Genomic DNA, 144,179 nt, shown 5'->3' with positions numbered 1-144,179 from the left:
TTTCTCTCTTGCAAACACATATAGTAAACAGTAATGTGTAGTAAAATAAATCCCCAGTAGGGCATCACAGACGTTCTATAATTATTGTTTTCAATATTTTTTCTTGATTTAGAAAGAATTTTGGCAAACGTGACTTAAAATAGTTTGTAAAGTAACAGCAGGCATTACATATCTACTGTGTATGTGTTTTATTGTGATAGAAATTATTACTGTGATTGGAAAAGGTATCATGATCTAGACACTGCGTTTAGAGGCTACATGATCTTCAGTTTATGCATGTATAGGAGACACTGACAAATATATTTTCAAGGTAAGTAAACTGAAGCTCAAAGAGATTAATAACTTCTTCTTGGTCAATAACAGCCCAAGTCTAAGTTTATGTTCTTATTGACACTTCTTTTTTCACAATATGTATTTTGTTTTTAATCATATGTGCATGAGAACCCATATGTGTGTATAAGCACACACATGTGAGTGCAGGGCCTGTAGAGTCCAGTAGAGTCTAATTCTTGGGAGCTGGAGTTAAAGGCAGTTATGAGCCACCAGACACGGGTGCTGACAGCCAAACCCAGGTCTTCTGCAGGAGAAGTACTCTCTTGACTGCTGAGCTGTCTCTTTAACCCACCTATTGACTTCTGAAACTATTAATTTTTTTAGCTTTAGCTGTGAATGTTTTATTACTAAAACACTAATTCATAAGAGTGGACATGCACAAACTGTTGAGTGTGACAGTATCTATCAGTTTAAAAGCATAAGTAAACAATGTGTACGTCTGAGATTAAACTCTGAATCCCGCATCTTATTTCAAAAATGATTGACTATTTCTCAGCTGCTCAATTCTCACCGGAACGGCAGATGATACATGAAGAATCTACAGTCTAGTCCCAGATGGCCAGAGGGACAAAAGCTGCTTTCATGTCGTTTCTAAGCAGAAGCTGAAAGGCCAAAAATCACTGGAGAAATTTGTTCGGGTGAGATTTTTTTTTTTCAGTTCAATTTTATTCTCCCTCGAGGTTCAAACAAACTTCAGATAATCATCTTGAACTTGGTGACGAACCAAACTCCAATTCAGACGGTGGCTTCTCAGAGGGTCAGCCCTTCCATTTAGAATAAGGCACAGCTTAAACTGGCAAGCCAAATGGGGTCAAATGTGCAATGCTTGGTGAAAGCTTCAGCTGTCGGGTTGAAACAATGTTGACAAGATGGCAGGCTTTAAGATAAATCCCCGTGGAGACTATTGATACCATTCTTGCCTTCCCTTCTGGCTCCTAGCCTGCTACTGATTTCCACAGCACTGCCAATCACGCCCAATGCTTGTTAGAAGTGGCGGGTCCAGCAACAGGAACTCACCCTGGGCATGCATAGAGGGTGACATTCTTCAATCCTCAGCACAAATAATCAGAGGCAGTCAAGGTTACTATGGTTTTCCTTCAATATCATTGAATAATGTAAGATTTGGTCACTGTGATTTGTCCTACACAAACAATTTGAAAATACTGACAGATTTCAGGTAGGCAACATAGGCACATTTTTCTGGAAATCAAGAACCCAGCTTGTCAGTTTTCCATTATGAATCATCAAGAGTTGGGCTTAGAGAGATGGCTCAGTTCATATACCACTTGCCCGGCAAGTGGAAAGACCCGAGTTCAATCCCTAGCACTGGTGGGTTGTGGTGGTGCACACTGGTAATAACAACACTGGACTGGTAAACTGGAAAACTCCTGAGGCAAACATGAAGTAGAACAATTCACAGAGCAACATTCTTTTGATTATTCAATAACATTGAGTGTAAAGGGTTAACTGCTCTGTCAGGGAGCCCTTAGAGGCTGGGTCTGCCTCTGAATGTTTAGGCAGATCTTTGTCAGCTTACTTTGTGACCCTGGGAGTTGAGAAAGTAGGCTAGTTGGCAAGTTAAAATTAAAGGGCCAATTAAGGGCCATTGAGATGGATCAGAGGGTAAAGATACCTGGCACCAAGCCTGAAGATATGAATTCAATCCCTGGAAGTCACATGATAGGGAAAAGAAAAGACCTAGCTCCATCACATTGTCCTATGTGTCCACATAATATACAAACATAAAATAACAGAATAAAATTTTAAAAATAATCTTTGTAAAGGAGCCAATGAAGAGTTCTATCTCAAAAAATCCAACCAAGCACAAAACCAAAACAAACAAATAAATAAGGTGGATGGACCTGAGGATCCTCCTGAGACTCTCCTCTGGCCTATGCGCATACACACACACACACACACACACACACACACACACACACATACACACATACACAAATGCACACACAAGCATGCTCATGAATGCACCTCCCCTCCCCTCCCCCCCCAGTGATGAGGGTTTGGAAACATTTATCAGTTAATCTTTAGAAGTGACCTCATTTGATGAGTATTTAGCTCAACACAGAGCATGACTCCATTAAAGCTTTGGATGTCACGTCATGGACAATTGATGTTATCTGTCAACTTATCTGGGTCAACTGACACCCAAAACACTGGGTCAATAAATGGCCATTGTTTAACATGCATGTGAATGTAATTTCAAAAGAGCTTAGCATTCAAACTGATGAGCTAAGTAAGTAGCTCAATTTGTCCAATGAGAGTAGCATCATCCAGTGCACTGAAGGTCCCCCCCAAAAACAAAAGGGTGAAGGATGCTTGAATTGCCTCTCCACCTGACTGCTGAGGTAAGTCATGAATCAACAGTACCTGGGTGCCTTCTGTTATGGACTGGAACTAATACTATCAGCTGTTGATCTCTCCTGCCTTTGAACAATACCACCAACTTTTCTGGATCCCCAGTGTACAGACAATAGATAGTGTGTATAATCAAGTGAGTCCTTTCCTTATGTAAATTTCACTATATGTATTTGATACATATATATGTCATTGGTTCTGCTTCCCTGGTAAACGCAATCTAATATAATGATCCTTCAATGTATATAGGCATAATCAATGACACACTGAGATGTACCCATGCCGTGAGGAAAATTAACTTTGGGATACACTGCTCCTGTTTCAAATTACTTCTTTCCCTGTAAATGTAATGTGGGAGAGTAATAATGTCAAAGGTTTAAATTGATGTTGAGATTGTTTTCAGTAGCTTGGTTCACATTGTGTTTGCCTTTGAAATATGCATAACTTTGGTCATCGAAGCTATTCTGGTTTTGAGTCTCAAGGGTAATAATACTGAGGTGTATTGTACTTTTGGGTAAGAAATTAATTTTAAAAGTTATCAGTGTCATAGACAGCAGCATGGCAAGTGCTCTCATGAGTGTTGATGTCCACAAGGCAGAGCGGGCTCCCTTCCTACAGTTGCATAGGAAGAAGGAGGTTTTATGCCTTGTAGTTGATGAGTAGCACACAGTTTAGGTCTTCTAGGCTGTCCCTGGTACTGAGGTGGGGATAGAAGAGAACCTTCAATAGAGGGGAAGAATTGTGCCATTGTCATGTGAAGGCTGTGAGGAAAACCTAGCTGAGGTATAGCCATTAAAAAGGAGAGAACACAACATTACAATCTATCTTCTGATGTCCAGGAATCTGGCAAACTGAAGTCTGATTTTCTTGATATGTGATTGGTTTGGGTTGGGTTGGGTTGGTTTGGGTTGGGTTGGTTTTTATTTTATGGCAATTGTAAGAAGGAGGCTGCTGTAGGCAGATGCGTCCTGAACAATTTTTCACGTTCCAGTCTAGATTCTAACAATCCTCCCAAGTCTATTCTGGTTGTTAGGCTTCTGAATAAGATGGCAATTACCTGGTTACATGGTTTGAAGGGAAGGCCCCCAGATTCACATGTCAAGCTTGGTCCCTAAAGGGGGCACTATTAGGAGGCACTGTAAGCCTTTAAAAGGTGAGATTTAATCGATGGTGTCGGGTACATGCATTTCCAAAGCATTGTGTGAGCTCTTTTACCCTCTCCCTCTTGAAGCTTCTTTCTCTGAAGGAAACCCCAATTATAAAAAAAATCTACCCCTATAAGAGGTTCAAACAAATGTGGATGTCCAGTCCTTTAGAACTGCAAGCCAAAGTAACCTTCTCTGCTTCCTACGTTATCGATGTTAGTATTTTATTATAGCCATCTGAATTCAGCTAACAGGCCAGTTAATTGGCTTTCATATAATACAAAGCTGAGGAAATACTATGTACAAATTTTGTCTTTAAAAAAATTTAAATATTGTCTGTTGGAGTGGCATGACAAGTTTTTCAAAAGAAAAAATATATAATGCCTACAACACTCAGTGAAGATGATGAACTATTTGCCTCTTGTAAACATACATAAAACCAAGTGGTAACATTTGATCACACAATTTCCCAGAAGCATGCCTATTGCATTGCTGGAATTATTATTCAAGAGTCATTATTGAAAAACCCTTAGAAAAGCTTCCTAGAATAATCTCATCTTTAGGCCAGGCATCACTGTACAGCTCTTGGAATATTAAAGTTAATTAAAAGATTAGTGCATGAAGGGACCCTAAGACGATTTGATTCTGTCGTTGACTACACTGTGACACCGTCTCCAAAGACCATCCCACAGGCTAGCAGAACAGATGCCGAGTCCCATTCAGTTGCCACAGTTCGTACCGTGGCTTTATCTGTTACGTTTGTAGGCCTGGCTTCTCTCAGAGAGCAGCATTGAAGAGAAAGAAAAAGAAAGAATCTGTGTCTCTTGTTACTTATGCACAAGTAAGCTAAACCTGGGAGGGGTCACCCGATTAGCTCACTACTTCCTAACAAGTTCTAGGTTAGAGGTGCAGAGTCCTCCTGCTCAGTGGGGCTAAAATAGATCACACGTTTTCAGAAGAGTCCAACTCTGCTTTATGCAGATCCTTTTTCTTACCAGCGTCACCCACATCCAACCAATGGCCTCCTCACATTTCCCAGCTTAAATCATGGATTGCTTTTGGAACCCTAACCTCTCATGCCTGGATATACAAAATTGTGGGAGCAGCATAGAAACAGGTGTGAAAAAACGGAAACTGACGTCAGTAGGAGGAACAAGACCTCGCTGTGCTTATTGCTATTAATTATTATTATCATTATCATTATTTATTCAAGGACGATGATGTGTATTATTCATACTGTCTTTGACAATGGATTATTAGAATGAGCATGATGAGCTCGTTAGATTCCAACCTATGTGTATCTTAGCATACTATGTGAACATCAGGGGTGTGTCTGAGCTCTGCACTTTGAGACACGCTGCTGCGTGACCACCCACCTATTCCCGAGTATACACAATTTCTTTCACAGAGTAGATTAAAAAGTATTGAAACAGCATCTTGTGTCTCCTGAAACTTTGGTATTCCCCTTGTATCTAACAAAGAGACATGTGTATGGCAAACAATCTGAAAATCGCTGGCTAGTGAAGCTAGAAATAAAACTAACACCCTTAACCTCAGGGCCCAGAGGCAAGGAGCAGAGAGCAGAGAGAGGACATCAACAGCAGATAACCACGGGAGAGCTACAGCCTTGCATGACCTCCCTGCTGTGCTTGCTGCTAATGATCACATCTTCCTTCTGGAACTTTCTGTTCCCTTTGTTTTATGTATCCTGGCTCTTTTCTTACCTCTTTGAACTTTCCTACTAAGTGGCATTTTGTGGTTCTGCTGACCCTACCCTCAAAGATTTTCATGTGTTTCCTACAATGTCTCATGGTATTCATTTCTTTCTTCCTCTCTGCATGAAATACTCCTTTCCCAGGCTTCAGCTAAAATAAAACTTCCTGTTTAAAAGAATTCAGGTTGGAATTATTTGTTTCTTTCTTACTTCTTTAAATATATATATATATATATATATATATTTAATTTTTCATGTGAAAAGTTTCCTTTGCCCTATTTTTTAATGCAACCCAGTTTCCTCTCTCATCAACTAATTTTGTATATGTGCTCCCAAAGATATTTGTACATAAATAAGCAGAGGTAGGCATATTTTCCCTCTGCTTTAATGCAAATGATCGGATGTGATAAAGCATGTTCTATACATTGCTTATACCTTTAAGAGAGGGGTGTTTCCATATCATTTCCTGGCAGCCATGTAATTCTCTTTTGAAGCATAATAGTATGTTGTATTTAATCACTTTGTTACTAATGCAACTCAAATGTTTTCTAAATTTTACTCTTAGAAGCAATCGTGAAATTAATAACATGGTACACATGCCACTTCGCAAATGTATAATGGTATGCCTCCAGGATAAATTCAAGTTCTTCTTTGAGAAGTATGACATTTTAATAAATTCTCAATTGTTCTTTATACATGTACTAATTTTTCAAGCCCTGTTGTTACCAAACCTGAGACTGTATTAGGGTTCCAAAGCCAGTACTCAGAGGAGAGCAAATAGGGAAAAAGTCTCTGTTACTCAAGGGCGGGAATGTTTGAGAAGACAAGAAGCCTGCTCAACAAAGACAACGTTAGGAAATTCACATACCTGAAGAAATCAAGCTTTCACAGAGGAGAAAAGGCAATAGCAAGGTCTGTGGAGGAAGCTGTATGCAGAGTCTGTCGTGCAGCCTTCACACACTAGCACCAGAATAAGGAAGCTATTGCCCACTCTGATGCTTCCTCAAGTGAGAGGTCTGGCAGGAAGAAGGAATTGGAAAGCGTCTCTGGGATAGGCTGGAGACCTGGGACCAAGGATGTTCCTGGGAGGATATGGGGGTGACCCTAGCTGAGTCTCTTAGAAGTGGGGGATGTGGATCCTGAAGTGGTCGCCTCTGGTATCCAGGCAGAACTTTCAGTGGAGGAGAAGGGAACATCAACTTACCCACAAAACTGTTTACCCCAAATTTGCCCTGCATACCAAATGGACAATGGGTAACAATGAAGCAGTAATTGAGGGAATTGCCAATCAATGACTGGCTAACTTGAGATCCACCCCATGAGAGAGAGCCAACCCCTGACACTATAAATGATATTTTGACATGCTTGCAGAGCCCAGAATATCTGTCATTTGAGGGGCTTTATCTAGCCACAGAAGGAAACAGATGCAGAGATACACAGAGCTTGGGAGTCGTGTGGAAGAGGATGGGGAAGGACTGACAGGACCAGAGGGAACAAGGACACCATACAAAGACCCACAGAGTCAACTAACCATGGGAGTTCACAGAGACTGAACCATCCAAAGATGGTGGTTCAGCATAGGCTGAACCTAGGCCCCACTACACAAGGGAGAGGGCTTGTCTGACCTCAGTGGGAGAGGCTGCACTTAGCCCTGATGAGATCTGATATGCCAGGGCAGGTTGGTACCCAGTGGGGTGGGACTCGATACCAGAGGGAGGAAGACTTCGATTGACGTGTAAAGCGAATGAATGAATGAATGAATGAATAAATGAATGAATGAAAACTAGAAAGATTAGTTAGCAGTTTCCTGTTTGGTTTTGTTTTCCTTGTTTGATTCTACTACGGTTTGGCTTTTTGTTTCTGTGACAGTCACGGCTACACAGCCTAGGCCTTAAATCTGTCTGTCTCCACCCTGGGATTAACATCTTGATCAATATAGTGCAGCCTCTCCTCAGACTTCAGAATGCTGGCAAAAGCCAACGATACTCCCCAAAGGGAGTCTCTTAGTACTCTGCTAAAATATGACGATAGCTTATTTCTCCCACATTCGTGGCCACATGGTAACATCAAACAGGAAACTGTCAATCTAAGTAGGGAAGAAAGTCATAAGATTTTCCTTTTCTTGAAAACTGTTAAACGATTGAGCTTAAGAGTCATTTTTATATTTTAGGAGTTATGCATGTCTCCTTTTAGTGATCTCTTTGTTTTATCATCACTTTGATTCTGTGAGATAATCAGTCCTGTGCATTTAAGAATGGTCTTTCTGGATGGGGAGTTAGATTTTGCTGCTATTGTTGGGAGAAGAACAGCAGGTTTCTTCCTGTGTGCGTTTGGATCTGGGACTCCCCTTACTGTAAGCATCCTCATTCTCTACTTGTGTTGGGGGGTGGCGTTACTTTTCTCTGTCCTTTGTGTTTCTAAACTGGAACATTGTGTACCAAATAATGAATGAGTAAGAGAAACAAATGCGTTGAGGTCAATTAGCTCCTGTGTTTTCTTAGGGCCTTAGGAGAATCCAGGAAGTGAGGCTAAACTCTAGGCTCAATCTCAAAGAAAACATTAAAACTTCAGTCTGCAATAGCATTGTTCTCTGAAACAAAAAAGGATTAAGGGAAATGTGAGGAAGGATTAGATGACCAGGGCATTCCCACCTTAGACAAAGAGAAGGTCCTTTCCACAGACCCAAGATAACCCCTTCTCTAGTTCATCATCCTCTGCAGAGGTTTCAGAGAGCAGTAACTTAAAAAAAAAAAAAAAAAAAAAAACAGAAAATTCCAGTGTTGGGAGATGCCTCAGTCAGCAGGTGCTATGGTGCAAGCATGAACACCTGAGTTTAGATCCCCTACTCCTGTGCAAAAGGCAGATGTGGTGGCTCACACCTATAACCCCAACACCAAAGATCCAAACAAGGGAGATGGTGAGCTCCAGGTTCAGTAAAAGACTGTGTTTCAAAATAATGTTGTTGATGATGGATGATGATGATGGGGTTTGTGGTGGTGGTGGTAGTGGTGGTGATGTGGAGAAAGACTGAAGAATACAGCTGTCATCAGCCACCAACCTCTGACCCTCACATGCGTACACGTGTACATATGCACCTATACTCACAGGAACACACAGCCACAAAAACACACATGGTGGAGATTTCCTCTATAGACTTCTCTTAAAAATAGGTAACTTTCCAGTTTTACTCAAGTTGTAGTTGTTTCTTCAAATAATCAATATGCTAGAGAGGTATGCTTTAGAATGGCATCTTCTGGTCTTCGTTGGGGTATAATGTATTATGAGGTCTATCATGACCTATGAATCATCATGTATATGGAATAGAGATAGAAGAGGTAAATTCACATAAAGCATTTAAAGGTTGCTTTCTTTCTTAGCCCATAAAAGAATTGAGCGCAAAGTAGACTGCTAAAAGATATTCAAGAGTTGATGGCAACATTCATACATGAAAGCTATTTATATAAAAGAGTTTTGAAGACAGTCAGAGTTCTACCGTCAGGGTGCCTTTTGCTCACGCTTTATTTCCTTTTGTACATATTTTATAAAACATTGTCAGATAGCTTTTAAAACAAAAAAGTAAACCTCGAGTATCCTAGAACATTAGCCAATTATGCTATTACGTCTTGAGTGGTTCTGCTTTAGAATGAGAACAAAGCGATTTCTTGCCTTTCCAAGATACACACACGGTCTGAAGGATTATGGACTCCCAGCTTACGTGTCTGTCTACGATTTCCAGTTGTCGCTTTGCCTCAGGTCTTTCGGAGAAGCCGAGATGGCTTCTTTGCTTTGGTGTGTAGGCAGAGACCTTAACTACAAAAGCAATGGGCCATGACTTTCCTCCTTTTTCAGTTACTGATGATTGCACAAAATGTAAACATTTTTCCTACAGTGTTCAATAGCAACCAAATGTGCCAGGGCAAGGGCCACTTTTCAAGACAATAAAATAAAACATATGGGAAAAAACTAAGAACGCTTGTCAAAATTATTCCAGTGTGAAATTAGTTACATTCCATGAGAAAATATCATCATGCCAGGGGTTGCTTTCTCCAGTGGTTCTCACATAAACTGCAGCTGGGAAAAATTCCTACTGTTCAGCTTCATAAGTCGTCAGTGCCATTGGCTACCTAGACTCATTCATATTTGATTGTTCACAGTCCACTGCCATTTCTATACAGCCCTGGTGGATATTTCTTTGGTTCATTGAATAAAACATTCACATCACTCCATGATTGTGTTGAGGTGTCCCTGCTATAATTAATACAGCAACAGATTTAAAAAAAAATAAAGCAACAACAACAACAACAAAAATATTACTTAAAGCAACTGGTATCGAGTTCACTTCCAAATGGAATACACATTAAAAAAAGATTATTCACCAGAGAGCTGCCAAACATACCGTAAACGGGAAGAGTTTCAGAGTCCCCTGAAAACTTGGCTAGAGTCTAGCTAAACCACCTCGCTGCTAGCAGAGTGTGATACTCAGATATTTGTTTTAGCTTCTATCTAGTTCTGCCTGTTCAAACGGGTTCAGTCAGAGTTCCAGTTTTAATGGTGTTGTCTACTTTCTTTGTAAAAAGTAATTTATCTCCCGTCTGAAAGATGTTTGAGCCCTTTACGAACATGGCACTCTGAAGAGGACTGAGAGAATTCATCCTCTGTTTCCTTCTTCAAGAAGCCCTTCTCATGTACCCAGAGCTGTTAGGATTGGGCTTGGGGTTCAGGTTAGGGTTAGGGTCAGCACCATGCAAAGATAAAACAATGGTACCTCATCCTCCAATATTTTTCCTATTACAATGAAACACCTATACAGACATATGTGTATATGTACTGTAGTAAGAGAAAAGACATGGGATAAGGAGAAAGAGACTTATCTGACTGAATACCAGGAGCCTTCTCTCCTTATCCTCCTATAACCAGGAGAGGGAGAGAAGGAGGAAAAGGAGGGGGGGAGAAGGAGACAGTCAGGGAGAGGGAGAAGGAGAAAGACAGGGACAGGAAAAGGGAGAGGGACAGGGAGAGGGAGAGGGACAGGAAGAGGTACAGAGAGGGAAAAATTAGCAGGGTCTCAGGGTATACAGGAGGGAGAAGTGAAATGGCTTCTGATCGCAACTTCTCTGGTGGACAAGAATGAAATCTAAGACAGGAGGAGACCAGAAGACAAACACAGGCTTATACTCATAAAACAAAATGTTGTTTGTAAGGAGTACTTATTTCTTCCAGGTCTGACTCCAGCGGTTCCTCCAGACCCCTCAGGTGTCAGTTCTTCCTGGAAATCTATCCATTCAGAAGAGTTTGTGCTTTTCTCTTACACATGTCACTAACAGTACTGTCTTGATGTCTGTCCTTAATACACCATGAGTTACAGTCATTTGTCCCGGGCCTTTGTGTGTGACTTTTTAAATTTTACTACAAATCATAAATGTGTTATCTTGATATAACTGCAACAATTACATATTGTAGCATATAACTGCCACTCAACAAATATTGTCCTATGATTTTAACATCTGGAGAGAGCAACTATTTCCATACTCTGTAGATCGGGAGGAAAAGGTGCCAAAGTCCAAATACATCCCTTGGATTCTCTCCCAGTTAGGCTAACAATACTGTAAGACATTCTCCAATATGTTCCGTAGAGATAACTCAATTTGTTCAGCTTATATTGAATATTTACTTGAAATTCCCCCACTGACCTAGTTGGCCAATGTGATAATTTATAATGATAAAATTATTCACCATCATCTTAAGCCATGTAAGGATTGTTGGATCCACAACAACACAGTAAAAACAAGAAAAACAATTCACTTCCACTTTCTCTTCGGGTGTTCTTGCCACATCCAAAAGATCATTTTATCCCACCAAAAACTATTGACACCAAGGTCATTTGGTTTTCCACTTTGATTAAAATATAGCCTATTTCCATAGCTGATTTAACAATCTTTGCTCGGTATCTTAACTATGAATTAAATATACCATTTTGGAAGTTATAGTGGAATATATAAGCAATCTAATTTCATGGTAGGATACACAGGAAAACCCTTCAGTGCTAGAGGTAAAATGTTTCTTGAATGTTCTCTGTTAACTATAAAGAAAAATAAGGTCAAGTTTTCAGCCAAATTTATTAAATGTTGTGAAATGCATTTTATAATTCGATATTAATTGACTATTTTTCCTGCATCTCTGCAATTTCTTTTTCTTTTTTTTTTTTCAGGTTTGGATTATTTTTATTTATTTTTATTTATTTTTATTGTTATTTTTTTATTCGATATAATTTATTTACATTTCAAATGATTTCCCCTTTTCTAGCCCCCCCCCACTCCCTGAAAGTCCCGTAAGCCCCCTTCTCTTCCCCTGTCCTCCCTCCCACCCCTTCCCAGTTCCCCGTTCTGGTTTTGCCAAATACTGTTTCACTGAGTCTTTCCAGAACCAGTGACCACTCCTGCTTTCTTCTTGTATCTCATTTGATGTGTGGATTATGTTTTGGGTATTCCAGTTTTCTAGGTTAATAACCACTTATTAGTGAGTGCATACCATGATTCACCTTTTGAGTCTGGGTTACCTCATTTAGTATGATGTTCTCTAGCTCCATCCATTTGCCTAAGAATTTCATGAATTCATTGTTTCTAATGGCTGAATAGTACTCCATTGTGTAGATATACCACATTTTTTGCATCCACTCTTCTGTTGAGGGATACCTGGGTTCTTTCCAGCAGCTGGCAATTATAAATAGGGCTGCTATGAACATAGTAGAGCATGTATCCTTATTACATGGTGGGGAATCCTCTGGGTATATGCCCAGGAGTGGTATAGCAGGATCTTCTGGAAGTGAGGTGCCCAGTTTTCGGAGGAACCACCAGACTGCTTTCCAGAGTGATTGTACCAATTTGCAACCCCACCAGCAGTGGAGGAGTGTTCCTCTTTCTCCGCACCCTCTCCAACACCTGCTGTCTCCTGAATTTTTAATCTTAGCCATTCTGACTGGTGTTAGATGAAATCTTAGGGTTGTTTTGATTTGCATTTCCATAATGACTAATGAAGTTGAGCATTTTTTAAGATGCTTCTCTGCCATCCGAAGTTCTTCAGGTGAGAATTCTTTGTTTAACTCTGTACCCCATTTTTTAATAGGGTTGTTCGGTTTTCTGGGGTCTAACTTCTTGAGTTCTTTATATATATTGGATATTAGCCCTCTATCTGATGTAGGATTGGTGAAGATCTTTTCCCAATTTGTTGGTTGCCGATCTGTCCTCTTGATGGTGTCCTTTGCCTTACAGAAACTCTGTAACCTTATGAGGTCCCATTTGTCAATTCTTGCTCTTAGAGCATACGCTATTGGTGTTCTGTTCAGAAACTTTCTCCCTGTACCGATGTCCTCAAGGGTCTTCCCCAGTTTCTTTTCTATTAGCTTCAGAGTGTCTGGCTTTATGTGGAGGTCCTTGATCCATTTGGATTTGAGCTTAGTACAAGGAGACAAGGATGGATCAATTCGCATTCTTCTGCATGCTGACCTCCAGTTGAACCAGCACCATTTGTTGAAAAGGCTATCTTTTTTCCATTGGATGTTTTCAGCCTCTTTGTCAAGGATCAAGTGGCCATAGGTGTGTGGGTTCATTTCTGGATCTTCAATCCTGTTCCATTGATCCTCCTGCCTGTCACTGTACCAATACCATGCAGTTTTTAACACTATTGCTCTGTAGTATTGCTTGAGGTCAGGGATACTGATTCCCCCAGATTTTCTTTTGTTGCTGAGAATAGTTTTAGCTATCCTGGGTTTTTTGTTGTTCCAGATGAATTTGATAATTGCTCTTTCTAACTCTGTGAAGAACTGAGTTGGGATTTTGATGGGTATTGCATTGAATCTGTATAGTGCTTTAGGCAAAATGGCCATTTTAACTATATTGATTCTACCGATCCATGAGCATGGGAGGTTTTCCCATTTTTTGAGGTCTTCTTCCATTTCCTTCTTCAGAGTCTTGAAGTTCTTGTCATACAGATCTTTCGCATGTTTGGTAAGAGTCACCCCAAGATACTTTATACTGTTTGTGGCTATTGTGAAGGGGGTCATTTCCCTAATTTCTTTCTCAGCCTGCTTATCCTTTGAGTATAGGAAGGCCACTGATTTGCTTGAGTTGATTTTATAACCTGCCACTTTGCTGAAGTTGTTTATCAGCTGTAGGAGCTCTCTAGTGGAGTTTTTTGGGTCACTTAGGTAGACTATCATGTCGTCTGCAAATAATGATAGTTTGACTTCCTCCTTTCCAATTTGTATCCCTTTGACCTCCTTATGTTGTCAAATTGCCCGAGCTAGTACCTCAGGTACAATATTGAAAAGATAAGGAGAAAGGGGGCAGCCTTGTCTGGTCCCTGATTTCAGTGGGATTGCTTCAAGTTTCTCTCCATTTAGTTTGATGCTGGCTACCGGTTTGCTGTATATTGCTTTTACTATGTTTAGGTATGGGCCTTGAATTCCTGTTCTCTCCAAGACTTTAAGCATGAAAGGATGCTGAATTTTGTCAAATGCTTTTTCAGCATCCAATGAAATGACCATGTGGTTTTGTTCTTTGAGTTTGTTTATGTAGTGGATTGTATTGATGGATTTCCGTATATTGAACCAACCCTGCATTCCCGGGATAAAGCCTACTTGATCATGGTGGATGATCGTTTTGATGTGTTCTTGGATTCGGTTGGCAAGAATTTTATTGAGTATTTTTGCATCGATGTTCATAAGGGAAATTGGTCTGAAGTTCTCTTTCTTTGTTGGATCTTTGTGTGGCTTTGGTATCAGCGTAATTGTGGCTTCGTAGAAGGAATTGGGTAGTGTTCCTTCTGTTTCTATTTTGTGGAATAGTTTGAAGAGTATTGGTGTTAACTCTTCTTTGAAGGTCTGGTAGAATTCTGCACTGAAACCATCTGGTCCTGTGCTTTTTTTGGTTGGAAGACTTTCTATGACTCCTTCTATTTCTTTAGGCTTTATGGGACTGTTCAGATGGTCTAGTTGGTCCTGATTTAATTTTGGTATTTGGTATCTGTCAAGGAAATTGTCCATTTCCTCCAGATTCTCCAGTTGTGTTGAGTACAGGCTCTTGTAGTAGGATCTGATGATTTTTTGGATTTCCTCAGTTTCCGTTGTTATGTCTCCCTTTTCATTTCTAAGTTTGTTAATTTGGATACTTTCTCTGTGCCCTTTGGTCAGTCTGGCTAAGGGTTTATCTATCTTGTTGATTTTCTCAAAGAACCAGCTCCTGGTTTTGTTGATTTTTTGTATGGTTCTCTTTGTTTCTACTTGATTGATTTCGGCCCTGAGTTTGATGATTTCCTGCCTTCTACTCCTCCTGGGTGAAATAGCTTCTTTTTGTTCTAGGGCTTTCAGGTGTGTCATTAAGTTGGTAATGTATGCTCTCTCCATTTTCTTTTTGGAGGCACTCAGGGCTATGAGTTTTCCTCTTAGCACTGCTTTCATTGTGTCCCATAGATTTGGGTATGTTGTGTTTTCATTTTCATTGTGTTCTAAAAAGTCTTTAATTTCTTTCTTTATTTCTTCCTTGACCAAGGTATCATTGAGTAGAGTATTGTTCAATTTCCACGTGTATGTGGGTTTTCTGTTGTTTCTGTTGCTATTGAAGACCACTTTTATTCCATAGTGATCAGATAGGAGGCATGGGATTAGTTCTATCTTCTTATATTTGTTGAGGTCTGTCTTGTGACCAATTATATGGTCGATTTTGGAGAAGGTACCATGAGGTGCTGAAAAAAAGGTATATTCTTTTGTTTTAGGATAGAATGTTCTATATATATCAGTTAAATCTAGTTGGTCCAAAGCTTCAATTAGTTTCATTGTGTCCTTGTTTAGTTTCTGTTTTCCTGATCGGTCCATTGAGGAAAGTGCAGTGTTGAAGTCACCCACAATTATTGTGTTAGGTGCAATGTGTGCTTTGAGTTTTAATAAAGTTTCTTTTATGAAAGAGGGTGCCCTTGCATTTGGAGCATAGATGTTCAGGATTGAGAGTTCTTCTTGTTGTATTTTTCCTTTGACCAGCAAGAAGTGTCCCTCAGAGTCTCTTTTGATGACTTTGGGTTGAAAGTCAATTTTATCTGATATTAAAATGGCTACTCCAGCTTGTTTCCTGAGACCATTTGCTTGTAAAATTGTCTTCCAGCCTTTTACTCTAAGGTAGTGTTTGTCTTTGACCCTGAGGTGTGTTTCCTGTAAGCAGCAAAATGTAGGGTCCTGTTTACGTATCCAGTCAGTTAGTCTGTGTCTTTTTATTGGAGCATTGAGTCCATTGATGGTAAGAGATAATAAGGAATAGTGATTGTTACTTCCTGTCATTTTTGACGTTATTTTTTAAATTTGATTGCTTAACTTCTTTTGGGTTTGATGAAAGGTTACTATCTTGCATTTTTCATGGTGAAGTTTCCCTCCTTGTATTGGTGTTGTCCTCCTATTATCCTTTTTAGGGCTGGGTTTGTGGATAGATATTGGGTAAACTTGGTTTTGTCGTGAAATATCTTAGTTTCTCCATCTATGGTGATTGAGAGTTTTGCTGGATATAGTAGTTTTGGTTGGCATTTGTGTTCTCTTAGAGTCTGCATGAGATCTGCCCAGGACCTTCTAGCCTTCATAGTCTCAGGTGAAAAGTCTGCTGTGATTCTGATAGGTCTTCCTTTATATGTTACTTGGCCTTTTTCTCTTACTGCCTTTAATATTCTTTCTTTGTTTAGAACATTTGGTGTTTTGATTATTATGTGACGGAAGTATTTCTGTTCTGGTCCAGTCTGTTTGGAGTTCTGTAGGCTTCTTGTATATTCATGGGCATCTCTCTCTTTAGGTTAGGGAAGTTTTCTTCCATAATTTTATTGAAGATATTTGCTGGCCCTTTAAGTTGTAAATCTTCACTCTCATCTATGCCTATAATCCTTAGGTTTGGTCTTCTCATTGTGTCCTGGATTTCCTGGATATTTTGGGTTACATGCTTTTTGCATTTTGCATTTTCTTTAACTGTTGAGTCCATGGTTTCTATGGAATCTTCAGCATCTGAGATTCTTTCTTCTATTTCTTGTATTCTGTTGTTGATATTTGCATCTCTGTCCCCTGATTTCTTCCCAAGGCTTTCTATCTCCAAAGTTGTCTCCTTTTGAGTTTTCTTAGTTGTTTCTACTTCTGATTTTAGATCCTGGATGGTTTTGCTTAGCTCCTTCACTTGCTTGTTTGTGCTTTCCTGTAATTCTTTAAGAGATTTTTGTGTTTTTTCTTTCATGACCTCAGCCTGTTGACCAAAGTTCTCCCGTATTTCTTTAAGAGATTTTTGTGTTTCGTCTTTCATGACCTCAGCCTGTTGACCAAAGTTCTCCTGTATTTCTTTAAGTGTTTTTTGCATTTCCTCCTTGTTGGCTTTTGTATTCTCCTGGATTTCTTTCAATGATTTTTGTGTTTCCCTTGCAAGGGCTTCTAACTTTTGATCCATTTTCTCCTGAATGTCCTTCATGTGTTCCTGTACCAGCATCATGACCAGTGATTTTAAATCCAAATCTTGTTTTACTGGTGTGATGGGGTATCCAGGACATGTTGGTAGAGGAGAATTGGGTTCAGATGTTGCCATATTGCCTTGATTTCTGTTAGTGACGTTCCTGCGTTTGCCTTTTGCCATCTAGCTCTCACTGGTGTTACTTGGTCTTGTCAGTGCTGGACTCACCAGTGCAAGCTGCCCCTTCCCCATTGGCCTCTGGTGCACAGCTTACACCCTGCACTGCCTGTAGACAGGGTGCTGTTGTCCAGGCTGTTCAGATCCCGAAGCAGGCACCTGAAGGCTCCCGCTGAGGCCCGCAGGATTTATTGGAGCACACCGACTTCTCCCAGCTGGCCGCCCGGAAGCCCCCACTAGCCTCTTGAGGGACCTGGAGATGTGGTGCGGCCACCCAGGCTGATCTGAAGCGGAGAGAGTTGACCTGAGGGCTTCTGCCTGAGGCCTTGCCCCAGATTGTGTCTGTGGACCAGATGGAACCCGTGTGCACCCCCAGGGAGCTCCGAAGGTGTATGCTGCTGTGACCTCCCCTGTGTTTCGCTCACTCCGCTGGGCAGCTGATTTCCCCAACCGTGCTGGCGCACACTAGGTTAGCCTTGTCGCCCAGGCCCTGAGTCCAGGCAAAAGCCTGGGAGGCCAAGGTCCGAGCAAAGTTCCCCTAGGACTATGACTGTTATTTGGGTCCGCCAGGTGACCCGGATGGCGGGCGTGCGCGTCCGCGCTCCCCGAAAGCACCGGGAGAGTCTGTTGTGCTAATAACCTCCTGGGCGGGTTGACACACAGATGGCCCACCAAGCCGCCCAGTTCTTGGGGTCAGTCCTGTGCCTTTTGGGGCCTAGACCCCCGTTTTGTTAGCCTCAGGCTACGCTTGTTAGCCGTCTCTGCCCTCCCGAGCACTCTGGGTCCTGTAGGTAAAATGGCGGCCCGTGTGCTGGCCAGGGCAAAAAAAACTCCTGGCTGGGTTGGCGCCCCGATGGCCACTCGAACAGCCCAGGGCCTGGGTGCAGGCCAACGCCCGTCAGGCTCAGACCCCTGCGGTGTTGGGCCTAGGATTATGTTTGTGTACCTCAGTCTGTCCGATCTCTGGAGCCCGGAATCAAGATGGAGGTGAGTCTCTCCTGACTGGCGGGAAGCCGAGTTCTGAAGTGGCTTCCGTGCAGCGAAAGGCTCCGCAGAACCACAGCTGCTTGCCGCCCGGCTGGTCAGCGAAGGTCAGTGGTCGTGGGCGCAGGGCCTAACTGGACCCTGTGTCGCCTTGGTTCCACCGCTGATGGCCCTCATCTCTGCAATTTCTTAAAGACTGTTATCCTGCAAGCTTAAATACTTAAATGATAATCATCTAATGAATAAAAATATAAAATAACTGTAAATAATAAACACAAAATTCAAATGATCTATTCCTAGTTCTACTTTCATACTCTAAAGTCAAATATTTTGCATAGAAATAAAATATTATCCAAAGGAAAAAAATTATTGCTTTTGTTTCTTAAAAGTAAACTGATTTCAAAACTAAATGAGGATTGAAGAAAAATCTATATTGACGCTCTCTCGTCTTATTCTTTAGCATAAATGCAAACCATTTACTTTCTTTTACCTCTCATTTTCTTTTCTAAAAGGCATGGTAAATAAAAATCTCATCCCTCATAAACTACAAAGGTGAGGAAGCCTGTTTTTCAAATGCCTCTTAATATTTACGGAGCAGCAAGAGTATAAAAATGCAGAGTGCTCCTATTCATTAAAGGTGCTACTCCCCAAGGCCATGGGAATACATCAAGAAAATAAGCCTCAAACATGATTCATAGTGGACCATTCAGGGCTCAGCAGTCTCTCCTTGAAAACCCACTTTAAAATGCATAGATCTTCAATTAAAACACATTGGAAACTCAGAGTCTGAAGCTCCAAATGATTGCAAAATTTCAACCTGTTTTCTTTTCACCAGTAATTTTAGATACATATACACATGCATTCTTTTGTTTTATATTTGTATGTTTTCATTTCTAATTAAAGCAAATCAAAATTAGCATTCTATCTGAAAATGGGATTTAAAAGCCTTATACTAAATAAGAAATTTCAGGAAGATGAAAGTCCCTCCTCTTTTAACATGTGGATCTTCCCTCAAGTACAATATTGAAAAGATAAGGAGAAAGGGGGCAGCCCTGTCTAGTCCCTGATTTTAGTGGGATTGCTTCAAGTTTCTCTCCATTTAGTTTGATGCTGGCTACCAGTTTGCTGTATATTGCTTTTACTATGTTTAGGTATGGGCCTTGAATTCCTGTTCTTTCCAAGACTTTAAGCATGAAAGGATGCTGAATTTTGTCAAATGCTTTTTCAGCATCCAATGAAATGACCATGTGGATTTTTTTTCTTTGAGTTTGTTTATGTAGTGGATTACATTGATGAATTTCCGTATATTGAACCAACCCTGCATCCCTGGGATAAAGCCTACTTGATCATGGTGGATGATCGTTTTGATGTGTTCTTGGATTCGGTTGGCAAGAATTTTATTGAGTATTTTTGCATCGATGTTCATAAGGGAAATTGGTCTGAAGGTCTCTTTCTTTGTTGGATCTTTGTGTGGTTTTGGTATCATCGTAATTGTGGCTTCATAGAAGGAATTGGGTAGTGTTCCTTCTGTTTCTATTTTGTGGAATAGTTTGAAGAGTATTGGTGTTAGGTCTTCTTTGAAGGACTGATGGAATTCTGCACTGAAGCCATCTGGTCCTGTGCTTTTTTTGGTTGGAAGGCTTTCTATGACCCCTTCTATTTCTTTAGGGGTTATGGGACTGTTTAGATGATCTATTTGGTCCTGATTTAATTTTGGTATTTGGTATCTGTCTAGGAAATTGTCCATTTCCTCCAGATTCTCCAGTTGTGTTGAGTATAGGCTTTTGTAGTAGGATCTGATGATTTTTTTAATTTCCTTGGTTTCTGTTGTTATATCCCCCTTTTCATTTCTAATTTTGTTAATTTGGATACTTTCTCTCTGCCCTTTGGTCAGTCTGGCTAAGGGTCTATCTATCTTGTTGATTTTCTCAAAAAACCAGCTTCTGGATTCATTGATTCTTTGTATGGTTCTCTTTGTTTCCACTTGACTGATTTCAGCCTTGAGTTTGATGATTTCCTGTCTTCTACTCCTCCTGGGTGATTTGGCTTCTTTTTGTTCCAGAGCTTTCAGGTGTGTCCTTAAGCTGCTAATGTATGCAATCTCCATTTTCTTTTTGGAGTCACTCAGGGCTATGAGTTTTCCTCTTAGCACTGCTTTCATTGTGTTCCAAAGATTTGGGTATGTTGTGCCTTCATTTTCATTAAATTCTAAAAAGTCTCTGATTTCTTTCTTTATTTCTTCTTTGGCCAAGATGTCATTGAGTAGATTATTGTTCAGCCTCCATGTGTATGTGGGCCTTCTGTCGTTTTTGTTGCCATTGAAGACCACTCTTACTCCATAGTGATCCGATAGGAGGCATGGAATTAGTTCGATCTTTTTATATTTGTTGAGGACTGTCTTGTGACCAATTATATGGTTGATTTTGGAGAAGGTACCATGACGTGCTGAGAAAAAGGTATATTCTTTTGTTTTAGGGTGAAATGCTCTATAAATATCAGTCAAGTCCAATTGGTCCAAAGCTTCAATTAGTTTTATTGTGTCCCTGTTTAGTTTCTGTTTTCCTGATCGGTCCATTGAGGAGAGTGGAGTGTTGAAGTCACCCACAATAATTGTGTTGGGTGAAATGTGTGCTTTGAGCTTTAGTAAAGTTTGAAGTTGCTTATGCGAGGAAGTTAGCTAATGTTACTACTGACTCATATGAAGCCACTTGCTGTATGAACAGAGGACACTGAAATGATTCCTGAAGTGTCATCATGTGAAAACTCACCTCAAAAGTATCTACTACCACTTTGCTCTATTGCCTTGATGGACAGAGAAGAGGTTGACATTCTACTAATGTAGAACACATAGGGCACAATTATCCACAAAGGAGGCCATATCCCTTCATGTTGGAGTGCAAAGGCTCTCAGAATAGGAAGTTCTTTTAAAAAAAAAAACCTAGTACTTGAAAGCCTCAGATGTCAGAAAAGTAAGAGACTCCCAGGACCCAACAGGGCTGAAATACCCAACAAAGGGGAAAGAACATGTAGAGACAATATCCAGAGCTAGGCACAACCCCCAGTTGAGGGATGGAGCCGCCCACCCATCTCAAAAATTTAACACAGAATTGCTTCTGTCTAAAGGAAATACAGGGACAAAGAATGGAGCAGAGACTGAAGGAAAGTCCAAACAGAGGCTGTCCTACCTGGGGATCCATCCCACCTACAGACAACAAACCCAGACACTATTGCTGATGTCAAGAAGCCTTGCTAACGGGAGCCTGGTATGGCCCCTGAGAGGCTCTGCCAGAGCCAGACCAATACAGATGAGGATGCTTGCAGCCAGCCATTGGATTGAGCACAGGGACCCCAATGGATGAGTTAGGAGAAAGGACTGAAGGAGATGAAAGTGGTTTGCAATAACAATATCAACCAATCAGGCCCCCTGCCCAGAGCTCCCAGGGACTAAACCACCAACCATAGAATACACATGGAGAAACCCATGGCTCTAACTGCATATGTAGCAGAGGATTGACTTATCTTCATCAATGGGAGGAGAGGCCCTTAGTCCTGTGGAGGCTCGATGTCACAGCATAGGGGAATGCTAGGGAGGTGAGCGGGAGTGGGTGGATGGATGGGGGAGCACCCTCATAGAAGAGGGAAGGGGATGGGATGGGGGGTTGCAGAGGGGAAACAGGAAGGGGGATAAAAAAAGAAGAAGAAAATGAAAAATAAATAAATAAGAAGAAAACTAGTACTCAGGATGCTGCATCTGTCATTAAATTTGAGCAGATATTTCAAAGTCCTATTCTCTGTCTTCCGAGGCTGAATATCATGAGCCCAGCTCTTACAAGAACAACTGGACACCCGCAGACTCTGACTTCTGTTAAGCAGGCTTTCACTTCAGCACAAGAAGTTGTTTCCTGCTTTGGGTTTTTATTAAATCCTTTGGCATTTTTCTGTTCAATTCGACTTTTGGACAAAGAGAAATCAAACAGAGACATCAGTGAGGAGATACAATAGGTGTTGAAAACAAATTTCTGGGCTCATCTCTCTCTCTCTCTCTCTCTCTCTCTCTCTCTCTCTCTCTCTCTCTCATTTTCTCAATATTTATTTTTATGTGTATGAGTGTTTTGCATGCTTTTGTATACATGCATGCACACCACATGCCTGGTGCCCACAGGGGTTAAAAAGATCATTGATCCCCTGGAACTGGAGTTTAAGATGGTTGCGAGCCACCATGTGGATACTGGGAGCTGAATCTGGAACTTTTGCAAGGGTGTAAGTTCTCTTAACCACTGAGATGTCACTCTAATCTTCCGGGCTTTGTTTTTAATTAAAGTTGATAACATCACCTGTACTAACAGTAAGGGCAGAGAAGACATTTCCAAATATCAAGGTTAGAACTTATCACATGGAGGAACTAATTCTGATTGGTCATTAAAATAAGTATTCAAGAAATGAACTCATCTATCCCATGGGTCTGTTTCTAAGAGCAGATGTATTCTTCAAACTGTTGGCATCCCAAGAACTTGCAGAGTTGTATTCTCATGTCAGCTCTGTTGTGCCACTGATTTGTATAGTAGGATGAAAACTCAAGATATCACACAGTGTGCGGATCTGCCCCTGCCCTCACATCCTTCTCTACTCCCTGGGTTTAATTTTTTATTTATGTTCTCTTTGATTGCTAAATATTAAGCATACCACATGACAATATTTAGTCAATGATAGACCATAAATTGTAGTCTGCATAGTATTACAATTGAAGTGGAATCTCTATTACTTAATAGCCTTGGAGACATGGCAATAGGTATCACAACACATACGTTGGATCTGTAGTAATGCAGAAGTAAACTAACTCCCTGCACTAGAGGTTGCATAGAAACACTGTAGTGCAATTATATATAACATTGTCCAATAACAGGAGCAAATAATTGTGCTTGTGTGTTATGTGTGTTCAATAACTATATTGTTTATTATCATTTCAGAATGTACTGTTTCTTCACAAACAAAAAGTGAACTATGAGACAACCTTAGCTCCTGTGGGTTCATGAGTGCAGTGGTCATGTTATATTAGAAAACAGCAAATAAAGTTATTTGTGCCTCTAATAGCCTTCTTTCAGCCTTCTAAAAAATGTTTACTAGGCAATGTAAATGTTTAATAGAACATGTAGCAGTGTGATATATTTTATCTCCCAAAAATATTAAAAGAATTTAATGTATGTATTTGAGGGTCTTGGGGTTTTTCTAAAATCTGCAATGAAAGCAACCTAACAGGTAATAGGCTGTAAATGGAGGAGAAGAGATAAATGTGTTTGAAGAGGTGTGTGGGAAAAGGGCCACCAAGAAAGAATCTGTTTCTTCTGTTTGTGAAAGAGGTAATCCTGGAAAGAAGTCAGAAATTATCATTGCACCCCACTCACACATGGGGATTTATCCAGAGATTTTCAAATAGGTACCTAAGAAATACTTGTACTCCGATGTTCTTCATTCACAAAAGCTAAGGTAAGGAAGAGACCTATATGGGCACAGATAGATGGGCAGACACAGAAATGTGCTTTGTGTACTCAGAGGAACTCTATTTACTCTGTTTGGCCTTAAAGGAAAAAGAAATTGAATCATATGCAATGCCATAGATATACCTAGAAAATTTTATTCAAAAGGAAATAAGTACAGTAAGTATGAAAATATCAGATGATCTCACGTAAGTGGAAATCTATAATGTTGATCTCAAGGGTATAGAGTAGAAGAGGCTGGCACAGGACTGGGATGGAGAAAGAGGAAATTTATCCCAAAAAGCATAAAATCTAAGCTATCCTACAAGGATAATCATTAGTGGCCTATTGTCCTGCATGGTTACTACAAAATTACTACACTATGACATACATTTCGAAGTGCTAAGAGAGTAGAATTTAGCATTCACCAATAATAAATAAATATATGATTGGTTGTCCAGGTGATAAGTGTGTTATTTGGTCTTTATGTTATTTTTCTTTATAAAGTATATACATAAATCAAAGCATTTCATTAGTGCCCATAAAGATACATAAATGTTATTTGTTGATTTAAAAACAAATTTCAAAACTGTAATTGTGTGAAACTAATGTGTAAATTTATATGTGAATTAAGACGTGGGATACAGTGAATCACTGTCGTTCCTCACCAAGAGCTGTTACAATAGCATGACGAGTTCATATTTCCACCCTGCCCTCTTTCACCAACTTATAAGCTTTCTTTTACGACCATGGTTGGTCAGAGACCTGATCATCATGTGGTATCATCCCAAGTCTTATTTTTTTTACAGTGAATGGCAAAGCCTCTGTGAACATTCGTTCTTGTGGGTCATATTTCCCTATCATGTTGTCATCCTTTAGTTTCTCATAAGGCCATCTCTTAAGTCCAGCAAAATGGGTACACTCAAGAGAGCAGAAGAAGCAGACACTTCCCAGCCAAGTTGGCTTCTCTTATTCTCTATGACTGTTGGTTGAAATGAACATTCACCACGATAGCACCCTACTTCTTTAGCTCAAGGAAACGCATAGTGGCCTTTCTCTCCCTGTGCTTGTCCTGTTGGCAAAGCAGCCAAATCCTTTGAACCTGCCTACACCGAAGTTATAATCATACATCTGTTGATCTTCTCCCCTACAATCCAGTGGTTCTCAACCTTCCTAATGCTGAGACACCCCTCCAAAGATAAAATTATTTCATTACTACTTCATAGCTGTAATCTTACTATTGCTATGGGACATAGCGCAAACATCTGATGTGCAGGATATCTGACAACCCACAGGTTGAGAAACACTGCCCCAGACAGACCCAAGGATCCCGAGTTACTTGATGGATATAAGAATGTGTATGAGCCAAGGCACCGTGAAGAATGACATCACTTCTGTTATGGGCATTTTTAGTAACTGGGATCAGAAGAAATCAAGCAGAGCTTCAATGTGGCCATTTGGGCCAGACAAGTCTATGGGTAGCACGTATTCATCACCCTATCCCTCTCAGCTAGCTCTTTTCAATAACGGCACCCTACAAATTGATGCTGTATGAAAGACATCGCTTACATTTTCATTCGCCTAAATATCCCTTGTTTCCAACCTAAGAAACAGGATGGTAGACCACTAGCCCCCTGGACTGTGGACTACGATCTTCAGTACAGCTGGGAGTCTGACAGTAACTCACAGCCTCTATCGCCTTCCAGGAATTCAGAGAACAAACATCCTACAACTCAGAAAGAAAGGCAATTTTCCTGTGATTTCAAATGTATGAAAAAACAAAATCTTTCTTGCAGCCTTGGCAGTAAACTGTACAAACAATAAATTGTTCTGAAGATTGATTATGCTCCCAAGTGTTCCCATGACCATTAATCAACGACATCAGCAACTTACTACATTACCTGTCATAAGCAAGCGAGAGCAAAAAAAAAAAAAAAAAAAAAAAAAAAAATCAACAAACACAGCTAAATTTGCTTGTAATTTGTTCAGGCAGTGTTGGGAGTCCCCTGAATACGGAAGGCAGAGCAGGTCCTAGGTGGAATAAAGAATCAGGCATTCCCATTTTTATTAAGGCATCAGCAGATTTTGATTTTAATTTTTAAATTTTATGGTAGAATTTGCCTCGTAATATGATCCAATTTTTAAAGATGTAAGTTTTATTATATAAAATCATAGCCTGTGACTGCAATCATTCTCCACTATTGTAACTCCATCTTTGAAAAACTACTTTATTTCTCTCTTTTTCTACACCCTCTTTCTGGTTACAGGGAAATTTAAGTAGAGTGTTTCTAGTCTCTTTAGCAAGCATTTCAATCACTACAAAGTTGGTGTGAAGATAGTTGAATATAACATGAGAAAACAAAGTGTTTCAGTGAAGTCAGATAAAGCTGTAGTCTCTCTAATGCCAGCAGTGGTCAGTGCCCTCTGCTGCCTGCCTGCGCAGTTCCCTGGACTTTCCAGGTAAAGTTCAATAATAATGAGTAGTCTTTCATTGTAAGGCCGAAGTACGTTGTACTTTGTTATGTCTGTCTCATAGCATGGTCTCTAGGGAAACAAGAGGCCATCCAGCTTCTAGGGATGGAGCCAGGAAAACAAGACTTACTAAAATAAATGTCAATAAAGCCATTTAAAAGATCAAAACGCTTTAAAGTGTGAAACCTGTCCAATGGTTTAAGTTGAAGGTGCCTCTCCAGAAGAAATAAAGCTGAGAAAAAGAAACTTTGGCTAATTCCTTTTGTTAGTAGACTTATCCAGTTGCTTTTTTTTCTTTTTAATAAAGATATGAACACAAGAAATATAAGTCTTTAACTTTTAATAGTTGTTTAGCAGTAATTAAAATCATGGTGAAACGGAACATCTCAAAAGAGTCCTTCACTAAGATCCCATTTTCCTCCACCATCTTAGTCCTGCTTCCTCAGGGTGGTAGAAAATTTGTGATATGCATGCATGCAGGTTGTATGCCCTTGCTTCTGGTTCTATGTGTGCATAGATTCCTTCCTTGCTTGCAGGATATCACCTGTTCTTTCATGACTTTTCCCATAACTAATTCTCTGATCTCAAAACCTCTTTCCAGACTGACTTCCATAGTGGCCTGGTATTTATCATAGACTAATTTCATTCAGACATTCTCTTTTATTCCTGCAGAATTATAGTGATTCTTCTAGCTAAAACCTGCCAGATACAATGGCCAGAGTAGGTTGACCCTCAATTATTTTCAATCTGTGGAGCTTCACTTTGGTCTCAACTCCCATGATCCTGCAACATGGCTACCAATTATACCTCCGTTCTTCACCAGGAAGTAGGCCATTCTCAAAGCCTGCCTTCTGCAGGGTGGGACACATAAGAGATCTTTATCCTGTCAATAAGAAAGTAGAATTTCAGGAGAAAGAGACATGTTTGTGGGCAGTTCTCCCTCTAAAGTAAAACTGTTGCCAGAGAGGGCAACCAGGACAGAGATAGTTGGCAAGTAAAGTTCCAGCAACTGCCCAGGGTTCACCAGAGATTTTCAAACTCCATCTTTGTCCCCTGGGAAAAAATTATCTTAAAATACAGAAAGTAATAGAAAACTGCACAGTACGGATGAAAGAAAGATCTTGTTACACACATGAGTATACTTATGAAATAGTTAACGATAAATTGTGAGGTGCATTTTGATAATCTAAAAGTTAAATAACACTGGAAGTGTGCTCACTACTGGATCCAGGGACCAGGAATTCCTCAGAAAGGCATGCTCAGACCACTCTGTCTAGTTTCCCTAGTCTACTTCAAAATGGTACCGCCCCTTCAAATGCTCACGTGAAAACACTTACATTCAAACAACTGTCAACACTCATCTGAGCTCCTTTTCATTCTCCCTTACCTTTGTAAATCACATTTATCTCATAACGTTAAAACTCAAGCCAAATGAAATCTCTTGACAAAAGAATCGAACAAGTCCAAATTGATCTCTTAAGTGGATCAATAGAAACTTAACTGAAATGGATTGGGGATTTTATCAAACTTGATGTAGTAGAACACTAATAAAATCACTTCCAATTCACATATATAGAGTTAAATTCTCAGCAGAAATTGATCTGATTATCAAGGATGAATGGTCACCTTTAATAATGAATTAAGGTGGTGAACAATTCTTTCTCTGCACATAAATGCTTTCTCCTTTTAAACTCATGAAGACGGCCTTCACTTTTCTTCTTCAACAAAACTGTACTCATATCTTATATGCTCAGGCCCCAATTTAGAACTATCTCAATTTTTAAAATTTGACTCACCTTGTATATGTTTTCCAAAGATAATTTTGTGGCAGCCAAAGAACTCATGAGTCTTGTATTCCTGGAGAAATCCATGCTATCCCTAAAAGCTATATGTAAAATAATACAAAATATTAGCATATCAAAAGACTGAATGCTTAAAGTGCTTATTTTGCCTATTTTATATTTCTTAATTTGATAATTCATGGTTGTGTCTTTTAATATGGTATACACGATAATTTACAAGTATTCCCCAAAGATTTTATGCCTGAAAATTCCTGATCATTTTGACACTATATTGGGGTAAAGATTTAACACAATGATACATACAGGATTGTCTTTCTTCAAGAGAGAAAACCTCTTTGTGCTTCTACACTTGAAATATTAGAGGATTCAAACTCTTCAAAATTTAGCCACTGTATCAAGTGTTGACTGCAGAATGTGCAAGCATGCTTCACTTCAACAAGAACAAGAGTGTTAACTGTGGAATGCTCAGATCCTGGGGTATCTTGTTGACCTTGGGCTAGTGAATGCAGTTCCATGAAAGCCACTGAGGGACCTCCCCTTCCCCCTTACCCATCCCCCCCATCATTCTCTTTGCTCTGACATTGATCTTTGAGCCTTTGTTTCTCTTTCAAAATCTTAGTTAGGGAAATAGACCCCATAGTTGAAGATTCCTCTGTCTAAGAAATAAACTGTCAAGGCTGAGAGTAAGACTTGTGTCCTGCCCCCAAAAGAGGCCCTCTAAATCAAGAGGCAGGCACAGGTCTGCATCAGATGGTGTCCTAATGCTGAAAGGAGATCTGGACACATGCCTCCATCCCTAATGCAGAAGCAATCTCCAACTGATAACCACTTGCAAATGCAAAGTTATTTTTCTCAAAAGGAATCTCATAGAAAAACAAACTATTCTTAAGTGTAGGCTGTATACCTAGCAGTAAATCACCAACAGAAATTAAACTCAAGACCATCTTCTCTTTGTTAAGTTTCAATCCAAGGAAAAGCAGCTGACCTCTATCACAACAGACAAGGTCTCCAGGCTCTCCCAGCATCCCTTAGTCCCAACCTGTAACAGGGTATGGCTGACATACCCTGCACTCTATGCTGAACTCCCCAGCCCAGAGTCCGGGCTGTCCTTGCACCACAGACTCTTCCCTATATAATCCAGAATTTTTGGTTACAGCCTCGGTGTCTCCTTTTTGCACCTTTGTCCCCTGGCTACTGTACTTGGTTCTCCTCTCTCCATTTCCCTCCCTCTCTCCCCTCATCTTTCAGGGCCATGAACAACTGGGTATATATATATATATATATATATATATATATATATATATATATATCCCCAAATGTCCTTTACATATATATTATGACCTCTAGATTAGTGTTTTTATGGGTTTCTTGAGTGTGTGAACAAGTTTATCTTTATATCTGCTCTTGTGCCTTGGGGGGTGTTTCCTTTTTTACTGTTTGTTTTGCCCTATTCTGATGTTATTTTGTCATATCTTATTATATTTTTATTATTATCCTTTAGAAGCCTGTTTGTTTTCTAGTGAGGCATAGAAAGAGGTTGGATCCAAATAGGAGGAGAAATGTAGAGGAACTGTGAAGAATAGAAGGAGGAGATATTATAATAAGAATATATTTTATAATAAAAATATTTTTTCAATAAAAGGAAACAAAACAAAACTAAAGTCTCATGTTTTTACAATCTGCTTATTGACAGTTGTGCTTCAAATTAGGAATATTTAAATATTGTACTCAGCCAAGAAGAGCAGGTTAGACCATGAAGATATTTTTGATTCTAGCTGTCCTGGAACTCACTTTGTAGGGCAGGCTGGCCTTGAAACTCAGAGACTCATCTGCCTCTGCTTCATGAGTGTCTGGATTAAAGGTGTGCACCACTACTATCCAGCTTTTTCCTCCCCTAGGTTCTCAGTCTAAACATCTATACTGTAACCAAATGCCCCCTATTCTTTCAGCTTAGGGTAACTAAGAATTAGGAATTCTTCACTATAATATTCTCTTTAGAAATGTCTACAGGATTTCCCCTTGCTTTAGTTTCTCTGTTCTTCTTTTCCCAGAACTGCACAATAGAGTTGATTCATCTAGCATAGATTCTGAACAATTATGACTCTATTAACATGAGAGACAGATTTTTGTTATCATAAGTCACTATGATTTGGGGTCATTCACCTGCAGTGTGGCAGAACCTATTCTGACAAGTTGGCACTCTGTGCCAAATCTTTCAGCACTCATGGATGGTGAAACAGGTGATTCCAACAAGAAGTACCTACTGGGGCTATAAGGACCACACCATGAAAGGGAGTTTAGAGAGGTGCTTTTCTATGGAGATTGAAAAGGAAATGTCAAGAGGCTATAATGCACAAACTCAGAAGATTTCTTCTCTGATTTTTGTTTTTAATGTTTTGTAAGTTATTATTTTAATAACTTTTTGTTATTTTATTATTGCTTATTATTTATTGTTGCATCATTGGTAATTTACCTTATCTCCTGTTTATCCCAGTTAATGAAACTGAAAAAAAATATTTTTACTATGAAATCAGGTTTTCAATGCATAATCTTAAAAATGTAGTTGGTTATAAATTTTTCTGTTTTAACAGAACACCAATGGCTTATGCTCTGAAATCAAGAATTGACAAATGGGACCTCATAAAATTGTAAAACTTCTGTAAGGCAAAGGACACTGTCAATAGGACAAAACGGCAACCAACAGACTGGAAAAAGATCTTTACCAATCCTACATCCATAGAGGACTAATATCCAATATATACAAAGAACTCAAGAAGTTAGACTCCAAAGAACCAGATAACCTTATTAAAAATGGGATACAGAGCTAAAGGAAGAATTCTTGACTGAGGAATATTGAATGGTTGAAAAGCACCTAAAGAAATTTTCAACATCCTTAGTCATCAGGGAAATGCAAATCAAAACAATCCTGAGATTCCACCTCACACCAGTCAGAGTGGCTGAGATGAAAACACAGGGGACAGCTGATGCTGGAGAGGATGTGGAAGAAAGAGGAACACACCTCCATTGTCAGTGGGATTGCAAGCTGGTAAAACCACTCTGGAAATCAGTTTGGGGGTTCCTCAGAAATTAGACATAGTACTACCTGAGGACCCAGCTATACCACTCCTGAAGATATATTCAAAAGATACCCCAACATATAACAAGGATACATGCTCAACTATGTTCATAACAGCCTTATTTATTAATAACCAGAAGATTGGAAGAACCCAGATGTCCTTCAACAGAGGAATGGATACAGAAAAATGTAGTACATTTACACAATGGAGTACTTACTACTCAGCTATTAAAAACAATGAATTCATGGAATTCTTAGTCAAATGGATGGAATGAGAAAATATCATACTGAGTGAGGTAACCCAATCACAAAAGAACACACATGGTATGCACTCACTGATAAGCGGATATTAGCCCAAAAGCTCCGAATACCCAAGATACAATTCACAGACCACATGAAGCTCAAGAAGAAGGAAGAACAAAGTATGGATACTTTGGTCCTTCTTAGAAAGGGGAACAAAATTCTTGCAGAAGAAAATATGGAGACAAAGTTTAGAGCAGAGACTGAAGGAAAGACCATCCAGAGACTGCCCCACCTGGGGATCCATCCCATATACAGTCACCAAACTCTGACACTATTGTGAATGCTAAGAAAGGCTTGCTGAAAGGAGACTGTATAGATGTCTCCTGAGAGGCCCTGCCAGAGCCTTACAAATACAGAGTTGGATGCTCACAGCCAACCATTGCACTGAATGCCTCATCCCCAATGGAAGAGTTAGAGAATGGACTGAAGGAGATAAAGGGGTTTGCAATCCCATAGGAGGAACAATATCAATCAGCCAATCACCCCACAGGTCACAGGAACTAAGCCACCAACTAAGGAGTACACATGGCTCTGGCTGAATACGTAGCAGAAGATGGCCTGGTCAGGCATCAATGGGAGGAGAGGTCCTTGGTCCTATGAAGGTTCGATAGATGTCCCAGTGTAGGGGAATCGAGGGTGGGGAGGCAGGAGTGGGTGGGTGAGTTAAGGAACACCCTCATAGAAGCAGGAGGAGAGGGGATGGGATAGGTGCTTTCTGGGAGGGAGAAAAACAGAGTAAGGGAATAACACTTGAAATATAAATAAGTTTAAATAAATAAATAAGAAAAAAGAAAATACCTTTTTGTAAATATCTTTGTATTAGCTTAAAGCTAGATTATTCTCTGTTGATATCCTTCAATATTTACTATGGTAGGTTGCACATAGCTTGTAGTTATTATACTGTCCAACTGCAAGTGTCTCATAAATGTTTTCACTGACTCTTCAAGAGATCAGTGACAAAAAGAAGATAGAACAATTTCTGAATGGTGGTTTTATGAATTTCTACATTCTATCTGTAAGAAATCTAGTTCTAGCTTCTGAACTTAGTTTTATTCCATGTTTGACATAGATGGTCAGGCTGTCTTTCAAGTTCATTAAAAAAACAATGGAAGAAAAAGTTAAAAGCCAACATAGTAACATACTTAGATTCATTTTTCTCCTTCACATCCAAGAAATAATATTATTATGTGTGATATGATTTTATAAGCCAAGATTATGATTAACTTTCTTAGTCACTGTTCTATTGCTATGAGGACACAACATGACCATAGAAACTCTTCATAGAGAAAATGTTTCATTTAGAGCTTGATTAGAGTTTCAGAGGCTTAGTTGAATAGCATCAAGGCATCGATTATGGAGGCAAGCACGGCAGGTGTAGAAGGAGTAGTTAAGTATTTCATCCTGATCCATAAGCAAAAGGAGACTGGGCCTGGCATGGGCTTTTGAAACCTCAAAAGATACCCCATAATGACATACTACTTCTAACAAAGCCTTATATATTCCAACAAAGCCTCACCTCCTAGTACTTCTAGCCCTGTGAAAGTGTTCCACTCTGGAGATTAAACATTCAAATCTATGAGCTTATGGGGACATCCCACTCAAGCCCCACACTAGCCTAATTGTGAAAATTCCTGCCTCCTTGCTCTCAATTCTCCTATGCTGGGACATCTATCGAACCTTCATAGGACCAAGGATCTCTCCTCCCATTGATGCCTGACAAGGCCATCTTCTGCTACATAATCAGTTAGAGCCATGTGTACTCCTTAGTTGGTGGTTTAGTCCCTGGGAACTGTAGGGTGATTGGTTGATTGATATTGTTCTTCCTATGGGGTTGCAAACCCCTCTAGATAATTATTAAAATGGACAAAGGGAGAAATAACACCCCTCAAATAGTCTTCTCTGCAATGTACCTAAACTTCAAATTTGCAAATGTTGTACGTGTATAAAGCTGGGAAATAGTTGTGAAAATGGACAAATTTCTGACTTGTGCAATGAGACATACATTAAAAGGATTCTCTACAGGAAGAACAAGTGGAGAGACGTGGAAGGGGAGGCTCTCAAATAGAGAGGGTGAGAAAAAACAGATATGTATGCATTTGTTTACGTGTCTGTAAGTGCAGAGGTAATGTACTACACTTATCAAGCCAGTTGGCACAGTGGAAATACCATTTATTAACTTGTTCCATTCTGTGATTTAAACTTTCAAGAGAACAGAAAAGCAGAGGAGAAATGGAAAATGCTTTACCAAGACAGTAAAGTAGTGAAAATAAATGCATACACGATAAAATGCTTTAACTCATTTGGAGTAAGCGCTGGCCATTAAATATAGTCAAAACAGATACTGTGCTGTGAATTACAAGGTCGTAAACATTCCTTTAACTGGTATTTGACTTGTTAGAGTGTAATGGTGGGTGGAGACAAGTATCACAATAAATAATAGAAGACAAATGCTAGGCCTGTCAGCAAGGATTTCTTATGTGTTATTTTCACTTAAACATTTAGGGAAATGACAAAGGCTTGGAGAGGTGAAGCCAACTTCATGAAGACTTTATACAGCGCAGCAAAACTGAATCTAAGCCCTTTTCCAGAAAAGACACCCTGGCATTTAAGTCAAATCGTAGCCCTGATTCCTGGGATTAAAGCATAATAAAAATATCCTGGAATTGTATTTGCTAGGCTTATTAATGGGTCAAAATCTTCATGCCAGGGCCTTTTTGCATATTTCTCAATGCCATGGTTGTCTGCTCCTTAACATTGATTGGGTTTGCTCTATAGTGAAGATATGCTGGGGATTAATGTTGACTTAGTCACACCGGAGGTTTGAGTACAGCAATAAATCTAAAGCAAAGAAATAATGTGAACTCCCAAAGATTAAGAGGACTTTAGCCAAGATAACCCACCTTTTAACTTCTAAAGGTGAAACTATTTGAATTGGGATTGATCCAAATTTATGCTGTCATTGTAAAATCAAAACTTGTCAAAGATGGTCTTCAATTAATTTCAGTTGCAATGGATTAGTACATTGTACCATTTCACTATAATTCTGCTTCATGTCACATTCCCTATCATACACTAAGAACACAAAACTTTCTGTGCATCTTCCTTGTATATCTCGGGGACATAGCTATATGGCTTGAATTGCAAATACTATAATAACTAGATAATTCCACCATTGCTGTAATTTCAAAGATATGCTATCTCCTGGTGCCATCAATACTTGCAGATTCATTTAAAAAAAAAAGAAACTGTTTCTTTAACAGGAAATGAACACAGACACCTCTGCCTGTTCTCTAGTTCAGTACTGATGGCAAACACATGTATTTGCAATAATGAGATTTTTTTTTACAGGCTGTCCAGCTCTCTCCCAATGTTTAAATTCTCTGTGTCTCTGTCCATTACACCCTTCTTTCCCCATTGTTTCTCCTCTCTCAAAACCAAATCACTTTCTTTTTTATTAGATATTTACTTTATTTACATTTCAAATGTTATCCCCTTTTTTCATTACCCCCATTCTGTGCTCTGTGCAAATCTGTTTACAGCTCTGTCTCTGATCATCATTGAAGACATGATGAAATAGTTACTATGGAAAAATTGTGGTTTGCCTAACTGCACACCATATATTGTGACAAATAACAGTTGTTTATTATTTGTTGAAATGAGTCAAATTGTTGAATTAAACTACATAGCAGTACTGTGTATCTCTTAAAAGATTAGTTCGTAGCACGTGAGGAGTAATTATTTAAAAGTTAATTGAAATAATACTGAGAAATTGTGATAGAAATATCTGTCATGAGGGAAATAAATTTTAATGCATGTTATTAAATGTCACAATTCATTCTGCCATTTATATCTGGGTACAACCTCTGCACAAGAAGAAATAGTGTAAATGTAATCAAAATTGCAGTGGCAGATTTCAACCTCAAATACACAAATTAATAAGCTGGACAGATGGCTCCGTGTGTAAAATGCTTGCCACACAGGCATAGGGACATGAGTTCAGACCCCAGACATCATTGTAAAAGCTGAGTGTGGTGGTGAGATCTGTTACTCAAGTCCTGGGTGATGACAGAGAGAAGATCTCACAGGCCAGTTACTAGACAAAATGGCAAGCCCCACCTTCAAGAAAAGGACTATTCCTCAGGCCTCTGCACATGTATGCACAGCCATATTATGTATTACACACACACATGTACACACACACACACTCACACAAACACACACACACACACAGAGAGAGAGAGAGAGAGAGAGAGAGAGGCATTGTGCCTTATGATTCTGGTAAGACTGATTTAGCAAATGAAGGAGAAGAAAGATGTTACAGGTAATGCATAGTTTAAAATCTGCATTCATATTACAATTCAATGAAACTCTCCGTAATGATCTCCCATTGGCACATTCATTGTATTATATGGCTAAAAGGTTAATAGGACCTTCTTGAGCCTTATTTTTGTTGCTTCATTTACTGCAGAGGCTAGAAATAAATTGTAAGAGATATCTTACTCGAAAATTACTCTACCTGGGCACTGCAGATTATTAGGCCATAGATCCTACCAGAGAAGCCAGAAAGTGAGCAGGGCCAAGCCATACTTGGCTTTCCTCTAAAACCCAGAAAACACTAGTAAATTCCCTGAACAGGGAAGCAGGGACTTGCTGTGGTCTACTTGTGAGATGGACCTTTTGCTAAAACAGCAGAACAAGCATCTTAGTTCTTTTTCTTTATTTCCCCTTTCCTTTTCAGACCTCGAGATGCATGGAGAACTGAGGAGACTTGGTCATTTGCCAGGTTTTTGAGGACGTTTCCTTTAGCACACACACTTCTAACTGCTCAGGGTTTGCCTCTTCCTGTTAAACCTTCCCTTCCTGTCTATAACCTCACGTTAATGCAGTGTACTTCTAATGCACCCAGCTCAGCTGCTTGCAGCCAATCGCCTTTACAGTGTTAAGAATATGACCCAGCAGTGCCTCGTCCCATAGCCCTTCTTCTTGGAGAACTCACTCAGTCCTCTCCTGGCTGCCACCATTGTTCTTTTCCCCATAACCACACCTCCCTGCCTATGCTTTCCAAATTTCCCTGTGCGAACAGTTCTAACTATAGCTTAAACATGGAAGACTGCCATTGGCTTCATCACTTCCTAGTCCTAAATATGTTTAAAGGTCTTTTGCCCCATGACTTTTTAAAAAGTTTATTTATAGACTTGTAGAAATGCAGAAATTCATGCCATCCTTTTATATTCCTCATTTATAATTCTGCAACATTATCTACATAAGACCAAAGCCCCAGCACAATTCTTGCACACGCTTCAGGTTTAGAGGGTACCTGCTGGTTTCCTGCCTAAACATTTCACCTGAACTGTCAGCATAACTGATGTGATTTAGAATCACATGTTACACATCCCTCAGTGTGTTTGTCAAGGTTTTTCCAGAGAGGTTTAAGAGACGAGGAAGTACCCAGAATACTCATGAGTGATACCATTCTATGGGCCATTCTATGGACATAACTATTCATGTCAATCCCTTTAGTAGCTACACTTCAAAAACCTATTGATATTCTCTTAATTGATGTTAAAGAATCTGGAATAAAGCACAAATACACACACACACACACATGTATTCTTAACAAAATAAAGGAGAAGCATTCATACCACTTACAATACTCAATTCTGCAACAGTTCATGTGATCTTTCAGTTTAAGTAAAGGCTTATGAGGCCATGGTGGCTGTTATCTGACTCACAGTAGGTCCAATAGGTCCCTGAACACATCCTGTTGTCATTTCCACAGTTCGAGAATGTATAATTAGGATAGATAGAAGTTGAAAGAATTCTCACATTGGTTCTCTGACCTGTGGAGTGAGGACTATTATGGTACGAAAGGCTAAATGAAAACCTTTAGAGATGCCTCTGCCAAAGAAAACAGTCAAAAACAATACCATATTTCTGGAGGAAGTGAAGAAATTAGTGCTACCATCAATGACTTGAAAGATGCAGGGGTGGTGGTAACCACAGCATCTCCCTGTAACTCTTCTAACTGGCCAGTACAGAAGACAGATGGATCATGGAGAATGACAGTGGACTATTGAAAATCAAATCAAGTAGTAACTCCTATTGCAGCTGTTGTACCAGATGTAATTTTGTTACTTGAGCAAATTAATACATCTCCTAGTACTTTGTATATAGCTATTTATTTAGCCTTCTCAGCACCTGTCCATAAGGACCACCAGAAGCAATTTGCTTTCAGTTGGCAAGGCCAGCAGCATACCTCTACAGTTTTGACTCAAGGATTTACTAACTCTCATGCCCTGTGTCATAACTTAGTTAGAAGGGATCTTGATCGTCTGTCTCTTCCACAAAATATCACATTGGTGTACTATATTGATGACATTATGCTGATTGGACCAAGTGAGCAGTAGGTAGCCACCACTTTGGACTCACTGGAAACACATTCGTATCAGAGGATGGGAAATAAATCCAACCAAAAGTCAAGGACCATCTACTTCAGTGAAACTTTTAGGATTCCAGTAGTGCGGGGCATGCAGAGACATTCCTTCTAAAGTAAAAGATAAGTTATTGCACCTGGCCCTCCTGTCACCAAGAAATTATCACAATGTTTACTGGTTTCATTTGGATTATGAAGACAACACATTCCTCGATTGGGTGTGTTACTCAGTCCCATTTACCAAGTGACTCAGAAAGCTGCTAGCTTCTGAACATCAGGCTCTTCAACAGGTCCAGGCTGTGCTGGCTGCTCTACCATTTGGATCATATGATCTAGAAGATCTGATGGTACCTGAGGTGTCAGTGGCGTATAGAGATGCTGTTTGGAGCCTCTGGCAGGCCCCTATAGGTGAATCACAGAAGAGACCTTTGGGATTTTGGAGCAAAGCTCTACCATCATCTGCAGACACCTATTCTCCATTTGAAAAACACCTCTTGGAATGCTATTGGGCATTGGTGGAAACTGAAGGTTTGACAATAGGACAGCCAAGCTCATGCAGTGAAGGAGCTGTAAAACAGAAAGATGGTGATAATGTAATAAATCAAGGGGGGCATGTTCCAGCTCCAGCAGGCAGCAGAACTCTGCAGCTTTGCCCAGATGACTCTGGCTTTAGAATCAGAACTAGGAGGGACTACAGGGACAATTGATGCTTGTTAGCTGGGGCTAAGAAATTTTCAACAATTAAGGAAGAGACTAGCATCACTGAGGCAAAATCTGGAAAATGTTTTCTGAGAGCACAAAGAAGCTGTGTTTCACAGATAGGCAAGGCTGTACCTCGTGCTGCAGCCAGACTTGGTAACATGTAAGAATCATTCAAGTGACACTGATTTTGAATGTATGAAGGGTTCATGGAGAGCAGCTGAGGCTTGGCACTGTGAGAAGCCAGGGAAGGCCATCAGTGAAGGTGTGGCTTCAGTTGCAGTTGATGGCCCAGGACTGAAGGGGCAAAGAAGTTGAAGCTTGGCACCATGAAGAGAGCCTATGAGAGGCTATTGGTGAAGCCCAGTTGCAGAGGAAGACACCAATATATTGGAGATGCTAGTACCACAGGATGATCATGAAAAGTAGCAGCAGCAGTGGAGTGGAGTCAACCAGAGCCTAGAGTGCTTCAGATGCTAGAGATGTCATCCAAGCCCTTTGGAGGACCCCAGAAAATCATGGGCGGACCCCAAACATTGGAACAAGAATCTGTAACTTTGAAGTTGCTTTGGAGAACCCAAGATGTTCCAGATGCCATGGGATATCTACTGACAAAAGCTGCTAACAGGGAATGGAAACAACCTGGGAGAAAGAAATTTGTTGCAGTCAACAAAGATGAAAAAGGAGTTTGTGGTGGTTTAAATATGCTTGGCTCAGATTAAAGGTGTATACCACCACACCTGGATCTGAAGCTTGCTTTGTCTCAGGCTGGCCTTGAACTCAGAGATCTGCTTGCCTTAGTCTCCTATGATTAAAGGCATGTACTACCTTTCCTGGGCCTAAGCTTTTCATGACCATTATACTTCACGATTTCCATGTCAGAAGCATGTGTCCTCCAGCATCAAGACTTGAATCACAGGTGTGCTCTCCATTTCTGGATTGTAGTTCATTCAGGATGTAGTCAAGTTGATAACCAAGAACAGCCATCACACTGACTGTAGATACAAAGTGACTTACGCCCTATGCTTGGCCTGTGATGCTTGTCCTACAGTGACGGACACATGCCCTCAAACCAGGAGCCAAAATAACCTCTTTCTTCCTTCCTTCCTTCCTTACTTCCTTCCTTAAGTTGCTTGGTCAGGCGTTTTGTCATAGTAACAAGAAAAGCAGCCAATACACCTAAGTGCTCCTGAAAAAAACATTTTTTTTAACTTGCCTACAGATACTAAAATTATATGTAATTGTATATTAATTATATATTCTGTTCATTGGTAAATCTTAATTATGTATGAGTGGACACACAGTTAAACATTTCGTATCTTTATGTTTTGTCAGTTTTATCTAAACCATTTCTGAGAAGTGTTACAATCTCCAGCTAAAATGGGTAATACATTTAAAACTCCCCATTATTCAGGCCACTTCTCCCTCCTAGTTAAGCTTACGGGCAAAGAAAACAAGAAAGCAAAGCCAGTAGAATTGCTCATTAGAAATTAAGTCATTTTTTGTAAGCTATGATTTCATGGTTACAGAATGAAAACAAAACCTCTAATTTTAACTTGACTTACTGATGTGAAAAATCCTTCCAGATTGTAATTCCATATTCCACATCCCCAAAAGATTTATGAGGTATTGTCCTGGTAAACACTACCCTGCCCTGGGACCCATTCATGTCTACACAGCCAGGAAGTCCTCACTACTGCTACCACTGAGTAAAGTCCCTTTTGCCTTTGCAAAGGAGTAGAAACTTCTAAAATGTGTGCATAAAATGAAGTGCTTATTTGTGAGAGAACAAAACTTAAACTCTTCAAAACCATTCACCAAGCTCTTTGTATAAATAGCAACTGTAGGGGCTATATTTTGAGAGTTCAAATTAAATACTTAGAATCATGACAGAATAATTTGAGTTTTTAAATAATTATTTTTTATGGAGGAGGGTATACAACCATAGGCATTGTTTAGAGAAACTATAACATGTGAAAATGGAAGTATGACAGTCACGCAGAGACATGAAGGTGAGAAGACAGAGACGGTTACCTGGTTTCTACTTTTGTATCTGGAGCCCTTGTATGTCCGGGACAGCCCAGGACATAACAATATCCTCAGCATCTCCCTCTTTTTCTTTAATTCAGTCAGTTTATATTTACATTGTACCAGACAGCAGTAAATAGCAGATCGTAGCAAACTTGTTAAAACTGAAATGTGTGTGTCTTGATCAGAAGATAATTGTAGTAGTAACCAATTAAAATCTTAAGCTAATCCTTACTACCTGCCCTAATGTTCTGGGCTCCTGAATGAGAGACACACAACTTTTATATTTTGATATACCCAAAGCAGCTCAATGGCTGGGGCCACTTTCTAACCTCCATATAATCCATCTTCCTCCAATATTCCCAAGTTACTGGGAACCTATACTAAAGTCTATATTCCATCTTCGCTGCCCAGGACCCAGTCGGGCAGCCCTCTCGGGCGGAGACCCCAGATCCGATGTGGCAGCTGGCTATGCTCTTTGTCCTGCACCGTCTCAGGCGTGGTGCTCCCTTCTACCTCTCCTGGCATGGTGGATTTCCCTCCTCTCCCTCACCTCAAGCCCAGGTAAATCCTAAGGTCCCGCCTCTGTCTGCCCTGCCCAGCCATTGGCTGCTGGCATCATTATTAACCAATCAGAAGCAACTGGGGGCGGGTCCCTCAGCATCTTATGTGCAAGCATGCGGACTCCAGTAGAAACAATTTTGGGGACCCAAATGAATGTAATACAAGCAGCTCACCATCTCTTTTTCACTTAACACATACCTGAACCACAAAATCTGGATGGCTGCCATATATCCAACCTGAACAAATTTTTTAAAATGACATCAGTGGAAGATTTCCTAAACTGCAGTCAGTTCTGTCATCATTGAGAGGAGCCATTCATCTTAGAACCAAAGAGCCTTAGTAGTAACTCACTACCCTCTCCCACTTTTAGTTCTTTGGGGCATTTTATTTCTTCCCTGCTGCACCTGAGCTTAGTGATGGGCTTGTGTTCTTTATATACTCTCTTCAATGGGAAGTCATCAGTTCACAGTCAACTGCCGATTTTTTTTTTTTTTTACTGCAATTAATCAAGATTACCTCTCAAGTCATTAGTGTCTCCAGGCACCATGCTTGAGTTAGGTTGTACTTACGATCTGCAAAAGACAGTTCTAAACCTAAATATACCTCTATACGGGGTACTCAGAAGCATGAGGAGGTAAGGTGAGGAAAGATTTTGTTTGCAGTATCTACTTTAATGTAGAAAGAAGTGCATGAAGGGAAATGTCTTGACTTCTTTCTAAACGAACACAACTTAGTTACCTTAGTGACTTAAAGAAAGCAAAACAAAATGCTCAGGAGTTTTTTGCCCCCAGAAGCAGCCCTGGTCCTTTCTTTCACTGTTATTGGACATGCCCTAACTTTTAGAGGGTTGGGAACCCATGGGAAGATAACTGATTTTAGGCAGCTTCTTGTGAGAGGAGAGGTAAATGTTTTTAATCCTAGAGTTCACTTGCTTGCAGCAGACAGAATCCCATTTTCTGGTTTGCTGTATCAGCAGCAAAGGTTCCATGTTTTTCTTCTCTCTGCTCTGCAATGTTGATGAATGTCTTAACTGATCTATAATTTGAATAAAAAAGAGATTACTACTAAAAGTTGGGTTAAAGATATTAGTAATGCTTATCTCAAGCCCTGCCCTCTCACCTTAGACTTTGCTTTGTTTTCTAATAATGACATAGGTCCACATGGACTATTTACTGCCTCAAATTCAGCAATCCAATATTCACAAGTATCCAGTCTTTGAATGAAAGAGAAATGGAAGTTTGCACCGAGTGTTTCTGACTTAGCCAAATGCCTCATCTACCAAATTGCTGAGGTTTGAAACCCAAGTCACTAATGACAGTATTTCATCTATCTTTCCATTCATAATAGGTTCCAATTTAGACTTCTGAGCATCACATGCACTCCCTGATCTCACACATTAGATCTTGCAGACTCCAGGTGCCATTTTGACCTCCTCATTCATTCCAAATTGCTTTTTTTCGTGGCTTCCATCTCCAAATAATATCCTTCTTTCTGATGTGAAAACACTTCTGGATGTGGAAAGAAACTGCATTTCCTCTGAACTGAAGCATTCCCACCACCCACCACCCTGCCCCCAGAACAAGGGCTTCTTGAAATTAGAAGTAAATAAAACCCAGAAGCCTTGGAAAGTACCAGGTCCTTCCCAAGGCTTACATAAGCAGTAACCCTTACTTGGGAGAGGAGACACTCTAAACTGCAGAGTAGCCAACAGGTCAGACATGGAGCTCCAGGGATGCTGTGTTCCTGAGCCATCGTTCGTGCTGGGGTGGGCTTTTTGGTCATGTGACTGCCTTTGAGAATCCTGTAACTTCTTGCCCATATTCCTGAAAGGGGGCCCAATAAGATCACCACCGGTTCAGTAAGATAAACTTGGGTAGAATAATTTTCCTGGCCAGGTTTCTAATACTCTGCCTGGGGTGACAAGATGTTTGTTTCTATCATCACAAAAGTCACACCAAACCTACCCACTCTGCTGTAACTGTTATCCTCTGCTCATGATCTTAGCCAAAGACAGGGAAGCCATTAGTCCTGTTGCACAGACTGAACTAGTTTATGAAGCTGTGTTTCTATTATATGGCTTTGCTCAAATTGTGATCAGCCCACACATTGTCACCTCGAGCCAGCCTCTCTGCTCTGTCTAACTCCTCCAACTATTTAAGCACAGGTGGGAAGCCCAGCATCCGATCTTCCAATGTTACTTTTATAGCTGCAGTGCAGTTTTCCAGTTAATCACACACTATATGAAGTTGAGTGTTCCTGTGGTTTATGACAACGGTGTCTTCGCCCCGAATGTAGTAATAGGAGTTTCTGCGGCTGGAGAGCCAGAACCTGCATCCCACATCATAAAATTCGCTGATGATCACTCAGTCGCTGTAAAAAAAAAAGTTAATGATTGATTGACTTATAAATAAAAACAAAGTAACTGTCTTCACTTAAAAGATGGCCCAGTCCAGGACTCTGAAATCTCTATGAGTTATTTAATCATCGGAATTTCTATTCTCACCTCTTTGACTTTCTCCATTGCTCCAGGCGGGCCAGTTTAGTGATTTTATATTCATTTTCCTAATCCAAAAATGGAAGTAAGGCTTGTCATCTGTCTTACTCATAGAGAGAGGTGAGGAGCGTCCTAGTCGATGCAAGGCACATGGCTAATACAAAGTTTAATAAAAATGATAAATAACATCCATTATAAAATTGAACCATTGTTCAATTTCTACTGCCCTTTCAATGGTTTGATTCAATTCTCCATCACTGAAATTTGAGAACTTTAATCTGATGAAATGTTTTACTAATAACCTCCAGCTTTCTGCATTAACCTTTTCTTTCATTAGGTACATCTGGACAATATAAAATTATTCTTTTAAAAAATCAATATATCATTGTATGTGCATAGAAAACATCTGTTAATGAGCTTCGGGTATGAGAAATCTGAGTTTAACATACAGTGTCAGAAAAATCCTTGTTTTTAATGGCATAGCACTTGAACTAAGCTCAAATAGTATGTTTTATTCTATAATTTCTTAGGCAAAATTCTTGGTCTTGTTTTTTTTTTTTTAATTTTGTTTTTGTTTTTGTTTTGCCAGAGAAGTTAATTTTTCTTTTCTGTGAATTTCAGAACATAAAAACCAAAAAAACCCATGTTTTACATTTCTAAAGAAATAACAAAATTCTCGTTAAATGACTTTATTACCTTAAAACTGTTTATTGAAAAGTACTAGTCAAATAATGATCTCTTGTGATAAATAAAATGTCTTAAGACTGGGGATATTTGGGGAGTTTGGATTAAAGTCAATCAAACAGCACCTGACCTGCAAGGAGAAGGCAGATGTGCTGAGAGAAAGCGGTGACACACCTGGAAAATAGATTCCCCACAGCTATTGGTTATGTAATTCTCTGGGTTCCTTCCTCCTTCAAAACATATATCTTAGAGCCTATTACAGTTTATAAACATTCTTGACAGTGCGAACTAATTAAGCAAAATATAGGAGTGATAAAATAAAGTAAGCCTCAAATCCTTTTTAAAAATAATTCTATCTAGAGGCATTGTTAAAGGGATGTGAAGCTTTTTTTTTTCTTGTATTGAAAATAGATTCTTAACATTCTCATACAATATGCCCCTGCTGCCTTGGGTCTGCTTCTGCCCTGGGGTAGCCAGGCACCATTGTGCACAAAGAAGCTTATCCAGTCGGTTGGGTTCCACATGATCTAATCCAGTGTGTTCCAGCTCTCCTTATTTGGGGGTAACAAGAATAACATAAACCTTGGGAAGGGGGAAATGTTTTTGGGGTGAAAGATCTGTGAGTGCTTCATTTGCATGGACAGGAATTCCAGGTGCTTGCTGGACATGTCCTTATAGGGAGAGAACTCTAACCTGTAATTTGGCCTCCAGGTTATGTGACTGCCTCAAGGATGGTAGAGGTGGGGGCTGGGGGGCACAGTTATACAGGCTCTGTGCTGGCACATGCAGGCCCCCAGAGCAAGGAGGAAAACTGTCCTACTCCTGCAGGTCTCAGGGCAGGATTTTGGGGGTTTAGACAACTTTCAAGCTCACTCTTGCTCGGGACTGGCTCTCCATGTGGCTTTCCAGCCTCACACACCTTGATGATAGTTTTCCCTCCCTCCACTCCTCCAAGGCCTTCCACCTGCTCCCTTTCTGTCTCCTTAGAAAGGAACTGGCTTCCAAGGGACAACAACCAGACATGACAAGATGGAGACTCCTTCTGGCTCTTACAACCTTTCTGCTTCCTCTTCTGCCTAATTCCCTGAGCAAATCCCTTTCCTGGAGGAGGCAGAAGTTGCTCTGATGATGACTAGATACTGCACTGATCTATGAGTATACTGGAATATCACCAAGAGTCAATTTATTGATACTTTTCTTTTAGACCAGTCCAGTAGTATTTGGTTTTATTCTAGGACTCTGGGCTCTCTAATCTCTGGTTCCTGGTTTCTCAAGCAGTGTTGGGCATGGCTTCTCTCTTGTGGAGTCAGTCTTAAGTCAACACATCCATTGGTTGGCCACTCCAACAAGTTCTTTGCTTTCTCTGGCATAGGGTCTTTATCACACACTTCATTGGGAACATCTCTCCCTTAAATTTCTACTTGTTATTTGGTGACAGGCACCCACCTGCAGTGTCAACTCTAAAACCCAACTCTATCCCAGCTAACCCCAACTCTAAAAACAAGTCATTTTCACATAGTTATAATGACTTAAGAACTTGAGACTTAATCTAGTTAATATCAGTGCTAATTAGTGTCATTAAGAAATGTCGTTTCCCACAGTATTTATGTTCATGAAGCAGAAACAACACTTAAACTGTTAAGCACTGAGCTCTGGTGCCCACTGTGTGGCCTGAAAATCAGGGATATGGTGATTTTTGCTAAATTCAAAACACAAACCACTAACCTTTCACTAGAACTCATTGAATTAAAAAAAATTAAGGATAATCTAGCAGTGTGGGAATAAGAAATAAACATAAGTGAGTTAAAAGCAGAATTTAGAACATGGAAAAATTATATTGGCTTTAGATTTTAGGGTTAAAAACACAAATGTGACATTATATAAGTGCTATGCTAATTATTATGATAAATAAGATTAATATCCATATTTTTAGAAAAAAATAAATAAGGGATAACTAGTCTGCTGTTCTTCGGATTATAATAATTTACTAAGTTTTTACCGTTGCTGGAATGTATTTCAACTTTTGAAGTATTTAGCCTGCATTAGAAAATCCTCTTTCATGTCTTTCTGAATTAATAAAATTTAAAGGACTTTGAATCTTATTTTTTACTACACAATTCTTTGAACATCAAACATTTATTAGGCTATAGTTATAGCCACTGTCAGCTGGTAACCAGGTGTTCTTAAAACCACAAAAACCACTAAGAGGGCTGTGAAAGTTCACCCTTCAAAGTCAGCATTCGAACAAGCCTGAAAATGTAATTTTAAAAGGTGGAAACAAAAACAGGGGCATATTTACCCACCCAACACCTGCCTGGGCATAATCTGCAGAAGCCCTTATTCTTCAGACATAGCCTGGAATTCAAGCTGAAATCCTGGCATGGAGCAGCACATACAAAAGCTTACTGAGAACAGAATACTGGCCACTGTGTATCTTCATTAGACACACATTCAGTCCTATTCACTGTCTTAAAATAAGAACAGATTGTTGACATAGAATCCAATGGGTTACCTAACCTTAGTGTGTATAAGAATATTGCACAATCAGTTCATGTTTTCATGGTCTTACTAATTAAATTTGTTCTTGGATTATTTCACAGACAATCAAAAATGCATAGTAACCATACCATACCACCGCATATTCATATCACTGATATCATATAGTTTTCATTTCTTTTTGAAATGTAAAATTATGTAAATTTTACAGGTGCCAAATTTATTAGATTCCTTCAGTAATGTTTTCCCTTAACAGGTAATAGAAATGTTGCTTCATCAATCACATCTGTTTCAGAATGAAGTCTGATCATTCACAAATTAGGCATTCTTCTGTTCTTTACTTCAGACCACATTTATCAAGTTTTTAAGGTTTATTCACAAAAAGTATTCACAGTATATTCTTTGACTGGAAAGTTCATCCTATCCTGATAGAACTAAAACAGAAAGAAATAAATCAGAAGATAGAAAGAGAGATGAAAAGGAAGGGGAAGAAGGGGGAGGGACAAAGACTGCAAGGGAGAAGATGGGAGGGAAGGGAACAGAAGAGAGGGCAAGAGAAAAATGGGAAGGGGGGGAAGAGGAAGAGAGGGGAGGGGAGGGAAAACAGAGTCCATTTGCTTTTATTCTTAATATAAGAGATTTCATAAACGTTGTCACTACATAAACTTAACCCTAGACTTGTAAAAGTGTATTTTCCAAATCTCCTCATGCAAATACTCAAGCTCTACTCCCTTGCTTCTCCCTACCATTCCTATTTACCTGCCGTCTTCCCTACAGATATTTATCTTACGTTTCATGTCTCAGATTAAGGTTGAGAATGACCTTTGTCCAGGTGACTAAGCAGAGAAAGTCACCTGACAGATCATTAGTAATATTCCCACTGGGGCTTGTGACGTCCTTGGGATGCTTGAAAGCTTTGCAGTTTATGAGATCCCTGTTGTTGTTATTGGTCAGATTTCTTGTCTTCTCTGAGTCTTCTTCAAAAGTCATTATCTGTATTTGTATGTGGGAATATCCCCTACTTTTTTGTCTACTGGTTTCAGAATACCAGATCTCATGTTGAATTCTTGATGCATTTGGAATTGAGTTTTGTGTGAGATGAGAAATAAGTATCTAATTTCATTCATGTTAATATTCAGGTTTTCCCAGGCACCATCTCTTGGAAATTATCTGTCCTTTCTCCAGCATACACTTTTAGCATCGTTGTCAAAGATTATATTTATTTATATCTTGGGGTATACATATATATGGAATAGATAGATAGATAGATAGATAGATAGATAGATAGATAGATAGATAGATAAAGATAGACATATAGCTAGACATACACATATACATATATATCCTCTTATATTTTACCATTGATCTATATGTCTATATTATGTCTATTTGGATTTAGTATGATGCTGTCTTTATCAATATGGCTTCAGGGTAAAACTTGAAATCAGATATGCTGATACCTCCAGGATAGCTTTATCTATTTTTGGTCATTTGTATTTCTGCATAAATTATATAATTTTTCTGTATCTGTGAATAATGACCCTGGAATTGATCGGTATTATATTGGAAGTGAAAACTGCTTTTGATAAGATGGGCATTTTTATAATATTAGTTATTCTTTTCTATGAATATGGGTAGTCTTTCTGTCTTCAAGTATCTTCCTTGATTTCTCCAGTTTTTGTTGTTGTTATATTACTGTGGTGTGTGTGTGTGTGTGTGTGTGTGTGTGTGTGTGTATTGTGAATGGGATTGCTTCCCTGGTTTCTTTCTGTATACTGTTTGTCATTGGTATATGAGAAGACAACTGATATTTTGTGTAATTTTTGTATCTTCCCACTTTAATAAAAAGTATTTATCAACTATGAGAGTTTTCTTCAGGAGCCATTAGTGGACAGAGTCATATCATCCCTTCATTTATTTACTCCTTTTCCTATCTATATTCTCTTTATTTCCATCTCTTGTCATACTGCTCTAGGTACGACTTCAGGCACTATACTGAACACAAGAGGAGAGTGGATATTCTTGTCTTGATCCTAATCTTAGTGGAAATGCTTCTCTCTACCTAACAAGATGCTGTTGACTGGTTTAATATACACAACCTTGGTTCTGTCAAAATTTACTCTCTATCTCTAGTATCTCCATGACTTTCATAATGAAGCAATGTTGGATTTTATCAAAAGTCTTTTCTATATCTCTTCATTCTATCATGTGATTTGAAATTAAGCACATTAAATTTTTAGATATTATGTTATTGACTTGTGTATGTTGAACCATCCTTGAATGGAGCAGTTGACCATACTTTTATTTTCATATATTTAATAAGCATTGCTGAGTATTTTCTATGCTTTTCTGCCTAATTTCTTATTAAACTGTGGTTGCAATTCTATGTAATGTCACATAGCTGGATGTGGTGATTATAGGAGTATTTGGTAAAAGTTTTTCAGAATGCACTATGATCAAAAAATGATTCAAAACCAAATACACAATAAAACCATCCACTGTGAGCTGGGCGGCACCTTCAGGCTGCCTCACACAACCTCACAGTAGTGAGTGCACAACTCATCACAGTCTGCACTGCACATACATCACATCATATGACACCAGCTCCTGCTTTCTGAAACAACTCAGCTCAGGACTGTGACTGCTCTGGGCTCTGGACTGCAGTGCCTTTGCTCTGCGCACACAGCTTTGCCACTCTGGAAATGCAACAGCTTCATTATGAAAGTTTAAACTTGGACTGTGTTAAAGTATTTCATTTTCAAAATCGTGGACTCACTTTTTTTTCTTTTAAAAACAATCAGTAATACCTGCTTGGGATTAAGCTAGAATTCCCAGTGTGTCCTCAAGCTTATTTCTACCTTGTAGTCACATGTACTTATGTAAAAGGTCATTCTCAGTGTTGCTGTTTATAAACTTAGACTATCAGACAACTCTGAAAAGTATCAAAGAGCCTCTACAGCCTGCAAAATTAAATATTTTATCAAGATATTTTTTAGATAAAAAATAAGGAAGCATGTCTGCTTATTCATATGAAATTTGCTTTCATCTTTAATAAGTAGTAAAATCATAATTGTTTTTGAATAAAACTTCTATTAGTAGTAAATATTTGATCAAAATACTTATTTTGTAACCCTTATACTGAGAATTGTATAAGATTTTCTATACACTATGGAAAGCCCTATACATTATAGAAAACCACACATACTATGGAAATCCCTATACATTATGTAAAACTCTATACACTATGGAAACCCCTATAAACTATGAAAAGCCGTATACACTGTGGCAAGCCCTACATACTATATAAAAATGTTTCAGGTTGATTCAGAATCAAGTAAGTAAATAGGAAACTCTTTTGAAAATGTGACGTGATTTCAGTTTCACAAAGAATATTCTAGTGAAATACAGAAATCTGGATTAGAAGAAAACAAGAGGCGACACTCTTGTCAAAAGTCACAAATGAAAAGACTTTGTCCCAGAGATGAGAATAAGACAGTAGGTAAATGAGAGCAGAAGCTAGACAGACATGTGCTCTGAGGATGCTGCTGAGATGGGACCTGCCTACACTGCTACTTCACAGACAGAAATGCCAAGAGACAGTTCAACACATGCAGACAATCAATGAGAAAAAAATCATCAAACAACACAAGCTTCAACTTAAAGCAATATTTATTATTGAAAAGAAACATGATGTTTAATATGTAAACTATGAAATATTTATTCAAATGTCCATTTGAAGTATTTTCAAGTAAAAATATATAAAGACAGACATATAAAGAAGCAGCTAGAAGCCTAACAAGTGGCCAACTGATAGATAATTCAACAATGCAAATTGGAGTGATGTCATACTGCACCAGTGCATCCATACGAAAAGATGAACAATAATTCCCATCAGGAAGTATACTTGTTTCACTGTGCTTTCCCAGTCATACAAATAGCCCACAAACATCATCTAGCAATGAGTGTTTTGCAGCAGCACTCTCCTGAGAGGGAAGTCATTTAGCTGTAAAACCTATTTTATCTCACACATCACATGTTTGTATACCAGTGCCAAGGAGTTCACAGACACATCTCTCTGCAGTGCTCCCAACTCAACATCCAGCACCTGTGTAGGAAAGCCACCTTGGCCTTTAAGTATTCATCATTTGTACAAAATACAGTCACCACCTTCCCCAAGGTTCAACATCACAATGTCACAGTAAAGAACTTAGCCAGAGATGCGGAATGCAGAGAACACAAGGTACCATCTTTGTCTAGGCAGTGTGTTTCCAATCCTGTATTGAGAAGACCAGGACAAAGGTGCCATGCTCCTGCAATGTGGAGAATGCTCCCACGTCATGGGAAGCATGGTCCAGATCCAACACAGAGCTTAGCAAATTTGCAAGTTATAACTGAAGCACAGATCTAAGGACAGTTGTCAACATAATCCTTAGAGTAAACTGACTACCACTGGGCTAAAGAGATTCCACCAGAACCAGTTAATGATGTTTACAGAAGAATGAAAGCAAAGCTAAATTCAGTGCCTGACACATTAGTATGAACATACTGGCACACCTATGAATTTTTCTATTCCTAGACGTAAAAAGAGAAAGTAGGCTAAATATTTAGATAAAACTTACAAATGCACATTTTAACAAAGTAAATCCAGATATATTAAAATAAAGAGGATGATTGAATTGACTGAGTTCTGAATTAATAACTAAAATCTTCCTTTCCCAGTGCATGACTACTATGTAAGTCTCACTATACAATAAGAATTACATGCTATGAAATTCATGGTTTAAGTCTTACCAGAGAGGGAAGACAAAGTTGTCCTGGTATCCAGCACAGCATTAGTGAGTCATAATTACCTAGTTTTTACCTTGTGCAGCCCAAATAGAAAACATATCTGATGCTTATGATTGCAAAATTACCACTTGTTGAAAACTACTGACCCTCATTACCATTGTACTGAAATTCATCGACAGAAAAGAATTCAGGATCCATGTCTGTGTCCAAATTATGCAAGCTTTGAAATGAAGTATAAATTGCTATTGCTACTGATTATAGGAGCTTCTTCCTAAGGGCAAAACTCTCTGAACATAGATAATATCAAGAAGAACCTAGTTAAGATTTTAGTTGCAGTTTTTTTGTTTTTGTTTTTGTTTTTTTTTAAAACAGAGCAGTAATGAAATTCTCAGATAAAAGTGTTGTCTGACAATTTTCTCCAAGAAGATGGTTAGGTTGCTCAGAATCATAAAGGAATTTTGGCGGCTTGAGAAATAAACACTCTGGTATATATCCAGATACATAGAAAAATAAAGCTATGATGACAAAGAAAAAATTTGTTTTAGAGTTATAAAAAATGCTAGTGACTAGTATCTGAAATCATTAGAATGCTAAGTTATTTAATGTAAGTAATTTTCCTGCTATAAACTTTCATTCATTACAAATAATAATTTTCTTTTATTTCCCCCAAAGTACTCTTCTACTCTAAGATAACATCTGATTTTATTATTTAGTAAGTAGAGTGACAAAGAAATTATAGGCATAGACTAATTCCTACATTCTTTCAATCAAAATCCTTCAAAGTTTAGGGGTAGGAACCCACAATGTCTTGTCTCCTGGTAGGATATGACTGTAGATCTGAGTCTATGGTTATTAAGGGCCATTAGTAAGAATAAGTGAGGTCTGACCACATACAACCCACTCACCCATCCAAAGACCTAACACATTTTCCCATAAGACGCTGTGAAAATACCATCTCACAAAGTGCTCAGAACCCAGTTACTGCTACAGAAGACATAACTGAGCATTAGTCTTCTCTTTCTCTCCCTGGCCTTCAACACTGCCGTTGGTGGTTTCATCAAGAGGTAGTAAGGACACAGCAAGCAGGTCCTCTAAACAATAATCCATTCACTCTAAACATTTGTAGTGTGCATGCTACAGTGGGAGTGGGGAGTGTACTTCCTTTTGAATTGGCTCTGCCAGCCACACAGCTCTCAGAAGCATAATGAGAAACTGGGTCTTTGAAAGTATTGTCTATAAAACTGTGCAGGTGGGGATTGATATGACAAAAGTGTCTTTGATCTAAACAGGCTGAAATTCACACACCACCACATCACGTAGCAGGGAGCTGTCTGCAGGCTGAAACCACCCTCTGTATTTCAAGCCAACTGGAAATAAGGAAGAGAAGGGAGGAGCAGATTTTTTTTCACTAAGAAAATCTTAGGAAGTGAGTCTTTCTATAGTTACCATCTTGAAGGCATAACTGTTATTTTATGTAAATAGAACAGAAATGATAAAAAAAAAGAGTAACGGTGTTGTCATAAGTTGCGGGACCTCATAAAATGAACAGGTGAACTTCCTATGTGCCCATAACATATGTGTTTGCACCAGTTATGTGACATAAAATTGACAAAGCATTTTAGATAGCAAATAATTGGAAAAATTCAATAAAATAGAGGATTGCTTGTAAAATTGGCTATTAAATCATCTATTTTAAAGTATAATATTAGCAATCAGAGGCCTACCTAGAGGTCACACTCTCAACTGTCAATTATATTAAGAATGTACTTTTGAAATATTGTTTGTGAGGAAATGTGGCTAACCTACATATGTAGGCAATTATTCTTTTGTCCATATATAATGTGAACAGAAGCTATACAAATGACTCATTACCTTCTCTATAAGCTCCTTGCCATTACACAGTGCCATGACCTAATTCCCGGCTTGAATGACTAGAGACATAAAATATCACCTGCATTCTATCAGCCCCAACACATAGCATATCAGGAAGGCAATGATATTCAAATCAAGTAAAGTCTCTTAAGTCATCTCCATTGAAATCGCAAATCTATTTCTCTCCAAAAATAAGAAAAAAACCTACAAATCAAACCTCATTTGTTTCTTTTCTGTTATTCACAACTTAAGAGTTGATATCACTGACTTCTATATCACATAGACCTAATGAGACAGCCACTAGTGGTTTTTATGTGCCCATTTCATTTAACATAATATTTATATATTTAACATGTGTTTTACAAATATTATATGATTACTTTTAATGGAAAAATAATGGGAACTGTTTTTACTTTGCTCACAAAGAAAATATAGATATTACAGTGTCCAAAGTCTTTGTACTTTTCCTTGTCTTTAAAAAATTATCACATACATTTAATACATACATATACATATACATATACGTGTATGTGAGTGAGTGTTTTGTCTGCATGGATATATAGGCACTATGTGCATGCCTGTACACACAAGAGGGCACTGGGTCCCCTTGAAGTGTAGTTACCATGGTGATGAGCTGCCATTTAGGTGTTGGAAATTGAACTCAAGTTCTCTGTAAGGGTAGTAAGTGTTCTTAGAAGCCAAGCCACCTCTTCAGCCCCAATCTCTGGTCTTTTAAAAATATATAATCTTTCCAAACAAGTGCTAGGTATGGATGGGATCTCGGAAGGAGATGAGGTGCATTAGAGACACCCCAACTCCTGTTTGATCAGCTTCCAAGGATGCTCATTTACACTCAACTGACAAGCATTAATAGTTCCCTTCTTTTCAGCATGAGGGTAAAATGTGGTAGTGACCTTGTCACATCTCAGTTATAGGATATCAACAAAAGGGAGAGAAGCAGGCTTTCTTGGATGCCATTCACCTGGAAATTGCAATGAAACAGGGAGTTTGCCAAAGGCTGATCTCAGCTTACTAAGACTTCTAGTAAGGAATCATCCTCATGGTAACCATCTGTTGCTGTTCAAATGGCAGTTAAGAAAACAATTTAAGTAGACACATAAGGCAATCTGAAAAACAAAATGTTTCTAGATGCATATTTTAGTATTGGAGAAACTGCAGAGCATGAAGAACTAACCCTATCAGCTGTCCTGACCCTGTACCCACAGGACTGGGCAGCGAACATGCACAGACTGTGGGTGTAGACTCAGGATCCCACAAGTGAACCTGGCCCCAGCCATGTTTACTAAGAGAAATGTTCAATCTCCTGATGAAAGACAAGAGCAGGACCGGTTGCCTGCTGAGCAGAGCCACCATTTCCAAAAGCCACTTGAAACCAAAGGGGGAGAATCCAGTGCTTTAAAAAAAGAGAAAAAATAGCATGATAAATATATCAGTCAATGGAAATATTTATAATCATGTGAGGAGAATAAAATTCAACCTAAGCTTTGAAAATCTTTATGAGATGCTTTAAAAGTTACATGTTTGATGCTATGTATACTAAACAAAAAATATCTGAAAATAGAGTATTGCATATTTTAAAGTGTTTAGGCTGCATTTAATTCTGTGTTATAGTAATCAAATTAAGGATTTTATATAAACATTCATATATGTACATCAGCACAAACATTAACACATGTAATCGTATATGTGTATAGATATATAAATCTAAAATATGAGAAAATTTTACTTTGTATAAAAGCACATGTTACAAGTGTGCAGGAGTATTCCCAAATAAAAATCTATTTTACATGATCTCACCAACAACTATGAACATAAATTCCACGAATAAAAGGAACTCTGTGTTTTCTCCTGGTATAACTTCAGAATAAGCAGAAGCACAGTCCCATGGACAGTACTTTAAAGAAATACTGATTTTTTTTCATGCTTGGTTAGAATGGTATTGCAGTGGCATTCTAAATTTAATAATACAAAAAAAAAAAAAAAACTCTTAGAAACAAGAGTAGGAATGATAAAGTATATCCTGACTAGTTTGCACACAGAAAGGCCCGCAAATAATACAATGAAGCTGAGCAGCTAGGGAGCACGTGAGCCTTGGGAAGAACCACAGACCACAGGGCCTTCTCCATAGCTTACTCTATTTCATAAGTAAGCAGAAGGCCCTGCCTTGATAAATCCCATGGGTCTGGATTAAGATAACAACATAATAATGCACACCTCTGGCCATGTCTGCCAGTTATAGGTGTCAACAAATAAACCCTATGTTGGCTCTAGAGACTAACTAGACATGGTTTGGAAAAGCCCATGTTAATAAAAACAGTAAAATTTGTTAATAATTAATTCACTTAGCGAAATAAACACTTGGTTTGGCCTTTAGAAACAAAGTCAACATTGGGTATATATTAAATGTTATTGAGACTAAAAACGCTGAATTGGGTGAATTGTTCCAAAGTAAGATAATTGTTTGTACTTTGCACAATTACCTATGAACTCAATGTCCTTGTAATTGGGATAATACTTTTTTTGGTTGGTTGGTTTGCTTTTTTCAAGACAAGGTTTCTCTGGGTATCCCTGGCTGTTCTGGAACTCAGAGATTCCCTGCTACTGCCTCCCACCATTACATAAATCCCATTTGAATATGGCTAGTGTTTCTAACTCTGACTTAACATCACATAACTGAACAGCAGAACTGAAGACTGTCCTTCAACAGGTATGGTTGCAGTTCCCTGTCTTGCAGATTGAATTATAACTAAAGTGAAGAAATGATTGAAACAGCCTAGATTTGCAAAGATTAGCTGAAAGTCTTACAAAGCAGAGGCATTTCGTTCGTAGTTTTTATGTAAATCTGTGCTTTTCCTAGTTGATCCAGATAGTTTCATCCAGAGACATATTTTAACAGAGCCATAAAGGGAACGCACACACCGTCAAACACTCATCACCAGGTGAAAATAGCCACAAAGTAAAAGCAAAATGAGTAGAATCACTAACACTGCATATAAATGGGGCTGATAGAGAGAGCCTGATTTTTGGAGTTTTATGGGCAATGTCTCCCATGCTGATATTGTACGTTGATGAGGAAAAACATTTTTGTCCACCAAGAAGTAAATTACCAAAGAGGTGGTTCACCAATGGATTTCACACCAAACTGTACACATTTCTCAAGAAAAAAAAAAAAAACAAACCACAACGAAAGCACAGTGCTGTTGCAAACGCTGCGTTTCCCGACAATGAGCGACAATGAAGTTAACCTAACAAGTTCTCAATGATTGTAGTCCAAACATAGTTCCTAGGATTGTATCATAAATACTAGCCCCTGGAAATACTACTTCTGTGCATTTGAGAAAATTAGGATGTAGATTTATCTCAATGGTAGAGTGCTTGTCTGGCTTTTGTAAAGCCCTGAATTTGATCTCAAGCTACAATAGACACACACACACACACACACACACACACACACACACACCTCATTTTTTGTTCTGATGCTCTGAGTATAAGCCATTGAAAAATAAGTGACAGCCATGTTGGTCACTAAAGGAAAACAATCGAAGGTCAATGTCATTATTCTGCCTTCTTTGCTACAATAATGACTTTTTTTTTTCAGAAAAATAAAAAACAAAATACTTTTCACAGTATAGATGTCCCCAGTAAGTAAAGCTATGTTTACAGATGTCATATATACAGAAACCATTTTGGTCTTCTATTCAAGGTTCTCAGTCATGATAAGAAATGTGGTAGAGAATGATAGCCCGGCTGCCCAAGCCCTTAGGTTTCTTCCTATCCCCTCAGCTGAAAGGCATTAGACTCAAGAACGGTGAGCCTGCCTCACGGAACGACTTGCATATTAGCTTGCTACAAATACATGGAGTTACCAGTAAGTTGCTCAGAAATTAATTTGAATACACTAGAGCATACGACTAGAGATAACTGATTTCTTTAGTCCATCATCCAAGTTGTGTTTTCTTAAAATAAAGATCCATTTTGTATCGCAATCCTGGGCAGATGGCCAAGCTTTTGATGCATTAAGTTCATAATTCTTTAGAGTCTTCTGGTACAACTTCTAGTATAATCTGTAATGTTCTGGTTATTCTGTCTATAAAGAAATAAGGAGAAATTAAAATGCATGAAAATCACAGAGGCATAAAAATAGCAAATTGTGAGTTATTTGGGGATGAACACTGAGAATACACAGCTCCCTGCTTTACAGAGCACTTTCAAGAATTATTTCCTTCATTACAATCCTATCATCCTCAATTAGTTGACTTGTCACTTCTATAACTTCCCATGATGCTTTCTCAGTAAGAATATATTAATATTTTGTATTCAAATAAGAACATTTATTTATGAACCAGGAGACTGAAAATATTTCGAGACAATGGGACCAAGATATAAATAAATGTTTACAAATATTCTTCATGTTCAGCTCATAATGGGTTTGTTCTTTTCTTTACATAGGGGATGACAACCAATTTCTCAGGACAGTCAAGAAGAGAATAGTATTTCCAGTGTCTCTTCAGCAAATTACCTTAATTATTAAGACCTCGTCTGTCTCATGAATAGAGTGAGAAACTTGGACTAATTTGGGTCACTAAGGTCTGGTCCTTAGACCAATCACATTAAGTACCCTCCACAATTCTGATTTTGGGTCAAGTCTAGGTCTCAGTTCCTAATTTAGAAGCTGAAGGTTTAATCCAGCAAGAGGTAACTCTAATGGACACCAAAATATAATAACCCCTGGCTTGTGTTACTTCTAAGGACACGTTCTGACTACAGACCTAGGGTGCTGGGCTTGGTGGTGATGGGTTTGGGGACATTCTTGTTTTCTTGTTGTCATTAATCCCCATAGAACATCTTCCAAAGTCTCCTTATCTTAAAGAAGTCTCTCAAAGGTTCCAGACCCAAATCATCTCCCCTCCAGACAGCTGCCTCTTCTCTGATGACTTGCCATTCTAACGAGGCGGCGCAAACAATATTTAATTACATTTAAAAGGCTATTTTGATCCTATGTTCTCTGCTCCTTATGGTGTTGCTAAATGTCCCCCATTTGAACACTTGGTCCTCATCTGTTGACACTGTTTGGAAGGTCTGCGGAAGGTTTAGGGGCACAGCCTCACTGGAGAATGTGGGCTTGGAGACTTTATAACCCAGCCTTACTTCTATACAGCCTCTGCTTGGTTTCTGCTCCCTTGCTGAGACAGTAAGACCAGCCACCCAGGACATTCCAGCAGTGGTGCCCTTTATGCCACAATGGGCTGTGGTCACCCAGACTAAAGCTAAAACAATCCATCCTTGATTAGGTTGCCTATTGACTGGTATGTTGTTGCAGAACAAAGAAAAGTAACAAATACAATAATAATGCCTGAGATAGTTTGCCTGGGGACACCTCCTGGGGTTTTTTTTGGGGGGGGGGGGTTGTTTGGGTTTTTTTTTATTTGTTTTTAACCCTACATCCATTGAAAGGGGCCTTTTGTACAGTAATGTCAAATGATAAACCTTACATATTTCTGGAATAAATTGTATTTTATACAGTCTACTCTGCCATGAAAGCAACAATCATACCCCCATATTTGCAGAAAAGGACATGGTAAAATTATTTTATGAAAATAGGCTTTTGGGAAAATTGTCTATCAACAGTCCAGGGAGGGTGGCATTTATATGTAGACAAAGAGCTAAGCAACTGCTAGCAGTACGGTAAAAAGAAAAACCACAGTTGTAAAGAAAAGCAATGGGGTTAAAGAAACAAGGCCTCAAGCCCATGTTTCAAAGGCATCCCTGCATAGTCCCCTAAGCTAATCTCTGTATCCTATCTTCTCACTTGGTCCTCCACCACAGACATCAAAGCACAAACATCAAAATTCCTACTATTTTCCCACAATGTAGGTTCCCATGTGTTGCCTTCTTAGATCTCTGCTCCCTGGTGTGGGAACTTTGCATCCATTCCAGACAACAGCAGCAACTGGGATGCCCCTGTGTCCTTCTGAAAGCACAGTTCCCATTCTCCTTGCTTCAGAACAAGAGCAAGCCCCAGAGGGTGTGGTTCTGCCTAGGGAGTCCCATCGGCATCTCCCCAGCTCTCCCTTCGGGGTCCTAGTGGAGCCATCAGCCTTATTATGAGGAGAGCTCAGAAAGGCATGTAGCCTTAGGTACCCAATGGTTCCCCAATGTTTCCTTCTAAGCTGTCCCTACCACAGTGGGGCTGGCACAGGTGCTCAATGGAACCAAGAAGGCTTCTAGAAACACTACAGAACATGTGGCTTTGGAGCGCCGCATATCCTATTCATACTCACAGTAAGATTAGTGGACATACAATAAAAAATCCCTATCATTGCCTTTTCAAATAAAGGTAGGCTGATTGGAGTTTTCCATAATTACAGCTTACAGAACCTTTCAGCCAGGCAGTGACTTCAGTTTCTATGTTCCTCCCTTGTTATTCTTAAAGTAAACTGACTTTGTACAGTCTCTTACACCCATCGACCTGGGATCCACAGAAGATCAACAGCCAGGATTGAGTGAGCTTGGGAGGCAGTGGAAGGCTATCCTGCCCCAGAAATCATGCTAAAAATAACAGTACATTCTCCAAAAGTGGGGAGGAGCAGGTGAATGCTTTCAAATTGATTTATATTTAGTTTTAGATTTATTTTTAAATTTAGTTTTTTATATTTATATGTGTTTAATGGAACATCTTCTGAGCTGCTAAGAAATAGATAAGCAAACTTAATGAACTAAAATGGCAAACTCTAGCCTTCAGGAAAAGCCTGTAAATGTATTCACCAGCTTTCGGTGGACTGTTCCAGATGGAGCTTCCTTGACAGGCTTAGAGCAGTGCATGCTTGTAGGCTCTCAAGTTGCAAGCTTGATGTCCACAAAGATGGATTACAGGCATTCTCTTCATGTTGGCCAGAGTAAACTTGCTTTTCTTTCTTTTTCTCCCCCTTTTTCCAACCAAAGATTTTATTTAAATAAGGCTGCCTCTCTCTCTCCCTGAGCAAGAGGGACTGACTGCCAGGCATCCTAATGGCTCTCCGCTGCAATAGGGTTGGGTGGATAAGGAGTGGATACCAAGTTAGATGGCTGCCGCTAGCCCTGGCCTGGCTTTCCTGGGGCTAGTGCTCTGTGTATCCAAACAGATCAGGGTGAACCTGCACACCTTCCCTCCTCTGAGAAGCTTGTCTGTCTGTAAATACGTGAATAATATAAACATACATGTACAACATATATTTATAATATAGATTATTACATATAATTTGTATTACAAGATACATATTACAATTATATAAATTATAATATATAATATAAATATGATATATAATATAAATGTGTATATAAATATATTTGTATCACGATGTAAATACAATATACATAATATAAACAACTAAAGGTCTGCCCCACTGTTACAGACAGAAGAGAAAGCTTTCTGAATATCTGACCACCCCCTTAAGAGAGTGCTTTCTTCTAGCTCTATAGATGCTATCACATAAAAAGTGGTTCAATACTGGCATCCTGTGGCCAGAGACATTCATCAGATCTCTGAAAATCTCATTTCCTTAGGCTCAGAACACTCCCTGACTGTACCAGACAGCCTTGCATCAGTGTCTCTGCACCAGAATGATGTCTAGTTACAACAGATTCTGGAAGCAGCCCTGGCATGGTACATTTTGGTAGACTGTCACATTTTCCCAGGGTTAATCTATTCACACATACAAGGTTAAAGAAGAAAAAAAAACATAAAAAGTAGAGCATTTCACCAGGCGAAACAACATGCTATTAAACTACTGAGCCAAGTGCTCTGAGCAAGACTTTCCTGCCTCCAAGATCATGTGGAGTTTTCTTTCTAACACAAAGTGTGTCTTTGGGGAAGGGTCGGGTGCTACTGTAGGACTCTCTGGTTTCATTTGTGTGTTTTGTTTTGGCCAAAGGCTAAGAAAATACTCCTACTGCAGCAATAAATATTATGAATTTTCTTTATCTTACTACAAGAACGCTGCCTAAGAGGAAAATCAAACAGAAGTATAGAGGACTGCTGTTTTCCCTCACTTCCATTCAAGGCGTCTATAAAGATAAAGAGCAGATATGATCACAGTTTAAAGCAGACGGCTCTGCCGTGCGGCTGGTAAGAGGTAACGGAGTCCTGAAAACTAGTAACCATCCTGGGTTTCCTCCACCACAGTTCCTCCCACAAACGGCTAAGATAGTGGCCTTGGAGATATTCAAAACATCATCATAAGAAGAATCACAGCAAAACCTCCTAAATTACCCAAGCTCAGAAGGGCAACACAGAGAGATCATATTTGAAAATGTCTAACCTGAACTGACAGAGTGGCCTGGGGCTGGCCAGTGTTAGAGGAAACACCAGCTAGAACTGGCTGACTGCACAGGGAAGGACAGAAAGCCTTCTAGTTGGGACAAGATGAACTTTCCCTTTGTTCTCCTCTGCCCTGCCTGTCTCAAAGAACCTGCTGCCTCTTCTAGGCCTCTGGCTTTATGTCCTGTCTCTCTACTGTTATGGTCTGATATTTTGTCATGGGATGAAGATCTAATCCAGTGAATGTTTTTTGTTGGATATTTTCTTTACTTACATTTCAAATCTTATCCCCTTTCCTGACCCTCCCACCCTGAAACTCCCTATTCCATCCTCCCTCTTCCTGCTTCTATGAGGGTGTTCCTCCACCCAACCACCCACTCCCTCTTTCCCAACCTCGCATCTCTACACTAGGGCGTCAAGCCTTCACAGGACCAAGGGCCTCTTCTCCCACTGATGCCTGACAAGGCCATCCTCTGCTAAATATGCAGAATTTTGACGTCAGCAAATGTGAGTTCAAATCCTACATGTAAGGCCCCAGGGCCTGTATACCACCTAATTCTAAATTCTCCCTCTTGCTGAGGCTTGGCATCCTTCCCTGGGTGCAGGAAAGAGAATCAAGGACACCAGTCCTTAGAAAATCTATCTGAGATGGTTAAGGTGGGGAAAGAGCTCATGAGCTCCCCTGATGCCCAGGTTCCTCCAAAGCCACCTTCTGACCAAGTGGCCTTCAGTATTTCCTCCTGCACATGCTAACTGCCTACCAACTTGAGGTAGCATTTCCTCTTTAGTGCTTTTAATGTCCTTGTGGTCCTGCTAATGGGGCCCTCCATCAGACATTCCTCAGTTCTCATCCCTGTCCCTAAAGAAGTCACCCATGCCCTTTCTGTGTCTTCAGCCTCAACGCCCTCTCCCACACCCTCAATGTCTAGTATTGCCTCTTGCTGAGTTCTAGTCCCAGCTCTTTTACTTAAACCCACGTTACTTGGGGAAGTGACAGAGTTCTCTGGCGATGTAACTCAAAGTCTGTACAATATGGACAATGGCTTCTACTACTTAAATGGTGGTTAGGAGAAAGTACTCACCCACATACAAACGTATGGAAACTGCTCAAGAACACTGCTACTCTTGCTTTGTTTGATGTTGTTGTTGTTTGGGTTTTTCTGTTCTTTGGTTGGTTTTGAAACCTCTTTGGCTCACCTTTCCTACCTTCCACCTCACCCCCCAACAAACCTTACATCATCGGTCAACTTAATGCTGTGATAGTCATGGCTGGGCGTGGTGGCGCACGCCTGTAATCCCAGCACTTGGGAGGCAGAGGCAGGAGGAATTCTGAGTTCGAGGCCAGCCTGGTCTACAGAGTGCGTTCCAGGACAGCCAGGGATACACAGAGAAACCCTGTCTCGGAAAAAAAAAAAAATGCTGTGATAGTCACCAGACTGCGTTGAACCAAGGAACACAGTCATTATGTCACTAAGGGATTCAAAAGAGCAGTGGCAGCACCGAAAAACTTCCACATAAAGAAGCTACTCTTTCTCGAAAATTCCAGTGACTGCGATCACCAGAATTAAATACCCGCAGGGCAGCTCGCTACCTGCCTTTCCTGTCTCTCTCTTCACACTGTAGTTACAATGCAGTAATTTAGTTTAATTGACCACTGTGTGTGTAGCTTTATCCTTTAAGAGATGCATATGGGCTGTGTACAGTTTTATGGGTTTTCTACCACACAGTATCTAGCTGTGGCCAAGATGCTGAAAGTCTTACCTGATAATCGTCTGAACCACTTGGGTTTCTTGTCCCACACAATGAAGAGATAATATGCAGGGACCCCGGTCAAGGTGATAAGGAAGCCGACCCCGGTGCTGAATGGATCCGAGTAAAGGGAGAGCACAACCATGAAGAGGCACGTGAAGGAAAATAGTGCGGGGATGAACAGAGGCACCTGAAACACAGCCAAAGGAAAACAGCTTCACGCATGCACAATCCACGGGGTGGAGGGCGTCAGTCACATGACCGGGTCATCGCCGAGCAATACTCGGTCCGCATTGTTTCTTAACTTGTTTTAGAATATGTGAACCAAGTCTTGAGCTAGGCAAGTGTGTTTCCTAGTGGATGGTCTATTCAAATTTCTTTTCTAGGAAAGCATCAACATGATTTATATTTTTTCATCTTAGGAGACCGTTTTTTGTTTTTTGTTTTTTTTTTTTTTTCTGATCATCACAATTAAAACCCGCTTTCACATGGAGTCAAGAGCGCCAGTGGCTTTGCTACATGCTAAAACCTTTCAGTGAATATTGATTTCCTGTTGAGAGTCACAATAAGACCCCATGGGAATAAAACAGGCCAAGTCCTAGTCCACAGCTAATAAAGATGCTGCGAGCATGTGGCAATGAATACAATCAGAGGCAAATCCTGATAACATCTCTGGCAGCAGCATCTGTGCTAAGTCTGAAAAGCAAATAACTAGCGAGATCACGCTGACCCACGGACGTCCGAGACTGATAACGAGGCTGCCCTCCAGCCCTGCTCACAGAGAGCGCCAGGTAGAGTAAATGGTCCTCTGTGAAAGTGGGGAGCGTTTCCTTTGGTATTTCAGATTTCTTTAGAGCACTGGTTCTCAACCCTCCTCATGCTGTAACCCTTGAATACAGTTTCTTACGCGGTGACCCCCAACCATAAAATTATTTTCATTGCTACTTTGTAACTGTGGTTTTTATACTAGTATGGATCATAATATAAATAGCTGCATTTTCGGTGGTCTTACAGAACCCTGTGAAAGGGTCATTTGACCCCCCAAAGGGATGACAACCCCACTGGTGGAGAGTTGCTGCTTTAGAGTATATAGGGGGAAAATCTGCCACAATGTTAACAAGTTAGAATAAGGACAAAAATATCTATTCTCTAAAGCAGCATCCTTGGCCTAGTTTTATCTAACAAAGTACTCTTTCCTTCCCAGCCTAACTGTTTACAACCATTTAGTATGAAGACAGGGGTATGTCACGCTCTGAGCAGACCCAAGCCATGCATGAAAACCCAATGCGAAAAGTATCTTTTAACATTGTCTGTTCTCCACAGATAAAAATCCATGACAAGTTCACCATATCATACTTAAAATGGTATACAGTTTCCTTCCCCCCCCCCAAGTGATATGCGACAAAAGATGCTCCTGGCAGAGTTAAATATTTTACTCCAAAGGGCCCTGCCACACCCAACCTCCTCATCCTCAAGTTATGACAAAAAGAGGCCTAGGTATTAGGAGAGAGATTTATATAAACCCATCGAGACAGCCGAGGTTACCTTGAAAGGACGATGCATATCTGGGCGTTTGTATCGAAGATAAATCAACCCAGCCACTGCCAGCCCCATAAAGAGCCACCTGGCAAAACTGAGGAAATTCAGAAGACTGTAGAGGTCTCCAGAGAAGAGCATTATCATCGTCAAAGGATGCTGGGGGCAGAGGAGGAAGACAAAGTAATCAAAGGGAATGAGGAGGGAACAGGTAATACCAACCGATAGCATCGCCTCACACCGTAAGTGTCCCGTCCAGTAGTTACTGATAATGCCAAGCTATCATCCCAACCAAAGCCTAGATTCCACAAACTTCTTTTCCATATTCTGTTCTCAGGCTACAACTAAGCCTCCTTCAGCAGATGCTGTCAGGAGCGCCATTTCAGTTGGAATTTTGTAAGAATTTGCTGTTTTGTTACTTTGTCAGTTCCTTTGTCATCGAAAAGGAGACAATGTGTTTTCTGTGGTTCTGTTTTTGTGTGTAAGGGTGTCCATCTCTACACTGATGCACACGTATATACAGGCAGGGATGCTTGTGAATGCATGTGGAGACCAGAAGACAATTTCTACCTTGTTAGATAGCATCTCTCGTTGGCCTAGAACGGGCCGTGCAGACTAGGCTGATGGCCCGTGAACTCCAGGGAGCCTCCTGTCTCGGCGGCCTACCCAGTGCTGGGATTATGAACGAAAGTTACCATGGTTCTGAGGGGTGAAACTCATGTTCTCGAGCTTGCAAGACTCACAGTGTGTATAGGTTCACCTTACCTGAGAACATTGTGTTTTCAAAGAATAAAAAGAAAAAACACCCAACCACTCAAAATCGTGCAAGAATGAATCAGTGAGTGCAGAAAATTGGGAGACTCTAAGGAAGCTCTGAAGTGATTTCTCAAAGTACTCTTGGGCGACCCACACACAAGCAACAACCATTTGAAGGTGAATCCCTTGGCTCCTGGACACACAACAATGACCTTTTCCTACTCCAGGTCAACCCTCCCCTTGTGTTAACTGCGTGTGACCCTCAACACCAGGGAAGAATAAACAGAGAAGGAGGAAGGACGTCAGAGCAGGACTCTGCAGCTGCAAAAGCCAAGGACAGCATGAACAACAGCAGAGGCGTCACACGAAAGCCCTCTTCAGGGAATAATACATCTTGTTCCCACAAGTGACGTTAGCTTCCAGACTGCGCACAGAGCATATGCGTACTTTCAAAAGAGATTTCAAGGAAACATTCTGAAACAAATTAAATTCCCAGAGAAGGGGAAAAAATGCTCAATACATCCTAGGGCGCTCTTGACAGCAGATTCTGGTTAAGAAAAAAATGTTACTAAAATCAGAGGGGAACAAAAGGACTGTGGCATTGCCAATGGGTATTTGAGGACTCTTACACCTTTTACAGCCGTTTGTATCCCACATTTCACAAATATTGTTCCCAGCATAGAGAATTTCATGGCTCCAATTTACATTTAGTGTTTTTCTTTCTTCTCTTTAAGTTTCGCTCTCATAGGTCTCAGTTACTCTTGAAGATCATTTCTCTGCTTAGTGTTTTATCTATGCTTTGAATTCTGTTGTATGGCAGGAGCCAGGAGGAGACATGGATAGCTTTTACACAGTCTGCTTTCACTGAACTCTGAGTCTGGAGTTTAGATTATATCCTGTGGGTTTTTCCTTTTCTTTCCTTTGAGGTTCTCCGCCAAGGAGAGAAACCACAGCCTTCATTTCCCTTCACACCTTACACATTTCTGCAAAGGTGAAATGGAACTGAGGCGGGTCATCTCCAGGGCATCCAATGGACATCAAAAACACAGAGCCATGGCAAAATCCCTGGCCTCCCAAACATGATACACAGAGCACCAACTGAGTGGTGAATCGGGATGTCTGGTCCATTCCCTCCTTCCTAACCGTTCTGTGAGGCTGGATCTGCATGTACTTGTTAATATGCATTTACCAAAACAATAACAGCTGGCAGAGGAGTGTGCTTGTGGACATGAATCATAGAGAGGATTTCCGGAAGGTGCCCTTCTCGAGATGCAACATAGAATAACCTGTGGGGAGAAAAAAAAAAAGCGGTGAAGTTGACTATAGAATCAATCATTCAAATGGGAAAAAAATTGGTAAATCCCCGAAGCAACATTGACGCATCTTTCTCAGGCTAGGCATCTTGGCATTTATTATCTCGTCATTTGGGTTGTGCTTTGAAGACAAAGGGCAGATTCCATCCTGAGTCTCACTTCAGGACATACAGTGTCTGGGAAATATATTGCTCTGAGGGAAAACAATAACAACATTGTACTGAATGAAGTTCTTCCTATATATGAGTAGCTGGTGGCAAATTCAGTGCTAGATTGCTAATGTCAGTCCAAGCTAGCACACATGCATCGCACACGTACACACATGTACCGCTCACGTACACACACGTACATGCATGCAGTGTTATCATTTCTCTAATTTAAATAGTAACCTAAGTAGACAAAAAGGATTTTTGTACCATCAAACTAAGAAAAATGGTTACAGATGGTGAGGTGGTTGATTTCTGCTTTCATCTTTACTCTTTTTTCGGGGCGCCTTCAGAAAAACAAAAGACTTTATCGCAAGAAATAAAGCCTGTTATAAGACCCTGTAGACAGACTTTAAAAATGCAGCATGCCCTACTCAGAATGGGCTATGGATAGACACGCAGCGCCCTCTACTGGATAAAATGAAACATGCCTCACTAGAATCTACGAGGAACTTGCATATCCCTTTAAAAACAACAGGTTCGGAGGAACTATTGCTTCTCTCTTTAAAAGTTATCCTTATCACATCCAATCTCTAAAACAGAAATGTGTTTCTGAAAATACATGAACTCGCTCACCTGGAGACAGCGAACACACCACCGTTCATGGAGCCGAAGCAGGAGAGGGCAACAAAGATCGGGACTGCTAATGAGAATTTTCCCAGCAGCCGCTCAGAGAAGGTCTGAGGAAGGAAAGAATGGAGCAAATTAATGTTTTCCCCGAAAGTGGAATAAAATGAAACAATTTAGGCCAAACTTGCTCTTTGACTTTCTATTAGCCTGGTGCTACGTGAATGTTTTATAATCTTTCTTTTTCGTTGGGGTCAAACTGCCTCCGCAAGACAATCATCAGAAGCGGGTACCATGGTATAGCTTGTCTCAGACCTGTGGGCAAAGGTCTAAACAGTCGCCTGCTCTGACCCTCCAAAGCGGCGATCCGTTTACTGACTCTTTATCAACTACCGCCTCTGAGAAGAGGAAGGGCCTCAGTTCTGAAATTCTACTTTTAGAGACAGAGACTGTTCTGCACAATCCCAGAAAGCCACCTTCGTGGGATGAGGTAGGCTGGCGAGTGTTACCGGTACTTGTTTCACATACCAACCTTAGCGCAGGAGGATAAATAGAAACAGTAGACAAGTTGACCATTTCTTCACACGAGTGAGCCAGTCCGAAGGTTCTTTACCCCAGTAAGTCCTACCAGCTGAACCTGTTTATGGAGTCAGCCCTCCCCCACCCTAGGAGGCTGTCATTTCCTTCCAGGGTTTCCTGTGAAAAGCTAGAACATAATTCCAATCCTGACAAGTGACAGAAAATATAAATAAATGGTAGGCAAAGGTCTAAGACTTCCTCCAGGCAGGCTTGCACGTTTGTATAGAGGATGGTTTTTGTTTTGTTTTTTGTTTGTTTTGTTTGTTTGATTGTTGGTGTAGGGGGTATTGGTTAAGATAGATTTTTTTTTTCCGTTGTCCTTGATGCAGCTGGTGCGATGCAATTAGCAGACCCCATTATGCTGTCCACAAATTAGTGCTGCCCTTTGCCCAGAAACGTGAGGCAACAGACCAGACACCCGGAAGGTTTGTGCATTTCACTGCCTGACAGCGTGGCCATGGACAAAGCTCTTTTCATTCTGTGACCTCAGACACAGGTTCACACAACAGGAGATAACCGCTCCCTGTGGGTCTGGCAGACAGGAAGTGATACTGTGTTAAAAGGAACTGCCCTTGTCAGATGGGAGTGCCACAGGATGGCTTTTTTTTTTTACCCATCCTGGCTTTGAGTTAGTTAATGAGTGAATCTTAAGAGTTAAAAGGTCTGAGTAAACACAAGTAAGTGTTTAGGAAAAAGCAGTCTCACAACATGATCTTTGGAAACAATTACAGTCCCAGTGTCAAACAAATTTGTGGAAATGCTTTGGAATTATATGTAGGTAACGTAGCTCTTAGGGAGTTACAGTGCATACCGGCATCTTCAAGCATTACAGGAACATGTCTTTAACATTTCATTGCCTAGTTGTTCCCAAATTTATAAATAGCTCACTCAATACTACTATTCCAAGGTTATGCTACAAATAGAGAAATAGTCACTGTCCTCCTGAAATTTCTAGAATGATACTCTGGGGACAGGATTCAAGTCAACATATGAAATGTTTATAACCAGAAAGGAGAGTGGTTTATACTTTGCATATCAAAACTTGCATGGATTTGCATTCAGTTACTCCACCTATCCTTAGAAACATGCTGGAAAATACTCCCTCCGTGTAAGAGAGCCTTGATGGCGTTTTAGGCAGCTTGATAAAAAATATGCTTTTTAGGAGATTATAAAACATAACAAAGAGAACCCATGGTAGAGGTTAGCTGTATCATATGACACATACTATGTAAGGCATGTGCTAAATCTTCAAATTATTATCATTCAGGCCAAGAAGAGATTACAAACTCTAAAACACGTTCTCCTGGAGGGAACTATGACAACGCTTCATCGACTCATTAACCTGAATTCAAGCTGTCACAGTGGTGGTGATGTGGACTTACCACCGCCACCGCGCTGGACTGCAGCAGCTCCTCCGCACTGATGGTTGTGAAGTAGGCCACATTCGTCAAGACGTAGCCCACTGTGATGATGGCCATGGAGATACAGATTGCAAGGGGGATTGTTCTGAAAGACACAAAGTCGTCATGGATGGGTCATGTCGTGTTTTCCGCTACCCAAAGACCATAGAAGGCTAGTTCCAGGGATGGCTATATCACAGCACCAGCCATGACTGAAGGCTTTGTTGGCATACAGAAGAACCTTTTATCAGAACAAAGTTCCTTTGCAACTTAATGAGACCCATGGGGGGGACAGGCATTTTGTATAACTTGTCTACTGCTCTATCCCCAAATATATGGGTCTATCTCGTTCTTTACACCATGACTGTTACTGCCACGCTATCCTCACAATCACTGGAAGGCTTGTTAGAGCACAGGCCACTGAGCCCTGGGCTTCTGATTTAACGGGAACAGCATCACTCCTGTGCTCCTGTGTGATCCTGATGTTGTTGACCTGAGGACCACATGCCTTTCCACTATTAATCCACTGCACGACAGCTTTTTAAAGGGAGCTCTCCAAAGCATCTTTCACACTCAGGGTTTTCCCCTGCGGCAGCTTGTGGTGCAAACAAGTAAGTGCAGAGTTTTGGAAGCAAGAGGGTGAGCTGCATCCATCTTCATGAAACACCGACTACACTATGACGAGGACGACGCAGCCATAAGAACTTTGTATGTCAGACGAGCGTTCACAATAATGACTCTGCGCGGCCCTGCTGCGAGTTCAAAGGACTCTCAAGATCACAAGCATCTAAAAAAGCAGCCGTGCAGATAATCCCACGAAATTAGAGGCGACATGCTGTGAAGTATGGACGACCGGACAGCGCTGACACTGTGTGGCCTCCAGAAGTACCCAGCACAAATGCAATCTTATGTCTTCATTTAATGCAGTGGGAAAGCCAGCAAGCTACTGACCCTCATAATTTGATTCCATGTTACCGATACACATTACTTGCTTAACATAATCGCCACTTCAGACCCATTCCAGCTCAGGCAACTTAAACCCTCAACTCCCTGCGCAAAATGCTGCCCCCCCCCTTTTTTTTATAAAACCATCCTGCTTATCAGCCCTCATAGGCTTCACCCTGCAGGGTGCCACTAAGAAAGACCTCAATATAATTTCTTGCAAGATGAAAATGCAGCGTAGTACAGAACCAGGAGGGGAAAGGCATGGCCAACCTCACTTGCCAAGCTAGATGTGTTTAACACACCAAGTGCCAGCTCATTACAGGGACGGCAGTAGCCCCTGCTGAGAACAGGCTAACCCAGCTAGTCAGCCACGGCCATTCATTATGTGGCTTGCAGCCTGACACTTGCCCTGATCCCCCAAGCCTTCAGCCTTGACCTCTAAATCCCAGCATCCGAACATGAAAGCAGATGTTCTCCACCCCAGTGTGAAGAGAGGGTCCTGTGGAATTTCCCTGGGAGCACCAGGACAGACCTCGCTAGCCTAGTAATTGATAGGTGCTAAATTTAAATCAAAAGGAAAGAGTCACCGTGCCAATGAAACACAGGGCAGTAAAGCAATTAAAGATGAAGTCTAGGTCTCTGGAACTGGATGACAAAGCAGAGGGGTAAGAAGGAACTGTTAGGATTCCCTCTTCCTAGCCATCTGCTGAATTATTTTGAGCTGGGCGAGTTTCAGCTTGCATAGTAGCCCCACCTGGAGAGTGCATACTTTCTGTAAAGATGGATGGATATACAGAGAAAGGGAAAAAGCAGAGCCCCCCATTCCTTCCAAGCACATGGTTGATTAAGGTATGTCAAGGTTATATTAATAAAAGCCGAACTGACCTTGTTCAGTGCACTGTGATGACTAACTTGTATGAGGGGAAAAAAAGTAAGATCACACTACATAATTCCGAAAAATAACAGGGAAATGCATGTGAAACTTGGGGGTCTGGTCCTCCAGTATGGAAGGGAGCCTCCCCCACCTCCCACCATCCCCCACCTCCCACCATCCCCCACCTCCCACCATCCCCCACCTCCCACCATCCCCCACCTCCCATGCCCCTCGCTGGCACCTTGAAGCCAGCCCCCAAGCCTTTCTTGGGATGAGTGTTTCTCGGTGGGACTTTTAGTTCCTTAGCAGAGGCAGGCTTAGCTAACCCAGCCTTCTAGATCAGCCCTGCTTCCTCACTGTGCCCCTACCAAGCAAAGCAGCAGCCTGTTCCGCCCCTGGGCTGCTGCCCACCCCAATGTTAAACAAAAATTAAGCATTTTGCATATCTGCCTCGCTTTACCCTGGGAAATTCCTGTTAGCGGGGAAAGAAACACTGTTTTATTTACGAAGAAATGGAGTCTTTGGAGTTTATGTAACTGTCCAAGGATACCCAGCTGGTAAGTAGAAGCCAGGATTTGGATGTGTGCATGACCTAACTTGAAAGCAGGGCATTTTTGACCCTGAAGTAAGTACGGCTTCCTTAGCTCTACTAATGTTCATGAAAATTAAACAGTAGACTATTAAGAAAGCTGAAAAAGTCTTATCAAGGATACATTCCTCATAGGTTTGCTGTAAAGGGAGGGGAAATTTCAGAGATTTTTTTTTTTATCATATTTCCGTAGAGCACAATTGGTAATGCCAGGAGAATATTCTCATCAGTTTATTATTATTGTTGTTGTTGTTGTTGTTGTTGTTTAAAAGGAAAATGTTCACTTGATGAATTTCTCCAGATGGGTTTGTATATAAAAGGGAGAAACACAAACATGCTTGTCAAACAAGTTATAATGAGTTATTATTGCTGACTAGAGCCTGATACAGCTGTCACCTGGGAGGCTCTGCTAGTGCATGAGAAACACAGAGGGGGACACTCTCAGCCAGCCATTGAACTCAGCCCAGGGTCCTCAATGGAGGAGCTAGAGAAAGGACCCAAGGAACTGACTGGGTTTGCAGTCCCATAGGAGGAACAACAATATGAACCACCCAGTACACCCAGAGCTCCCAGGGACAAAACCGTCAACCAGAGAGTACACATGGAGGGACCCATGGCTCCAGATCCATATGCAGCAGAGGATGGCCTTGTTGGACATCAAAGGGAGGAGAGGTTCATGGTCCTAGAAAGGCTGGACGCTGCAGTGTAGGGGAAGACCAGGACAGGGAAGCGGGAGGGGCTTGATTGGGGAATAGGGGGAGGGGAAATGGCTTATGGGATGTTTTTGGGGAGGGGGGAGAGAACCAGGAAAGGGGAAATCATTTGAAAAAAATAATATATCTAATGAAAGAAAGAAAGAAAGGAAGGAAGGAAGGAAGGAAGGAAGGAAGGAAGGAAGGGAGAGAGAGAGAGAGAGAGAGAGAGAGAGAGAGAGAGAGAGAGAGAGAGAAAGAGAGAGAGAAAGAAAGAAAGAAAGAGAGAGATTAGTGTTTTCTTTAGTAGCTCTGGGGCGGGGTGTGGGAGGGGACAACCCCAGGTACTTGAAATAAGAGTACAAAAAGAAAAAATTTATGCTCTGAAGCACAGTATACCATGGTTCTCTCTAATTCGATCAAACAAAGCCAGGGGAACTGGAGACACTGTGGCTACAGAGCCACTAGCATTCCTGACTGTCCTCGGGTTCCTTTCCACTTTGTGGGAAGGAGTGGGGGTGGGGCAGATTTTGCAGTTGGCTCAGCATAAATAGCATCCTTCACAAAGGTGAGCAGCTGACCTGATGAGGGCTGGGCACCATGTGTTTAAGTCCTGGTTACAAGTATCAAACCACAAGAACCACCACCACGGGGTGAGCCGATAAAAGCTATTAGGCCATGTCAGAGCGATCTTCCTGGAGGCTTTAGATGCAGAGGGCAGATAAGCGTGGTTAGAAACCCAGAGGAAGGCCTGCCAGCCCAGAGGCACAGGAAATGAAATTGATTAGAGGAAGGAGAGGAGAGGCCGTGGGTATATCAAAGCTTCTAAATTACTGAGAGCAGGCCCTTGGTCCTAAACGGCAGCAGAAGCTTTAGCTCTGTGGTAAGTATGAACAGCGCACACCTGTAAGTCCTCTGCTTTCTCGGGTGTTCGCACATGTTTACAGAGAACAAGACAGACACAAGCTCACTGAGAACAGTTCCTTCATCCTCGAGAGCCTTCCACCATCACGTATGCTTTCTCCGATTAACAGGCAATGTGGTATTGTAGTTGAAAATTGTCTTCAAAGACATCTTAGTCTTCCTGCTGCTTAGTTTAAATCGGCCTCTCTAGACAGGCAGACACACACAGAGAGGAGTTTCACACTTTGAGGCTACCAACGTGGAACTCTGAGATGGCGGCCCAGGAGCTCCTTTCTGTTTCTGGTTGTTAGGGGTGGTGGCTCACTTTGCAAAAGAGATGGGTGGAGATCCGACTTTTGGAAATCTGTATGGCCTCCCCACCCACACCCCCACAAAGACCACTGATGTTGAAATGGAGGTGTGGTATTTCAGATCTATGTAGAATGATACATAAAAATAAATACAATCCACAACTGGATGTTTGAGTAGGAGTTAACTTCTATATTCTTCAGGGCAGAGAAGCTAAGGCCCACAGAGGTCAGTGACATGGACCAAGGTCACAGAAGCATGAGTGGAGAGCTGGACCCCAGCCCTCTCAGTGCCTCAAACTCCCAGAATGTCTGTTGCATTGATATCTGGATGACTTTAGTTTAGTGATGACTTTTATGTCAACTTCAAGATCTGAAGGGTCCTGGTACACCCATAGATACACTTGTTTTATATAAGTGATACATTATCAGACCAACAGTCAACTACACATATCATATGCCTGTGTCTGTGACTACGAACCAACAGTCACAAACATGGAGAAGCTCTTAGATACGTGTGATTAAGCACCAGAGAGACTGTTTCCAGGATTTCAATCTAGCCAGAAGCTACTCCTGTAAAATCAGAATGAGTCAACCCCACTTGACATTCTAGCAGGTGAAGGAAACATTAAAGGGAGTTTTGCTACTCGGATAACCAAAGGAGTGTCCTGATCATTTGGCTTTAGGGTGGTCCAAGGTTGTTTACTAACATAAACAAAATCTTCCAAGACTGTCATGAATCAAGTCTGCTATCTCTGTCACCATGAGGACCTAGAACTCATGACCACAAGGGATGTGCTCTTCTTCTCTTTGACATGACGGCAAACAATTCAGTTACTTAAAAAACAAACAAACATAAAAAACAAAACAAACCACCCACCCCACTCCTATGCTCTGAAACACTCTAAGTGGTTCATGTTTCAATTTTATATTTAGAATGCATTAATATTTTAATACATAAATTTGGCATTCACCAAAAGAAAGGACAAAATGAGGAGTGATCGAAAAGAGCAAAAGAATGGCAAACTTTTTATGTGAAATAAATAAATAAATACATAAAAATCAGTGTCTCGAGGATTTTTTAAAGTCTGCTGAAAAAGCAGGGAATGGGAAGACTTTGCTCTTATGTAATTGAAATGCAGCCATTATTCATTGCAATATAAAGTATTTATAATCATATTAAGTACCTTCCAATTCTATTTATTTTAGAGACATACTTGTTTCAGATTCTCTCTATAGTGACCCTGCAGGGACTTTGAAAATTTTATATGATTTTTTTCCCACAGATTCGACCAAGAAATAATTCAGACATCATTACCTCTCTCATTTAGATTCACCAACTTGCTTTTTGTAGAGTTATCATTTATTTTATTATCAGTGCTTTTAATACTTTTAATTCTTCAGACTTTGGTCATGTATGACAGATCAAATATTAATACATTTAAAAAGCTTACCACAGGGAATTCGGCGGCGGCGGCGGCGGCGGCGGCGGCTGTAGCAGTGGCTGCTCCAGCTGAAGGGCCATCAGCAGTGGAACCAAGGCGACACAGGGTCCAGTTAGGCCCTGCGCTCACGACCACTGACCTTCGCTGACCAGCCGGGCGGCAAGCAACTGCGGTTCTGCGGAGCCTTTCGCTGCACGGAAGCCACTTCAGAACTCGGCTGCCCGCCAGTCAGGAGAGACTCACCGCCATCTTGATCCCGGGCTCCAGAGATCGGTCAGACTGAGGTACACAAACATAATCCTAGGCCCAACACCGCAGGGGTCTGAGCCAGACGGGCGTTGGCCTGCACCCAGGCCCTGGGCTGTTCGAGTGGCCATCGGGGCGCCAACCCAGCCAGGAGTTTTTTTTTTTTTTTTTTTTTTGCCCCAGCCGGTGCACGCGCCGCCATTTTGCCTACAGGAGCCAGAGTGCTCGGGAGGGCAGAGACTGCTAACAAGCGTAGCCTGAGGCTAACAAAACGGGGGTCTAGGCCCCAAAAGGCACAGGACTGACCCCAAGAACTGGGCGGCTTGGTGGGCCATCTGTGTGTCAACCAGCCCAGGAGGTTATTAGCACAACAGACTCTCCCGGTGCTTTCGCGGAGCGCGGACGCGCACGCCCGCCATCCAGGTCACCTGGCGGACCCAAATAACAGACATAGCCCTAGGGGAACTTTGCTCGGACCTTGGCCTCCCAGGCGTTTGCCTGGACTCAGGGCCCAGGCGACAAGGCTAACCTAGTGTGCGCCAGCCCGGTTGGGGAAATCGGCTGCCCAGCGGAGTGAGCGGAGCACAGGGGAGGTCACAGCAACATTCACCTTCGGAGCTCCCTGGGGGTGCACACGGGTTCCACCTGGTCCACAGACACAATCTGGGGCAAGGCCTCAGGCAGAAGCCCCCAGCTCAACTCTCTCCGCTTCAGATCAGCCTGGGTGGCCGCCACATCTCCAGGTCCCTCAAGAGGCTAGTGGGGGCTTCCGGGCGGCCAGCTGGGAGAAGTCGGTGTGCTCCAATAAATCCTGCGGGCCCCAGCGGGAGCCTTCAGGTGCCTGCTTCGGGATCTGAACAGCCTGGACAACAGCACCCTGTCTATAGGCAGTGCAGAGTGTAAGCTGTGCACCAGAGGCCAACGGGGAAGGGGCAGCTTGCACTGGTGAGTCCAGCACTGACAAGACCAAGTAACACCAGTGAGAGCTAGATGGCAAAAGGCAAACGCAGAAACGTCACTAACAGAAATCAAGGCAATATGGCAACATCTGAACCAAATTCTCCTCTACCAGCAAGTCCTGGATACCCCATCACACCAGTAAAACAAGATTTGGATTTAAAATCACTGGTCATGATGCTGGTACAGGAACACATGAAGGTCATTGAGGAGAAAATGGATCAAAAGTTAGAAGCCCTTGCAAGGGAAACACAAAAATCATTGAAAGAAATCCAGGAGAATACAAAAGCCAACAAGGAGGAAATGCAAAAAACACTTAAAGAAATACAGGAGAACTTTGCTCAACAGGCTGAGGTCATGAAAGACGAAACACAAAAATCTCTTAAAGAAATACAGGAGAACTTTGGTCAACAGGCTGAGCTCATGAAAGAGGAAACACAAAAATCTCTTAAAGAATTACAGGAAAACACAAACATGCAAGGGAAGGAGCTAAGCAAAACCATCCAGGATCTAAAATCAGAAGTAGAAACAACTAAGAAAACTCAAAGGGAGACAACTTTGGAGATAGAAAGCCTTGGGAAGAAATCAGGGGACAGAGATGCAAATATCAACAACAGAATACAAGAGATAGAAGAAAGAATCTCAGATGCTGAAGATTCCATAGAAACCATGGACTCAACAGTTAAAGAAAATGCAAAGTGCAAAAAGCTTGTAACCCAAAATATCCAGGAAATCCAGGACACAATGAGAAGACCAAACCTAAGGATTATAGGCATAGATGAGAGTGAAGATTTACAACTTAAAGGGCCAGCAAATATCTTCAATAAAATTATGGAAGAAAACTTCCCTAACCTAAAGAGAGAGATGCCCATGAATATACAAGAAGCCTACAGAACTCCAAACAGACTGGACCAGAACAGAAATACTTCCCGTCACATAATAATCAAAACACCAAATGTTCTAAACAAAGAAAGAATACTAAAGGCAGTAAGAGAAAAAGGCCAAGTAACATATAAAGGAAGACCTATCAGAATCACAGCAGACTTTTCACCTGAGACTATGAAGGCTAGAAGGTCCTGGGCAGATCTCATGCAGACTCTAAGAGAACACAAATGCCAACCAAAACTACTATATCCAGCAAAACTCTCAATCACCATAGATGGAGAAACTAAGATATTTCACGACAAAACCAAGTTCACCCAATATCTATCCACAAACCCAGCCCTAAAAAGGATAATAGGAGGACAACACCAATACAAGGAGGGAAACTCCACCCTGAAAAAAGCAAGATAGTAACCTTTCATCAAACCCAAATAAGTTAAGCAATCAAATTTAAAAAATAACGTCAAAAATGATAGGAAGTAACAATCACTATTCCTTAATATCTCTTAACATCAATGGACTCAATGCCCCAATAAAAAGACACAGACTAACTGAATGGATACGTAAACAGGACCCTACATTTTGCTGCTTACAGGAAACACACCTCAGGGTCAAAGACAAACACTACCTTAGAGTAAAAGGCTGGAAGACAATTTTACAAGCAAATGGTCTCAGGAAACAAGCTGGAGTAGCCATTTTAATATCAGATAAAATTGACTTTCAACCCAAAGTCATCAAAAGAGACTCTGAGGGACACTTCTTGCTGGTCAAAGGAAAAATACAACAAGAAGAACTCTCAATCCTGAACATCTATGCTCCAAATGCAAGGGCACCCTCTTTCATAAAAGAAACTTTATTAAAACTCAAAGCACACATTGCACCTAACACAATAATTGTGGGTGACTTCAACACTGCACTTTCCTCAATGGACCGATCAGGAAAACAGAAACTAAACAAGGACACAATGAAACTAATTGAAGCTTTGGACCAATTAGATTTAACTGATATATATAGAACATTCTATCCTAAAACAAAAGAATATACCTTTTTTTCAGCACCTCATGGTACCTTCTCCAAAATCGACCATATAATTGGTCACAAGACAGACCTCAACAAATATAAAAAGATAGAACTAATCCCATGCCTCCTATCTGATCACTATGGAATAAAAGTGGTCTTCAATAGCAACAGAAACAACAGAAAACCCACAAACACGTGGAGATTGAACAATACTCTACTCAATGACACCTTGGTCAAGGAAGAAATAAAGAAAGAAATTAAAGACTTTTTAGAACACAATGAAAATGAAAACACAACATACCCAAATCTATGGGACACAATGAAAGCAGTGCTAAGAGGAAAACTCATAGCCCTGAGTGCCTCCAAAAAGAAAATGGAGAGAGCATACATTACCAACTTAATGACACACCTGAAAGCCCTAGAACAAAAAGAAGCTATTTCACCCAGGAGGAGTAGAAGGCAGGAAATCATCAAACTCAGGGCCGAAATCAATCAAGTAGAAACAAAGAGAACCATACAAAAAATCAACAAAACTAGGAGCTGGTTCTTTGAGAAAATCAACAAGATAGATAAACCCTTAGCCAGACTGACCAAAGGGCACAGAGAAAGTATCCAAATTAACAAACTTAGAAATGAAAAGGGAGACATAACAACGGAAACTGAGGAAATCCAAAAAATCATCAGATCCTACTACAAGAGCCTGTACTCAACACAACTGGAGAATCTGGAGGAAATGGACAATTTCCTTGACAGATACCAAATACCAAAATTAAATCAGGACCAACTAGACCATCTAAACAGTCCCATAAAGCCTAAAGAAATAGAAGGAGTCATAGAAAGTCTTCCAACCAAAAAAAGCACAGGACCAGATGGTTTCAGTGCAGAATTCTACCAGACCTTCAAAGAAGAGTTAACACCAATACTCTTCAAACTATTCCACAAAATAGAAACAGAAGGAACAATACCCAATTCCTTCTACGAAGCCACAATTACGCTGATACCAAAGCCACACAAAGATCCAACAAAGAAAGAGAACTTCAGACCAATTTCCCTTATGAACATCGATGCAAAAATACTCAACAAAATTCTTGCCAACCGAATCCAAGAACACATCAAAACGATCATCCACCATGATCAAGTAGGCTTTATCCCGGGAATGCAGGGTTGGTTCAATATACGGAAATCCATCAATACAATCCACTACATAAACAAACTCAAAGAACAAAACCACATGGTTATTTCATTGGATGCTGAAAAAGCATTTGACAAAATTCAGCATCCTTTCATGCTTAAAGTCTTGGAGAGAACAGGAATTCAAGGCCCATACCTAAACATAGTAAAAGCAATATACAGCAAACCGGTAGCCAGCATCAAACTAAACGGAGAGAAACTTGAAGCAATCCCACTGAAATCAGGGACCAGACAAGGCTGCCCCCTTTCTCCTTATCTTTTCAATATTGTACTTGAGGTACTAGCTCGGGCAATTCGACAACATAAGGAGGTCAAAGGGATACAAATTGGAAAGGAGGAAGTCAAACTATCATTATTTGCAGACGACATGATCGTCTACCTAAGTGACCCAAAGAACTCCACTAGAGAGCTCCTACAGCTGATAAACAACTTCAGCAAAGTGGCAGGTTACAAAATCAACTCAAGCAAATCAGTGGCCTTCCTATACTCAAAGGATAAGCAGGCTGAGAAAGAAATTAGGGAAATGACCCCCTTCACAATAGCCACAAACAGTATAAAGTATCTTGGGGTGACTCTTACCAAACATGCGAAAGATCTGTATGGCAAGAACTTCAAGACTCTGAAGAAGGAAATAGAAGAAGACCTCAAAAAATGGGAAAACCTCCCATGCTCATGGATCGGTAGAATCAATATAGTTAAAATGGCCATTTTGCCTAAAGCACTATACAGATTCAATGCAATACCCATCAAAATCCCAACTCAATTCTTCACAGAGTTAGAAAGAGCAATTATCAAATTCATCTGGAACAACAAAAAACCCAGGATAGCTAAAACTATTCTCAGCAACAAAAGAAAATCTGGGGGAATCAGTATCCCTGACCTCAAGCAATACTACAGAGCAATAGTGTTAAAAACTGCATGGTATTGGTACAGTGACAGGCAGGAGGATCAATGGAACAGGATTGAAGATCCAGAAATGAACCCACACACCTATGGCCACTTGATCCTCGACAAAGAGGCTGAAAACATCCAATGGAAAAAAGATAGCCTTTTCAACAAATGGTGCTGGTTCAACTGGAGGTCAGCATGCAGAAGAATGCGAATTGATCCATCCTTGTCTCCTTGTACTAAGCTCAAATCCAAATGGATCAAGGACCTCCACATAAAGCCAGACACTCTGAAGCTAATAGAAAAGAAACTGGGGAAGACCCTTGAGGACATCGGTACAGGGAGAAAGTTTCTGAACAGAACACCAATAGCGAATGCTCTAAGAGCAAGAATTGACAAATGGGACCTCATAAGGTTACAGAGTTTCTGTAAGGCAAAGGACACCATCAAGAGGACAGATCGGCAACCAACAAATTGGGAAAAGATCTTCACCAATCCTACATCAGATAGAGGGCTAATATCCAATATATATAAAGAACTCAAGAAGTTAGACTCCAGAAAACCGAACAACCCTATTAAAAAATGGGGTACAGAGTTAAACAAAGAATTCTCACCTGAAGAACTTCGGATGGCGGAGAAGCATCTTAAAAAATGCTCCACTTCATTAGTCATTAGGGAAATGCAAATCAAAACAACCCTAAGATTTCATCTTACACCAGTCAGAATGGCTAAGATTAAAAATTCAGGAGACAGCAGGTGTTGGAGAGGGTGCGGAGAAAGAGGAACACTCCTCCACTGCTGGTGGGGTTGCAAATTGGTACAACCACTCTGGAAATCAGTCTGGCGGTTCCTCCGAAAACTGGGCACCTCACTTCCAGAAGATCCTGCTATACCACTCCTGGGCATATACCCAGAGGATTCCCCACCATGTAATAAGGATACATGCTCTACTATGTTCATAGCAGCCCTATTTATAATTGCCAGATGCTGGAAAGAACCCAGGTATCCCTCAACAGAAGAGTGGATACAAAAAATGTGGTATATCTACACAATGGAGTACTATTCAGCCATTAGAAACAATGAATTCATGAAATTCTTAGGCAAATGGATGGAGCTAGAGAACATCATACTAAGTGAGGTAACCCAGACTCAAAAGGTGAATCATGGTATGCACTCACTAATAAGTGGTTATTAACCTAGAAAACTGGAATACCCAAAACATAATCCACACATCAAATGAGATACAAGAAGAAAGCAGGAGTGGTCCCTGGTTCTGGAAAGACTCAGTGAAACAGTATTTGGCAAAACCAGAACGGGGAACTGGGAAGGGGTGGGAGGGAGGACAGGGGAAGAGAAGGGGGCTTACGGGACTTTCGGGGAGTGGGGGGGGGCTAGAAAAGGGGAAATCATTTGAAATGTAAATAAATTATATCAAATAAAAAAAAAAAAAAAAGAAAAAAAAAGAAAAAAAAAATAAAAAAATAAAAAGCTTACCACGTGTTTCATGTTCATTTTACATACACGAGTTACTCACATGTTCTGAGTCTTAGTCATATCAATATCTTAAGCAACCCCTGGAGGTTGGGCTGCCTAATGTGGCTATATGTGCCCTCACATTCGTAGCCAGGGGGCAATTACAACTCTCATTGACAATTTTCCAATGTTTGAGTTCATATACATCTCTTATTTTTTCCCCGTGATTTTTGTCTCATTAACATTTAGTGTAGTGTGGCTACATCTCTAGCCATCCATTAAACATGAAAAAAAACCACACACACACACACACATTTGGGTAGATGTAGCAAGCAACTGAGAAGGTACAATTTGACAGTGAAATAAAAACAAAACCAAAAATCTTATCAAGAAGAAGAAAATGTCAGATGAATCTCTTTAACATTCTTAAAGAATTCATATTCATGCCTAATGGCCATTCTGGGGCAGAGTTGAACACATGGACACAAGAAGCACATTGTGACAAAAGAGCAGACAAAGATACCACTGAGTTCAAGCCTATTTGTCCCCGACTTCTTGTGAGCATAGGGAAACTGTGTGTAGTTATGCTGAGACACTCCAACTCCTGTCATCATCCCTTCTAAGTCTCACTGTTCGTTCTTGCGTCCATAGACGAAGCAGTCCAGAAACAGAAAGAGAAGACAGAGACCTGGAAGGAGTCCTGAAGAATTAACAAGCAAGGATTAAGGCTGGAAGGCCACAAGAGGCTCCGGAGAAAGAACACATGTCAGAATGTAAAGCAGGGAGCACAGAGAGAGGACAAAGAAAAAGGGATATAAAGGATCACATTTTCTCCCAAACCTCACAGAGCAAATGAAAGAAAACACAAACTTATGACTCAGAAACACAGGGTAATAAGCAATCACAAACATAAATATAAACATTTTATCCCGTAAATACTTTATTTCTTGCCTACTCCCAGAATAAATTCATGACTAAATAAAATTATACAGCAAAATGTAGCGTGAGCATAAATTTTCATTTGCTTCCACTTTATACAATCTCAAAACCTTTGCATTATGTGCATCTCATTTTTCCTCATTTTCTGAAGATTTAGTGTGTGTCCTCTGGATACATTATAGTTATCTATATTTATCATGAACAAACACAAGCATATTTTAGGCAAGTTCTAGTTTATAAAGACAAAACTGGCTTTAAATTAAATGCTTGCAATTAAATCATGGGATGAAATCTCTTAATAGTAATAAATTAAATTACATAGCAGTGGCTAGTTCTTATTTTTGCTATGATGTACATATAATATTTCCTCTTAAAATTCCATTAGTTTCCTCATGATTTGAGCCAAAGTACGTCGAGGTTTCAGTGAAGCACTTTTTTACAGTGGTGTTACTGAAAGTCAGATTTATGGACAAGACACATAACTACACACTAGTTTGTGTTCCTCTTTCAAAACTGCATTATTACTGAGACGTAGCTAGCCAGAAGAGAGCCCTCAGGCTTCCTCATGTGAAGGTATGTGTCTCATTCTTAACAGCAGGGTTTGAGAAGATGAATGAGTTAGAAGCTGAGATGGCTTACTTCCCTAGCTGAGATCTACCCTAAGATTTGTATGTTACTTGATGTTCTGTCAATGTAACGAACTCCCCCAGACCATCCTCTGTCTCACTGTTTTGGATATTTCAGTGTATAATCACCTGGCCCTGTTACTTGGAATGCTGGCAAAGCAGCACTTCACAGCTGAAGTATGTAATGGGATAAGTCTTTTCCTCTTGTGTCAAGGCCAAAAAGCAAAACTAAGGTAAAACAAGGAAACAAGGTTCCATAATCTCCAGCAGAGGTAAACTTTGATTGACCCAAAGACCAGGGTGCCTGTGTGTAGAAGTTTCCTCACAGATAAAGAATTCCAGTGAACCTAGGGACTCTAAGGACTCGCTAAGAGGAGATGGAAATTCTATCCTAAAGGGAAGCTCATTAAAACTCATAAATAAAACAACTCAAAAACTTTACGGAGTCCCTCCTCCATCTACATTTGGTAAGAACTGCTGCAAGACAATCTCAGGCACATCCAGCTGCCTATAAGAGACAGAGACCAGCTGAGCAGCCTGGAAGAGACACCACTCAGCCTGTTGAGCAGCCTGCAGATTGTGCAATGTGCTCCAGGCGCCTTTGTGAAAACCCCGTGATAGGTTTTAGTGCCACGGTAGTCTTTGAGTCATTTCTGCTCTATAAGTGACTCCTTGCCCATATTCCTATAAGGAGCCTCAGTAAAGTCATATGTTCATCAAGTTGGACTCTGGGGTATCCTTACTTTAGCCTAAGTCAGTTCTCCTCCATTTGTTTACTTCTCCTCAGGATAGGGTCAAACAATAAGGCTGCACCTCTTAATCATTATATCACCTCGAATACAACTATACTTGGACCAAGTCTTCATTTCCGGCCCTTTGGTGGGGTTGTGAGGGGAACATTTATCATGTAGAATGGAGCAAGACTATTTCCTGAGGAAGCCATACCATGGGCAGCTGAATTACATGACCTCTGAATTACAGAATTAACATAGACAAAAGCCTACCAGGGAGCCAGACTTACCCAAAATGGAATGTTACAAGATTTAAGAAGTAACCTTTTGGTGGTTGAAAGCCAACCCATATGTGGGTTGACTGTTAGTTCAACCAGCATTAAACTTAAATAAGTAAAACACAAAGGACTTCTTTTGTATGGATTTCTTTCTCTATATTTATAGATTTTAATTAGATTAGATAAGACTAAAACTGTGACCTCATTAAGTAGTATTGTATAATATATTATTTAGTTTACAACAGATGAGCAAATGATATAAAAATCTTAATAGCCTAAATGACAATGTCAAATAAAAATAGATATTTGTCTGATCAAGTTAAGTTAGAGAAAATGAATCATTATTCAAACTTCTCAGAAACAGCAAAGGCACATCTTACTGTTTACAATTTCAGAACAATACAAAATATCTTGAACTCCTGAAAAATGCCACCAATCTAACAAAGAGAAAAACACAATTACTCACTTTTATCCTCAATGATGCAAAATGAAATAAACTCCCGTGTGAAAAGCAAAGGTGGCATATACTGAGTTTACCCACTGCTGGGTGGTCTATACTGCAAAGGTGGCATATACTGAGTTTACCCACTGCTGGGTGGTATATACTGCAAAGGTGGCATATACCGAGTTTACCCACTGCTGGGTGGTATATACTGCAAAGGTGGCATATACCGAGTTTACCCACTGCTGGGTGGTATATACTGCAAAGGTGGCATATACCGAGTTTACCCACTGCTGGGTGGTATATGCTGCAAAGGTGCATATACCGAGTTTACCCACTGCTGGGTGGTATATACTGCAAAGGTGGCATATACTGAGTTTACCCACTGCTGGGTGGTATATACTGCAAAGGTGGCATATACTGAGTTTACCCACTGCTGGGTGGTATATACTGCAAAGGTGGCATATACCGAGTTTACCCACTGCTGGGTGGTATATACTGCAAAGGTGGCATATACTGAGTTTACCCACTGCTGGGTGGTATATACTGCAAAGGTGGCATATACCGAGTTTACCCACTGCTGGGTGGTATATGCAAATTGGTAACAAAATTCCCTCAGGCTGAAATGTACATTTAGTAGAAACTGACAATGTGTCACACAAATAAACTAGGCCAATCACATATCTGACAAATAATGAGAAACGGAGCAGATAAACAAAACACGTAGCCTTTCAAATTTGACAAAATATTGCTTCTTCCTCCAAACTTGGCTCCAGTATCTCTGACTAACGACATTAGAGCAAATTGACAATCTTTTAAATTTTCATATCTGATACAGAAGTAAACAACTGGTTTTCAAGTTGGAGCTCTAGGACTCAAACTAGAAAGCAGTGGGCAGTGGTGGCGCACTGAGATGCTTCAGCCAGTCACATCTTTTCTTGTTTTAATGCAGAAGCATCTTGTTAAAAAATGATGTGATCCAGAATTTTTAAGTAAGTTTTAAAATCACGGCCCAAGAAATTTCCTTTATGCCTTAGTTAACATTTGGAGCTCAACTGTCACACTCTAATATGCAGCTTAAATATATACGTTCATTTTTTAAGTGTCTATATATGAATAATTACAATATCAGTATATTTCTGACCCTATAAATTTGAAAATAATTTTAATAGTATAGTAACTGAGGAAAAAGTAATCATAGCAGATGAAGCTAATCTTAGCAAGGAAAGTATAAAGTGGGTTAAGGAGTCGATTAGCCATAGTCTAGCTTTAGACAAAGTGGCAAATCCCCTGTCGCAGCGCACATGACATAGCAGTTCAGGGAAAGGAGGTAAAGAGAAAAAATAGAGCTGATGGGCTAAGCACCCTGCCAGTCTGGAAAGATAATATGTCATTGTCAAGCAAGTAAGGAAGGAGACTCCTAGCTAGAACAGTTGACGGCTGCCTGAAAAGGTCACAGAGGCCCACAGAATGACGGGGCCTGGTCACGCCCTCCTCTTCTCTTCTCCAGCTGTCTAGCTATCAAGATTCATATTCCCAGAGAAATGGAATGCTACCATCTTTCATCATTCAGGAAAAAAGTAAAACCTTCTGGAAACCAAACGTCCATGCAGTTATCTTTTATTTACTAATGTCTTCTCTTAGACTAGAGTTTTACAGACAAACCCCTTGCTGAAGGGACACTATACCAAGGCAAAGACACTCTCCGATGACTCAGTGACACATGACCCAAGGGAAACAGAGGGGATGCACACAACCATTGATTTGTCACCCCCTTCTCTTCTGTAATTTCCCCCACATCTCTGGAACTAAAAATTTCTACACATGCAGTGCCAATTTCAATAATTTGGAGAGCTTTAAATTTCATTCCAAGTCTGACTTTAATAATTGTTCTAACATGATTTCATGGCATCATTAAAAGTCTCTACATTACAGTCTGAAAGCTTGGTCTCACCAGGCAGAAATATGGGGTATTGGATTGAGGGGCTTTAGAGGTCACTCCCTGGAATGTTTGTTCCTCCACGGTTTTTAAGGAAAAACATCCCAGAGGATTCTCTGATGCAGTGAGGTTCTTGCTCTTAGATCAGAGCACCAAAATACAGTTTTGCTTCTGGTTTTTCTTTCAAAGGATGGAACAGGCACCAACTTTACAATCTCCTTTGTCCTCTAAAGATAACACCCCTGTCCTCAGCAGGCCTAGCACATCATTACCATCTCAAAGTGTGAGCCAGACTTAAAGAAAAATGAGCATCACAGAAGGTAATTTAGTGGATAAGTGAGATGTCCACCCTCCTGATTCTAATCATATTGCCTGTGATGAAATCAGACCTTCATGTACTACAGCAATATCAACATTTGTAGGGAGCTATACATTGCTGTCTGTACACAGGTGAGGTCAGTGAAATCTTAGTCAGATAAAGCTAGAGCCTGTGATTAGGCAATGGGAAAAGAAGGTGGGGCTGAAAGTTTTAGAGAGGAGACAGGGAGAGGACAGAGAAGAGAGAGAAGAGAGATGACATGGAGAGGAGGAGACAGATGGAACCTAGAGGAGAGGATTATGAACCAGACCCACATGGCCTGAAATAGCCACAAGTAGTTATAGATAGCATAGAACAACAGAACATAAGGCACATTTGTCTAATCTAGGTGGGCAATTATCAATATCAATTGAGTTTTGAGGTCTTTGTTTAGAATTTATTGATATAAATCTGACTGATAAATTACAAGTATCTGGAGCTTTCATTTACTGGGTTACAGGATTTGTGAGAGCTAGTTGCAGGGGAAGAATGACTTGGGAAATGTGAGTGGTTCAACAGCAAGGAAACAACTGGAAACCACTGGGAACTGGGTGGACCGCTGCTTGGGGATAGGCTCGGGGGCAGAGAGACTGCATTGCCAGAGCGTGGCCAGCTTTAGCATGTATTGTTTTTTAATAATTACACACTCCATGGGGCTTGATAAGTCACTGTATTTTATAACTTTGGCATTTGTCAAAACTCTATTGTGTCCATTATTATCACCTTAAATTCAAGAGACCATGCACAGCCATACTATAAAGGTAAATGCTAATTGTACTTAGCAAGCTCACTGACACCAAGCATTCAAGCAACACTTGCCAAATATCTTCTATCAGCTAATTATTATGTGATTAATATACCAAATGTACAAAAATTCTCTAATGAGTGAAATCCAAAATTCACTCTTTTGTGAATTTTGGGCCATCTTCTTAGAAGACTATCTTAGATTTCCTTGTTCTAGATGGTCTTAGGTCAAAGTATTCCCCTCAGAGAACTCTCCTCTCTTTTTCTAAGTAGGTCTCAGAACAATGTGTACAAGTCTTTCTTTATATATTAATACATAACAAATTCCACAAAGAAATAGACACTTTTTTTTTTAACAAGGACCTGGTTAAAAATAGGGTACGGAGCTAAACCAAATTCTCAACAATGCAATCTCTAATGACCAACAAGTACTTTAAAAAATGTTCAGCATTCTTAGTCATCAGGGAAATGCAAATCAAAATGGCTCTGAAATTTCATCTTACACTCATCAGAGTGACTAACAGCACATGTTGGCAAGGATGTGGAGCAAGGGGAACACCCTTCCAATGCTATAGGGAGTACAAACTTGTACAACCACTTTGAAAATCAATTTGATGGCTTCTCAGAAAATTGGGAATGGTTCCATCTCAAGTCCCAGCTATACTACTTATGAGCATATCTATATGTATATATATATATATCCCCATATGATGCTCCAACTATGTTCACAGTAGCATTATTCATAATAGCTGGAAACTGGAAACAACCTAGCTGTCCCTTAGCTGAAGAATGGATAAAGACAATGTGGCATATTAACATAATGAAATACTAATCGGCTATTAAAAAACAAGGACATCAAGAAATTTGCAGGCAAATGCATGGGAACTAGAAAAGATCATCCTGGTTGAGATAACCCAGATACAGAAAGACACATATGGTATGTTCTCACTTATAAGGAGATATTAATCACAAAAGACAAGGTAATCGTGCTACAATCTACAGATCTAGTGGAGCTAAGCAACAAGGAGTGCTCAAGGGGGAATGCTTGAATCTCATTCGGAAGGAGAAATAAAATAGACATAGAAGGTAGATGGAGGGAGAGAACGGTACGGGAGAAGGGAGTGAGGAGGGGAACAGAGGTCGGCATCAGATGTGAGATGTGAGGAGAACAGAGGGGGTGAAGGCTGGAGAGAGTAAGGAAATCAGTATTGGGGGGCATCTCTGAGATGAGCTGAAAACCTGGGACAGGGGAGGCTCCCGGGAATCTATGGAATGACTCTAGCTGATACTACTAGCAGCAGAGGATATGGAGCCTGGAGTGACCGCCTCCTGTAACCAGGTAGGACTTCCAGTGGAGGGCGGGGGATACCAATTCACCCACAAGATCTTCAACCCAAAATGTGTCCTACCTCCGAGATGTACAGGGGAAAAGATGGAGCAGAGATGGAGGACCAAGCAATGACTGGCCCAACTGAGACCTATCCTATGGGAGAAGGCCAAGCTATTAGTGATACTATTAATGATATAACACTATCAATAATACTCTGCTATGCTTATAGACAGCAGCCTAGCATAAACGTCTTCTGAGGCAGAGCTCAGGCAGTCTTATGCAAGAGAGGGAGCCAGAGGGGTCAAAGACACCACAAGAACTACAAATTGAACTAAGCTGAACCCATGCTCACTCAGAGACTCAACCCCCAACCAAAGAGCATATTTGGGCTGTAGCTTGGCTCTCTACCCATATGTAGCAAATGTGCACCTTGGTCTTCATGTAGGTCCCTTAACAATTGGAGTAGGTCTCTCTCTGACTCTGTTGCCTGCTGTTGGATCCCTTTCCCATAGCTGGGCTGTCTTATCTGGCCTTAGTGAGAGAGCATGCACTTAGTCCTGCTGTGACTTGATATATCAGTGTGCACTGGTATGAAGACCTCCCCTTCTCTGAGAAGAAAAGGAGAGAGGTATAGGGGTAGGGGAATATGAGGTAGGAGAGGATGCTATGATTGGGATGTAAAGATATCCCAATATAGCTTATAGATAATACATACAGATTATATATAAATATATATATATATATATATATATATATATATATATATATATATATATATCACATGCACACTTACACATATAAAAGAGAAAGTAAAAATAAAGCAAGCTGAAAAAGCTATAAGGATCAAACTAATAGGCAGCATTCCTCTATGGCCTCTGTTTCTATTCTTGAGTTTAACCTCCAGGATTCATGTAGTAGTCACACACAAACATTTCTGCATAAGACACAGACCAGAAAGGGATAAACCAAACCACTACAAGAGTCCCTGTCAAAACAATGCAGGACTGGAGAAACACTACAACTGTGCTGCTTGTGTTTACGTTTTTCTAATGTATAATTTAAATATACCAAGGACCCTGAAACCATCACAGGGAAACAGACAAGTGATGGAATAAGTCAATAGCACCATAACCACTTTGCAAGAAAAGTACCAGGCATTTAAGAAGGTCAGAACAATATGATTTCTGTATTTCTTCAACAGATATTTTTCTTTGAAAAAGAAGAAATCAAGGAGAAAAGTATGTGCTCATCTTTTTTAAGTGCATAGTGGAATCTACATAATTGCTTAGGAAACACATTCATTGTCTCTCCAACGTGCGATAAAAGGTTAATTCTCATGATTATAAACCCAAAAAGGTTGGATCTATTTATACGTGATAAACTTAACTAATAAGTAATCTTCAATGGGCAATGTGGGCAATTGCAAATATCATAAGCAATATTTCTTCATGTTAGCACTGGTACTTCTGCTAATATTTTGGCATGTTGTTTGGTTAAAAGTATTCTGAAAAATAAAATATCATATACTGTGTTAACATATTTCAGAAGGAAATGAAGGGATAAAAACAGATTAAGGCCACTCATGGCCACTTTCATTCATTTTCTTCTAATCTGAGAAGACAAAAGAAGCAAACTTAGCAATTAAGTGTGGCACATGGAGAAAGAAATGCATAGTGAAGGATATCTGCCCCATAAATTGTACAGTGGGGTATTATTACAAGAGATAACACCCTCATGATAACTTGAAAAGCTGAGTTTTAAATTCCAAGGCACTAATCATATTATTTCCATATATAGAAAAAGCTGAACAGAAAATCCCTCCATGCAAACGTAAGTTGTACTCGATATGGATTTGTTTAGAGTAAGAAGTTAATAATTGAAGCAGCATTTTTCTGCAAAGTAAATAGAGATTTTGAACATTTTTAATAATAAAATTGAATAGTAATTAGCTGTTATACCAATAGAATGATAAATTACCTAAAAATATCTTAGAATAGAACATAAAATTTAATGTGCATTATCATATAATGACAAGTACCCTAATTTATGAGCTTAGGGATAAACTTAGGGGTATTATTATTTAGATAATGCTGAACTGTTGAGAAATTTTGGGAGAAAAATATAGAAGACAGACAGACAGACAGACAGACAGATGGATAGATAGATGAGAGAGAGAGAGAGAGAGATCTGTGTGTGATAGATATTTAAATGTAGTATACAAAAAGGTTATGACCATGAAAGCAATATACATGATAAAATGTTTAATATATTTAAATACAAATGCTAAAGGTCTACAAGCTGTCATTTCAAATGAACAGAACAAGAGTGACAGGTAATAAAATATGAGAAAATGACTCCACCACTAGGCGGTGTGTTTAGACCCTTGAACTACAAAGAAAGAAAACTGGGTCAAATAACAAAATGAGGTGACCCCCAGTACCAGTCACAGGAAAGCAGTGTCTCCTCTTTACCAGCCATTTTGTCATCATAGTGACCATTTGAATGATCATCCCATCTGAAATAGTATATGAAATCCAGTATCCAATCCTAAGGAACTAATTGGATATACAGATATGTATAAAAAATATCTGTAATCTAGTAGCATTATTGCATCAAGGAAAAATGATATACCTTCAAATTCAACAGAAAAAAAAAGAAATACTAAAGGCACGTCATTCTTCATGAAAATAGCGTCCACTGAGAAATTAGAGACAGGGAAATCAAATGGAATAGCATGGGACGAAAGGCCTGGGACAGAGCTATAGACACACAAGTAGAGTGGAGGCTGTGCGTGGCAGTACTGTACAGCAAGACTGGGGATGGGGCATTAATGAGGCAGACCACACCCTGGGGATCACGATAAACTAACAATAGGTGAATAATCAAAGGCCAGTAGTGAAGAGAAATGTGTATGTATCTTTAAGCAAGCAACACAATCAAGCACACGTGTCTACACATGCACAGGGACAGGGAGACCAATGACTGTAATTATCCAAGAAAGCATTATTTTGACTCAATATGATTGACAGACTCTACATTTCTCTTTCATATTTTCTTAAAATCTTCAAATTTGGCCATCTGTTATTATTAAAGAGAAGGTGTATATTACCATATTGGACATCCAATAAAATCATTTTCATTGCTATTGAACATGTTACTTTTACTTTTTCAGCAGAATATAAGATACACAGAAAAAAACATCATTCGATGATTATTGGATTACAACTACTTTTGTAAAGTCCCACCTACTTTAAAATTTGATAAATAACATGTTCTCATTAGGAGAACACAGAAACAAGATAATCGGGGTGGGTTGGGGGGCGGGGTCTAAGCATCTCTGTTCAGAAGGACAGAGTGGGCAGGCAGGGTTTAGAATCCCAGAAATTCCACTCAGCTGTCTTACAGAAATGTCAGCTCCATTGACATCATGTTTAGAGACTAGGGAGTTTTTCTCCTCTGCTTAGTCACAGATTTGTGTCCTGAGCCTGAAGGTTTTGAAAAGCACCTAGACACCCAGAATGGAGCTTTCTCCCATGCTGGGTCTTCAGTGTACTCAGCTTGTGGCTTAGTATAAAGGGAAAGCCCCATGACTCATGGCGTGCTGTGCCTGAATCCAATGAGTGCTAGCTTTCTCCCAACACTGCCCCTTAGTAAACTCTCCCTGGTGAGAGGACACTGCATCAGGAGAAACAAGTAGATAAACATGCACCTATGTTCAGGGCATATGTAACCTTTCTTGACTAAGTTGCTACACAGCCATAAAAGAACACCTGAGATCTGTGACTTCCCCATCATCGAGCAGCTCAGCGCTTTTGTCAGACATAAGACAAAAGCTAACTGTGTCTTCTGTGTCAATTTCTCTGTTTGTTCCCCGAGGATGAAACACAGAAAGTGGAAGTTTGATTGCTTGACTGTAACAATAATGGAAAAATTAAATATAGCCACTCAAAGAACTGCCAAGAATCTTTTAGGAGCCAGTGTCCCTGTGAAGACACCCGAGCAGTTAGACTTAGCTATTCCTTTACAATATCCTGAAATTCCAGCATCTCCACCTTATAATTTTTCTCATGACCTTCACTAAATGACTTCTACTATTCTAGGAGCTGCATTCATTATGTTTGCACAACAACTTTAGAAATATGAATGGCAAAGCTACAGATTTCACTGTTTGAAGAGCAGTTTTATTAAATACCACACAGGACATGTTTAATGGTGATGTCTCCCCACCAGCTAATTTCAAGGCTGCAATCTTGCTGTGGCCACCTGTCTTAGATTGTAAATGTTTACCTTTTAACTCTCACATTATAAACTTCCATGACTTATTTTCTCAAGCTAAGTTTATCATGATGTAACCATGACAAGGGGATACTTTAATTAACTAAGGCATACAAGACATTTCGATGTTCAGGTGTAAAGGAAGATAAATAAGAACATAGCTATTAGTACAAGGTGATAATATGAAGATTTTTGAGACATTGCTATTCATTCCTGAGAGAATGGGAATAGAACAGCAGCAGAATCAGAAGGAAAAATGGCATCCTGGGAAACCAATAGAGCTGACACTTTGGAAAGGTAGTTCCTAGGATGCCTATAAAAGCCTGGTGTAATGTAGACATCTCAGGCCTTAAAAGTGACTTCACTTACAGCATCGTGTTTTCTAACCTGACACATTCATTTTGTGTAAGAAGAGTACATCATTTACGTTTAACTCTTCATATTAATGCACATTTTAATTGTATGCTATAAAGCTAAATTTATTTCTATGTGGTACCATGTGTCACCTACAAAATATGAAGGTTTTTGATTTTAGCATTCTCATGCTAAAATGCACACCAAGTCTGAGAGCTGGTATGTCTTTTCCATGGGTAGAACTTTCTATTCTACCTCTGTAGGAGAGAAGATAGGGAAAGGAAAGAAAATATAGCACAGCAGCAAATAGCTAGCAAATCCAAAGAACCATAGGCCATCTCCTTAGAAAGCCAAGAACAGTGATAGTCTATGTCTTTGTAAGACAGCCTCCATGCCAAAGAATACAAGTGCTTACCTCAGAAAAGGAGATAAACTCTGCTTCATCGAGACTTGTGTTTCAAACAAGGGTGCCATTTACCTTGTGGCAATGAACACAAAGCACTAAGGCAAGAGAGAGAGGGGAAGAAAAAAGAGAAAAGATGAGGGAGAGAGAGACAGAGTCATACAGAGATAGACAGAGAGAGAGAGAGAGAGAGAGAGAGAGAGAGAGAGAGAGAGAGAGAGAGAGAGAGAGAGAGCACACTCATCACATATACAAATCCTGGCCTGGTAATTTCTAGAGATTGCAAATAGGTAATAGCACCATGTTGTTAAGAAATATAAAAATAAGCTGGGTATGATGGTGCATGCCTTTAATCCCAGTGCTCAAGAGGCACAGATAAATGGATCGCTGTGTGCTTGAGTTGTGAGCTAAGTTCTAAGATATCCAGAGTTACATAATAAGGAGAGCTTGTCTCAAAAAGAACATGAAGAAAGAAAGAAAGAAAGAAAGAAAGAAAGAAAGAAAGAAAGAAAGAAAGAAAGAAAGAAAGAAAGAAAGAAAGAAAGAAAGAAAGAAAGAGAAGAAAAAGAAAAAGTCAAACATTCTATCATTAAAACTCTATTGTAAGAATGATATTGTCAAACATTATCAACATATATCCTTAGCTGCCACAAGAAGGTATTAGGTGAGGTTTAGAACACACAAACAGCAGGTGAATAATTGTAAATATATGAAAATTATGACAAAAGGCTCTCTTCTATTTAGTAGGCTAGCCAGTGCCAATAAACAATAAGATCCTAATGAGTTACTGAAAACATCTTCAGTAATGCTGGAGACTTGTTGAAAGATCCTTTCCTGCTTATATTTATGCTTTTAAGAGAACCAACAATGCACACACAACACTACTAACTAAAAACCATTGAGATTTACCAGGAACTGCTTGTCTCCTGTGAGCATATTTGATAAAGAAAATAAATAGAATCAGGGATTCCTCACAAGACAACATGATCTATTTTCTCACAAGTGTTATTCTTGTTCCCTGGCACACACACAAATCCTGAGCCCTGTCTTTAAGGTAACCTCACTGAGTTAGGTTCCTGCATGTGGCCCTTGGTTTTACAGTCTAATAAATTAGCTCATTTCCCCCATTTGCCTACCTATACCTCTAACTGTCTTCTGAACTTAACTCTGGCCACTCTAATAGAGTTTCTTTTATCTCAGGTCTTGACATGATCCCACACTTGGCATCTTCTGCCATCTACATGGGGTATGCTAGAGCGGAAAGGGGAGGCAGGGTTGCCTACCATACATCCTTCCTCAGCCAGATGCTGAGAAAGGACAAAGAACGTAGACAGCTAAGTTTTAAACCAAAATAATTCAGAAGCAGAAATGGTATCTTGGCTGATATGGTGGCCACATGTCTATAGATAGTCAGAGCTGGGGTGGCAGCAGCACTGTACATTCAAGGTCATCCTGAGCTACACACTGAGACCCTAGCCCAGAAAAACAAGAGGCAGAAAAACCTAGCATCTTGGCCATCTGATCCATGTGGATCTATGAGCATAGCACCACTGTGAAGCTCACTGGGCCTAGCAGTACCAGTGGTCTACTAAGCTGTTTCCTGTCCTGTGGTCATACTGTTAGCTCTCTCTTTACCTGTGTCCAACTTTCCCTGGAATATCCAATGGGTGATAGTTGGTCTTTAAAGTATTTTGCTTGAAATGTTTCCAGACTCTAACCTAAGATTTCTATTTGATGACGTCTAAGGGCCTCCTCCTCTACGTCCTCTTCTTCCTCCTCCTCCTCCTCCTCCTCTTCCTCTTTCTCCTCCTCCTATTCTTCTAGCATCTACCCACCCCTGTGTATGTGTGTGCACACGCGTGCGTGTCCATGTGCATTTATCTGCTTGTGGTTATGTCCAGCTAATGTGGTTATGTTCGGATGTATGCAGGTGCCCATGAAAGCTGGAAGGCTTAGGATCCCTTGGAGCTGGTGGTATGTGTGCTCATGGTCCATCCAACATGGATGCTGGGAACTGAACTTGAAGCAGCAAGCAGTCTTAACCACTGAGCCATCATCCCAGCCTTCAGATTCATCTATCTCACCAGATTGTGACGTCTTTCTGTCTCCAAGAACATGAGCCAGCTGTCTGCATGACTATTGACTTCCCCACATTTCCTCATCCAAAAGCAGAACTTGAATTTCATAGAACTCAAAGCAAGGTTAGTTGCCTGCATGCCCCATGTTTTCAATGCTAAAATCTCAAGGTTGATATTGAACAAGATACTGAACAAGAATCCCTTACATTTATATTTTGGGAATTTTCATGACTAACCAAATTCTCTGGTTTGGATAAGTTTGGGTTTCTCCTCTCATCTCATTTGCTCTTCCAGTAGCAGAGAGAATTGATAAATGGATCATTTTTCACTAATAAAGAAATACCTGCAGTCCTGTATTTATGAAAGGTACACACGGACACAGTATTGATTCATCTTATTCTCTAAGTAGGTGGGTCTCTACCTTAAGCCAGGGAGACTGTGGTGATTATGTTGCTCTCTGTTAGAATTTCTGCTGCATGCCATGTCACTTTGTCTCCCTACCAATGGAATAAATAGGTGTCAATTAACTTCTCAAGGATGCTGTTTTATCATGACCAAACATGCACAAGAAGATTAAAGAGTGTCCCCATCACGAAAATTCCATTTAAACTCAGTGTTACAAGAAGAAAACCCACTGGTCTTGAAATCAAGCACTGATTTCCATTCTCCAAAGACTTTCCTTGGCACCTGCCTGCCAGGCTCAGTGACTGCTAGATAAGGTCCCAAAGCCTTCCAGTGGAAGGTTAGGCTCACCACAGGCCAACATCTGCACTGTCCTCCTACACAGGGTGTATTACCCATTATTCTCTGAAAACGATCATTTTTCTACAGCTTTGTGGATGCCCAGGCCCTGTGTCAGACACCTCCATCTCTCTGTTCTGCTTTCTACTTCCTCTTCTTCAGTGAAGTTCTATCCTTAGTTAACACTGATGCCTTTTGTGATCAAGCGTTCACTTCTGCCTTTCCTTCCACAAGATTAACTGGTTTGTTAGAAAGAATCTGAGGTCTGGAGCTAGAAAATCATAGATTCCCATTCTAATCTTCTCACTGGCCAACTGCATGGCCATAAGAATGAAGAAATTCCACTCCTTTGAGTGTCAGCTTTCTCCCCTGCACAGGACACATATCATGCTTTGAAAAAAATCATCTGAGTTACATATCTATGAGCAAGATTAAAATGCTTTTTGTATAATTACTAAAGAAGTAATTTTTAAAGCTGGGCATATATATACATAAATGTGTGTGTATGTGTGTATGTGTATATATGTGATATGTGTATATATGTGTACGTATATAATATGTGTGAGTATGCAACTATATATATTTCTACATAATATATTTATATATGTGTATATAAAACAAGATTTTATATCTTTAAATTATGTAAAAATTTATAAAACTTTAGTTTGTGTTCTCATATACTGTACTAACTAGCTTCTTTACTGGAAAAACTAAGGATAAAATGTCTAAAATACATGGTGTAAGCCACTCAAGCCAAGACTTTGTCTTGAGGATTTCATAAAATCATTCCCTGATAAGATAATCAACCTAAAAGCAGGTAACCCTAGTCAAATGCAAACAGTCCATCTATTCTACCAGTGCCACCAATCAACTGTGTAACAATAGCTATCCAGCTGAGGGCATGCTAATATTTATCACAAAAGAAGAAAGAAAAAATCTGCCAAGAAATTCCTTCTGACTCAGATGCATGCATGAGCTGGGCATCACCTGAGGGACTTGGGCATCAGCACAGTTCTCCCGCTCCCCTCAGCCTTCTAACTTCTAATGAGAGAGTGATTTGCTGATGCTGCAGCAGTGTTCCAAGCTGATTATTAGTTCACATGTGCAGAAAAGGCACCCCCTGTTCATGAAAGAAGCATGTTAATCCCTTAATATTTTCAGAGCTTACGCTTATAAAATATTCTAATCTTCAAAGAATATAGGTGTGGGTTGCAGCTGGTGTTTGTAAATTACTTGTTGAGCTCATTAAAATGTTTGAATTTCACACATTCATCCTCAGAACCTTGAGGGGGCAAAATGTGAGGATTATTATCACCCATACTAGAGTGGTAAACAAAGACTCACCAAGCAAGGTAGGTCTGTCTGAGGTCAAATAGCTGCTTACAGCCCGGCAGGGTTTGAATTTTGATTTTCTGTGGCAGCCCTATTTACATTGACTCTGAAAGAAAGCCTAGTTCATATAAGGAAGGAATGCCTCTTCCTCACTGCACGGTCTTTGGTTCCATTCAGATGCATTCTGAGAGTAGGTCTGTCTCATGCCTGTACAAACCCTACCATTATTTCCAGCATTAGGATGGATGACTGGAAAAAAATGATCAAAACAGCTTTACGGCACCATGAGTGTGAACATAATGGCCTTCTTATGTCATGAGGTAGACATAATAACATATCTTGCACATAAACACATAAAGAGTCACATGGAAAGTTATCTTAGTCTAGTAGGAATCGCAAATAGAAATGGGTCATCGTGAGGGCCTAAGGAGCGCCAGCCCACACCATAGAGCTTATCATTCTAAGATATGTTTCATCAATTATAACCCAGAAATTTACTTCTGGGCCATATTTTGGGCATCGTCACCTGACTTTCAAACACAGACATACCAAAAAGAGAAGGTAGATTATCTACATAAATGAGAATAATGGTGAGGGGGATTATGAACATGTGATCTCAACATTGGGAGACAAGCTAACTACTGATTTGATACTTCTGAATACAGAGATAATATTCATGTGGATGAGTAGATACGAACCTGAGTAGATGCTTGAATACTGCTATGGTAGAAGCTTCTAGATTTCAGAGACTGACTGTAAGGCTGAATCTGAAGTGTGAGCTATTTCATCCCTCACTTGGAGAGTATATACTGTGATCAAGACAGCACCACCACCACCACCACCACCACCACCTTCACCCACTTATACCATTCAAACAATAAGTTATCCCAGCTAGAAGTGGTTGTAAATTACAAAGTTGCTAGTCAATGCACACAATAACTAGCACAATGCCTTAAAAGGCACAGACATGGTGACTTTGGCCTTTCATGCCAGCAATCTGGAAATGGATGGATCCCAGTAAGTTCACAGCCACCCTAGGTAAATTATGAGTTCTGTGCTATCAGAGTTCCATCACCCCTAATATAATAATAATAATAATAATAATAATAATAATAATAATAATGATAATAAATTAAGGTAGACTGATTCAAGGACACAGTAGTTCCTATTTTTCTACTTGTGACTCGTTGCTGTTTAGCGCTCTGGTAGAGGGGAGTCATGCTCAGAAACTCTACAGTTTCTCCTCTAATCCCAACTCTGCATCCCATCACCCCATCCACACTACTGTTTGCGGCCTCTTACTTTGTGCTAAAAGAAGCAGAAATTGGGTGAAGATAAATAAATTAACCACTGTTATTGATTCCAAACATGCCTTTTTTTTCTATTCTAGATGCCAAATATAAACTTCAATGAGATTAAAAATAGAACTTAGAAATGACTGAACTGAAAGGAAATAAGAAGATTCAAAAGCATTCCCCTTCAAAACTCTGCCTTTTGATGTGGTTGGAATAAAAAAGAAAGAAAAAGTGCTGTGCCCTCCACAAAGCATTTGAAGGATTAGTAGCTGTCTTCTTTGATTGCCCCATGATAAAATATTATAATATAATCCTATAATTTCTGCATCACTTATTCAATACTTCTGCCTTACAGGAACAAAGGTTTTTAGAGCCAAATGTGATTTTTATGCATACATGAAACTGAGAAATGCAAGAATTTTGATCCCAAAGTATAGCAACCCCATGTCCCACTAGCGAGGAACTTTCACATGGAATAGAGCAAGGAAGAAGGAGGAGCAAACTGGTGACCTTGCTTGGTAAAGATACAATTATGTCTTCTTGCCATGTGGTCAGATGCTGGCCTCTGTCTGCCTCAGTGGCCCCAACGATATCATTAAATTTTGATGATTAATCACATGGGAATTGAAATTATCAAACTGTATATTTATTTCCAGGGAAGCACACCATGGAAACATTTTAATGTGGGTGTTAATTGTTTCAAAATTGAAGAACAGCAGTGTTCAGTTTTAAGATAAATCCAATGATGTTTTGCCAAAAAAAAAAAAAAAGACATTTCTTAGACTTCTTAGACTGAGATGTAAGTTCAGTTTTACAGTTTGTATTATTTGTCAAGTGCATTACATTCTAAATCTTTCATATATGTCTTACTTATGAGAACTATAATATTGGGATAATTATCATCCACTTAGAAGTAGTAAACAAAGGCTTAGAAGCAATTTGCTTCACCATGGGATTGAATCCTTAAAATCCTCTATTCAGAAACTTTATTTTTGAAGAGATTTACTTGGCAAATATGTTTGTAAGTCAAATGGCTTAATAAGTTTTTCTATAACTTTATTTAAAATGGGTTATTTTTCTATGAAAACAATCAGTTTATATTACCAAAAAATCAAACATGAGTATATGTAATAAAAATTTGGTTCTGTAGGACAGGGAAGTGGGAGAGAGTTGATTGGGGAACAGTGCGGGGTTGGGGGAGATTGGTTATGGGACTTCCAGGGAGGGGAACAGGAAAGGGGACGACATTTGAAATGTAAATGATGAATATATCTAATTTTACAGAAAGTAAAAAAAGTTTGGTTCTGTTCTATGACTGTAAAATCACTTTATTTTTGTAATGAACAGTTTCACAAACTTAAGCCACAATACACACACACACACATACACACACACACACACACACTGTTATCTTCTAAGGAGTTGTTATCTTCTAATTGAGCACATAAAGACAAAGATTTTGATCATATAAGGTTGAATCATAATAATGGCAAAATTAAAAATCAAAAGAATTCCACAACTCTGCTTCAGTCTGTCTCATGAAACTTCACTGCAAAATGTTAAGGCAATTCTTCTGATGTTGTTGGTTTGTTTGTTTGCTTGCTTGCTGGTTTGCTTTGTTTTGTTATTTTTATTATGACTAATGGTTTTATACAACCTGGTTCTTACAGGCCATATAAAACAGTATAATGACAAAACAATCAGAAAGAAATCAAACGCCTATCGTAAAAATTTAAGAGTGTAGCATTTGAATCAAATATAAACAGCAAGGTTGTTTTTGAGAGACCACTGTGGGCTAATCAAAGGTTCTCTCTGTCTCACCAATCTGATCTCAGTGTATTTTTTTCCCAAACTAAGTTCCTCTTCTAAGTTACCATTAGTACAAGGAGCAATGACTTTGAGGCACCAATTAATATAAATTGGAAGCAGGAGAGATATTAATTAAATGTGACACTCTGATTATTTAAACCTTCTATTTAAGTTGATCGTTCAGAGCACAATGAGGGCCTGTTCTTCAAAAATGATGGATGGTATCAAGCTTTACTGACTCCCTCTATGTCTGTCGTTTCCAACAGAAGGAACAAATGATGTGAGAAGAACACCAGAACAAGTCTAATAGACAGACTGACTAATCTCAGACCCCCAAGGTCAAACCAAAGCAATTCATTTCTTAGCTTTCATCAACACAAGACATGATTTATCAATCAGTGAACAGGATTTCAAACAGTATACATCTAAATGATATGTTCTTTGTACTGTGTAACTTTTGGAACAATGATAGATTGTGTGATATATATTTCCCTACCAAAATAATGTCATAAGGAAAAACTCATTATATTTCCTAAGACATATTTTTTAAAAACCCAAATATGTCATCTGTCAGTATTACTCCACATGTCATTTGGGGAGATTACATTTCCAAAGTATATCCCTTGGAATTCTTTGCCCTTTGTGGTTTAAACATTATACATTAATATCTCTAAAAAAAAAAAACCCACTATTCTTATTCTAATACATTTATTTATAGAGTTGGTCAACAAGTTGTGGATAATTATTAAAGACTATATAACAAAACTGTTATTTCTTGTGTTGTTATGAAATTTGATGCATTTTGGGAGATGCCTCAGTTGGTGAAGTGCCTGCCACAGTAGCCTGAGCACTTGACTTCAGTCTCAGCACCTGGAAAAACTCCAGGTATGGAAGCATGGGCCTATAATTCAAATCCCGGCAAAGAAGATACCAGTGGACCCCTGGAGCTCACAGGCCCCAGGCTTCCTAGCCAGTCCGTGAAAGAGTCTCACTGTCTCAGGAAATAAGATTGAGAGGGACTGAGGAAGACTTCCAAAAGGGACCTCTGGCCTCCACAGGCATGTACAGACATACACACGAACATATTCACCAGTGCTAATATTTATAAGGAGAAAGCATTGATAAAAAGAAGAAAAAAAAGCCATGAGAAAAATCTCTCAACTGTAACATAATATAAACATAGAAATGATTGTCAATCTTTCTCTTCTTCATTAACACATCTTTAGGATCATTTTCTGAGGCATGCCTATGGTGGCTCAGAAATGAGTTCATAGGGTCCTGTTCGGTAATCTGAGAGATGTCTCAAAATACAATAACAGGAGCAGAGTAGGCAGCTGAGAACATGAAACTTCGCTCTGCATCCTATCTCCTTAAAACCACATCGCTATTTTCACTGACTTAAATTAATTATCACCTTCTATTCTTTTGAAGAAAGATCTGATTACTTGCTGGGGGAGGCAGTAGAATGGAAGGGTGACACCCTTCCTTGGCTGGTGATTCATTGCACCAGCTGCCAGCAAGTTGCATGTCTCGGCACACCTGGACACACGCACCGGTGACTGATTAGGAAACACATTTATCTTGGCGTGTCACAAAGGAGATGCAACCATAATTACTCTCCCTTGCAATGAAAGGCATTTTGGAATCTGTGTCCACCTATAAAATAATCCAAAGTACGCATTTGGACCAGATCCACATAATTGTGCCATCTGTTCTTGATACTTAGCTCTAAATATTTCCCAAATCATTCTTGTGTTCTAAAAATAAAACCCAGCTTGAAAAAGGCCTACTCTTACTGTTAAAATGGTCACAAGATGTCATTTTAAAGTCTAACACTAATGAAAATGATCAAAACTCTGAGTTACTTCAGTTGATAATTACAGAACCTGATATTAACCTTCATTGTGTGCTTAAGAAATTTTGTGGATTCATCGTGTTTTAATTTTGAGGGAAATGAATGTATTAGCTAAGTTTTTCAGAATTCTCTAAATGAGAACTGACTTAACTAGCTCTCCTGTGTGAAAGAGGAAAAGGGATCAACACTTTTGTTCTTCAGCCTGTCTTATTATATTGACCTCAAAATTCTGGAGACTCTCAAACATGCAATGAGAAATCCTATATACTAATACCTTAGTAAGATTATATTAAGGAGCTAGAGAGATTTCATACCATTTAAGAGCATGTTAGGTTACATCTAATTGGATCATTGACCAAAGGGGGTCTCATGGGAATCTCCAAATAAAGCAAACTGTTGCCAAGGCAACTGTTGGTTGCTCTCCGCACTGATGATAAGGCCTACTGCTGAAGACAACAGCTCTATATTCATTGAACATGGAGGTGTTAAGGCAGTGCCTACATGGAGCCCTTGCCTCTACATTCCACCTTCTTTAGAACAGGAAGATACTCTACACACTCTCAAAAGAGAAATGAACACAATGAACACACCAAGACAGCCACAAAGCCTTTATCTACAGTGGTATGCTACTTGCATGGTATGCCAGGGCAATGGAGGCACAAAGCTATTGGGAGTATCTAAGCAATGACTGGTTTGACTTAAGGCCCACTTTACCAGATGAAACCCTGATTACCTGGGTGACCAAGAGCCTGAGACTACATAGCCCAGGTCCTGGAGGGAAAGACCAAATTAGACTGGTCTATAAAAAGGGGGAAATCTAGTGCTAAAGTTACTTCTAATGATATTCTGCTGCATTCATAGATCAGAAGCTTCCCCCTGCAGCAGATGGGACACACATAGAGACACATAGAACACACATAGAACACACATAGATCACATATAGAACACACATAGAGACACATAGAACACATATAGAGACACATAGAACACACATAGATCACTCATAGAACACACATAGAGACACATAGAACACACATAGAACACACATAGAACACACATAGAACACACATAGAACACACATAGATCACACATAGAACACACAGAGACACATAGAACACATAGATCACACATAGAACACACATAGAACACACATAGATCACACATAGAACACACATAGAGACACATAGAACACACATAGACCACATAGATCACACATAGAACACACATAGAGACACATAGAACACACATAGAACACACATAGAGACACATAGAACATACATAGAGACACATAGATCACACATAGAACACACATAGAGACACATAGAACACACATAGAACACACATGGAATGAGAGACCTTGGGACACTCATCCCTACGTGGGATGTCTCCATCAAATCCCTTCTGTTGGAGCCCAGGGAACCCCACAGAAGAGGAGGTAGAATTAGCTTAACAGCCAGAGGGGATGCAGGACACTGGGAAAACAAGCACCTCTAAATGAACATCAGCAAAGCACATGTGAACTCAGAGACTGAAGCAGCATGCACTAGGTTCTCTGCATATGTGTTATGCCTTCTGTTTTTGTGTTTTGATGGGATTCCTGAGTGTGTGGACGAGTGGGTTTCTGACTTGTGCTTTCCCTTGGACTCTTTTCCTTTTTGTTGATTTGCCTTGTTCTATTTCCATGTGATATATTTTGTTTTCTCTTATTATAGTCTAAAGTAATGAATGAATGAATACCTTGCCACTAGGGTAAATATTAACAAGTGAATTTTCACTTACACCTGCTGAGAAAGGGAATATCGATTTTCTCAAATAGAGTGACATTGCCGAGTCTATCATTCATTCCAGGACAGTCCTAGAGTAGTTGACCAAAGAATAACTGGATGTTACTGGTTTTTTGTTTTGTTTTGTTTTGTTTTTGGTGTTTTTGTTTCATTTTCATCGTGTGTGTGTGTGTGTGTGTGTGTGTGTGTGTGTGTGTGTGTGTATGTGCCTGCTTTTATTTGGTTACAGTTTGGTGGCTGTAGTTTTGTTTTATTGGTTTGGAGGAGTTTGTTGCACTGGGATTTTATTTGATTTTTAGAACTAGAGTAAGTAGGGAAGGGGAGAGAACATGGAAGGACTTGCAGGAGGGTAAAATATGGTCAAAATATATTTAAGGCTAAAAAAATTTTAATAGTAAAAATATAATAATATAATCAATGTATTAGAGTCACTAGGTATCCTGCTTATTGTTTACAAGAAATGTAAGAATTAGTTTCTGGTAAATATTTTCTCTACCTCTAATTTCAGTTACAAATATGAAAATATTCTTATAAATTGGCTATATTTCTTAATAAACAGGCCTACTTCATGTTGAAATTACATATTGATTTACAGAGCTGTTGAGTCAGATTCTATGAGGAACCATGCTAACTTCCATTGTTGGCTTGTATGTTCTAAACTTTGATGCTTTGCCAATGTAACTGGCTCCCTATCTCCTAGTAAACTTGGTGCCATAATTTGATAGTTCACTGAACTGGCAACTCTTAGGCGAACCCTCTGACTCCAACCTGTTCCACAGTAGTGTCCTTTCTTACCTCTATGCTGCTGCTTTTTCCACAGACCAGATCTCTCTCTCTCTCTCTCTCCCTCTCTCCCTCTCTCTCTCTCTCTCTCTCTCTCTCTCTCTCTCTCTCTCTCTCTCTCTCTCTCTCTCTCTCTTTCTCTCTCCCCCTCTCTTTCTTTCTCTCTCCCTCTCCCTCTCTTCTTCTCTTCCTCTCTCTCCCTCTCCCTCTCCCTCCCTCCTTCTCTCCTCTCCCCCTCTCTTTTTCTCTGTCTTTCTCTTTCCTCTTTCTTTTTCTGTTTCCCTCCCTTCCCCCACTCCGTTTACCTGCTGACACGTAATACCCTTGATACCCTTGATGAGCAACAAGTCCCAGAATGAAGTTAAGAAAGTCTCACTTTCTCCTAGCTAGCTAAACACACTAATGTGGTGTCAATCACACACTTACACATTGTCTCCACACATTTTATTCATGGAGAACACAATTAAATACTTGAAGGTAAGCCTCATTCATCTTGAAAGAGGCTCCTAGCATAATGGGTAGAAGATGGCCCATAAATAACATAATATTTTGTATTTCTTAAATTTTCCTTCAAAGATTTTTAATATACAAAGTCAAATGGTTATTTACAAATCATACAATTAATTTGTTTTGTAGTCTACTTGACACATTTTTTAATTAACATCAAATAATCTATCAAACATTTTTAAGGAAGAAAGGGTTAAGAAACATCACCAAACTCCCAATTTACAAGTTCCTACATCTTTCAGTTACTTCATAAGTTTCCATTGATAATATTTTTATCTCTAATTAAATGGTTGTTTTTTAAAGTACATGTATTGCCAGAAATAATCAATGTTTTTCAGCTAGACTAAACTTGATAAGAATTCATGTTAGGTTATATGTATATATTTGCATAGGTTATGTAAAAGATATCTTTATTCTTTCATACATTCAGGTTATAAGATAATTTATAATTGAATATACCATATTGTTATAGCCATTAGAAACAATGAATTCAAGAAATTCTTAGGCAAATGGATGGAGCTAGAGAACATCATACTAAGTGAGGTAACCCAGACTCAAAAGGTGAATCATGGTATGCACTCACTAATAAGTGGTTATTAACCTAGAAAACTGGAATACCCAAAACATAATCCACACATCAAATGAGGCTCAAGAAGAAAGGATGAGTGGCCCCTGGTTCTGGAAAGACTCAGCAAAACCAGAACGGGGAAGTGGGAAGGGGTGGGTGGGAGGACAGGGGAAGAGAAGGGGGCTTACGGGACGTTCGGGGAGTGGGGGGGCTAGAAAAGGGGAAATCATTTGAAATGTAAATAAATTATATCAAATAAAAAAAATTTAAAAAAATATTCAACACATTAATACAAATGGGTAATATATTTATATATGTGAGTGGTAATTTATTATGAAACTTAAGTCAATTTATCTAACAGAGTAATGATAGCAACAACAGTAAAGTTAACTGGCCCACACTGAATTTCTCCTTTGAGTCTATTACTTAATTAGAAAATTTAAATTTTATGCTTAACAAAAAAAAAATCTCACAGTGAATATGGTTACTTACTTTTCAGGGTTGTCCACTTCTTCAGTAATAAAGTTGAGGTAAAACCTGTATTATAAAAAAACAAATAACGATTATTATGTTAAAGTTTCCAAATCAAACTAAGAATCATGAAAGTTATGTTAGAATATGCAGGAAGATGAAGATAAGCAACCAGGGAGAACTCCCTCAGAACACTTTCTACTAAGTCAGAGTGCAGTCACTGAAGTGTGTGAAACATGAAGACTCTACAGTGGAAAGCCCACAGCCGGTAGGGCAAGCTCACAGTTGACAGGATGTCTCAGAGCCACGTGATACAACCTTGAGAAAGGGCACGAGTGCTAGAGGTCTAGGGCCGTCCTGGAACCAAGGTCAAAAAGCATTTCCAGATGAGTTTCCTCCCAAGCAAAGCCTTCGAGAATGCTTAGCATTTACCCTAGTCAGGTGTGATGAGGCCATTTTGGGTTGAAGTGGGCCCAAAGCACAGCAGTGTATCCCACAGTTATGTGCTCAGGGAAAGGAGAGATGATATAGTATTCCGCCTTACGAGCGTGAAGAAAGAGTGGGAAGGGAAAGGAAGAATGGGTGGCCTGTGCTTCCTGCATGTCTCAACTGAGAGTTCGGAACAAGAGGAAGCGCCTGTAGGAGGGAAGTCTTGTAGGAAACTGCTGTTCACTTTCTACACAGAACACCACAAATGAGCAGGGTTCAAAAACTGTACAAGTGATAGTTTATTGCATGTTTCAAGTTTTCTAAAAGAGTAAATATAAAATGTTCTATGGCAGAAAATTAAAAACTATATGACAGCTGTATATGGCTATGAAAATGTTACTTTGATTTAATTATTTCATATTCTATTTGTAAACCATAACTTAATTTTTGATGTCAGGAGTACATATACATTGTCAATTTATAATTTTGATTAAACTTTACACTCACACTTATTCCCATACAGTCTCTGCCAGTATTTATCCTACATAACCTGATTCATAAACCTATGGAGGAAGGGAAATCTCAAAGATGTTCAGACAGTTCATTGTAGGTGCATTGTAACTTACTAGTTTATCAAGAATGAAAAAGAATTTTTAAACATTTTCTAGGTCCATAATATGTTTCTGGGAATTATATGCAAAAATAAATAAATAAAAGCATTTTGGCACAAAATATTTCACTTTCAAGGTCCATGGGATCTCAAATTCTTATCCCAAAGTAAGGGCCTGAGAAATTCTGATTGCTTTTCCTCACAGAGAGCATATACCAAACCCATACAGGGGTGGCTGATGTCTTGAATCCATGACTTTGTTTTCCAACTAAAATGGGTTGTTATTGGCCCTTTAAGTCCTACTAAGTTCTTTCTAAGTGAGGCTACTCCTCAAGGTTGAGGGATATTCCATTCCCAAATAGGAATAAGGGACTGGATGAAAACAATGAGGAAATTAAGACTCCTCAAGAGTACAGCTGAATGTAACAACAGCAAACTAGCTATCTCTTTATTCCATCAGCCCAGAGAACTTCCAAGAGCAAAAGTCATGCATTCTGCTGTTATCTTATTCCTTAGATGTTAGAATATCCTCTTGTGTGGTACATGGAGTCATAGTCTGAAAGTCAGTCTCCTCTCCTTAAAACCAAATATCCAGAACATTGTCCCATCATCTGCCACATGCTTAAAGCATCTCATAGCCTTTGAGAAAGGCAAAAGCTTGCCTTGCCCCATGGTCATGACAATCCTATCTGAATCCACTAGTCAGTTAATGCTCAAGAACAAGATGGCTACAACTTTAAGGATGACATTATGAATTAATATTTGAAATATATGACAGAGAAAACACCAGCAATAAGTATGATATAAAAAGTGCACACAAACACATACATAACTAATGATGTGTTTTAACAATTAGTTAAAAATTTAAAAACAGCAGTTGTTGTTACTCTAGAAGAAGGCATATAATGTCGTTATTCTAGGAGATGAAACTGTCGGTGTGATCCTTACTGTGTACATGATCCATCGTTCAGTATATAATGCAAGACTGGCTGGCAGAATTCTAAGGATGGACTATAAATGAGTTCACTACTCCTGCTCTGAGTATACCAGGGATAGTGCTAAGGAATGTACCATTTGAGACTGAATTGACATGTTTGTTATAAGCCCCAGGCAACAGACAGTATGCAAACCAAATAAAAAAATAAATAAGCAAACATAAGTAACACTCCAAGCTGAATAAACCATATGAATTAAGGAATATGCCAGGTTTTGTATGTCAGAGATTGCCAGTTGCTTCTTAATAGTTGATGAACTGGTCTTTCTCAACAACCCTATTACAAGAAGGAAACTGTCTGTGAAAAAGACTATGGCTTCAAGTATTTTTCCATGGCTCTAAAGAATAGAGGAAAGGAAAGTATCTGGGTACAGGTTGGGGAGAAGAGGAGAAAAATGAATTATTTCAGTGCAAAAGTCCACACACTGTGGGAAATGTGCCTGTCTGGTCTCTAGTATGTAAGCCCACTGTATTCTCTCCCCTGGTTTAGTTCTCAAGGTCCCTGAAAACTGCTCATGAGGTCTATTGCCCATCATTCTCTGTGACTCTGCATAAATATGATGGTTGGCCCTGTGCAGTAACTCCCAACCTTGTACATGACTTTTAAAGGAAACAGATTCTTTAGGTGAGATTTGACACAAAGGCGTACAATAATCCTGGCTGATGCTTCAGAGAGACTAAATCCATTGAGGATCCGATTAAAGAGGATGACAAAAGACACTGAAAACCAATTTTCTATCACACAGTGAAAAGTGAGGGGAAAAAAATCTCAACACGCTATGCTTAGCTTTGGACCCAGATATATAGGACTGAAATTGGTTGACTCCCCAAGGCCACAGACTGACTGGCAGATGGATTCCTCTGAATGCGGACATTGGCAATAATATTAAAGTTGTGCTGGCATGACTCCGTGACCTGACTGAGTTAATGACTTCCTTTCCCCTAATCATGTTTCTGTGAAGGAGTTTTCATCATTCTGGATAGGTTCTGTGCTCCTCAGAGCCAAAACTTTACTCCATCCAGGATCCCTAAGGGTTGGTGGTATCTTTTTCCTATTCTGCCTAGCAGCTGGAGGTGACTGCTCTTACAGTGAGGTATCCAAGACAACAGTTGGCTAGCACTAGCATACTGCCTGTCCAAACAGTCAGCAGTCTGGCGAGCAATTCCTCAGCATAATTGCCTTGCTCTTGTCTCATTACAATGTCTCTACACATTTTTAGTCAAATATTGTTCTATAGCAATAAAAGGAGTGGTAGCCCCTTAATGTCCTGACTTGTGTCTGTAAGCCAGTTTTGCAATCATATGGTAGAAGATGGAGTTCAGAAAGCACAGGTTGTTCTAATCATGCCTCTCTCTATGAGACTCAGTTTAGACTCCCCTTTCATCCATTTCCATGGAAATATCTACACCTCTGGATTGCCAAACCTTCTAATTGCTCTTCCTTCTAATTCTGCTTCTATTTTTTTTCTTCTAAGACTGAGCGCCATAGATTAATAACCTGATCCTCTCCCCTCTTCACAAAGCAGCATTCAGCCAGCAAACAAACCTTTATAGCTAAATACTTCCTTATCATCCTCTAGCTAAGGCTTTTAGATCCGATAGCATCTCATTTAAAATCCTAGACTTACTTTCCAACACTGCAACTGAACCCTCAAAAGCAAAAAGAAACTGATGGTTTCTGGCTCTCCAAACTGGGGTCAAAATACAAGGATTGTGTAGACAAAAGTATCAATAAAGTTTTCTGCAAACTTCTATTACTGTTGGAAGTGGTTGCACTTTGGACTTGGCATCGGCGAAATGCAATATTAATAAGAAGATAAAAGAGTCTTTATGCACACACACAAAAAAGAAATCCACAGAAGTGAAGAAAATTGGCTATACACGAGGCAGGTGACCTGAATATCCAGTGCTGGGTGGTGGTGGTAGAGTGGGGGTAGAAATGTTTTAAGATTCTGTGGGAATAGATGCATAGTGCTCACAGGCAAAAGAGACTCCATTGAACAGAATTAATCAAATCTGCCGTGTGAAGATCACCACGCTCTACATTCCTGAAAGAGTACAACAGGCTCCCAGCACCCAGCTTGGAGCTGAAAGCTCTTGTCCCCTCCCCTGCTTTGCTCTGGGGCTCCCAGGGGCCCTCACAGTGGCTTGGCTGCTGCCCCAGGGCATGGAGCCCTGATCCAGGCTCAATAGACACAGAAGAGTTGATTCTGCTTCTAACACTGTGATCACACTCAGCTCTTTTCTCTGCTTAGCACCTCATTGTGCTTTGGACAAAAGTGAAAAGACTTCAAAAACACTGAGATTCAAAACTAAACCATGCATACAAATGGATGCAAAATGTCTTCTGTGGGTATACAAATATTATATGCTGATCATCTTATGTTATAACCTAACAGCCTTCAAATATTTTTGCTTCAGAGCTGTGCTAAGCCCACATGGCTGGACTCTTCAGAGTTTCTTCTAATGTCATATTTTCACAATTTGTGAGATTAATAGGGTACACACTGCTTATTTTGGAATGCATTTAATGTTATCTGGAAGGTAACACAAAATAATGGGATAGGGGGAAGAGAAAATTTTATTCATGTAGTATATATTTACATAATTCTTGAGATAGCAACGTTTCTTGCTGGCATTTTTTAGGCTCGCAGAGGGTTACCACAGCTTTAATTACTGGATTTATAAAGATGCAAAAAGAGCTACTGCACATTATTTGCTCCAAAATAATGAAAATTAATCTTTGTGCAATCAGTCTGATGTTATGCCTGGTGGGCTTTCTGGATATAGCCATTTCAACTAAAGCTTATGAGGTCAATAAGTAGATACAGGAGGTTCCTCTCTGATATCTGATTACTGTGACTCATGTTCCCCAGCAAAACATTGCTACATCAAGACAGGAGGGTCACAGACAGACAGGCTTAAGGGACAAAGAGTTATTTCCAGTATCATAGTGACAATTGTATTTGTTATGCATTTTGTTTTCAGCTGCTGGAAACATTCTAATGAAACGAATAAAGGCTAAGAATATGCTGCATATTACCTGACCACTTAACTTTTATTATTGTGATTTCTCCTTTCCTAGCTTTATCATATGGACCATTTTAATCTCCTGAGTCTATCTCATTTCTACAAATGAATTGTCTCTTCCTCGTGACAAAGTAGAAAACAATCATTGACTTCTATTTATGAATCTCTTTAGTACTCTAGCACAAAGGACAAGCATTAACAGGACAAGTACTAATCCTAAGTACCCCATGGTACTATATTGTCTGATGAATAGAGAGAAGTAATTTATAATGATCATTAAATCCCAGCATTTGTTTGTCTATTTTTATGACACTGGACTAAATCTAATAGCAACCTCAACTATTTGAGGGCCTCAGATAATGACACTATAAGTTTCAGGCTTGCCATACTGAAGGAAACTGAAAAGGTTTCTTCCTGTTATCCTTCCATCTTTTCCTCATGCTTCTTTCTTCTCTCCCAAGATAAGTTGCAGAAACTACAATCTGTCTTTCCTTAAGTGGCTCACAGAAACTAGAATGGATCTCTTTCAAAACCAACAGTACAACCTAAAAAGATATCTCCCACATCCTCTGCCTTTCTGTGGAAGACAGCTGTACAGTTCTCTGCTGTACCTTGTCTCGCAATACATCCTGAGACTCTCAGGTGAGAGAGGATCTATCCTATCCCCAGGAGGAAGAAATGTTACACAAAGAAACCAAGGAGAGTCTGAGCAGACAGAGCTCACTTAGTCTATTTCCTTTGCATCATGTCCTTTGGCAGGAAAAATAATTTTTACTGGCTTTATAGGTGTTCATTTCTGAGAATTCTGTGTTACTTGAAACTTTGACCAAGTAATTTTTGTCTACGTGTGATATGACATTTCTATGAGAAAAAGATGAACAAGACAAAAGGCAAATGAAGATATTCAATATAAACATCTGGACATATCAACTTACCAGCCAGCATATGCATACATCCCATAATAAAAAGCCAAGGGCAACCCCATTAGACTTGTATCTTTTCCTGAAAATGCATCTTTAAAGTGGTGTGTTTGCCCTGCAATTAGAATTGGAGAATTTTTAGAAGATGACAAAAATTGGTTATTTATTCCAACCCTCTACATGGTTAAGAGCTGAGCTAGCCTGTTCCGACTCTGTTCATGATCAACTTTATCTATGGATACTGTACTCAGTTTAGGGTAGTACTCCCAAAAGCATACTTGTTGCCAGTTGGACCATTTGAAAATTCTTTTACAGATGACCAGAAGGATTAAAGTGGAATTTATATTGGGCAGTTCCATTTCCCTTACTTGGGTGTCCTCCGTTTTAACCATGAAACTAACATTTTAAGAGTCTGAAAGAATTCATAGACACACTTAGCATCCTCCTGTTTATCCCTGTAGTACCTTCCATACCTATTTCTAAAGCAGGAAAAGGCTGCAGACCAAATCCACTCCTGAAGCACAAGGCTTGTTCATATAAAGGTTCCCTGGAGCACAGGCATACCCACTCACATCAGATGTCTATGGTCAATGTCCACCAGCAGCACAGTGTAATTAACTGTGACAAGTCATTCTACCCACAAGATTTTCTCTACAGAGATAACTTATTGACCCCATCTTGGTCAATGCCACCATTTTTTCTATGAAAATGAATAAGTGATTATAGCAAACTTCAAACCAAGTTCTACAAACTTTGGCACCAACATGTAGACTGAATACCTTTACCCATGAAATTTTTTCCCCCATTTTGTGAACAGTGAGGCATCTCTTGCTTTGAATCTTTGGGGTAGTATGGACAGGTTTGCCTCAGGTCATGGTGGAATGGCGCAGGCCAGCTCTACAGAGAGTGTGGTGAACTGGCACAGCAAGCCCACATCGTCTCTCACATAGACCCTACTGCTGAAATTCTTCATTATGTTTATTCTGGGGCTGAGGTTGCTGGATTTGAAAGAAGCATTTTACCAGCAGATCTAAGATCAGCCACGAAGATCAGAACAAGAGCAACTCCCTTTCCTAACTAGAGTGACCAAGTTCTCAACGCTGTTGTTTGGTGCCTCTATAAACAGCAGTGGTTTTGCTAAACTTTGCCACTTCCTTTTGTGTTGGAACGCTCCTCCTGCAGGGTCATTAAATTTCTCTATAAATTCCTTTGCTTGGAGCTGACAGTGTCAATGTAAACGAGACATACTTAACATGTCCACATGATATGTCACCTCTTTCAAATGGATTCGCTCTATCATTTCTATTTCCTGCTACAAATACAGTAACCTGTTGGGTCCTCTTTCTTTTCCAAACATTTCCACTAAATCTATGCAAGTACACATCCCATCTATTATGGCCAACCATACCTATGACATCATCACTCAAACTCTTATCTCATTAAATAGGAAGCTCAATGACAAATCCAAAAGCTACACCATTTCTTCAGAAATGCAAGTTTTACATAGAAAATAAGGTCACAATAAAAGCTAAGTTTTTGCAATGGTTTATTGTCATATAAGGATCTTGATTTTAGAAAGGCTATTTCACTACTTTTTTGTGGATGCTAATCTCAGAGTGAAGAAATGCAAATGAAAAAAATCAAGAATTATCAGTCATCTTCCATTATTTTCTGGAAATATTTTTATCTTTTATAATTGTTTCTACTATTGAAAAGTCTGGAGTGCAAACAAAGGATATATTGATCCGTACTTAAAGCTAAATAGCAAATTCATTTTGGTTTGGTTTTGCTTTTGTTTCTGCTTTTCACTTTAGGATTGACTCTAGCCATTTATACCAAGGGAATTCGCAGACACCTTATTTTAGTTCCTCAATCTAGACTTAATTCTCTCGCTGCCATTCAATTATAAATACCAACTCATCCTCGATGTAGCCTTTCAAATCAATTAGATGACAGGACAGAGTTTAAGTTCCACAAGCAAAGACTAATTAAGGATTCTGCTAGACAAGCGAAAGTCGGTGTTAGAAGAGACCAGAAGCAGATACACAGTTTAGAACGCATTTCCTTTTCAGTCCATACCTTTAATTAGCTGTATAACTCCAGGGACTATAATTATCAGAATTGCTGTGAGCTTGCAAAAGGTTAGGAAAATCTGGATCCGGGCACTCCAGCTGACACTCGTGCTATTTAGGACCATCACCACAGCTGCAAACAAACAGACACAGTTACAAAAGGCAAAGCCCCGTGAGCACAACGATGTCTTAGGTCCTTGTCAGTCGAAATGTGATCTATAAACCTGCAGTGCTGGCATGGAACTTAAGAAGTACAGAATCCCAGGTTCTGGCCAGACCCAGGCTTTCCTGCATTAAGATGGCTCTTTGAGGGATATTTAGGCCTGAGAATCTTGGATAAGTCTCCTGCACAGTCAGAGTACCTCTTTTAGTCTTTACACATTGGTAACAATGAACATACATTGGTGTGCAATAACAATAAAGTCAAATATCTTCATCCTGGAGTCATCCAGTGACTCAGGAAGGGGTAAGAAGTAGTATGTCTGAGATCCATATATATATATATATATATATATATATATATATATATATATATATATATATATATATATATATATATATATTCTTTATTTACATTTCAAATGATTTCCCCTTTCCTGGATCCTCCCTCCCCTAAAGTCCCATAAGCTCTCTTCCCTGTCCCTGTTCCCCAATGAACCCCTTCCTGCTTCCCTGTCCTGGTATTCCCCTACACTGCTGCACTGAGCCTTTTCAGGACCTCTCCTTCCTTCTTCTTGAGCATCATTTGATATGTGAATTGTTTCTTGGGTAGTCTGAGCTTCTGGACTAATATCTGTTTTATCAGTGAGTGCATACCGTGTGTGTTCTTTTATGATTGGGTCGTCTCACTCAGGATGACATTCTCCAGTTCCACCCACTTGCCTAAGAATTTCATGAATTCATTGTTTTTAATAGCTGAGTAGTATTCCATAGTGTAAATATACCACATTTTCTGTATCTATTCCTCTGTTGAAGGACATCTGGGTTCTTTCTATCAGGACCAGCCCTGCTCAATACTATTCTTGGAATTCCTGATTTCCAACTAGATTATGAGTGTAAGTTTTAATCTACCTAACAAGTATTGGTTTCCAACATATGTTTTCTATTTAAGCAAAAGGTCTTGGGATTTTTCAGCTTAGGATGCACTTTATGTTTAGGATCAACTTTATGTTCTTTCCAAAGACATAGGCACATTATAGCCCAAAACAACAGTTATTTCTTTCCTGACATTTCTGGCTTTTGCCAATAGCCTTTACTTTGGTAAAGATGTATTCTCCCTTTTAAAAAGTGATTTTTAAATGCATAAAATTAATTCTCAGGGAATTAAAAGAAACACTAGCAGAATTCTTACCATTCGAATTAGAATTGTGTAGATTCAGGAGTTGCCACTGTGCTTCCCTTGTATAATATAATCTATTAGCTCAATTCCATAATTAAGAATTGGTGAGATGTTATTAATATACAATAACTAAAGTGAAAACTAAAACAATCTATACCCGAACGGAGACTAGTTAATATACATTCTTTTAATGGTTTCGGATAGCCATCTAAAATCAATATACAGCCAATCATGCATCACATGCTATGGTGTTTATGATATGCTACTGAGCCACAGAGTAGATTAAAGAGTTGTCAATCGATGCATGGGGAGATGATAAAGTCTGAAACAGAGGGAAGAAGGATGTTAGCAGACATCTCCCTCTCCCTCCCCCTCCGCCTCTCCCTCTCCCCCTCTCATTTGTAGGTACCTCACATCCCACCAGATTCACCTCACTGACCCACAGGTATCTACAGCTTAGCAAGTAAGGGGGCCATCTGTGGGGCAGGCAGGAGAGATCCTCTGGCTAAAACAGGGCCTCCATCCTGTGTCTTAGCAGGGGAATGTAAGGGTGCCTAAGCAGCTTATCCAACAATATTCAATAGGGACTCAATTCCTAAATAATATGCCATCTACCTACACCTTAATAATAAGACATCTGCACCAGCACTCTGGCCCAAGTCTTCTCTTAAGTAACTATTAATTTCCTACATGAGAAAAAAAAATGGGCTTACTTCAAACTTTTACCAAAATGAAAACTCAGGAATAGGTGGGCTTTATTTACTTACTTAAGATGCAGTTTCCTAGAAATGAAAATGTGGCAGGGAAAGCTACATGCATAAATTTTAGAAATAAGAAACCCATTTTTGAAAGGAGTTGTATTTTAAAAAGATGTTTAGGGGAATCTTAGAGACTGGTAGTGCTGTGGTTTAAGGACTACTGAGTATTTCTTTCTGTACATGAAATCATTCACCACTGTCTTTCCTTTTGAAGAGAGATGTTACAGATTGTTAGGTAGTCTCTCAGATTCATATTCTTTCTGACTTCCGTCTTTGGAGTGCTTCGTGCTAAACTGATAAAACATACAGATGGTGTATTTGAATGGAACATGATGAGATAAAGCCGGTGCCTCCGCTTCTCTCTGCAGTCACTGCTGGCTTGCTTTATCTTTCAACATCCATTTCCTGGATGCACTGATTTCAGAAAGAACCTTTAGAAGGCAGAGGGCCAACTCTGTATCATTGATCTCACTGTTAGGAATAGACACAGCCAGCACTACATGAATGCAAACTATTATCTCCCATCAGACATTGTGCGAAGACATCCATGGATAATGTTTGCTAATCCTCACATTTCTATGACATGGTTGCTATTATCGGGTGTGTGCTTTATAGGAGCAGAAAGAAAACTCCAGGTTCTGTTTTACTAGACCACGTTCATATACAGGTAGTAAGTGTTAAGATTAGAAGGCCTGCAGCTCAAGCCTTAGCCATCTGCTCGTGGGTAAGACAAGGAAATAGCTCAAGGTATGTGTGAGCCCACTGACACAACCAGTTTCTTAACAACTTGTGACTTCTCTTTTTCTTAGTTCCCTGGGAGTGTTCACGTCTGACTTAGGATCTCAGGGCAATTGAAATCCACATTTTACGGACGGACAATCCTCCTGAAGGATACAGCTGCCATTTCTCAGTACCTGGGTATCTTGCTGTGCATATCTATCAAAGATTCAGCTTCATTGTGTTGTAATTTAGCTAATGAAGGAAAGGAGGAAAGATACCTAAGCTTCAGATTTAAAGACACACACACACACACACACACACACACTATGATTGAACTGCCAACACAGACTAATCATATATTTTCAATATAATTTGAAGGTTCCAGGAAAACAGAAACAACAGAAATGTATTTGTAGAGTTGGCTGAGTGGATTTGAATTTGTCTTTCTCTGTGTGTATGTGTATTCTTGTGTTTGCACAGTGCATGCAGGTGTGCATGTGTGTACAGACATTAAGAGGCCAGAGTCAGATGTTGACTATCTTTCTCAGTTGTTCTCTATGTTATTTTGGAGATAGGATCTTTTAATGAACCCAGAGCTCACTAACTTGGTTGTTAAGGTCTTCCAATCTCTAATGTTCTAGTCCTGGGATTACAGGCTGAAGGTAGGTCTTTATGCTTGCTTAGCCGACACGTTACTGATCCATCTCTTCAGCCCGTAGCTATTTTTCACAATGATATATAATCACCATTTTCTTTGTTCCTCTCGATTACTCCCACAAAGGTTAATGCTGTGCAATATGACTGCATTGCTATAAAGTTAACCAGCAAAGGATATGAGAGAGACCCAGAAAGATGTGCTGAGGAATGACATGGGTAGATGTCACAACACAAGAAGAAAGCATTTTTTTACTATTCCACTTGAGAATACTTTTCTTTAAGGTTCATATTATTCTTGAGAATATGATTCTTTAGGGTTCAGCTTTAGAGACCAGAACAATAGACCTGACATATTAAATACTGAATATATGTCTCTGTTCCTTCAAACTATAAGAGTCATGTAGCATGTTAACTTCCCTAGAGGTTATTGACCATGTCAGCATTGGACTTAGGGACATAAACCAAAGTCAACTTATAAGATTTTCCAGTTACACTTTGACATGCCTAATATTTTTACAAAAAGGGACCAAATTTTGGATAAACACAAGTGTCTCATGCTGATCATTGGCCAGAAGAGGGGTTCTTTGAAAAATGTAGGTAAATTAGAATTAAGATAAATCCTCCCCCCACTCTACTATCATCTTTCAAATGGTTTGTTAATATTGTACAAAATTTGAAACTCTTTTGAAGTTTGACCTTTTTCTACACTAAAACTAGAGACTTAAATTCCTCATTCCCTCAAGGAAGTCAGGGAAGTAATTTATGCAATTAAACTCTTACTTTCTACATCTCCACAACCTTTTCCTGTAACAGGCAAAACACCACCTATATTCACTTTGAAGAATCAAGTATGTGAGAGATTTGCCCCCAGGTAAGTTTCTCTTTCTCCATCACCCCCTTCCCACCCCCCACCCCCGCCCAGTTGTTCCATTAAAGCTAAATTCCTCTTAAAGGCCATTTGACTTCTCCAATTAATCCATTGCCTTAAATTCCTTCCCGCTGAGACATGAGAATACTCCTGTTTCTCTTTCAGTACTTCTGAATTTAGGAACTCGTTCCCTGAACAGGATCTGTAGCTTGTATCAGAATTTACAAACTAATATTATAGCTAGTGACAGAAATAGGAGGAGACAAATGTTCCACCAAGCCTCTGGGCTCTGCTCTACCCAGGCCTCCACCAACCTGCAATGTGTGAGCCTGAGCACAGCTTAGTCAGTCTTTCTTGCAATTGTTTTAAAGGTTTATTGGGGGGACCTAACATTTTGAACTTCATAAAATACTAATGGCTCCTTTTAAAAGGCTAAAAAAAAGTGGGCTTAAAAAGAGAGTCTTTCAAAGATAAAGATACAAAAATATCTTCATTATTCATCTAATGTATTGATCAAAGCAGGTAAAAATAGGTGGCTTTGTAAATATCTTCATATCAGGGGTTACTTTAAAATCTTTGGTGATTATGCCTTTTAGCTAGTAACATGTATTGCTAGTCTACGGAGTTCTTTAAAATACTCCTTTTCTCTTCTTAGTCTTCATAAGACAACTGTGGTGTAATGTGGTCTCTTTGGAGAAAGAGAATATGGCAGATGTAAAAATGGCTATTAGTCCAACCCTTTAGTGTGCACCATCAGAGTCATCAAGGACTTTCCATGTTCTTGGTAGGACTTTCCAAAATCTTAAGACTCTGATATAATTTTATATCTCTATAGTCATTCATGATACATTGCTATTTTATAGGCATTTTATAAATCAATAAAATAGAAGCATAAATAAGTTTAACAGCCCCAAATCACATAACCAAGAAACCAGGACACTTTATTCCAACTCCAGGTTGTAGGTCTCCAGGGACCTATAACCATCGTGTGAGATGATTCAGCACACAAAAGCTCCTGGCGCCAGTTCAAACATCTTGTCTAGCAGACTATATCTTTCAACCACTAATCTCCCTTCTTCCTGAGTATTGACGCCACCTAAAACTTCAGTTTCACGGGTCACAAACTACAAGTACTTCTACTACAGTAAAAAGAAAACCCTTAGTCTTCATATAAGGTCAATCAGTAACAGATAGTTACTAAGCACAAACGGGCAAACTAAGCACTGGGGAAGGACTAGAGATGTAGCCTTGTGGAGGTCCCTGGTCTCAGGGGAATTCTGGTGACATTTCTCCACAGAAATATAAGTATTCATCACTAGCCCTGCATTCTTAATAAGTTGCAGTCATCATCACAAGTATTCTATTTATGACTGAAGTCTCACAGCCTCCACAACATTGGAATAATTATCTCAGGAGAATACTGAGGTGCAGAGGAAGTGAGGTCATTTTGTACCTAGGTGTTCCTAGGTCTGTGGAATTTTAACTGCCCAGAACTCCAAAATGTCTATGTTGAGTCATTTTCTTTGTCTTTCTAGAGATATCACAGAATAATTGTGTGTTTAGGATTCAGCTATTTAGTTCAGACATCCGTGTCAGACCAGAGATGTTTTTATGTAGAATCACTAGCACATTATTAGAGACTAGCCCCTGGGCCATCTGTTGTCAAAACAGAATCTTTGTGGTAGTCTAGTACGCCACTGTGAAGCGACTCTCTAAGCAGCCTTCCTGAGTGTGCAATTCAGTTATTCCTGTGGAGCATTTATGAGGTAGTTAAGTGTAGTTAGCCATGATCATATAGATTCAGACAACAACGGTTCAATCAGCAATTATTGTCCTACTCCATGAGATTCCAGAATGTTATAGGAAATGACCATCAGATGTAGCTCTGTATCACTATGTAATCGTGTACATGTTCTTCTTTTCATTTCCTGTTTCTTTAACATCTAAAAAGTCTATGCCAATTAATAATTTTTAAAAAAGTGAACAACTTCCTAATTTGTGGCCCACAGAGAAATCTTCTAGCTGAGTAGCTGAAAGCTACTGACTATCAAATCTCCAGAAAAAAAGTCTCATCATAGCCGGAAATAGGTAAAGAAAATGGTAACCCTAAGGGTGACAACTAGTATCACTGTAAACTACACAAGCACAACACATACACCCAGCATGTAAACTTAACCCCAGGGCCATTCATGAGTAACAATTCAAACACATCACTGAAGCAATGTAATTTCCAACACAAAAATGATTCCTCAGAATAGTTCTTCATCCTGAACAGTGTCGTCTGATACACAATCCATTTAATATTTTACAAAGGAAGCAGTCTTGGATTAGCTTTAAGAAATCAGCTATTGCAGCTGATGATCCTGTATATAGTCGGCATACATTGCAATAGCAGAGGCCACCTCACACCTTGTGTTCCTGTCTGTATTTTCCAACACAGAATGGAAACTATAAGCACAAAAACAAATAAACAAAGAAAAACCAACAACAAACAAAAAAAAAACCCACCACAATTTGGGGGATACCATGCAAAAACTCTAAATAAAATTTGCTCTAATCACTTTGTTAATTTCTTTCTCCTTTTCTCTGACAGCTGTAATACTCACTGATGCCCACAGCTGTTACGAGCTTGATTGCAAGTTCAGGAATTTCACATTGAATAAAAAATGGTTCCAGGATGTAGCGTCCAAATGCCAAGGATATCACAGCAGTAGCTCCAGGGCTGGGAGAGAGTATATTTAGGTTAACTACAGGAAACAATAAATAACATTTTTGCTGATCTTTAGATCTTAGTACTTAACATGTGGAAATATTTAACATGAAAGTCTATCATATTTAGAGCTTCATATATCATTAAGTGGCCATATACTCCAAATGCAATATTGTCTACACTAGTAAGGGCTAGTTTTAAAAACTCTTTGTTGAAAATTAGTAGTTATATATGTTTATGCCAATCTATGTCTAAGTGTTTAACAATGATTCTTAATTTTCTTGTAAAAAAGAAATTTCAAAGCCAAGTGAGTAGTCTTAATTTCGTAAGAATCTTTATTTAGAGAGAACCACAGAATAAAAAGACAAAATCAGCCTGAGAAGATAGCAACCCAGACAATAAGTCATCCCACTTAAGTTCTTCAAGGGGAAAAAGGGAATATTCCATTCCATCTTAAATATGAGGGCATATTCTTACCACACACACAAGGAAATCCACAAAATTGCTTAACATCTCAAGCAAGAGTCCCTTTCAGCTTCTCTTCCTTCTTGTGGTTAACACCTGGACTTGATCCCTGGATCACCAGAGACCAGCCCATATTACCTGCCTCCAACCTTGATCTCCTACCTCCAGTCAAAACCACAGGCACTGGAACTTTCTTCTCTCCCCAGAGACTCCTGCCTCCAAAGGGAATGTTTTGCTGTTCTCTATCATTTATGAAAGACTTTGATTTCTAAACCTAAATCTGGTAGCATCAGTTCAGTATCCTTAAAACATGCCTTGCACATACAAGCTTCCGAGGAACAAGAACTAAATCACTTCAGTCTAGAGCCCTTTCTTTTCCTTTTTTTAGTTTTTTTATAGAATAGAGTTTATTCAGGGCATGGTGAGGGGGGTTAAGAGGGTAGTAGAGGCAGAAAAAGGCAGAAAGAGAGAGAGAAAGGGAGAGAGAGAGACAGAGAGACAGAGAGAGACAGAGAGAGACAGAGAGAAGAAAGAGTAGAATGGTTGAGGAGTAGAGGCATGGAGAGAGGTGGGGGAATGGAATGGGGAGGGAGGGGGAATGAAAGCAGAGAAAGAGCAAGAGAGAAACAAGTGGGGAAGAGTGCCCAGGGCCTTTCGAATAGCTACTTTTTGTACTTAGTATCTGGTTTTACTCTTGGTCCAGAGAAGTGACTCCAACCTGCCCCTTGTCTATGCATCCTTTTACACAGCACCGCACTGCTTATCCCAGTAGGGTTTTAATTCTACTTAAGGTGACCCCAGATTGCACCCCCTGTCCTTCTACTTGACTTTGAAGTCTGTGGAAACAACACTGTGTCCATCCCAAACAGAATTTTATCCCAGTGCAATGACAAGCACAGCCTGTGTACAATAGAAACGCAATAGGAATCAAGCACCCTGTAACTATGTGACCTCAACGTTAAAGTCCCCGTCTTGTTTTGTTGGGTGACTTTGCTTGGATTAGTTTTGCAGATTATTTCTGACAATACTGATTTAATTAGGAAGTGAAATTTTAATGAGGAGCATTTAGATATCACAGATATTACTATTTAGATATCATGAGAAGAAATGAATTTATATCCTAGGGAATCATGTCCTTCATATAATTTGCCATTTTGTCTCTATCCTAGAGAACACTGGTGTATCAAAATGCTTCTAGGATCTATTTAGGTAACTTGGTTGTACACATGCCTGCACTCATGCATACATGCACACACATATACCATAGAACATATACCATAGTTCTTTCAAAATTAAGGTGCATCTGATTATCAGCTGTTTAGGAGCATGAATTGTGGTTCCTTTCAATTTACATCTCTTTATCTTGCTGTTTGCCTTTCAGCAGCAATTTGTGCAAAGAATAAATTAATGAATGGGTGCCATATCTGCCCACTGCAAATGATGGTCATGCGGTCATAGCAACACTGAACAGTTGGGTAAAGTTACACCACAAATGCATGGATGAAGACAGCGTGAAGCTTGAAAGACACCGGGCTGGGAAGCCAATAGCCTGAGAGACCAGCATTCTATGGAAGTGTTCTTATTTTGATGCTGTGTATGTTACATTCAAAATAACATAATCTTGGGTTTCCTAGCAGTTGTTAAGAAAGAATTAGTATCTAGAATACATGGGGCACCAATGTAAATAGTTTGAAGGTCATAAAAGCTTAAGGCCTGTTCTTACATACTTGAAATGCTTATAATTCTAATAGGAAAATACTAATAGGCAGCTAAAGTATTATAATACAAGGCGATGAATTAAATGTCAAGTTAGATGAAAGGCCATTTTTGTTTTTCAGAACTACTAAAACATTAAGAGGTGAAAGAGACACCACAAATTAGGGTTAAACCAGAAATTATATATATATATGTGTGTGTGTGTGTGTGTGTGTGTGTGTGTGTCATGTCTACACCATACAAAAATAAACTTTGAAGAGTACATATGATTGTAATAACAGAGAGAAGTACAGAAGTATGTCCCAGATAGAGAACTCTTAGGAAAGAAAAAAGAAAAAAAAAAAACAACTCCTTTTATCATCATTTAACACTAGCACTTTCTAAGCAACAAAGAACTCTTGTCACCAATGAAGCCTGCATGACTCTGAAGTTCGCTATTAACACCATAACAATTGTTCCTGTTAGCAGACACTTAGAGCTCTGCCTTTGTCACTTCTGTTAGTGGCAGAATGAAAACTTAGCTGAGATTTTAGTTCACTGTGTCTTCTGTTTACAGGAGAGCAAGGCTCCCTAATGATTTCTAATGAACTATGTAAGCACAAAGTGCAAGTCATATCCTTTAAAGCGCAGAACACCTGTGACACAAGCTGCACATGTGACATCACAGGCTCCTTACAATGTTGAGGGAAACTTGCTATTCAGAGTGACTTGGCGCTATTCTGTGCCAAAAGAAGCAGGAAGGGGAACAGAGCCTTACAGCAGTACAATCAAACAATTTTTGCCACTGCAGATCGCCAGTTTGTTTAATGTGAGGAAATGAATCATTCACGCTGTGTTAACTTGATTTTTTTCATTATTTGTAAAGCATAAAACTTGATAATACACTAAGTTATTTGGCACAGACACTTCTTAGTCATAAAAGTAAAGTTAAATGTCTTGATGACATAATCAACAATAAAAAAATAAAAAATAAATAAATAAATAAAAAAGCCTCTAATTCCTTGCACATTAAATTATGTCTGGTCAATCCAAGGTATAATTTATCAAATAAAATTTTGAAGATTTCCCCGCATCTCAAATAAATGCCTTTTCTAGAAACACATATTATCTATAAAAACAGTTGGAGTTTAAAGAAAACTTTTCTATGCCTTAGGGTCTGTACTTTTTTTTTCAACAAAGTCACATGGCACGAATTTGTAAATTAGTTAAAACAGTCAAGATGATTCAGGAAAGTGATGAAATGAATATGTTTATTGTCCCTTAATTGTTTTCATATCCTTACCGTATTACGAGCAGTTCCACCCAGACTCGAACAAAAGCTAGCAAAGGGCCAAAGACCTCCAGAATGTATGTGTAATGACCACCAGATTTCTTTATGCTCGTGCCCAGCTCAGCATAGGACAGGGCTCCTGTGAAAGGTGATAATAAAAAGGCACAAAATTGACAGAGCATTAAGTAGTCTTGTGATAGAATCCACACAACACTGTTTGGGTTGCATGCTCAGTGGGAACTTCCTTTGGTCAGGATGCCCTTCTTAATGGGAACAGACATCATCTCATCACTGAGACCCACCAAGTTCCTCTTTTAACTTCCTCACACTTGAGACCTGCCTTGTACTAATAAAAAAAGAAATGCCCAGGACTGGAAAGATGGCTCTGCAGTTAAGAACACTGGCTTCTTTTGTAGAAGAACCAAACTTAATTCCCAGAATCCACATGGAGACTCAGAACCATCCGTGTTTCCAGTTCCAAGGGATTCAAGGCCCTCCTCTGGCCTCCTTAGGCACCAGGTATGTGCAGAAGCAAAACACCATACACATAAAAGCCAATAAAATTAACTGGAAAAAAATGTAAGGAAAGGAATTGTGTTTGAAATAGTACCTAGGAACATGTGTGGTCAGAAACCAGAGGGCAGAGGGATAAGTGAAGGCAGAGGCCAATGATGCTGACCTATTATTTGAATAACAACAACACCTCATACTAAGACAAGGTATTCACTCAAACTGACCTCACTACGGTAATTTAATAACTAATGTTTCTGTGGCTAATCAAAGTATAGATTATCTGTTCTTTGGGAAAGAAGAGACTACACGCTGTGTTGAGACTTCAGTTAATTGATGCAATATGCTTTGTCAGCAAAATAAATCTTGACTCAGTTCTTCTGTTCCTAGAAACAGTTATTATGGATGGTTTTGAAATGTACACCCAGGCCGTTAAAAGAACGACTATTTTAAAAAAAAGAAATTCCATAATCTACAGTCATGTATGTAATGAAAATCAATTATAAACTAAGATGTGAGTGTTTAAAAATAACACTCAAATGAGATTTGGAAAGTTATATTTAAACTCCCCAAACCCTAAGTTACACACCCTTTGAAGTGAAAAAATAATGGATGTTCACCTCATAGAAGCATTCTGGGTATAAAGGTGAGAGAGTGAACCGCAGATGGGATTGACTCTGACACAGTAAACACACCACAGGATATTACTTTACTTACCAACTGCTTCATAGTTAATTAGGAAGGACACGAAAAATAAATCTTAATTTCATCTAAAAGTCAATTAATCAATCAACCAATCAATCAAACACCTGTGTCTACATTGCTTCGTGCTCAAAGGTTTCTGTCCAAGCAACTAAAGAGGCTCCACATGTGGAAGGTAATTGCTGGTCAGTAGTGTCTCGTATACAATGCTCAAAATAACTATAATTTGGAAAAGTACAGAAATGTGAGTATGACTTTTGTCAGGGCCACCTGGAGAATTTTTTTAAAGAGTGAACAAAATAGAAAAGGCACTAAAACCACACCCCAGACTCATCTTCTGAGATGGGACTCCATCAAAAAGAACAATCTACGCATTTGTATTGCTTTCCAATGCTCCAGATGCTAAAGTGATGATGTCACAGATAGCTACTTTAAGTATTCATTAGCTTAGACCTAAAGACAACTAACAAATTTCTTTTGGAAATAATGGTCACCCTGTTAGTAGGTTATCCAGAAAAGCAACCGATATAACCTTGTTATTGGAAAGACTCTTAAAGACCTTGGAATTTACTGTCAGGGAATCAATGCCCAGACTTCTGTATGCTTTGCTCTAGGTATAAATTGAGTTCTGGGGGAATGGAATTTTCATTTAAAGGTCCCAAGTTCTATAACTATGAGCCCAGATGAAAAGAAGTTCAAAGCAGGCTGTAAAAGACCATGTGTTGACCTCATTGTTCAAAAAAGTTATAAACCAAACACAGATGCTGCTCCCCTCCCAGAGGGGTGACTTTGCCTCCCCAAAACATGGTACACTGTAAACACCAGTCAGTAGGAACTGTATGTACCACATATAGCCTAGGCACCATCCTACACACTGGTCTGGAGCTAGACAGCCTCATCCTACAAAAGTTCATTTTATAACAGTTAAGATATCTCACAGAATTTATTGAATAAACCAATTACTATCATCTACCACTGTAAATTTAAAAATAAATATATCATAGGCTGAACCATCTTAAGTTGGGGACCATCTAGGTCCACATTCTTGACTTGAAAATGTTTACACCCTTAAGTTCTAGAATTTTAATCACAGAAGAATTTTCTCCTTGTATCTTGCTTTGCATATTTGTGAAGACTTTGTGTGAAAATGTTCCCAGTAATTTGCTCCCAGTAGCAGTAACAGGAGAGCACATTTCTGAAGCTAGCAGTCAAATGCCCACTCCAGGTTACATCACAACCCCTTAGCTCCATAGTTTCTTCAGCTTCCAACAAAGGTGGCAGACTTATGCAAAAGCATACTTTTGCAATACAAGTCAGTGTGCCTTTAACTAGCTCAACATTCCAAGTATTTTATTTTACAGCATCTGAATAAGCATTGATTGGGTGTGAAAATCAAATCACACAGTGGGAGCTGCCTGTGTGTAAGTATGCAAAGTTCAAGGAACTGGTTGTAGTTTTTCTGATTAGATATTGATTTATTCTAAATATATCAAGTACTGTAAGATGCTTGAAGCCTGAGGGTACACAGTCATTTAAGATCAACAATTGAGTTTCTCCTTGCTTATCTGAAGCTACATATGTCAGAACCACTTTAATATTAATAATAAGGATTCTGTTCAAGTTTTTAATAACTCTATTACTCCAAAGAATGAAGAAAAGGGACAGCAGTCACCAAACATTTCATAAAGCATAATCTATTCACGTAAATGATGTTACCACATTCTCTAGGTTCTTAAAGTAATCTCTTCATAGATCTTTCTACAGCAAGACTGCTTTCAAAATCATTTGAAATGCCCCCTTCCTAAAAACAGATGTTTGAGTTCTCTCGGTGGTAGGAAACTTTCCCCAATCAGTAGCACAAGACCTGAGCTGAAAGAATGAAGAGGACAAGAGTTAGCACTTGGTCCCAGACGAACTTGGCTCTGGGTTAACAAAGTAACTTTTAAGTGTTGGCTACTTTGGAACCAAAGTATTACCCCATAATATAAATCAAATTTTAAAATAATTGATCATTCACAGGTTTTTGTAACCTTTACAATGAACTTGGGGGAGTTTTATATTGACTTGCCCTCCTGATCATGGAGAAATTATTTCCTTTGCAATATTAACCCTCAACCCAGAGAAACATAAATTTTGAAGAGAAAAAGTAATAAGCGTAATAATACCAGGTCTGGTCAGGTGAACTTCATTGAATGGGTTGAGAAAGTATCTGTTTCCCCAGATGTCCAGTAAAATACAGATGAAGAAAACAGATCCAGGATGACACCCAGGTGAAGCTTGCAAACTAATACTGAGAAATTATGAGAACTTTTCTTAAAGGTAGTAAGAAAAAAAAAGGAAAAAAAAGTTCACGCCTTTGCCATTGTATGGCTTACAGAGACACGGGAGTCACATCAAACACGTATCTTCCCAAGGCCTTTTGAAAGCATAATATTAGAAATGGACAAGCCTACGAATTAGAAATATTAAAAAGGCAAAGAGTGCCACCGATGTGTTTAGCTCAGAAAAGGCCTGCGACGCTGTGCTGTTCTGAACGTTCAGTTCTGTGCGTAAATAGGCCACGCCGGCTGCACCTCACAGGTGCTCCTTCCAGAGAGCCAGCTGCCAGAACTAAGCTCTAAGCATGCCTCGCAAAACCCAAGCCCTCTGCAGGGGAGGCTTGCTTGGTTTTCTGGGTCATCAAAGTTAGTGTTTTGCTCTCAGCAAACCAGAAAAAAAAAAAAAAAAAGTCAAAGACCGAGTCTGTCTCGGGCAGGAAAGGAGAGTATAGCCTGCAGGAAGGAATCTGAGAGCGTTCAGTCTTGTGCCAACAGTGGAAGGTGTGTTTGGGTAGTGCACATACCTGAACAACAGCAACAAAAAATTCCAAATATTTCCTGTAGTATTTGCCCATTCATTTACTCCTCAGAAAGAACCCGGTTGCTTTCCCAGCGAGCCACACAGCCACACCCCCCCAGAGAAGAAACTCACTCACCAAAAAGTGACAGTACTCCACAGGCTGACCAGAAAACCAGTGACATGCCCACGCTGCCCGTGTTCTGGAGTATGCCCTTGGGGGAGATGAAGATGCCTGATCCGATGACGGTGCCGATGATGATGGAGACCCCCCTCAGCAAAGTGATCTTCTTTTTCAGAACTACCTTCTGCCTTGGTGGCTCTTGGTCCCCCATGGAGGGCAGCCTTCCGCTGCTCACATTGCCCTGCAGGTAACCTCCTTTGGAGATGGTGGCCACAACTGGCTTTCTGACCATGGTAGTGTCACACCAGAGGAGGGGTGGGTGGATGAGAAAGAAAACACAACGGGGGGAAAAAAAACAAAACAAAACAAAACAAAACAAAAAACTTTCAACTTGTTTCCCTAGAGGTGACCGATGACTGTTGGGTCTTCCCCTTTGCTGTCACGGACTGGCTCTGCACTATTGTGTCGACAGGTGAAAACTCTGAGGTGTGTTCCAGCCGTCCTTCCCGACTAACTCTATAATTACTCCTCTCACTCCCTCACTCCTCCTCGGAGCACCTGTGTGCCACCGGGGCTGTGAGTTAGCTGCAGCCGGAGCGGCTGCCCTATCATTACACACCAGCTCAGCTTCCTCGTAGGGCTCTCGTATTTAAGCTACTGCCTGTCACACCAACTTACTGGGCTGCATGATGATGCAAATTCTCCAGGTTTGCATCAGCCACATGAGGAAGCTCCAGCTTGAGAAAGCGCCAACATTACTCAGCTTTTTTTTTTTTTTTTTTTTAACAGTAGCAGTGTGTGTTGCTCAACAGGATCCAAAGCATTTCCCAGAACAAAGCCTACTCTTAAAGAGGGGCTTAGCCAATCCAGGAGAAGTAAACAGGGAACAGGGAATGGACACTGTCCCGGTGACTTTAAACAGCTCCGCTCTCAGAGAGAAAAGAAATTGGAAAATGAAACAGAAAACAATTACTTCGTTTTAAGGAGTTGCTTCTTAACTTTTACCGGGTGCGGAAGAATGTTGTACTCACAGCTGTTTTGACAATAGAAAGTGCCTTAGGGCTGCTCTGTTTGCAAAAGCAAAGTTTATACTTCATAATTTGTATTCTACTTACTTCCCCGGGTGTTTCCTAGCAACATTGTCAAATCTAATATTTACAAAGCTAGAAAGTTTCTGCACACTAGAGCTGTGGCTACGTACAGCTCCGCACGAACAAGACACAATTATTTCTTAAGACCTATAATACACTGATGTTAAGATCGCCATCGGAGATGGAGAAGTTGAAAGATCATAGGGACTGCAGAAAATAGTCTTTTTCTGATTCTTGTCAGCACAGCAGGATTTCCTGAACTCGGTTGAGGACTGGGTCTTCATTTGCATGTTGCTCCATCAAATTAAAAAGACTCCACTTTGACTCTCAGGCAACACTTATAATTGCATGAAGGCAGGCGGGGAGCAAAGGCTTGACAAGGGAGTCACTTTATAATAGTTGGAGAAAGTAAGGAGAGTACAGGGAAGACTTTTTGGATCTATAAAACTATTCTGATTATAATTTAAAATGTATTAAAATCAACAGGTACTAAGTTTTAGTTAGCTCAGTGACTGTATCAGAGAGTACAGGTCCATTTCATAAAGCTAAAAGAATGTGTTTTTACATAAAGAAATAATGAAATCTTGAGGAGATGGAAATGTTTAATCTGATTTAGCATTCTACAATACACACATGTACTGAAACCTGACACCCTATTCATATATATGGCTTTCATTTTTGTCTGTCAAGTTAAAAAAATTTAAACATATAAAAGTACATTAAAACTTCAAACTGGGGTTAAAATATTTACATTGAAAAATTCTTTTAAAAAATTAAACACTTAAACATGAAAGTTTTTGCTTCTAACCAAATGTCTTATAAAAAAAAAAAGAAAAAGAAAGAAAGAAAGAAAAGAAAAAGAAAAGGCATCTTTTCTATCAGCCTGGCTCTGGGTCTCTGTGGTTTGAATTTAATGAGAAGAATCCCATGCCATCATTATCCTGAAGCTGTGTTCAGACCCGTGATTAAATATGCTTTTGAATCTGGGAATAAAAACAACAAACAGAAAATCAGGTGGAAGCAAGGTTGGCTGGAGGAGAGGGGAAAGGAACAAGGTTGAGAGGGGTGAAGGTTGGGGGGAGAGGATGACGGAGGCAGGAAAGAACTTGGAAAGGAATCATGGAAAATGCCAGAGCCTTTCTGTTAGGTCCTTATCTGAGAAAATGCCCATGACATAATTGCCTTATCACATGACTAACCGAGGTCACATGACATCCCTTTAGCATGACCTACCCAAATTCCGTATAATTTGCTTTGGATCTTGCCATCATCATTTTTATAAGCCCAAATTAATACTTTTTTTCAGCTTCTTTTTTTTTTATTCCAAAAAATAATAAACGGGGAATGATTTGTACTCAATCCTGTATAGATTCCTCAATAGGAAAATGGAGGACACCCCCCTCCCTGCCCAGTTCCATCTCTCCTGTTCTTGTTCAAATGTCCACTCACATAATTCTCCTGATTAATGAGCATAACCAGGGAGCAGGAAGCTTTTGTTTCCTCAAAGGGGAACAATAATCCCAAAGAAATAAAAGTTTAAAGCAAAGTACGAAGACCCCAGGCAACAGTGCTCTGCCCCAGCTCTGCCACCCCACTTTGATGACTAAATTATAAATGGTTGGACTGGCAAGACTGGGCACTGTTAAGACAGGATGTTGGAAATATTTTAAAGGAGAAAAAAATGTTCTTTCAGTTCTAAATAACATTCTCCTCCTTGGTAATTTTAATAAGAATTTATGGAGAAAAATATTCTGAAATTATACTAATAGCCAAGAAGATGGTACTATCCTGTGTGAGACTAAGATTCCAACTTTCTTCAAAACTGCACACAGCTAATAAAAACCTTAGTATGTCTCTCTGAACCACCTACAAATTTACAAAGAAAAATTACAGGTTTCAAAGAAAATATTGAATTACCTTTAAGGTTAAGATGCCTTTATAATCACCAGTATTAACCTTATAATCTAAGAATTGGTTGATCTTCAAGTACAGGAATGTCATAAAAGCAAATTCAAAGCAAAGGCACTTACTGTCTTCTTCCTGCTTTCTGTCTTACTTTGAGCATTTGAGAGATTGTTTGTGAACACATACATAATATTTACTATGTTCAAGGAATGGCCTCAGTTCCCTAAAAGAATCCCACATGTAACATGACATGCTATGCTAAAGGTATCAGCCCCATGTATATAAATGTGGCTGTGTAATTTAGGTGTGGTCAAACACATAATTATTTTTCCATGTGCAGCTCATCAGAATGAGACCTGAGCTGAGATATTTCTAATTAGAACTAGAATTACCCTTTCTAATTTGGTGGCAGTTGTAATGACAGGGATCATTAAACAACAGGCAGACATGTCTCTGGCTTCATGGAAAAATATCCCCATAAAGATACTTGGTGTTAGTATTACAGCACTACATCATCACTGCCAGGAAGGTCAGATTGGTGCTGATCCCTGAAGATCTTCCATTGATCTTATCAGCTACCAGGGTTCCTAAATAGGAATGCTGACTGGCACCCCACATATATATGTCAGTCACACATGGATGGTGGGGTTTAATGTGAAGAGCCTAGAAGCAGGTTGTACCATGTGATAGTCATTAGCTACGTGGAGTTACCAGTTCTGGAAATGTGTTTCAAATTTAAAGTTGTATGAGATGACTTCCATAAGAAAGAGATTATACACTTGGTGAAAATGTAGAGAGTCTTCAATATAAAGTAGATGAGACATATATTTTATTTGTTATGTTTGAAACAAGAGCATTCTTGCTCTTTCAGAGAGTAAAAACTGTGTGGTGACCAGAGAAAAACGCTCAACTAATCTTGTGCATCTCACCATAGTGCAGAAGCTAACAATTTTTACCTATACAAAACCAAGTAATGAATAATTTAGGCTTTGTGTTCATCTTTGGTCTCTGTACAGTGTTCTTCACTTATGTATATAAGTGTATGAACATGTGTTAGAACCTTTTAAAAAGGTAAAACTCATTCTTAGCCTCTGTGCAGTTTTCCAGCTGTTTCTCCAGCAGCATCGTGTCTGCAGTCAGAATGAAGCAAGAAAAAAAACCTTTGCAATGGCTTGTAGTAGGTATTTTTACAAATAAGGTTTTATTAAAATATTGCCATAGCCAAATTAATAATCTATTTCTAAAACTCCTTTCACAACACAGCAGCATGGCTGGACCACTGCTAAAGATATGAGAGAACCCCAGGATGGAAATGCTTATTTGCCTCTAGCTTAAGAACATACACAGGAACTGACCAGTGTTTACATTTACCATTTTCTTCTTCTAATAACCATCCATCTGTGTTTATTCCCCTCAAAGGGAGGTATGCTCCAGACTTGATTTATTAAGCCCATCCTTCCCTCTGCCTGGAATTCTATCACTTAACCCACTTATATTGTTTACACACCTCAACAGTTACAATAAATTAATATTCATCAGTTCTCTCTGATCCTCATTACATTGGGTGCTCCCTGATATGGAACTGAGTTCACAGTTCTGTGGCGCCCTGAGATGCTTAGTCTGCTATGGTGTAGAAATCACTGAGTACATTTTATAATCATTAATCCCAGTATTACAAACAACAAAGGAAAAGGCGGGACTGTGGGGCAGGGCAGGAAAATGAAAGAGCTAAGTCATGATTGGTCATGCTAAAAGGTGGATGTGTAGCATACAAAAATGAAAGCTATAACTATAGCAGAATATTATTTAAAGATTTGGAGATAAATGGGGAGGAACAAAAATCACACTGTTGTCTCTAAGGAAAAAGAAGGAACACTCCTAGGGGATGATAAAAAGCAAGGACATTCTTCATTCCTTAATGCTTTCAGAATATTGTGTTCTTACTGACTGATAACATGGAAACAGAGTGTGATGCAACTAACACCAAGCTAAAGTAAGACAAAATAACATAAAGCTTAGAAATGATCGAAGTGGTTTCTAATGTCCTTTAATAGGGAAGAAGATGGATGAGATACTAATTCCTTAGATTATGTGGTTACATATTTATGTTAACTAAGGAAGATAAAAACTAATGAAATGAAAAGAAAAATGAAAGAGGACAGAGGAATAGAAGATGAGGAGGAAGGAAGGAGAAAGATGGGGCAGGTGAAGGAGAAGGGAAGAGAAGAAGGAACAATGAAGGGAGGAAGGGAGGAAGGAAGGGAGGAAGGGAGGAAGGAAGGAAGGAAGGAAGGAAAGAAGGAAGGGAGGGAGGGAGGGAGGGAGGGAGGGAGGGAGGGAGGGAGAGCAAGAAGGGAGGGAGAAAAGGAAAGAATGAAAGAAAAGGAAAAGAGATGAAGGAAAGAAGAGTGTGAGAGAAAAAGAGAGGAAGGAGAGGTGAGGAAGGAGGTGAGGGGGAGGAGGAGAGATGGGAGAAGAGAAGGAGGAGAGAGGAAAGAAGATAAAGAGTAAGCCAAGCCAAAAAAAAAAAAAATTCATGATTCCTAAGCCATAAAAAGAAAACAAAAAACTCAATAATTCTAAATTGTAATCAGTTGTAAAGTTGGAAAAAAGGAAGGAAGGTTAGAAACAGGAAAATCAAGTTTAAAAATAACTAAAATAAGTATCCAAATATATCATATCATGTATCAGTGTAGTTAAATGGATTAAATTCACCCATTATAAGGCATAAAGCACATAGCTTTAAAAAAACAGCCTTCATTCAGGGTCTAAATATAAAATAAAAATAAGCCATGACTTTTAGATAACTCTGTCAAAAATTTGTGAAGGCTGAAAGAGTCCTTGGTCAGATAAACATCTTTATGCATTGAGGAGCACGGGTTCAGAGGCTGAAAATCAAACATGATGCAATTTCAGGGAAAGTGGATGCATAATAACTTCTGCACAGTTCCCTAAATTTTCTTCAAATTCATTAAACCAATGAGAAAAACAATTATGGCTTTTAACAAAGTTCTTGATCCATGCCTCCTCCTCCTCTTACTCCTCCTCCTCCTTCTGTTACTCTTCCTCTTACTCCTCCTTTAATTTATGGTGTATTTTGCATACCTTAGGTCTTCCCTGAGGATGAACTTATACTATTGACACAACAATCCCTGTGGGAGTAGACCTTCAAAATAGCTAGGAGTAAACATCCCTAGAAGAACAGTGCTGAGGATTCCCTGATCTGAGATTGTGAAAACCTAACACTCCTGAACAGAGGTAAAACCTAAGGCATCGTTTATCTTGTAAGTTCATCCTACAATCCTATAGGATCACACTACTGAAGCTCTATATACATATGCACGTGGCATAGTCTGCTTCCACCCACTCCTGCCGCTCCTGGCTCCGCCACTCCTGTTTAGTGTTCCAGGAAGTGCCTCCTTAGCAAACCTTTTGCATAGGACTCCGCATCTTATCATCTTTTCCTAAAGAACCCAAATCAAAGAAGCTGCTATCGGGTTGTCTAAAATGCAGTCGCTAAGGAAAGGAGCTCAGGTTTACTCACCTGCTGGCCCATCTCACAAAGGACCGTTGCCAGCTCTTGATAGGCTGTGGTGTTACTATTTCCAAGACTTTCACCTGGAAAAGGTGTGAACAAGATAGACTTACAAAGGGGCGTATTCCTTGTGCAGTTTCTTTATTTGAACGTACTAAAGACAATTTCTTTAACACTAACAGTAAAATGTGTAAAGACGTGGAGAAATAAGCTTGAGGAAATATGAATAAGAATTATACATTTGTGTGATATGTGATTTTTCTTACATGATCATAAATTGTGATTATATAGGGAAACACTGTTCCCCAGATGTACATGTAAAATATGTACGATACACACAATTTTCTGACAAATGGCTTAACCAAATGTGTGCAGAAAAGACAAATGCCATACATGATTACAGTTAAAACAAAGGTTTGTAAACACCACTAATCATAATCCAAAACCAAAGGAAATATTGTCAAAAGTACAATGAAGTTATAGCAGTTTATTTAAGAATTTGAAGATCTCCTACTTATTAGTATAGGTAAATTTCTGAACTATAATATACATTTTATTAACTAATGAAAGAAGGGTAAAAATTGCATGTCTACATGAACATGACTGTGTATGATCTCTACATAGATGGCGTATTGTATAACTATTTCCTATAAATTGAAACACTGCCTTCTGGAGGCAAAAAGCAAACTCATAGGCTCAGGAACCTAACAACGTTTACAAGACTCAGAAGCAACAAGGTTCACAGGGCCTCTACTAAAGCCAGGAAAGCAATTGAAGTTTGCTGAGAAGAGGCAGGAGAGCAGACAGCTCCTGGGTGGTGCTTCCACGGTCATCCTCCTTGCTGGAATGGCCTGTTCTTTGGTAGAGCCGTTTTTTAAACCGTCAAGCACCTCTGTATGACCTTTCACCCATGCTCTGGTAAGTAACCCCAATAAAATCATGGGCTCACTAAGTCAGATTTGCAGGAAAGCATTTCTTTGGTCCATCACCATTCATTTCTTGAGTGAATAGATGTTTGCTTTCATCTCCCAAGGAAAAGTGCTGGAAAGTAGGGGTAAGAAGGGAAAACTTCAGACTTGATACAATACTTGTTTTGTCAGAAACTTAACCATTTCAAATGGTTTAACTAATGATTATTAACAACAAACAACTTTAAAAGAGCAATAAAAAGAAGGAAAAGAGTGGAGAAAAGGGGGGATGAGGTGAACCCCCCAAACAAATAAAAATACAACGATGAGAAACCACAAGAGCCACAGCTAGTCTTTGGAAAGCTAGCCAATTAATTGTGTTTTGAAGCAGGGTAAATAAAATATAAAAGGAGACAATCTATAGCAAATTTTAAAAGAATGCACACTATAACTAAAGACAAAATATAGGCTTGAAAGCTATAATTTGCTACGAACTCAGCAGAACTTGTTAGAAAACTAAATTTAAAGTAATTTTGAAACCTATCATTGCTAATATGTACCAGAATAATAAGAATTGAGTGAATTTCTTTGCTAGTTGGAGTTAATCAATAGTTTAACATCACAAGTCACAGTAAATGAAGACTGGAAAATTTTACAGGGGTCTCTACAAACACTTCAAGGATATATAATTCTTAACTTATGCAAACTACTACTCCAAGTAATATATCATAAAATGCCCCCTTTCACAAAGGCTTTTTTGTAATCTTAGCTTTCAAAAGGTAATAAAATGATAAAGAACAAAGACAATGAAAATCCAGTTTTATTTAAAACACACATAAAATACATACTATATAGCAAATACATAAATAAAATGGTTTGCACATAAGAGAAAGCCATAGAGTCTATAATTCTGAGGACACATGTGTAAATATGTAAGAAAACTGACTCAAGTGAAGCCAAGTAAAGGAGCAGTCACAGATTAATCACAAAAAGAAAACCTATAGAAACCACCTTTAGGTATAAACCACTGGTCCACATTTATCAATAATAAATATTGACTGAAAGAGCAGTGTTGCTTGTGAAAATCTAACAGGATGGACCTACCTGAAGTATGGAGGGGACACACACACGCGCAGCAGGTAAGATGCGCTTCCTACATCAGCCACAACCTTCAGCAGGGATGACTGGTCAAGGCCCTAGCCACAAACTCTACCTCATGGATGAGATGAGCAAGATATGTGGGATTTCTGTTTGTAGACCATGTTCTCCCCAGTCCAGCCGGACGAAAAGAATGCTGAGGCAATCCCAATACAAGCTGAATCTGGGTCTATGCCAGCCAGCAGCTGCCCATTACGGCTTATCTCATCAACCCCAAACTCCTGATTCCAGGTTGCTGTACTTTATACCCAGACACCAGCAGAAGAGCTCATCCTCTTTCCCCAGCCTTCTCTTGGCTGCCATAACCTTACTGAAGACAGAACAGAGAAACAAACAAAGCCTCAGACACATGCAACATGTGGCCCACTAGATCATATCGTGCCCAGTAAAAAAAATACCTTAAAATATTCCAAGGATGATATATAGTGATCATGTTCTCTGGCTATATCCCCATGAGAAAACTGGAAGTGTGAAATTTAGAGTCCCAGTTTAAATCTCTGGTCAAAATAGATGGTAATTGATTTAAAAAATTCTTATAGACGAAGGGATAGTCACAATACTACACCTGAATTTGTAAGCACTAGTAATGGCCACGTTAGAAAACAAGAAAAACTAAGAAGTAAAGAGTACGTCTCCAGTGTAAAAACTTAGAAACAACGAGCTCAATGATAATAAAAAACAAAATTGACAAGTTCAATAAATTCTACATATTTCAAAAGTGGACAAAATAAAAGTAAACTGATAGCAATATTAATGTTAATAAAATGAGACATAAAAAATAGTATGGATAATGCCGGAAACATCATACTAATGTGACCAAGCCAAGGAGAACCAGGTAGCTAGACCAACAAGGAAAGGTGCTTGCTCTGAGTCTGATGATCTGAGATGCCTGAGACTATGTAGTGGAAGGAAATAGCCAGCTCCCATGAGTAATCCTCAGACTCCTACATGTGAAGAATGGAAGGTGTGCACCTGCACAGTCTCTCTCTCTTTCCTTCCCTCCCTCTCCCTCCCCTTCCCTTCTTCCCTCCCTCCTTTTCTTTCTCTATCTCACTCTCACACATACATCACAACACACACTCACACATACCACACATATACATATACACACAACACATATATACCAAACATTAATTTTTAATAAATAAACTATTAACAAGGAAATATTGCTCAACTCCGTTTTATTAGACTGAAATTCTAGAAGTGACAAATAAAGCAATGGTTCAAACTTGGCCAAACACAACATACTTGTAAAGACATCAAATGCTAAGATTTACCAGCTCTTCAATTTCTTTAATAGATGCAAGGTTAACACAAGGTCAAAAAGGGTTCACAACAGAGTCTTATAAATATTTTTAAAGATCAGTATAATGAAAATTTAATTACTCTAAAAGAACACAGAAAGTTATGCTGGCAGGTATTTTTAGAAATCAGCCCATTTCAAACAACCCCTGCTGCCCTTCCAGCAGGAGGAAGTTTACTGATTATGGTTCATTCACACAGTAGAGTGTAGAAACAGAAACCTTATAGCTTCATAGAAAGCCATGAGGAATCTTACCACAATGTTGAGTAAAGTCCAACCACCATTCAATAAGACACTCTCTTCTTTCAGCCAGCAAAATCAAGGCACATACACACAGACTCATCAATATTCCCTAAAGCACAAGGAAACATTAAGGGGATGGGGCACAAAAGAGGCCACAACAAACTTCCTGACAAAAATAAACTTAGTAGGTAAGGGTCTACTTTGGCTCAGTTTAAGGAAATATGCCTTATGTTTGTGGGGAAGGCATGGTAATGGGATGTATAGCGAAGGGTCACATCGTGTCTATAGTCAGCTGGTACTTGTTTCACTACCTCTATTCTTGCTATTTATTCTTTCTAGAATCTAAATCCATGGAGTGGGGCTTCTTACACTAAACTTGGAACTTTCCTCCTATGCCCAATCTCTCTGTAAACAATGGTACTGACATGCCCGAGATGTGTCTTCTAGGTGATTTCAACACCAATGAAATTGTCAAAGAAGGCAAAGCATGATGTGTATCTTTTGGTTCCATGATCATTGTCTTTTTTTTCAATGCTAGACACAGAGCCTAGGGTTTCACACTTGGTAGGCATATGCCATACCACGGAGCCACCGCCTCAAACTCTTGTAACGTGTTTTAACCAGATATTTTACACAAGGAACAGGAAAAAAGTTAACCTTTTCTTTTCATAAGAAGACAAAGGTTAAGATGGATAATGTCTATGTGTTTGTAAGAATATGGAGAAAAAGAAAAGAAACTTGAATATTGACAGGAGTATAAATTTATACAAAGACTGTAGGGAGTCAACTAGAAATATCTATAAAAACTAAACTGTATATGTGCTATAAGTTAAGTATATAACCAGAAAATGTTATTTATAAAAATTCTTTACAGATGTTCAGAACACAAACACAACAACCCTTCTTAGCATCAATGCTTTTAGCAGCAAAATTATAGAAGCATCATAAGAGAATAGATGTACTGTAGCTTGTCCCTACCACTGAAGCCAGTAAAGTAAATTTGCATGAGTTGATATCCCCAAAGCATTATGTTAAATAGGAAAAGGAGGATACTCTCAGCACTGTCACAGCAAGTTAGAGGTTAAAAGTACACAACCTTATATGTTGTTTGTGAATGTATAGTAAAATCACAGATGTCCAAGAAGATTTGTCGACTCTAAAAGATGCTTACCTCTGGGCGGGAAGGGGAGACAAGAAGGTTACATGGTAAGGTTTGGCTATAATTTATGTTTTCATTTCTTTAAAATGAAAGCACACTTTGAGTTCAAAGAAATTTGTAAACTGTCATTGACAGTTAAACCCAAGTCTCATATCCCGTGTTAGCTACACCATCTGTAAATGTTTTTGTCTATAGTATTTGATTATATCAACAATAAACATAAATTGAGAGGGACTGTGTGAGAATCTGGTGTGACACCAGCAACTCTACTGAAGTCCCCGAGAGTATCTCCCTTCCCGGAAGGACGCTCCATACACCAGCAAAGCAACCACTGGAATCCCTGGAATTGTTCATGTGTCTAGTCTTGCCTGTAATTACCTCATTCACATAAGCCTAAATTCCAACCTGTAATGAGGAAGGGAACTTGCAGGAAAACACCTTAACTCCTGGGGTTATAAGTTTTTAACTTTCATCAGTGAATAAGACAAAAGGCTCTGTTTGTGGTTGTTGTTTCATTTTTATTTTTGTTTTTGTAGTGGATTATTGAGATTTTATTAAGCAAAGCCAGGTCATCCATAAACAAACATTTCAGAATCCCTCCAGCACGTGGGAGTGCTTACTTCACGCCTTGACTTCTTACTTCACTATCAGTTTAAGAAGTCTGTATTCTCCATGAAAATATGGAAAGGTAATGTAAGACAAACTATGAAGAGGAATAGGAAGAAGAGACATATGGATATTTGAATGACAAAATTTGTGTGGCGTTCCCATCTCACAGTCTCAGACTGCCAGGGAATTGTGGGTCTTGATTGCCATCAAAACACTGAGTCATCCTACCAGAATCACAAGCAAGTTTCAACCTGGGCCGACAATCCTTGTTCTTGAACTGCAGGAAATCGTCTGATCTCTGGAACAGGTCCACGCCTCATTGCTGTGAAAGGCAGATAGACAGTGTGACTAATTGAGTCCTTTGTCAGAGGCTCTGTGCTGCATACTTTGTACTGGCAAAATATTGTTCAAAGGAGTTCACCACAGGAAATGGCTGCAAAAGAAAGCATTACCAGAAGAGGAAGGATTGGGTATTGCAGTCTCTAACATAGATTCATAAGTATTATCTATTAATCAGCACAAAACCAGTCAGATTCATTGTGAGCTACACACACACACACACACACACACACACAATCACCACGTGAAATTCAGGGCTAGAATTCACTAAACTTGCTTAGTAAAATGATTCACTGCAGCAGGTGTTCCAAACAGCTACAAATAACGTCTAAAGTCTACAAAATAGGCATTTTCCCCTAAACTTGGATTATTTCAAATCTGCTTATGATTAATGGATGAATTAATTTAACTAGACAATTTTTCACTCCATTTTGAACATTCTTTGAATGTAAACACCCTTAGAGGGACCAACTCGCCATGGAGAAACAGAAAAACTCCAAGCCCCTCTTCAGCCCATGCTTCTCCCCCAGAACCTGTTCACTTGTCTCCTCCTTTGGCAAACTTCTGATGTCTATTCCCTATGTAGGAGGCACTATAACATGTGGGAATAAACTCGTACTGAATAAAGTCAGTCATATAGCTGACATGATATAGAAACTTCACAGCTCCTGCCCTCATGAATGTGATGCAATAAATTGATTACCACTGTATTGAATATTAAGAAAACCTATAAGATTTGTAACATAGAGTGTGAAGCAGCACTGCTGGTTCTTATGTAGACAGTCACATGGTCTCCACCAATCCCTCTTCCTCTGTTTGCCTCCTTTCCACAGTGATGCTTCTCTCTAAAAATCAGAGCCTTGCTCAGTCTTTTGCCTCCTCTCCATATGTTAACCAGCTCCCCTGTAATTGGACTTCGGAATTTGATAGATGAACATCATCCCATGACTGTGCAGAGATGCATGTAAGCACTCGCACACAATCCTTCCCTGCAGGTACCAAGAAACCCAAAGAGAAAGAAGGCACTGCAGAGAGAAGGTTGTATCTTTCCATTGTGCTCACATTCCGGCAATCCCAGTCTTGCTTCTAAGCAGAAAACTGAGAGCAGAGGGCAGGAAATGGGTCATAAAGGAAGAGATAAAGAAGATAATGAAAGGTTGGGAGGAGATGGAGTAGATATACAGAGGGTCAGGAAATTGAACAGAGGTGTGTAGCAATGGGAGATGAGGAACTGGGGATAGCAACCAGAAAGTCCCATTCTTCCTCCAAGGACCCCAAAGGACCCCACGGGGATGACATTAGCTGAAATACCCCATAAAGGGAAGGGAGAACCTGTCAATACCACATTTAGT

The 144,179-nt window shown here is 39.6% G+C and overlaps 1 protein-coding gene across 1 annotated transcript; it reads right to left on the bottom strand.

The window, feature by feature from the left end:
• Positions 1-55,362: 55,362 nt before the first annotated feature.
• Slc7a11 (solute carrier family 7 member 11) lies at positions 55,363-131,239 on the bottom strand. Its single transcript, XM_052180558.1, has 12 exons — positions 130,593-131,239; positions 126,419-126,545; positions 122,852-122,967; positions 115,911-116,036; positions 113,847-113,946; positions 107,870-107,914; positions 69,776-69,899; positions 67,824-67,927; positions 66,918-67,014; positions 64,982-65,131; positions 63,449-63,626; positions 55,363-57,478 (listed from the first exon to the last, which is right to left on the bottom strand). The coding sequence occupies exons 1-12, from the start codon at positions 130,867-130,869 to the stop codon at positions 57,414-57,416; spliced, it is 1,509 nt and encodes a 502-aa protein (XP_052036518.1). The 5' UTR covers positions 130,870-131,239; the 3' UTR covers positions 55,363-57,413.
• Positions 131,240-144,179: the final 12,940 nt, after the last annotated feature.

This window comes from Apodemus sylvaticus, chromosome 4, assembly GCF_947179515.1.
Source record: "Apodemus sylvaticus chromosome 4, mApoSyl1.1, whole genome shotgun sequence".
NCBI lineage: Eukaryota > Metazoa > Chordata > Mammalia > Rodentia > Muridae > Apodemus > Apodemus sylvaticus.
Note: the sequence above shows the minus strand (reverse complement) of the source record. Positions and strands in the feature narration are given on the sequence as shown.

Excerpts from the sequence above, each read along its gene's own strand:
- Slc7a11 (XM_052180558.1), bottom strand. The coding sequence starts at position 130,869 with ATGGTCAGAAAGCCAGTTGTGGCCACCATCTCCAAAGGAGGTTACCTG. Across the intron at positions 107,915-113,846 it reads ATGTATGCATATGCTGGCTG|GTTTTACCTCAACTTTATTA; the intron begins GTAAGTTGATAT and ends TTTATAATACAG. Across the intron at positions 65,132-66,917 it reads TGCCAGCTGTTATTGTTTTG|CATCCTTTGACGATGATAAT; the intron begins GTAAATGCATAT and ends CTCTGCCCCCAG.